Source organism: Papilio machaon, chromosome 26, assembly GCF_912999745.1.
Source record: "Papilio machaon chromosome 26, ilPapMach1.1, whole genome shotgun sequence".
Taxonomy (NCBI): Eukaryota; Metazoa; Arthropoda; class Insecta; order Lepidoptera; family Papilionidae; genus Papilio; species Papilio machaon.
Window position 1 is genome coordinate 4,495,701 of NC_060011.1, and position 103,202 is coordinate 4,598,902.

At 33.5% G+C, this 103,202-nt stretch overlaps 4 protein-coding genes across 4 annotated transcripts; 2 read left to right on the top strand and 2 right to left on the bottom strand.

Moving 5' to 3' along the window:
• The first annotated feature begins 302 nt into the window (after window positions 1-302).
• Window positions 303-15,936, top strand: LOC106713027 (facilitated trehalose transporter Tret1). Its single transcript, XM_045684520.1, has 8 exons — window positions 303-485; window positions 7,582-7,811; window positions 10,365-10,535; window positions 11,152-11,304; window positions 13,144-13,270; window positions 14,178-14,413; window positions 15,153-15,347; window positions 15,669-15,936. Exons 1-8 carry the CDS (start codon window positions 401-403, stop codon window positions 15,930-15,932), a joined length of 1,461 nt encoding a protein of 486 aa, XP_045540476.1. The 5' UTR covers window positions 303-400; the 3' UTR covers window positions 15,933-15,936.
• Window positions 15,937-19,584: 3,648 nt separating this feature from the next.
• Window positions 19,585-37,459, bottom strand: LOC106715346 (trithorax group protein osa-like). The gene is made up of 18 exons (XM_045684484.1): window positions 37,189-37,459; window positions 36,843-36,920; window positions 34,471-34,571; window positions 31,787-31,931; window positions 31,089-31,183; window positions 29,517-29,645; window positions 28,596-28,805; window positions 27,820-27,913; window positions 27,077-27,194; window positions 26,233-26,445; window positions 25,491-25,585; window positions 25,180-25,257; window positions 24,646-24,733; window positions 23,802-23,863; window positions 23,043-23,135; window positions 22,114-22,310; window positions 21,199-21,284; window positions 19,585-19,854 (listed from the first exon to the last, which is right to left on the bottom strand). Exons 1-18 carry the CDS (start codon window positions 37,276-37,278, stop codon window positions 19,661-19,663), a joined length of 2,166 nt encoding a protein of 721 aa, XP_045540440.1. The 5' UTR covers window positions 37,279-37,459; the 3' UTR covers window positions 19,585-19,660.
• A 405-nt stretch (window positions 37,460-37,864) lies between these two features.
• On the top strand, window positions 37,865-39,278 carry LOC106715345 (biogenesis of lysosome-related organelles complex 1 subunit 6). Its single transcript, XM_014508625.2, has 5 exons — window positions 37,865-38,038; window positions 38,108-38,218; window positions 38,565-38,652; window positions 38,751-38,837; window positions 39,199-39,278. Exons 1-5 carry the CDS (start codon window positions 38,022-38,024, stop codon window positions 39,253-39,255), a joined length of 360 nt encoding a protein of 119 aa, XP_014364111.2. The 5' UTR covers window positions 37,865-38,021; the 3' UTR covers window positions 39,256-39,278.
• Window positions 39,279-41,331: 2,053 nt separating this feature from the next.
• LOC106715341 (tubulointerstitial nephritis antigen-like) lies at window positions 41,332-88,511 on the bottom strand. The gene is made up of 9 exons (XM_045684474.1): window positions 88,217-88,511; window positions 77,508-77,647; window positions 76,763-76,937; window positions 52,293-52,468; window positions 49,615-49,795; window positions 45,271-45,405; window positions 44,707-44,903; window positions 42,184-42,323; window positions 41,332-41,689 (listed from the first exon to the last, which is right to left on the bottom strand). The coding sequence occupies exons 1-9, from the start codon at window positions 88,225-88,227 to the stop codon at window positions 41,555-41,557; spliced, it is 1,290 nt and encodes a 429-aa protein (XP_045540430.1). The 5' UTR covers window positions 88,228-88,511; the 3' UTR covers window positions 41,332-41,554.
• Between the last annotated feature and the right edge of the window lie 14,691 nt (window positions 88,512-103,202).

Sequence of the window (103,202 nt, forward strand, 5' to 3'; positions counted from 1 at the left end):
TCAAAATAAAAATCTTATGTCATTTAAGTTTGGATGAAACATTTAGAACCATTGTTTATTTATCTATAACAGTTTAAAAAAAACACCATAAAAAAGTATAAGAGAGCAACCCTTAGTTTGCCGCAGTTATAAGAGCGCGGGAAAACGTACATAAATGTCAGTATTCGAACGCCGTTAAGGGACATTGCCGCGCGATTTGCGCCGGTTGACGCGAAGTTTCGTAAAATAAATCGAAATTATTTTATTTTTAAATTAAATAAATAAGATAAAATACTGGTCGATTATAAAATAATTATCTTTTTAATTTAATTATTTTCATAATTTGAATAAAGAACGGCCATTGTTTCAACGGACGTTTATTGAATTTAGTTATTGTTTTATTTTGTTAAATTATTCCAAAATGGTGAATAAAGTGTACGAAGTAACACCAAGCAAAGAAGAGAAGAGAGGGAGCAAACATAATCAAATATTAATGTCAATAGTTGGTAAGTAATGTTTGCATATTAAATATTAATTTAATAATACTGAGTAAATTATAATAAAGGGTTATCTCAAATTGTTTTTCGTTTTTAGATGTTAAATAAAAAAAAACAATATTAACTAAAAATCTTTTTATTTATAGTTAAATTAAAGAGCAGTTCTTGAAGTTTATTTACGAAAAACAACCGTTTGCAAATGCGTACCATTCAATTGTTCATACTCATTTGACCTGGAGCTAAAATTTTCAATCACTCGCTGGCGTTACTACGAGTACATGGTGTCTTTATAGTCTAAGATCTGTCTTACTAATATTATAAATGCTAATGTTTAGATGGATGGATGGATGTTTGTTAGATCTCCGGAATGGCTCTACGGATCTTGATAAAATTTAGCACAGATGTAGAGCATAGTCTGGAAGAATACAAAGGCTACTGATAAAGTTTTTTCCCGCGCGGACGAAGTCGCGGACGACATCTACTATTCGTAATATATAAAATGGTATTATATATTAGTCGAATTTAATATTGAAAATTAAAAAAACATTATAGAAATAAATTGATAATAGAAATTGGCAAATAATAAATGATGTAATTCTATTACTTAACAATATATTATTTCAAATGTTATTTGACCTGAGAACACGTAAACTTATCGCATAATAAATTTTAATAAACGATTAAACATGTCTAATGTTTTGCCCTTTAAAAGAAACATAAAATAATATTTAATTCGAATAACACATAGGAACATAACGGGATTCGAACCCATGACATGCAGATTGCAAGTCGAGTGCTTAACCTGAGCCACTGACGCTCACGAACAACATCTACTGAAAGTTAAAACAAACCCTTGTGACATTAATGACTAAGGTATCATTATTCAATTACGAGCAATCATTAACCGATAAAAATTGTGTAATTTTTTTGCGATATATTTAATCGATTAATCATTCAGTGGCGCGTATAAAGACACATTCTTGGAATAGGAAAATGTGTTTTATGCAAAAGTTTTTGTTATATAAATAATGTAAAAACTCATCGTAATTTCTACTTTAATGCCGCTTTCAAAAACTTGAACATTCTATAGTTGGACCAATTTGAAATATCTCATTTGACACTTCATCAAAATCCAACAACGTAACCTTTTGACGGCGGGCAAAAATATATTCTTATTTTTTTTAAATTAGAACTGAAAAATTGCTTTTTTTTTTTTTTATTTCGATTACATATTTATTTTAATAATGAACAATGAACGTCAATACAATGTGGCGTCAGTCAACTCTTGTTTTCTAAATAGAATGTTACAAAAAACGATTTTTTTTTCATAATAACTGAATGACATATAACTTAATAAAAATATAATCGAACCTTAAGCCGTTAAATAAAGTAAGTGAAATTTTACTGTCTATACAATTGGGATATCCCAATTAAGTGTTCAAATATCATTGGAAATCTTATATATAAAAGTTCTCATGTCACAATATTTGTTACCATAGTCCTGGGAAACGGTTTTACCGATTTTTATTTTATATTCATACATATTACATTATATTCATTTTCTGTGTAGGTCAGAGAATCGGCTACTATCTATTTTTCATACCCCTATTAAATTTTTATTAGAGTCGCGGGCGACAGCTAGTCACAATATAAATAAAACATTAAATAAATTGAAAGTACGATTAATTCTATGAACTTTATTAACAAACACTAAACAAACGAGGTAACAAAGTACGTTTTCCGTATTCAATATTTAGATGCACCTGTTAAAATCTAAAAATAAAGATGCAATAAAAAATTACAAGGATATAAAAATGGATACGGCATTTTAGTGTAAATGCTTATTTGATTTGTAATTTATATTTTAAAATACTGTAATTCATTATTTGTAATACATGTGTTATTAATATTATAAAAACGAATATTTAGATGGATGTTTGTTTGAAGATATTTCCAAAGCGGATCAACTCGATGCAATTTGTCACTGATATAGAACATAGTCTGAAAGAACACATAGGCTACTTTTTTTTTTCAAATCCGTACGGATGTAGTCGCGGTCGACAGCTATGTATGTATATCTAGAACCTCTATTATTTAAATTTATTTTTGATATAGTAAATGTAATGAAATTATCTCTTGTGAAAATATTGTGAATAAAAGGTTTAGGATTTATTTCTATTCGTCATTTGTATATCTCGTCTTATCCAAAGTATTATTTTTAACATCCATGGCCAATTGTAGATCGAGCCGAATTATCTGAAGGAAACACGTTGTGTTTTGTTCATCACGAGACATCACTTATTTTTGTTGGCAATAATATTCAATCCTTACTAATATTATAAATGCGAAAGTAACTGTGTCTGTCTCGCTTTCACGCCAAAACTAGTAAACCGATTTAAATGAAAATTGGTACACAGATAGTGTAGAGCCTGAGGAAGAGAGAGAGTAAACATTCATAATGAAATGCATAGAAAGCTTCATTAGGCTGAGATTCAATTGGTACAATGAAATATTGGTATTTATATTCAAATTAGTTCCAACTACAAACAGTTTATTGTTCTTTGGTAGCATGATTTTATTTGATAGTAACATTATTTTCAAGTTAAGAGTTTGTTTGCTTACGTAAATATATTTAAAAAAATACCTAGAGCCGAAACTTACTTCTGTTCTGTTCTGTTCTTAGTTCACTTCTCTGTTCTGTTCTGTTATCTATTCTGTTCTGGTTCTGTTCTATTCTGTTCTTTGTTCTGTTCTCTGTTCTGTTCTCTTCTTTTTTCTGTTCTCTGTTCTGTTCTTTGTTCTGTTCTCTGTTCTGTTCTTTGTTCTGTTATCTGTTCTGTTCGGTTCTTTGTTCTCTTCTTTGTTCTGTTCTCTGTTCTGTTCTCTGTTCTGTTCTTTGTTCTCTTCTTTGTTCTGTTCTCTGTTCTGTTCTTTGTTCTGTTCTCTGTTCTGTTCTCTGTTCTGTTCTGTTCTTTGTTCTCTTCTTTTTTCTGTTCTCTGTTCTGTTCTTTGTTCTGTTCTCTGTTCTGTTCTTTGTTCTGTTATCTTTTCTGTTCTCTGTTCTGTTCTTTGTTTTGTTCTTTGTTCTCTTCTTTGTTCTGTTCTCTGTTCTGTTCTTTGTTCTGTTCTGTTCTCTTCTTTGTTCTGTTCTCTGTTCTGTTCTCCGTTCTGTTCTTTGTTCTCTTATTTGTTCTGTTCTCTGTTCTGTGCTTTGTTCTGTGCTTTGTTCTGTTCTCTGTTCTGTTCTTTGTTCTGTTCTCTGTTCTGTTCTGTTCTTTGTTCTGTTCTCTGTTCTGTTCTCTGTTCTGTTCTGTTCTTTGTTCTCTTCTTTGTTCTGTTCTCTTCTTTGTTCTGTTCTCTGTTCTGTTCTCCGTTCTGTTCTTTGTTCTCTTATTTGTTCTGTTCTCTGTTCTGCTCTTTGTTATGTTCTTTGTTATGTTCTTTGTTCTGTTCTTTGTTCTGTTCTCTGTTCTGTTCTCTGTTCTGTTCTCTTTGTTCTCTGTTCTGTTCTCTTCTTTGTTCTGTTCTCTGTTCTGTTCTTTGTTCTGTTCTCTTCTTTGTTCTGTTCTCTGTTCTGTTCTTTGTTCTGTTCTCTTCTTTGTTCTGTTCTCTGTTCTGTTCTCCGTTCTGTTCTTTGTTCTCTTATTTGTTCTGTTCTCTGTTATGTTCTCTGTTCTGTGCTCTTCTTTGTTCTGTTCTCTGTTCTGTTCTCTTCTTTGTTCTGTTCTCTGTTCTGTTCTCCGTTCTGTTCTTTGTTCTCTTATTTGTTCTGTTCTCTGTTCTGTTCTTTGTTCTGTTCTTTGTTCTGTTCTTTGTTCTCTTCTTTGTTCTGTTCTCTGTTCTGTTCTTTGTTCTGTGCTTTGTTCTGTTCTCTGTTCTGTGCTTTGTTCTGTTCTCTGTTCTGTTCTTTGTTCTGTTCTCTGTTCTGTTCTCTGTTCTGTTCTCTGTTCTGTGCTCTTCTTTGTTCTGTTCTCTGTTCTGTTCTCTGTTCTGTTCTCTGTTCTGTTCTCTGTTCTGTTCTGTTCTTTGTTCTCTTCTTTGTTCTGTTCTCTGTTCTGTTCTTTGTTCTGTTCTCTGTTCTGTTCTCTGTTCTGTTCTCCGTTCTGTTCTTTGTTCTCTTATTTGTTCTGTTCTTTGTTCTGTTCTTTGTTATGTTCTTTGTTCTCTTCTTTGTTCTCTTCTTTGTTCTGTTCTCTGTTCTGTTCTTTGTTCTGTGCTTTGTTCTGTTCTTTGTTCTGTTCTTTGTTATGTTCTTTGTTATGTTCTTTGTTCTCTTCTTTGTTCTGTTCTCTGTTCTGTTCTTTGTTCTGTTCTCTTCTTTGTTCTGTTCTCTGTTCTGTTCTCTGTTCTGTTCTCTGTTCTGTTCTCTGTTCTGTTCTCATATAAGGTACTAATAAGTTTTTTTTAGTCACGGACGACAGCTAGTAAATAATAAATAATACGACTAAACATGCGTAACAGGGGCGGTATACTAGTATAAGTGTAAGTACTTATTAATTGTTGTTATATAACAGCCATTAATAACAAATGCAGTAAATACAATTAACGATTGAAATGCAAAATAACTTCGTGTGTAACAACACCGCTTTGTCAACGGCAGTTGAATTTGTAATGCTGCGAGTGATGTCATTGTCACAGATCAATTGAGAATCTCATCGTTTTACAACCGATCTAAGTCTCATCGTCTCAATACAAGAATTGCAAGTTTAATCGGGTCTCATTTTATCATTATTAGCCAAAGTTTGTCCACTACTGAAAATAAGTTTCCCCCCATCTATTGCCACAATGCTCGATCCTGTGCCACCAGCAATCTTGACCGGGTCATCAGTCCATCTTGCCGGAGCCCTACCTTCGACCCCGTCGGCCGTACGATCTGCATGCAATGTGGCTGGCCCATCGCCACTTAAGGCTCTCATATATTTGATATTGATATTTTCTTAATATATATTCGACAAATTCGACAAAATAGAGAAGTAAACGTTGAGTTTTTAATCGACAGAGGAGATGACAGAAACAGGATATTTCCCTTTCCTGTGCATACCCTCTTGTGCCAAATCCATCTCCCCTTCCCATCCCTTATAAGAATAGGGAGGTCAGAGAAAAGGGCTTTAGGCTTCCGGCACGTACACTCGTCAGGCGGAACGCGGAATTACTTCCACTTCACGTCTGTTTTCTGTGTGGTCGTGGTATTTCACTGGTGCAGCAGACCCATTCATGCAACGGAACGAACGTTGGTGTTGGCGTCTACTAATAAAAAAAGAACGATGTAACTTCTTTTTGTCTCATAAGAAACTAAAACTTGATGACTAAGGTAGATGGCTAATATTAGGGTTCCGGCACACACACTCATCAGTCGAAGCGCGGAATGACTTCTACCTCACGCCTTTCTATTTTACCAAGATCACGTGTTATCCTGGTCGTATATGTTTATTCAACAAATGACGAACCTACTTGATGGCTAATGGAGTACGGTACAATGAACTTCACAAGGAGGTCTATAATCCCGACCGAACTATAAATAGAATGGGAATCGTATAGATAGAAACGTAAGACTGGACGAACACTTAGGGTTGCCACATGTAACTTTAGTTTTCATCTGCTAGGACACACGTATTGACACATATAGTTATCCTTTATTTTACCTTTGTAAATATAGAGACAAGTGTAACTGCATTCGAAATCCACACAGTAAAGGATCGTCCATTCACGCGCGTTTCGAATGAGGGGATGTTAAAAAAACATCACAAGGAGGGAATGGGGGCTAAATAATATATCGGGTCATATTTTATGACTCATGACTCAAGTTTAATTTCAATATTAATTTGTATTAAATACAGGTGATTTTAAGTAAAGGGGGGTGGGGTAATCTAAAAAAACGATCACGTGGTTAATGGACGTCCATTACGGACGGTTAGTCGTGGGTTATGTGAAACAAGTCATGTGATGGGAAGTAAAATAAAAATTCGCCCCCCTGTGTTCGCGTCCAAGTTTGTTGGCAACCCTAGTAGCACTGGACTCATGGAGCCTATTTTTTGCGTACGTTCGCATCGTTTACCTTTTTATTAACCTAACTGTTATACATACTTCTTCTCTGACTCATTGTTTTCATTGTAAATTGAATGTAAAGGAAAATAAATACAGAAAAATTACAAAGTACCTCTAAAAAATCTGTCAGGCCTTCAGCAACAAGTCACAATAGCTTAGACATACAAACCCTCATAGAAAGAAAAAGCTACATATCACCATACTATATAGTAGTTTTCAGATCTCTAAATGGCTCTTAACTTCGCGCGAATTGCTGCGCAAATCAATTTTAGGTGTAGCGGACCGTAGAGGGTTGCGGGGAGCACTGCGCAGCACGCTTAAGATCTTAGGCCGCAATGATATTTGAAATAAATACCACAAACACTTGAACACGAATTACTGAGAACATATCGAGGAAAATAAATTCTAATAAAGCAATGCAAATATGAACAATTATACGCAAAGACCACGTTCTGAGATTCGGAGCAAAACATTTTTACTGAGAATCTTTGTTTTATGTTTAATAATAACGAATTAAAGTTAAGTTAAAGTAAGATAGTTAAGCGGTCCAGAGTTAACACTTAGCTTAATATAAAAAGTGTTAACCTCACAAATATGAGTTAATCTACTTTAAAAAAAATTGTATACGTAATCTTTATGATATCATAAATGCAAATGTTCGACTGCATGGATCCAGCTGAAATTTGGCATGAATATAGGACATAATCTGGAAGAATGCATTGGCTCCTTAAGTTTTTTAACACCGCGAGTATGGAGACGCGGATGACAGCTTATCTATTATATATACACAATTTATAACTCAAGATCGGTCGAACTAATTTAGCTGAAAATTGATAGGGAGGTAGCTTAAAACTAGGAGACGGACATGGGAACTTTTTTATCTTGTGTGCATTTTTTTTTATTCCGCGCGTACGGAGTCGCGGGTAAAAGCTAGTTTCAAATAAAACTAAAACATTGTAAACAAAGGATTCACTGACCTTTTACTCTACATTCCAAAATAATTTTAATTAACCAATGTTTTTTAGTTTATCTTATACTTTAATATTTTTTTTTGTTTCAGTATGTATGCCGATCTTAGCTTACGGGACCGCTATGGGTTGGATATCACCTAACAAGGCTCTACTGATGGGTGAATCTTCACCATCAGACGCCCCACTTACCGAAGAAGACGTCTCCTGGATGGCTTCCATCATGTTTATCTTCGCACCAATAGCTGTCTTCATCTATGGAGTAGCGGCTGATAAATTTGGAAGGAAAAACGCATTGCTATGCGCATCTCTACCCATATCTGTGAGTATATTTCATTAACTGTACTAGGAACATTCCTTTATACCTTAGCTAGGCTATCTAGGGATAGACAGAGTAATAATTAATTTAAACTATGTACTTATTAAGTATAAAAAACAACGAAATCGGATACGCCGTTTAATCTAAACGTCATAAATAGTATATGCATTGATACATACGTTACGGCCGATCTCAACAATTTATCTCGAATGATTTCATTGTAATTAATTTAAATAGTTTTAGATCGATCTCAAGGATCCAATATTGACTTCGTCAGGTAGTCGATCCTAAAAGACAGCCAGGTTATTGGTGCTGGAGGCATAATTTTAGACCTCTTTACTTTCGCACCCTTATAATATGAGGAAAGGATGGGAAGGGGATGGGGATTTAATGGAGTAGGGGACGCATAGGAACGGGAAATAAGTTCTTTCTATGCGTCCCTTCCTCTGTGGATTAAAAAGTAAGCAACGCATTTGCAATTGCGGACTCTATAGGAAGCGGTAGTGAGCCGACATTAAATAAAAAAAAGTAAAAGAGGATTTGTTTAATGTAACAGAGCGAGGTCGGTTTCTAATTTTAGTGTCCAAGAGAAATAATTTCACCTATTCATAGAAGATTTCTTGATTACAAAATTATCTTGAATTGATCCCAAGTCTTACTCAATGTAATTTATCAAAGCACGTGGTAGAATTACTGATGAATATGGCTATAAAGGCGCCTACATATAAAGATACCTTCACACAGCGTTATGTACTACTCTATACATTATATATTTATCAACAGTAATATCTGAATTTACTTTGTTCTTCCGCATATTCTCTTTCATACAATATATCCAAACTTTCTTCGGTCTTCCTCTACCATCTACATTCAACCTTAAAGGCGCCTTTAAACATTAGGTTAAAACTGAAGGTGCATTTACACATTACGTGACTGCTGAAGGCGCCTTCACACATTACGCATTTACGCGCCAGACAACTATAATTGTAAAGTTCTAAAATTAGCTAACACGCAGTGCATTTAGTAGAGAATGGCTCGCTTTGCTTACAGTTCCGTTATACACTTAGACATTTTATTGAGACGTGAGTTTACGGAGAAAGCCCTTTCGATTCCAATCATACGCTTTAATAAGGCTTGTACACACGATGCGTGACTGACGAGAAAACGAGTTACGAAGATAAATGAATAGTGTACCAGAGTATAAACTTTATTAATAATTTGGATAATAAATATTTAAAATAGTACTTTTTAATCGGATTACAATGAATATAATTTTAAAACCTTCGTTTTTAACACATCTTCTTATATATAAAATTCTCGTGTCACAATGGTCGTTCCCGTACTCCTCCGAAACGGCTTGATCGATTCTCATGAAATTTTGTGAGCATATTGAGTAGGTCTGAGAATCAGCCAACATCTATTTTTCATACCCCTATTAAATTTTTTTAACTGCGCGCGGACGGAGTCGCAGGCGACAGCTAGTAAAATTATAACTTTTAAGGTTAGAAAAAAATACCTTTAACAAGCATCGCTTGAAAATTGTGATCAAGCAAAATTTATTTACTTTAACATTTAAAATTAGAACTGCAATAACTGTTATTATTAAAATTATACAAATCTCAAAACATAACCTGTAAATCCTTAAATGGTTATGTAACCTTAACAGTTAAACTACGTAATAACGCGTGTTCAATGGATAGAAACGTACGGCGCCTTGCAATATTTACCTGTCAGTCTTTGCCTATAACGGTTCATGCTGTTTAGTATCTTTTAAGTTAAGCCAATATCTAAACACGGTATTAATTGACAAAAAATTGTAAATGTTCCAACAGTATAAAATAACATTAAGTTAGTTTTGTCAAAGGCTTCAGATAAAAAAAATGTTAGAGCATACAGCGTATTTTTATTTTTATTTTATAATCGGTCCTCTATAAAACCAGATGTCATCTAAGAAAGGAAAATATTTTTTTGTTTCCCGTTGGGCTGATTCCGGCTTACCGATCAATCGGCCCAATAGGAAAAATCCGTTATGTCCGATATTCCCCATAGACAACGCATTCACTCTTCCATAACGAAGTTCAATAATGTATAGATTTAACAATAACTTTGGTTAAGCCACGTGATTGTCACGTCAGTTGATTTTTAACTTCGTTATGGAATCGCTTCCGAGCACTTTGTCTAGTCATGGGTTTCTAAGACCAAAATCTCCGTTTAAAACATATCTCTGTTTTGTCAATGATGACATGGATCATAATATGTTTAGGAAAGGATGGGAAGGGAAAATGGATTTGGCGGAAGAGGGGATGCATAGGAAGGAGAAATATCCTCTTTCTGTGCGTCCCCTTCTCCGTTGATTAAAGGTAGGCAACGCATCTACATTTGCGGATGTCTATGGGCAACTGTCGCCTCGCTATTGCGGCGAATCCAGGTGGCCGTTTGCTCGTTTACTACCTTATGATATAAAAAAAAATTTAAATACTTAGGGCTTGTCTATAATGTTATTTATATCTGTATGATGATCTTTCTTTTGATATTTATTTATATGTTCTTCTCCAGCTTGGATGGGCTATCAAGTTGATGTGTACTCATCCGATAGCACTAATCGGTGCACGTGCACTTATCGGCTTCGGGTCTGGCGGTGGTTTTGTCGTCTGCCCGCTGTACGTCAAAGAAATCAGTGAAGATAGCATCAGAGGAATGACTGGCACGTTTGTTATATTTTCACAGGTGAGATTTAGTCATACCCTCAGTCTTTAAGTTTAAATAAAGAATCCATTCGCAAGGGCGCTTTTTTAAAACGCTAAAAAAGCGTTCATATAGAACAAACGCATTTCCATGCATCTGTTAATTTAGCAGCGCTTTTAAAGTGCGTTGTTTTTTTATCGCGTCGTGTTTCATTTGGGCGAATGTAAGAAGAGTCATTTTAAACCGTTCATCGCTCGACAGCCATCAACGCAGTTTTTACGCGGCGTGAAAAATGCGCTAGTACAAATGTGCTAGGTTTAGGGGAAATCCAGCTCAGTTATCTGAAATCTTGTTTAATGATCACCTGTATTTAGCTATTGTTAATTTTATTACAGTAAAAATGGTTTTCCTTTATAATTCTATATGACTTAAGTACAATACAAATAAATATAGCTTGCATTAAGAATTGTACAGTTTTCTATATAACCAACTACCTAAATTAAATAAGTGTATTAAATATGAAATACTTTAGAGTAAATTGAGTTATACCAAATCTTTTATTGGCAGGACTTTAAATTCAGATGGCAAAATTTTTTGGGTTTATTCAACAAGAAAAAAAATACGTGTTTTGTAAAACATTAATTCAAAATCTTTACAGACTGTGGGTAATCTTGTCGTATTCGTGTTGGGCGACCTCCTACCATTTAACACGGTTCTTTGGATACTGCTAGCAATACCCTTGGTCCACTTCTGTATACTGCTGAAGCTGCCGGAGACGCCGTCCTACTTGGTCAAGTGTGGAAGGAACGAGGTGAGTTCTTACTCCAGAACTGACAGACAGAACAGACAGATATTTCGATGACTCCTACGTAAGCCATCGTATGTTTGAAACAAAAGTTTTCACAAAACAACATTTTAAACATTATTAAGATTATGATTATTATTAATTACAGCGCAACAAACATGAACATACAATAGACAACCAAATTCTACAGTTCTTTTTCTTTTTAAATTTGCTTATAAATTTACACAATAGTTAGTAATTGTCAAATTAATTAAAAGACATAGAACATAGATACCACATAGGAACCATTGGTTAGTTATTCCTTTCATTATTTACGAATAAATGAAGACAAAAAAATGTAATATGTACAAGTATTTTTAGCAGTCGTATCACCTACAATTAGGTACGATCACAAATGGGCATAGTTAATCGAACAGTTAACTTCGTTAATCGTTAAAGCGTTAATTAAAAAGTTAACTTCGTTTATCGTTAAATTTTCGAGAATTTAACGATAAACGAAGTTAACTTTTTAAGTAAGTTAAATCTTACTTTTTAAGTAAGTAAACTTTTTAATAAAGTTAAGTAAGTTAATCGTTAAAAGTTAACCATACCAAAATTATACAGCTTTTGAGGCTGAGAGAAATAGGTAAATCAAGTGGAAATAAGATCTTTTGATGACCTTTGATTATGTGCATGAATTGCACACACTTTTGTAAATTGAATTTACAATTTCACACTTATTCTGGCAACACTGATTTCACATATTAATTTCACTGTACATTATCTAACTCATTAAATCGATCTTTTCATACTTGACTAATTTGATTGCAATTGAACCTGGAGTCAAAACACTGAACAAAAGCGTTAACACTTTTTGAAGTTAACTTAAAAGTTAATCCGTTAAGCGAAATGTAAACTTCGTTAATTAACGATTAACAGATTAACGAGTTAATGCCCGCCTTTAGGTACGATTGTTATAATTAGATTTTTATAAAAAAAATTAAGCACCTATGGCTCATTTTTCGAAAACTGGCGATACAAATAAAAATGCTCCGTATCAAAATGTCCGCCGAGTTTCGAATTTGACGTTTCTCTGCTTACAAAATGGCGGTTATTTGGAATGAGATATTAAAATCTATGTAATAATCTTACATTTATTGATATAATGGATATCAAGTTTAAATACCTATACATCAGTTTAAATAACATTTTAAAAACATGATCAAAGTACGAGTATTTTACTATATTCTTCCAACCTTAAATAATCACACGGCAAAATGCAATAACACGATACAATAATATGCAATCTACATTTCAATAGGAAGGAACTAGACTTTACGTTACATTCATTTAGCTCATTTGAAAGCAATAAAGACCATCATACAAAAGTCATACAGCTCCATACATAATTGATTGATGTCAAGTTTCTCGCAACTCGTTCTCTATACAAATATCGTGTTGTTATTAAATGCAAACATATTATAATTGTTGTGAAACGTTTATTTGCTTATGTAAAGAAATTATCTTATGTGGAAATTTTTTATTTAAAAAAAATAAGGAAGCGGTTTTTTATATTGTCTATAGGTTACCACCGCTGACTCTATGGTTAGTTATATCCAATATAGCCACTAACGAGATGTTTAGATGAGGAAAATGAAAGATAGAAATTGGTAGAAACTCTACAGTCTTCTGTATGTATTTCGGGACTCTTGCCTTGGCTACCCTAACTCTAGTTTCACATTTTAAAGATCCTAAAAAAAGACAGCTAGGCGTAATTTTGTAACACAAATTGCCAACAAAATTCTAAACTTAATTGTACTGTGACGCGTCTCTTTAAATAAAAACTTTATAATTCTTGTTTGACAGGACACAGCGAAGGTGCTGGGCTGGTTACGATCACTTCCTCCTACTGACAAGACTATTAGTGAGGAAGTTGATCGGCTCATCATCGAGCAGACCACCAGTGAACTTAAGTTCTCACCGAGGCTTTTATGTAAGTTATTTTTTTATCACTAGAAAGAAGCCAACTTATATAATGGTCTAACCGTGAGATTCTAGGACCGCCGAAATCTATATTTAAAACATATTATTATCTCTATTGTGTCAAAGATAATGACAGGGATGACGATATGCTTTATACAGATATTTTGGTCTCAGAAAATCACGGTAAGTTATTTAACTCCTGCCACCTTTTCAGTACACCAGCCTCAAATTTTGTACGACTTAGAATCCAAGAAACAGAATATTAACCCTACAATGTTTCCCACAGTGGTAATGCGAATTCAAATTTGACACTTATGACGTCGTCGACCGCTTGACATCACCAATTGACCCCTAGAGTGGCATTTGACACGCAACGAACACAAGCAACCGAATTACTTACCGACGCGAATTGAGAGTAATGGCGGGGCTCAAATATCAAGGGCGTTCGCGTCCACTCCTCAATTGGCACAATAAATCTGTTTGCTGAATGATTTCGTCCCAGAAGTTCCTTATTATGTTTGTTTATTTTGATTGAAAACAAATTTAGAGTTCGTCTGACGAGCACAATCTTAGGAGTCGTCCACGTGATGTTTTTAAGCTTTTGACCTCACCCCCCTCTGGTGATATATTAGTTTAGACTTTTAGACTACCCTTCCCCCTCCTTTACTTAAAATTACGTGTATTTTTAGTACAAAGTAATATTTAAATAATTTGTTTATTCATTTGCACGCTTGATATCTTATATTACATCACTCTTACTCGTTATTTCGTGATTTAAAACCCGATAAACAACCATTAAGTTTAAGTGGTCCCCCTAAGTGTAGTTTCAGTAAATCTAATGTAAAGATCACCCTTAGTTACAGCAACAATACCCCTCAAATAATAACCCCTCAATTGACATCTATTCCTTGTTTCAGTTTCCGACAAGACAGCAGTTAAGGCCTTCTGGGTCGCACTCATTGTGAACTTAACGCGTGAATTTTGCGGTTGTATAGCCGTTTTGGTTTACGCAAGTCATATATTTGCTGAAGCCGGGAAAGACCCTGGTACAAGTATTGCGTTATCACCCAACAAGCAGTCAATTTTACTCGCTGCGGTGCAAATTATAGGCTCATTCTTGGCTTGTCAACTTGTCGATCGCGCTGGGAGAAAGGTAAGATTATTATCAAGTGTGAAATGTTTGTGCTCGCTAATCTCGACAACTATTGGATCGATTTGAGTGATTCTTTTTTCATTTGATAGACCAATTAGTAAGGAAGGTTATACGCGATTAAGTACACGGCAATGACAATATAATTAAAAGAACAGTGGTAGACGCCAGCAACCACAACATCTGTTGCACGAATTGGTCGGCTCGCCTGGTGCAATACCACGACCACACAGAAGACAGGCGTCAAGTGGAAGTAATTCCGCGTTTCTTCTGATGAGTGTAGTGCCGGAAGACTAATTTGTTTTCCCTTCCCACCCCTTTTCTTATAAGGAAAGGATGGGAAGGGGATGTGGATTTGATGAAGGAGGAGATGCATAGGAAGGTTAAATATTCTCTTTTTGTGCGTCTCTTCCTTCGCCGATTGGGAGTAGGCAACGCATCTGCAATTGCAAATGTCTATGGACAGCAGTCGCTTCGCCATTTCGGCGAATTCATGTGGCCGCTTGCTCGTTTGCCACTTTGTAATATAAAAAAAAGGAAAAAAAATTAACATTTGTAAGTTACAGAGAAAACTTTTAAGGACAGTGCCATCTATTGATTTTAAAATGAAAATTATAAAGTACGCGAAATGTCGTTCGATTTGTTGTCAGAGGGTAGGGGTAAAATTAGTTGACTTTAGTATCTCATTCATTTAACAATTGTAACACACAGGATGTTCTAAATTTCTCTTTTTACTTCTCAGCCACTTCTATCAGTAACCAGTGTGGTTGCTGGCTTCAGCATGTGTTTGCTGGGCGTGTGGTTCTACCTGCAGAGTGTCGGCGTGTTGATGCCGGGCTGGGTGCCAATTGTTGCACTCTGCACTTGTATATTCGCTGATGCGTCAGGGTTACAACCTTTACCGTTCGTCATTATGACTGAGATGTTTAACTTCCAGGTAAGAAAATATTTCTAGCAGTGAATCTCCCATATCGTTAAACCTGTATTAAATTATATCCATCCCTCTCATTCTAATTAACAGAAAGAGACAGCAATAGTCGAAACAGAGACCCCCTTTTCTTTTTTAGAAGCAAACATTCGGTAGGGATACGACTGAGATAAATGGTTTGCGTGAAAGTTGAAACTAATAACTGATGGTTTCTGAGACCAAATGTATGTGATGAATGTTCTCTGGATTTTAGAAGGCTTAAGCCAATAGTACCTCTCGAAGTACGTTAATACTTGACTAAGTAATAATGTTACATTTTAATTCTTCCAGCTCCGAGGCACAGTGGCGACTCTCATCATGGCGATATCTCTTGGTACAGATTTCGCGTTGTTAAAACTCTTCGCACCTCTAAACACGTGGATAGGATATCATTCAACATTCTGGATATTCAGTTTCATCTGTCTATCAAATGTCTTCTATCTTATCTTCTGCGTACCAGAAACTAAAATGAGAAGTCTAGAAGATATTTACTCGGATCTAGAAGGAAGGAAGAGAAAAAAAGCGGAGAAAGTCGTGGAAACTAATCATGTATGAATTTATTTTTAAATGATTGGTTATTTTATTTGCAATGTTTTCAATGTCATTTGCTCATTATTTCGTTTTAAGGTATTTTTAGTGAGTTTATTTTTAAGTTTTTTTTTTTTTCATTTTCGTAACAAAAATGTAATTAATTTTTCTCGTAAACAATATTTAATTGTTTTATAAATGAATTCTAGGTAAATTTTACCGAGAAATCTCTTTTAAATTCATGAATTAAATGAATAGACCAAAAAATATAGTCAAAAAGACAGATTTCTCTTTCAGCCAGTCATCAAGTTTTGATGCTGAAGACAATGTAGTCTAGGAGTTACGTCGAGTTTGTAATTTTTGAGTCTTTTTTTTATAGTGTAAAAAATAGATCTGCTCCATTCATGTAAATCTTTAAATGCTAGAAAAAAATTAATTGATACAAAATAGAATTAGTTGCCATAAAAAATTGTTTACAATGTTTAGTCTACTCTAATCTTACTAATTTTATAAATGGGGATGTTTAGATGGATGGATGTTTGTTTGAGGATATCTCCGGGACTGCTGTACGGATCTTGATGAAAATTACCACAGATGTAGAACATAGTTTTCAAGTTTTTTAAATTGCGCGCGGACGGAGTCGCGGACGACAGCTAGTAATATAAAAAGACCTAAGGTTTATTGATAATATTGAATAGGTTATCTATCGCTTTCTAACATTATAGGGTAAAATGAAAGATGAAATATTTCGGCATTATAATTGTTTTTTTTTTATATATGGCAACATTTGCATTATCACCTGTCAATGTTAAATTTTGTGTGTTAAAAGCGATATGGAAATAATTTTCAAACAATATTATTTTGCGAAGAATATGTTTAATTTAATATATTTAATGGTAAATAAAAATGTTTTTTGTTAAACTGCAATTGTATTATATTGTAAGTAAGGCAGTAAATAACAAACCACATTTATTTGTGATAATAAAAAAATATTTGTACTTATATATTTTTTTCATTTCAAATGACAACCAAATTAACGGGAATAAAAAATATAAAATTGAGGAAATACTTTTTTAAGTTGGGTTATTTTCTGACGGAATAATAGTTGGTTTTTGACAGCAAAAACTGTATAAACAAATCGTCATCTGTCAGGGCATATAGTATCTACGACCAACTGAAACTTGATGAAAATTTATCAGAGAATTGTTAAAATACTCTAGTAAATAATAAAAAAAAATCAGCTAGCTGTAATCAAGGGAAAAGTCGTCAGCTGATAAGTTTCAGTAGGTCATAGATGCTGTTGCGTTACAGCTTTCAAGGTACCAGCTGACAAACTTTCCACTGAGATACAGCAAGCTGACATTAATTTTCATTCATAGTAGCATATAAACGATCAACAGGTAAATTTTTAGTTGAGAGGAAATCATTGAAAATATTTTTTTTTTCATGTTAAGGAGCCAGCTGACGTATAATCCACCGTGTTATGGTCAGCTGACTATGTTTTTCTTTCAAAATCTATATATATATAAAAGAAAGTCGTGTTAGTTACACTATTTATAACTCAAGAACGGCTGAATCGATTTGACTGAAAATTGGTGGGCAGGTAGCTTAGAACCAGGAAACGGACATAGGATAATTTTTACCCCGTTTTCTATTTTTTATTCCGCGCGGACGGAGTCGCGGGTAAAAGCTAGTACTACATAAACTATACTCTGATAAATTTTCAAATGAGGAAATGACTGAAAAAAAAATTTTTTTTCTTCATGCGTGGGAGGCTGCCACTGCTCACCCCACCCACGGAGACTCAGCTGATGGTCGCGAGTATTCATAGTATAAGTCCGTTATGCATTTTACGAAGTTTCGCTCGAGAAGAAATAATTGACCGAAAATGTACCTGGCTCCTGGACTATATCTTTTGTACAGGGATTTTAGTCTTAGAAACCAATTTAAGTTAAGGGGAATAGTTAGTTTCAATATAAATGTGGAATGTTTGTTGAAATAAAACACAATTTTAGGGTTTTTCATTATTTACTTAATATAAATAAATAACCGGCATAGTTTATACAAAAGCTTTCAATATTTTTTTTTATGATTTTTTCATTTTTTTTACAAAATATCCTTTGAAATATTTCCGGTAAACATTATCTATATATCCAGTTAAGATTTTATGTATTTCCTAAGTTATTAAATATATTTATTACCAACATATTTTTTTAAATGTAGGACTAAATTAAGGACTAGTCGAAAACAATTTTGTTTTATTTGAGTAAAAAAAAAAAGCTTTGATAACATTTTTTGTTCATCTTTAAAAATAAAACAGATGGAATAGTTAAATGGAAATTATAGACACATTAAAAAAAACATGCGGGATTTTTTTCAATTCTCTTTATCATCTGTGACATCTGTCAAGTCTATTTTTTTTTTTTAATTAAATGCCACAAGTACATTAGTCAAACACTTTCCCGGAAAAAACTTAGTCGTAATTTTTGTCAGAAAAAATTATGTAGGATAAAAAGCAGAAGCAAATCGCTGAAATATAAACATAAAGCCTTTGAGATCGCCACAAAAAAGAAAAAAAATAATTACAAGGTGTTTCATATTAAAAAAATTAAAAATTTTTTCCCCTCATAAAAAGAAAAAAATTCAGTCATTATGTATTTCTTTTATATTAAGATATTTAATTTTTGCTTCAATTTTAATTTTGATTTTTTTTTTCATGTTTATAAATTCCACAACATTTAGGCACAGATTTATTGCTTTTTTTTTCAAAATTCATAGTCCACAAAAAAATCCACCCCAAGTATATAATATTTTTACTTACTAAATATTTTTTTAGGAATCATACAAACACTTTGAATGCCAATTTGATTTTCACTGTAAAATTAATAGAGTGGATAGCAGTGAATGTGTTAAAATCCAATATTAACAATCTTAGGAAGGCTTTATTATTTAAATCCATACATATATCTATACATATGTGCTTAATTTATATTGTTTATGAATTTCTAACTATTATTAATTATTGGCTGACTTTAATATTGTCCTAATTCATACAGGCTACAAAACAACAGTTTACCTAAAACCTAAAAATTGGTGTTACCATATATTTAAATTCCAAAATCTCATGTACTATTTATAACTTGCAACATTGACACAACATTGCAATATAGACCTAACAACCTAAGTAATAAAGACTAATTTTAAGAAAAAATATTTTTTCACACGTCTTAAAGAGTACCAAAAAACTATGATTCCTTTATTTAATATGAAAAATTTAATTTAAGTCATAATTATTTCGATATACAAGAAACGAACACAGCCAAATAGAAGTCTACATGACTGATGAAAGTGATCACATATAATTAAAGAAAAAACAAAAAAAATAAAAAAAATATAATTTATTTTTCACATAGGATATTTTAATTGACTATAGATTATAATTTGTGCGATTACAAATCCCCATAATTAATACAGATTAAAAATAACACTTCACAACTTTTTTTTTGTATCCCTAATTTTTTATATGATATTTTTTGTAATCGATTTTTTTATAAATTAAAAATAAAACTATACTTCTTTCATTACCATAGATAAAATTATAATTTATACATTTTTCCTTGATCGCATTCAAACAGACAGACAAAAAATAAATGGAAAAATCTGAAAAAATATGTGACCACTTTCACAATTTAAAAAAATTACCTTCGAGTATAATATTTAGTTTGATAAATCTCATACAGTTTTATTCTTACCAGTCAGGCGTCTGTTGTTATACTCTCCGTGACGTCACCTTCTGCGATCTTCTCCGTCTTATCTTCTGCCTCCTTCTGTACACTCTCCGACGGTTTATCAGAAGTAGAACTAGATGTGAGACTGTTCGGTTGTGAAGATTCTTTACTGGCCGGCTCTTGCGAACTTCTGTTCTCCTGTGATTTTTCTTTAGGTTGTTCTAGAAAAAATTAACATTGAAGTACTCAAAGACGGTTATTTAAGTGGTCCCTTAGTTAATATTTAGTAAGGAATTCTAACAAAGACATTGCTTAATAATTTAAAGTGTGGTAATAAAAGATGAAATTTTATTCTATTCTGATTTTTTTGCAATTGAAAAACTTCTAATTTCTTATTATGGATGGATGGATGTTTGTTTGAACGTATCTCCAGAACGGATCAATGGATCTTGATGAAATTTGTCACAGATGTAGAACATAGTCCGGAAAAACACATAGGCTACTTATGATGTTTTTTTTTTTAATTCCGCACGGGCGAAGTCGCGCACGACTACTAGTAATACATACAAAACCATGAATATTCAAAAATAGAGTTATTTTAGTACTACGTCAACCAGTTTACGTCTATTTTTTTTTTATAAAATCTGCATAAATATATGAATACTTTGGATATTGATTTATAATTTATATTCTAGATTATAAACTAGATAAAAACAATCTAGAAAATTAACAAAATTACTACAAACAAAACTAAAACTAATTTTCAAATAATTACGTCTTTAAAAATGAATACGGACATACAGAAAATAAAAATTCAAACTTAAAAACCGATCTCTCCTTGGTTAAAAAAAAAACTTGTTTCCGTTTGTTTTTTTTTTCACATCTTGTGATGAAATCTAGAGTTGAGCCAAAGTCGCATTTTGTATGCATGTTGAAGTTTCGCCCAAAATAAATCTTTGTGAAGAAAATAATATTTTAGTCATCGTATTGTAAAAATATTTGTAATTTGAAGTACATTTTTTTTTAAAATGAGCACAAAAAAATTAATTCAAAACAATACTTTTTTTTCTTTGAATGTTAAGAAAGTTAATGTAATTTTAATAATTATCTTTGAAACAATGAACAAGGAAAGTTAAAAAAGATTAAAAAATGTATCCGATGGGATTTGACAGAGAAAGGAACGCATAGGAAGGGTAAATATTCAATTTCATTGTTTCACATCCTCTTGCAATTGTATGTATATCAGTCGCTTCGCCATTTCAGCGAATTAAAGTGCATGCTAGTTAGTACCACCTTATCATACTAATATTATAAATGTGAATGTTTAGATGTATGTATGGATGGATGGATGTTTGTAGGTATCTCAATAACGGCTGCATGGATCTTGATGAAATTTGTCACAGATGTACATAGTCTGAAAGAACACATAGGCTAAGTTTTTTTTTTAATTGCCCGCAAACGGAGTCGTCTACTACAGCTAGTAATACATTAAAAAAATGTTTTTGTATTGTTTCGTCAATGTAAACATAGAGAAATGTGAACAAGAAACATGTTTCGTAACTCACCAGAGCCGTGCGCAGGCCAGGGCTTTCTTACGAACATATTCTCAACAATCCTGTCTATATTGTCCTTCTCTGTTGAATTAGCCGGTCTGAAAAATATACATTTTTTATCTATAATCAAGTCTATTTATTTATCTTAGTACTAAAAATGCAATTTTTCCTTCTCTTTATATCACTATCTCTCAATCTCTCTCTCTTTAGATCTCTATCTATTTATATTATTAACTTTATTTTACTTGAAGTATTTTTAAGACACAAGAAGTAAAATCATTATTTTCAAATCTCACTTATTATATTACTAGCTGTCGCCCGCGATTTCGTCTGCGTGGAATTAAAAAAAAAACGTAATAAGTAACCTATGTGTTCTTCCAGACTATGTTCTACATCTGTGATAAATGTATTGGAGATACCTTCAAACAAACATCCATCCATACATCTAAACATTCGTATTTATAATATTAGTGAGATGTAAGATATCTTTTACTAATCTTACTAATATTAACAAAACTTTAGATGTATGGATATATGGATGGATATTTATAAGAAGATATCTCCAAAACGACTGAACAGATCTTGATAAAATTTAGCACAGATGTAGAACATAATCTGAAAGAACACATAGGCTACTTACATAAGTTTTTTTTTAATTCCACGCAGACGAAATCGCAGGCGACAGCTAGTAACTAATAACTATACAATCTATATATATAAAAGAAAGTCGTGTTAGTTACACTATTTATAACTCAAGAACGGCTGAATCGATTTGACTGAAAATTGGTGGGCAGGTAGCTTAGAACCAGGAAACGGACATAGGATAATTTTTACCCCGTTTTCTATTTTTTTCTTTTATTCCGCGCGGACGGAGTCGCGGGTAAAAGCTAGTTATACATATATATGAAATAAATATATTCACTTTACCTGTCGTTTGGCGCAGTATTATTGGATGTATTTGCATTGTTTGTATGAGTTGTATGAGTTGTATGAGTTGTATGAGGTGTGTGAGGTGTGTGAGGCTTCACAATAGGTATGGCAGCTGTAGGTCTGCGCTGTGCACGTAAAGGCTGAGGCGGAGGCTGCTCTTGTTCCGCACAATTGTAATATGTCACTCCACCCGTCTGCATTTGAAAAAAAAATACTTAAAGTCCATACATAAATATACATACATACATACATTTTTTTTTTTCTTTTAATGTTTTAATTGTATTAATAAATGTTGTAATGTCTTTGAAAATTTATATCCAAATATCTCTGTCACTCAAATATTATTAAATAATTCGTAAGTACTTCGTCAAAGATTTTGCTTCAAACTTTTGATAGAGCCGTTGATGAATTCTTCTCAGTGATTGAATGACAAAACATTTAGACAAAAGGTAAGAAAGATTTTCTATATATAGCAGTAATTTTGTTAAAAAAAATCAATGTTTTATTTAAAAAACTACAAAAAAAATATATATATTTCCTTTAAAAATGTTATAGTCTAATTTTCTTTGGAAATCAATTTTTCTAATAGTAATCTTCTTACTAATATTATAAATGTTTGGATGGATGGATATTTGTATGAAGTTATCTCCGGAACGGCTCAACGGATTTTGATGAAATTTGGCACATATGTAGAACATAGTCTGGAAGAACATATAGGTTAATTTATCTGTTTTTTTTAATCCTGCGCGGACCAAGTCGCGGGCTACAACTAGTAAGATAAATTTGAACCCAAAATTGGCTTAAAAATACAAAAATACCATCCTACTACTCAACAATTTTAAATTTTAACCTGATTTTTTTTTAAATTTCACCAAAAATTACATAAGACACTTTGTTATGTGACATAAAGTAAATAATGAACATACATAATTATGATGCTGGTACATCTGATGCGGGTACGCGGCGGGAGGCTGCGCGTAGATCGGAGCACCACCAAACACCGCGCCGCTACCACTTTGCTGAGGGTAAGCAGAGTTTATTACTTTTTTATTACATATTAGTCATCTCCTTGACCTTGTCCCACTTAAGTAGGCTCAATACACCAGGTTTCCGTCCTCCAAATCAATCTGTCTGCCGTCATCTCTGTCACCCTCTTCTTGATCATGTCATCTTTCACACAATCCATCCATCTCTTCCTAGGTCTACCTCTACCTGTGTACCTCCACATGCGATTCTTCCCTCTTCATAACATGTCCATACCACGTTAACCTTTTACTTCGAAATTTTTCTACTACCGGTGCTACTTTCAGACTTCCTCTAATAATACTCATTTCGTATTACAATATTATAAATGCGAATGTTTGGATGGATGGATTGATGTTTGTTTGAAGGTATCTCCATAACGGATCTACGGATCTTGATGAACACATAGGCTACAAATTAAGTTTTTTTTTATTCCTACAGAGAAAGTCGTGGTCCATATTTTAATCTTGGGGTTTTTCTCTTATGGATGGATGGATGTTTGTTTGAACGTATCTCTAGTACGGCTACATGAATCTCGCTTAAAATTGGCACAGATGTAGAACAGAGTCTGGAAGAACACATAAGCTACTTAAGCTTTTTTATATATACCGCGCGGAGAGACGTTGGCGACAGCTAGTTTTATATATAACTTCTAAACACACCTGCATATATTGTGCGGGCATCATGGCGGGAGGCGCGTAACCTTGCGCTGGTGGTATTTGTCCTGAAATCATACAAAAATCAAAATCTACTAGTCTTCTAGTTATTTAAAAAAAAAATGAGACCCATTTGCAAGCAGTTCCTTTCGATTAAAATATTTTTATCAAAATCGGACCACCATTGGCGGAGATTCACAGTAACACACATAAAAAAAAATACAGTCGAATTGATAACCTCCTTCTTTTTGAAGTCGGCTAAAAAACATAACATTATCTCTCTAAATAGAAAAAAAAAATCTTAACACTAACTGACAAAAGCACAACAAGTCCACTTTCTTACCAAAAAAAAAAAAAAAAAATTGAGAGATGTCAAGAGACACCCGGATGGAACGAAGTTCCTTTCGATTAATTAGTGAAGGAACCAATGTTTATTCTATGAATAAAAAACTTAAGTCTTCACAAGAAGTACATTTTATTTCTATGAATTTTCGTTATATATTGTCACGTGGTTGCCATGGTGAAGTAGCGCTCATTCGTCGTTAACATACTTACTATAGCAAAAAGTGTCGTGACAACTTTTCGTAAGAATTTTTTCCGTCTAGCATCCTTTCACAACGCGCGATAAGGAACTTCGTTACAAAAAAAGAATGGCATTAGCCATTTTTTTTTATTAAAAAGTGACAAACGATCAAACAGCCATTTAAATTCTCCGAAACAGCGAAACCTTTAATCAATGGTGGCACAGATAGAAGATATTTCACTTTCCCTTCCCGTCATTCCCTCATAAGAAAAGGGCAAGGGAAAGACTAAAAAGTTAGGAGTGATCATGTAGAAGTTTGTAACTCACCTATATGTTGCTGCGGAGGTATATTGTGTATGGTGTGGTGAGGATGGGAGACCATTTGCGGAGGCTGATCCAGTATACCAAGTCTCACCTGTCAATTAAAATATATAGAATTGTATAAAGTTGCAAGTACTGAAAAGAAGTAATATTTAGTGGAAAGAAGAAAGTGACTTGTTGTTAGTGGATGAAGTGACAAGTTGTTGTTTGAAGAACATGTTGTTGGTGGATGAAGTGTAAGGTTGTTGGTGGATTAAGTGTCAGGTTGTTGGTGGATTAAGTGTCAGGTTGTTGGTGGATTAAGTGACATGTTGTTGGTGGCTTAAGTGACATGTTGTTAGTGGGTTATGTGACACGTCGGTGGTGGATTAAGTGACATGTTGTTGGTGGATTAAGTGACAGGTTGTTGGATGAAGTGACAGGTTGTTGGATGAAGTGACAGTTTATTAGTGGATGAAGTGACAGTTTGTTAGTGGATGAACTGACAGTTTGTTAGTGGATGAAGTGATATGTTGTTGGTGGATGAAGTGGCTGGTGTACCTGTTGGGAGTGCTGCTGTTGTATGGCCTGGTGTGGGGGCGAAGGTCCATGCGGTTGGCTTACGTTATTACGATGTACCTGACAATAACAGTATTTTTCATTTAAAGTAAGCAATCTTTTTCTATAATTAAAAAGATAATAATCAATATTTTCTAATCGACTATACATAGATAATGCAGTTATACTTTCGTGTTATAAATTTTATAAACTTCTGGTGATAATGTAACAAAAAAACATTGTCGTCTCTGTCAAAGACTTTATAAGAAACGAGATAACAATGTTTTTTTGTACAGTTATGTTGGCAAACTCACATTCAAAGGTTGTTGATGCAGTAACTGCTGTGGATGAATCTGGGGTACGGGGCTGCCCTGATGCTGTGATGGGTTCGGACCGTTACCTGGGTAATCTGTAACAAATTGATTATGAAAACTTTCTTTTTGTTTTTACCCGGCTCCTTGTGGGTAAAGCTTGATATTAAATATTCTAAAACCATAATTAACAATTTATTTATAAGATGTAATTTTTTTTTTATCTTGATTAGTCCTTTTTGAGATTAGAGTGTACATACATTATATTTAGAAATAAACCCCTTTTCCACTAACGCGACTACCAATTATTACTAATAATACTTATCGAACTAACCATCGTCATTTAGTCTATCATACAAATATTATAAACTAGCTTTTACCCGCGACTCCGTCCGCGCCGAATAAAAAAAATGCACTCAAGATAAAAAAGTTCGTATATCCGTCTCCTAGTTCTAAGCTACCTCCCCATCAATTTTCAGCTAAATCAGTTGGACCGATCTTGAGTTATAAATAGTGTAACTAACACGACTTTCTTTTATATATATAGATGCGAATGTTTAGATGTATGGATGGATGTTTGAAGATATCTCCAGAACGGCTCAACGGATCTTGATGAAATTTGGTATACATGTAGAACATAGTCTGGAAGAACACATAGGCTATTATTTTAATATTATTTTTATTACTTTTTTAGTTTAATCTTTCACACTAGTTAAATTAAAAAGATTACACAAACTAAAATTACCTGCATGATATCTATGTTGTTGATTTTGTTGTGTTGCTTGTTGTGTCGGTTGCTGTTGTTGTGTTGGTTGCGGTGTAGGTTGTGGTTGTTGTTGGACGTTTTGTTGTGTTTGTTGCGTTGTTGTTTGTGTTTGTTGCGGGGAGTATGTCTCTGCCAGGGGTCGTTGTCGCATACTGCTGTACCGCTTGCTACCGCCCGCTTTTGATTCTGCATCTAGATAGAAAATAATCAGGACATCTATATATTCAAATACGATCAAGTTTAGATTAGAAGAGGCTAAATACAATGTAAAATTCTTCAATGTATTAGACAAATAAGAGCGTCGGTGGTTCAGGGGTTTAGTACTTGACTTGCAATCTGCACGTCCTGGGTTCTAATCCCGCCATGTACCAATGTGTTTTTCGATTTACATATGTACATTTATCCGACGTTCTTACGATGAAATAAAACATCGTGATGCTGCACATATCTGAGAAGAAATTCAATGATATTTGTGAAGTCAACCTGCACTTGGTCAGCGTGGTTGACTATGACCTAGTCACCTCTAACTTAGGGTAGGCTCTGAGCCCAGTGGGGATGTATAGTGAGCTGATGATGATGATGATTAGGCAAATACGTTTGAAAAATACATTTTTTTTTGTATTGTTTCAAATTAAATTTTTACAATAATACGGTGAATTTTAAACAATTACACAAACACGTTGTCATCCTTTTAATTTTCCTTGATTAAAAAAAAACTAAATTATTTTTGAATTTCGAACATGGAATTTTACAGTTAAAAAGCAGTTTTTTTTTTAATAATGTTAAATGGTGTGAAAATTATATTAATTTAACCAAAACCTACTTGTAGTTGGTTGCGGTTGATTTTGTTGCGGTTTAGGTTGCTGCGGTTTCTGTTGTTGCGGTTTCTGCTGCGCTTGTTGCGGTTGCGGTTTCGCCGCCGCATTATTCTGCTGCTGCGGCTGATAAGAGATACATCTATACTTAAAATACAATCTGTTGTTTGGGACAATATAAAATTATGTCACCGAAAGATTCTTAATTTAATTACTTTCTAACCAAACTAGACATATTATGAACTGTCGACGTTTATTCTTTAGAAGATGTATCTAGTAAACAAAATTATTGACAATTACTTTTTTTTTGAGACAATATACAACAATAAAAAAACTGTATGACTTTTTAATCCAATAATAATAATTAAGTAAATCTTATTACTAATATTATAAAGTCAAATATTTAGATGGATGGATGGATGTTTGTTTGAAGGTATCTCCGGAACGGCTAAAGAGATCTTGATAAAATTTTGCACAGATATAGAACAAAGTCTAGAACACATAGGCTACTTATTACTTTTTTTAATTCAGCTAGTTATGAAATAAATAAGAAATAAAGCCATTTAAGCTTATTCGACGAAATAGATATATACATCATCAATTTCAGTTGCGTTGCCTACATTTAATCGACGGAGAAGGGAACGCACACAAAGAAAATTCCCCTTCCCATCCTTTTCTTATAAAGGAAGAAAAGGGAATTAAAATTAGGCTTCCAGCATACCTTCTAAAAGGTCAGAGTATAACAACAAACCTGTGCAGGAGTTGGTTTCTTCTTAGCCTGTTCAGTTGGCACCGGACGTTGTTGAGCGACAGCAGAGCTCACACGACGCGCCGTTGGACCCTCGCTAAATATAAAAAACACATAAAAAGATCATTTTTTCAAAACCTAATTACTTTAAGAGATAGAAATCAATAATTTTTATACAAAAAAAAAAAATAATATTAATGTAATATGTGCAAAGATTTTAAATTTCATACTAATGTAATAATTTGAGGATTATTTGTTCAAACAAGGCTTAAATTTATATAATTCTATAGTATTACTAGCTGTCGCCCGCGACTCCGTCCGCGCGCAGTTAAAAAAAACTTAATAGCGGTATGAAAAATAGATGTTGTCCGATTCTCAGACCTACTGAATATGCTCACAAAATTTCATGAGAATCGGTCAAGCCGTTTCGGAGGAGTACGGTGACGAAAACTGTGACACGAGAATTTTATATATTAGATTTTCATATTAGATATATATCTACATATTATGTAGCTGTTAGTTATTCCAAATTAAAAAAGTGCAATAACAACGTGACGTCATCGTTTCAAATAACCTTGACCAGCTATAAAGGTAGAGGAAGACCAAAGAAAGTATGGATGGATTGTGTGAAAGAGTATATGCGTAAGAAGGGGGTAAATTCAGATATGACGTCTGATAGAGATGTATGGAATACATACTGTGCCCCTCCATAGGGATAAGGGCAAGTTGATAATGAAGTTTGACCTGTAAATAGTAAAATTTCCTTAATTTTTACTCACGTATTATTAGTAACCGTAGTAATAGTAAGATTTTCCAACGCAGGCAGCTTGTCTTTGCCCACTGGTTTGACATTTTTCACTTTGACAGGTTTGACAGTGGGCTTGGTTTTGGTCTTTATTGACGCGTTACGTCTCAACTGACTCCTGTCCAATGATTCATTCGATGCCGGTTGAGATTTTGATCTTGGACGAGGTGCTCTTGTCTTTTTACTGGAATTAAAAATAAAACTAGTTATAAATATAGCCTATGTCAATCATTGATAATGTAGTTTTTTAATGGCAAAAGAATTTTTAATATCGGTCCAGTAGTTTTTGAGTTTATTTGTTACATACAAACAAATCACAAATACAAATCTTTCTTTTTTAAAATAGACTAGCTTTAGCCTGCGACTACATCCTAACAAAATTAATAAATATAGCTAATATAACCCAGAGATAGTATAGCTTCCCAACAGTAAATAATTTCAGTAGTTACGGAGCCTATTGAATGCAAACTAACAATTAGACATGTGTAAGTCAGTTCTGTACCGATTCAAAAGTTGAAGTCACATATTGAACCATTGAGCTGTAGCTCAACAACTAATTTACTATAACTATGTGAGCTAACTATGTCTTACAATGAAGGAAAACATCGTAAAGAAATTCAAAGATATGTCAACCAACCCGAACTGGGCCAGCATGGTTGACTATGGACTAGTCACTCCTAACTTAGGGTAGGTTATGAGCCCCTTAGTGGGCATGTATAGTGAGCTGAAGATGATGTGAACAGACGAGCCGTAAGCTGGTGACTGATAATTCGTCGCTAGATACGTAAATCATAACATATTAGGATCTGTGAGTCGGCTGATCTGCTTCATATACATGAGCTGATCTGTAAGTCATCAACTTTATATGAGTTACCCATGACTACCATCAACTTACTTGAACTTGGCCGTTGCATCTAATTCTGGGAAGTCCTCAGGGTTGGGAGGCTTTCGGGGTTGTTGTGCGGCCTGACGACGATACGCCTCCTCGTCTTCCCAAGTACGAGTGTACTTGTTAGGTCCACGACTGTGTAAACAAAATTAAACTTTATACATATGTCTATATGAGCCAAAATTAAATAACATAGAAAATTTGTAAAAAGCGAATTATTACTAGAGAAATAAAAATCCAATTATACTTTTCAAAGTAGGTCAAATAAAGCATGTATACTGTCGATTTGCATTAAAAAATTTATTAATCTTACTAATATTATAAATACGAATGTTTGGATGGATGGATGTTTGTTTGAAGGTATCTCCGGAACAGCTCAACGGGGCTTGATGGAATTTAGTAAAGATGTAGAACATAGTCTGGAAGAACACATAGACTACTTCTCACTTTTTTATTATTCCGCGCGAATAAAGTCGCGGGCGATAGCTAGTTAGTTATATATTTAATCTATACATGCATTATCTACAAGATATTTATAAATATTGAAAATAAATAAGTGATTTATAATTAAATAAACAAAATCCAATTACATTAATAATGCTAGGCTAATTAATATGCTTAAATTCTACAAAGATTATTCCGGAAATAAAATAAAGCTTTGAGAATAATTAAAAAAAAAAATTGATAACATATTTCATGCAAAGCCATGCAAACAATAGTAGACCAATCATAAACTGACCGCCAATTCCGGAATCTCCATGTAAGGCAACATTAAACAATTTTTTTTTAATTTATGACTTTTCTATATGTCAACACATATCTCTATATGTGTTAACATAACTGTTATGCAGAAATGTAATTTTTAATATCTTACTTAGATGATTAAGTCTTTTAATTATAAGTTATTGGTCCCTTATTTATAACGTCGGTGTCTCAGGGGTTAAGCACTTGACTAATAATCAACAGGTATAGGGTTCGAATCCCGACATGTACCAATGTGTTTTTGGATTTACATATGTACATTTATCCGACGTTCTTACGATGAAAGAAAACATCGTGATGCTGCACATATCTGAGATGAAATTCAATGATATGTGTGAAGTCAACCCGCACTGAGTCAGTGTTGACTATGTCCTAGTCACACCTAAATTAGGGTAGGCTCCGAACTCCTCAATGGAGTATAGTGAGCTGATGATGTTTCCTTATCTTAGATCTAATTTTAGCATCAAATGTATTTTATTTCCTTACTGGACCACTATCGGACTATATTATACTTAGTGATGAAAAATCAATGGAGATATTTTTATTGATGATGATGACAGCGATGATAATTATTAGTCCTCTTTCCCACCCCTTTTCTTATAAGGAAAGGATGGGAAGGTGAGGTGGATTTGATGGAGGAGGAGATGCATAGGGTGGTTAAATATTCTCTTATTGTGCGTCTCCTCCTTCGTCTATTGAGGGTAGGCAACGCATCTGCAATTGCGAATGTCTATGGGCAGCGGTCTCTTCGCCATTTCAGCGAATTCATGTAACCGATTGCTCATTTACCACCTTGTAATATAAAAAAAAACATACCCATATCTCCTGTTCCTACGCGCATGAGGCGGTGCGTCTTCGTTCCTTATATCATATCCGTATATCGCAACCAACTCGTCACGGGATTTTGGCATCTAAGATATTAGACAAGGTATATTGAAATATTTGAATATCGCTTGCAACTTGTCTCCTTCTAATATACTAACAATGGGTTTCTGAGTTCGAAATCTCCAATTTAAAACAATATTGTTATCTCTGTTATATCAAAAACTAGCTTTTATCCGCGACTCCGTCCGCGCATAATAAAAAAAAAAAAAAACAAAACGGGGTAAAAATTATCCTATGTCCGTTTCCTGGTTCTAAGCTACCTGCCCACCAATTTTCAGTCAAATCGATTCAGCCGTTCTTGAGTTATAAATAGTGTAACTAACACGACTTTCTTTTATATATATAGATAATGTTAGATGATGATATGTTTTATACAGTGAATTTGATCTCAGAAACCAACTGTAATTATGTTTGGAAAAGACTTCATAAAAGGTATTTTTTTTTAAATAAATAAAGTAAATCTTAATCAACTAAACCAAACCGCTTGCAGATTTTTTTTTTGGTCGCAAAATTAAAAGAGAATAACAAAAATAGATTCTCTCTATTTAATAGGAAATAAATGCCAAATATTGAAATATTTAAAAAAAAAGGTTTTTTGTTTTCCTAATAAATAAATAATGTCATAATACCTGTTCATTTTCATTATATTTATCATGTGACCATTTATTGACGGACTCGGACTTGCGGGGAGGTCTCCTACGCTCTGTAGGTGCCTCGGAGCCTTCCTTCTTCTCTGAAGTCACTTCAGACGTCGTATTGGTCGATTCCTCACCACTGAGAAGAAAAAAATATCAAATAAAACATTTCTTTGTGTGACGGCACAACTCGATGCTTGTACAATGCACAAAATTACTAATGTTATAAATGTAAATGTTTAATTAATGGATGGATGGATATTTGTTTGAAGGTATCTCCGGAACGGCTCGGATTTTGCATGAAATTTGGCAATGATATGGAATTTAGTCTGTAAGAACACATAGGCTACTTATTAAGTGTATTTTAACTCCGGACGAAGTCGCAGGCAACAGCTATTTAAAAATAAATACATAAATGTCTTTACAAAACTAAAGAAGGAAACAGAAGTTTAGTCACTCACTTAATAAACAAAGTTAAACTCATTTTGGTATAATATTTCTTATTGTGTGTGTCAATTTTATTGCATACGAGTGTAAAAACAAGACACATTAATGTAAACAAAGCTTCGATGCAAAATAAATACCGACATGATATAATTAAAATAAACCAAACATGATCGTAATTTTTCCCACCCTTTATCATTTACTATTAACCTCGGACTATTGGAATTTATACTTGTATGGATTCAGATTCATAGTGATAACCCTTTATATTTAACTGTTATGCTGTTTCAGCCCTCATTTAAAACATCGGCTTTTTAAAACAAATTAAAACCACTCTTATTTCTTTTACTTAGTGTTCAAAATGCAACTGTGTGCTATAAAATCGTTCCCTTAGAACAGATATTAGAATTTTCAAACATCTTGGCAGCTCAAGGTCATTCGTATCATCTCCCCCCGCAACCCGCTACACCAAACTGTGTTCTGCGCAGTAACTCACGCGAAGTTAAGAGCCGCTAAGATATTTGAAAATACTTATACATGGGTAAAGCATTTGTTCTATTTTAAGTATTTTTTAGCGCGAGTTAAAATCGTTCGTGTGAATAGGGTCATATCATCACAGGACAAGTTTACAAAATCTTAGTAACATTATAAATGCGCATGTTTTGATGTATGGATGTTTGTTAGAAGGTGTCTCCAGCATGGCGTAACAGATTAGACAGACAATCCCATAGGCTACTTATTATGATTTTTTTTTTAATTCCGCGCGGACGGAGTCGCAGGCGACAGCTAGTACCTAATATACGCTGGATAAGTAAATACAATTTTAGTAGTTTTCTAGATACACGGACATATAGTTTGGAAAAGTAGTAGATACTTTGCCGAACCTCTATATGGAAAATGATGTGAAACCAATTTATGAAGGATGAGAAAGGATTCGGCTCTCTTCCTCCTATAACCCTCCTTCTAGCATTAAGAACATAAAGTCTGTAGGTGCCTTATATTATATATTAGCTTTTACCCGCGACTCCGTCCGCGCGGAATAAAAAAAAATGCACACAAGATAAAGTTCCTATGTCCGTCTCCTAGTTCTAAGCTACCTCCCCGTCAATTTTCAGCTAACAGCTAAATCAGTTCGACCGATCTTGAGTTATAAATAGTGTAACTAACACGACTTTCTTTTACATATATAGATTTATTATTAGCCTTATATCAATACTGTTTATTTTCATAATAAACAGGATAGAAAACAAATAATTCTCAATGAAAACATGCTAGTATCAAACTTTCTATCAACATAACGCATATGTTACGTAAATATTGACTTAATGGCTCAGCAAACAAATAGGTCAATGCACCTTCACAGCTGATCAATCAACTGTTAATATGAATCAACTGTTGAAAAATATTACAAATCAATATTAGGAACTATTGATGTTTAGTGATATAGTTGAAAACCAAAATATATAAAATACTAGCTGTCGCCCGCGACTCCGTCTGCACGCAGTTAAAAAAAAACTAAATGGGGGGGTATGAAAAATAGATGTCGGCGGATTCTCAGACCTACTCAATATGCTCACAAAATTTCATGAGAATCGGTTTTCATTTCGGAGGAGTATGGGATGGTATTTTTGTGACACGAGAATTTTATATATAAGACTAGCTGTCGCCCGCGACTCCGTCCGCGCGCAGTTAAAAAAAAAAACTAAATGGAGGGGGGGGGGGGGGTTATGAAAAATAGATGTTGGCCGATTCTCAGACCTACTGAATATGCTCACAAAATTTCATGAGAATCGGTCAAGCCGTTTCGGAGGAGTTTAACCACAAACACCGCGACACGAGAATTTTATATATTAGATGACATGTTTATTCCTATCATCGGGAGCATTAGTGGCTCAGGGGTTAAACACTTGACTTGTAATCTACAAGTCCTTGAATCGAATCCCGCTATTTTTACGAAGTTTTTACAGTGAAGGAAAACATTGTGATTAAACCTGCACATATCTGGGAAGAAATTCAAAGATATGTGTCAAGTCAACCCGCATTGAGTTGAGGGTTGAGTGTGGCCTAGTCCACACTGACTTAGGGTTGGTTCCGAGACCCTCAGTGGGGATGTACAGTGAATTGATAATAATTATTATTCCTATCTATTTTGACACATTTTTGAAAAAATGTTTTATTTAACCTTATCAAATATAACCTAATAATTGTGTAATAATTAGTAAAATAATCTTTACCTGGCAGCAGTACGATCATCATGTTCATAAAATGTCCCTCTCTTAGGAATGTACTGAGGATTGCTCCTGTCTTCATCATCATCAACTCTTCTCTCAGTTTCCTGGAATTAAACAATGAATAATTAAAAAAAACACATTTAAAACAAATTACGCAAAGAATTAACTAGGTTTCTAGGTCAAATAATTTATCTAAATTTCTATGGAGTGGGTTATAATCTTTTGTATGTATCAATTTGTCCGGCAGATTATTTAAAAAGTAGCCTAAACATTGTTCAAGGACATAATCTATATCTATTAGAAATGTTATCTAGATACAGTCAACCGTTCTGGTTTTACACACTAACAAACACACATACATCTATACATCCAAGCTTTTAAAAGCATAATTTTAGTAAGATTATGTTTTCAAATATTAAAAAGTATTTCCGAATTAAAATATTCACTTCAAAAGAATGTTACATTTTTCTAACCCAGTTTTGAGACACAGAGTAATAAAAACAAAATATTGACGGCCAAAAACTTTCACTTGTAGTTATATTAAGGTGGGTATAAACTAGACTATATACTTGTAACAGAACAACTATACTATACTATAACTCTATATGTTTATTTATTTATTTGAACATTTTTGCCTTTTCCAGGCATTGTTACATATAATTTTTTAACATCCAATACAAAAACAATTTACTTATTACTAAGAATTACTATACTATTCAATTAATATATGTTGCCTATTTATTGCCTTACTAGCTTTTTCCCGCGACTCCGTCCGCGCGGAATAAAAAAAAAAAAGAAAACGGTGTAAAAATTATCCTATGTCCTATTCCTGGTTCTAAGCTACCTGCTCACCAATTTTCAGTCAAATCGATTCAGCCGTTCTTGAGTTATAAATGGTGTAACTAACACGACTTTCTTTTATATATATAGATTTGTGTATTCTCATTAGGGTTTAGTTAGAGGTTAAATTGTATTTTTTGAATTTTTAAAGTATTCTTCTATAGTTTAGAAACATTTCTTTATTAGAAAAGATTTTAATTTTCTTTCAAATTTAATGAATTCTAAGTGTTCTTGTGTATCATCCATTAACAAACCAGATGTGCTTTGGAAACTATGCTTTTACCTGTATTCTATTTAATGTAACATTCATAAGAATGTTACATTACATAGAAATACTTGAGAAAACTAGTGTATATTCACCTTTAAATTTATTTCAAAAGGATGTTTAAACAGGTGTTACATTCCCAAGTAAGCTATAACCTAAAATACTATAACAAATACTAAATAAATATGTCTAACTATTGCACATCTTACTAATATTATAAATGCGAAAATTAAGATGGATGTTTGTTTAAAGGTATCACCGGAACAAATCAACAGATCTTGATGAAATTTAGCACAGATGTAGAACATAGTTTGGAAGAACACATAGTTTACTGATTACATTTTTTTAATCCGCGGGACAGACGCGGGCGACAGCTAGTAAAAGCTTAGTAACTGAATTACAAAGTAAACAAATTGTTCCTTGCAATAAAAACTTATATTCATACTTTGTGAGAATTAAAATCAACAATATTACAATGTCATATGATGTTACACAGATAGCAAAACATAATTATTACTCATTACAAAGTTTAATAAACCTAATGTTTCTCACTGTTAAATTGTTTGTATTTCTTTTTTAAATATTCTGTATTGTCGTAAACAGTTCAACCATAGATTTGTAACACTCCGGAGGCCTTATTTGTGGCAAATTTCTCCAGTGTTCATTTATATAAAAAGTAAATTGAATAAAGCCTAATTTCTTAGTTTATCACAGTATTTAATAATATAATTAGTCATGTAATTTTTAATACTACTAATTAATTAATAACTATAGTACATGATATTGCGTTTGTTACATTTTTTTTGTGTTTTGATTGATTTAGATAAATAGACATAAAAAATAATAATAATTAACATTTAAGTAAATAGTTTAGTTTATTTTACTTTTAATTTACACTACATTTTCCTGAATGTTTTTTTTTACTGATAAAGAACACTAATAAAATTTTAAATCTCTTATTATTAAATGTAAAAATTGTATCAAACACTCCATCTGGAGGTAACATATCAATGGTTCTAACTTATTGAGTTATACTACATTAAACATTGATTTTGTTGACCTAGTTTAGTGTAAATACATAAATATCTATAAAAAATGTTTTCAATATTTTTCATATATTGTATATTACATGAAAAATATATAAACAATCTTATTAGAATATCCTGTTTTAACATCCTGACAGATGTCACTGAAAGTGATATTGTTAAACAAATTATTACCTTGACCTCTAAATCGACGGTTGGAAAGTTGCTAACGAAGTAACAATTACCTGAGTCTCGGGATCTCGTTCAGAATTTTCCGATTCACTCGCGGCTGAATCATAATCGGATTCAATCGCCACCCCGTCCTGCAAAGGTTCAGCGACTTTAAGAAGTTGCATATTTATACAGTAAACACCACTGACGAAATAATTAAACACGATCGAATAACAAATTAAACTCTAAACACATCTACGACAGCTTGGTGAGTGGAGCCCAAACCGTGACCTCAATAAAACGAAAAGAAATGAACATTCCGGCACGCGACCGCGCAGGAGAAAGTGTTGTCGCAATTCTTTTACCGCCAACATGAAAGTCCATTCTCCTTGCTGGTCGCTGTCTAACCATTGAACTCACGTTTGCCGAGTTGCTGCGATCATTATCCTGAGATGCGTCCGAAAATTCGCCGGAATCGTCCTGTTCCCGTCTTCTAACTACGGACGTCATACTGGCGTCCTCACGGGTTACTTGTAACACTTCCAGATTGATAATTTTAATTCACAGTTTAATGCAGCAAATGTTTGCCGACGATTAACGCAATTATTTTCAGTAGATATCCCCTCCTGTTCAACAGAATACGCAAGAACGTCAAATAAACAAGAAAAGAAATCAAGCGGCCATAAATGTTACGTTCCTTTCCACGTTATTTTAAATTTAGTTTTCTGTGCAACTCTTATTTGCTGTGGACCAAATTCAAATCAAGGGCATAATAGTATGTAGCATATTTTACCGCATGTACCTAAACACGATAAAGCATTTATAGTTGTTAGATTATTGGTATTTTAATTTTAATATTGAAAAAAAATTGAGACCTATTAGGAAAAGATTATTTCAAAACTCTCAAGGTACTAGGCAAATAAATCTTTTTGATATTTACATTAATCTTATGGCTGAACACCAAACAATTTTAAATTTGTATGATATATTTTTTTTTTCATTACTGTGTAATTAATTAACATTATACATGTTTAGGATCTTGTGGAGAAATAGGAACACGTCATCAATTAGTTGTCAGTTATTGTCATTGTCATTATCAAGTGTCAAAACTCAGTAAAGTGGAATGATTATTGTATTTGTTGTGTTCAGTGATTTTATTTTTATAGCTTTCGGCTTATGTTAAATTGTTAAACAATATCACAACTTGATAATACTCTGCTAGCCTAAACCTACTTGCCTTACAAACTGAAATAATGGCTGATTTAGAAAGGTACATAATAAGTTGATCTGCATTGTAAACTTCAATACTTGGAAATTAAACTTTTAATAATAATTTCAGCGAAAATAAAACATTGGACGACGCAAAAAATGTACAAATTCTAGCACAGGGTTTGACGGAGCTGTATGAACCTCCGTTAGCATCTATACATAGCCATTTAAAAGAATTAACGTAAGTTTTTAAATTATATAGTTTGTAAGGAATGTCAAAGCATGATGTGTACTAGCGTAGTACGCCAGAGAGGAATGCTTTATACATACTCCTAGTAGTGATATGGCATTCTTTCCCTAATACCTATTAAAACCCTTGGTTCCTCCTACACATGGTGGCGAGGCCATGGGCCCGCTTGCGCTTTTGACCGCGAACCCGCCTGCGTCAGCTGCCGTGGAAGCTCCCACTATAGGGGAGGTCGTACCTTAGCCTCCAGTGCCGGTTCCCTCCATTTTCCATAATAGTAAGCCTACTCACTCTATTATTGAAGACACCTATATTACAAATGCTATCTTTATATTGACAGAGAAAAACAAGAGGCTGTAAGTGAAATACTGTCAGCTGAGAGACGTAAACTAAATGACCTGCAAAGTGATGCCATGCTAGATGCTTTAGTAAGTTTCTAAATTATGTTTTCTTGTTTCTTCTGCCTTCTTTATCTTATACCTTTAAGTAAAAAAGAATGTAAAAGTAAAGTTGATGCTTATTTTAGTTGGCAGACATAGCTACAATCAAAGAGAGATTAACAACCATCTCCAATTCTATGATGGGTCTACATAAAAGGGTGCAATCTTTACAGGTAGATATTTTATACATATGTCAAGAAGTTGTTGATAAATATGTCTACATGTGTTTAATAAACTTTAAATTCTGTTATATACAGTTCTGTATACTAATAAAACGAGTTTTGAACATCTGCCTGAAATCTCAATAGCAAAATGAATTTTACGTAATTTTGCTATTTATTTATATTAGGGACAAACGTGGTTTTACTTTGAATTTAATGACAACCTCTTGCATTGATATCAAATAAATTTCTTGATTTTATATTTACTTTCTATTATATATCCTACATTAAAAAAAAGATTAATTAGATAAATAGATGGAGATTTTATTTAATCATTAATCCAAAATCTAAACAAACAAAATTTTTCTTCCAGACCCGAGCAGCCAACATAGAAAAGGTGGCATTGAATAAAGCAAGCAATAAAAATTAAACTTTCCATAATACATTCCTCATTATAGATTTGTATTTATAAAAAAAATGATGTTTTTAAGTTATAAGTGTAAATTTTCTATTTCGTTGTTAAATATTAATGTAAATTAAAAATATATAGATATTTAATAACTTTGTTTCCTCTTTCCTTGTGATAACTGTAGTTTAGGTGGATTAATATAGATAAATACCAAGTAACATAATATGGGTTTAACCTTTTTCATCCGATCAGTCATAATCCATGTGCCATCCATAGCAAATGCCACAGTAGAATTGCCAACCTTGTCACAATTATACCAAAATTATATTTCTCTTACATTTCACGTCAAACTTACTTCTTACTAAAATTATAAATGCGAAAATTTAGATGGATGTTTATATAAAGGTATATCCGGAACGGCTGAACGGATCTTGATGAAATTTGGCACAAATGTAGAACATAGTCTGGAAGAACACATAGGCCACTTATAAAGTTTTTTTTTTTTAATCTGTGACAGCTAATCTTATAACAAATTCCCGTGTCACAATGTAAGTTACCAAACTACTCTGAAACGGCTTGACCGATTTTTATGAAATTTTATATGCATATTCAAAAGGTTTCAAATCGGCTACTATCCATTTTTCACACCCCTAAGTGGTTGTAAATTTGGCACAGATGTAGAACATAATTGGGAAGAACACATTGGTTACTTATATCTTTTAGCTGCGCGGATGGTGTCGCGGGCAGCTTAGTTTATTTTGCAAATAAACTGTGGTCCAATAATAAAATCCCTTGATTTTTTTTTAAACTTTATTTAATTATTACAGTGTTGTAAGTACTTTATTAATAAATATGTTACATTATCATTTCTTAATAATAGCAAATGTTAATAATTATTATAAATGTAAATCTAATGCTTTAATTATAGATGTATAACCTATAGATAGGTTGTTTTCATAAAAGTTTGACGTCTAATTGAGAGTCCACTTTTAAAAAGTCATTTTTTATTGATAATGACACTGGATAAAAACATCAGCAAGGCGCCTTTTTAGTTTTTTTTTCGCCATACTTTGATACTCCAGATTAGGTATCTATAGGTTATATATCTATTATAATATTCTTATAATCTATTTTTTTTTATAAATATCACTAAAATGTTAATGTAAAAATATATTTTACTGTCTATATCATTTTTTATATTGTAATGAGATATTTTGTAATTAATATATCTTAAAAATATATTGATAAAACAAAACTAAGACTAGTTTTGAGTGAAATTTCAATCTAAATATAACATTCAACTGCCGAAACTATTGTTTTTTTTTTTCAAACATAAATTATATATAGACTGAACTCTAGAAATGGACAGGCTGTAAGACGTGGTATTTTTGTGCCTAAATGATTTACGCCATTTTGGTGCTGACGGATAGAATTAATTGTCAAAATAAAACATATCGTCATCCTTGTCATTATCTTTGACAAAACAGAGATATGTATTAACGACCAATCGATGTATAGAGATCACTGTGTTAATATGTTTCGACAATTTAAATATTAATTGGATTGAATCACTATAATAAGCATTAAAATGGCAGTTAGACTCACAAATTGACAGCAGAAATACTGTACAATTATAAATACTACGTACTGAATAGAAGCGATTTCTTACATATAAGTTCCTTAACAAATCATAATTTTATGGATACCTACGCAACATACATAAACATTTCCTTCTTTTTATCACACTGGTTTCAAAAGATGTCGAATAAGTACCTTTTTCACTAGACAGTTAGTCGCACTCGACCGCACTTAAACCACATGTTGCTCAGTGAAAAATGGTCTAAGTTATCTTTAACTCTTGCGACACATGTCCAAATTAAACGTCAAATGAACTACTAATCTTATTTGCTCATTATAAATGAATGGTGTTTCTTATTAGACACACTATATATTTAGTATAGCCCTTCTATAGTCAATTAAAGACAATTTAATTTTCATTATGTACTGCGGAATTCATCTATGGTACACCCAAACTAAAAATTAGCTGCTAATTTACTCTTTTCCACATTTTCAAGTACTATATACCTACTAAGGTAGAAGTAAAAAAAATATCTTATGTCACTCGTTGGTAAACCAGCTATCTATAGATGAGAGAAAATTTCGAATCGGTTCAGTAGTTTTTGAGTTTATCGCGTACAAAAAAAATCAAATCTCACTATCCAAAGTTCCTCGTACTATTTAATACCACGACACCATGTTTTGTCCACACCGTTTTGCCCACGACACAGAGCGGCGTGATGAGCCCACTGTCGGGCCTCTGTTATTTCTGGTTCGCTTCAGTGACGTCACTGAGGCCAGTCACCACGAAAGACTCGATATCTGCCTCGTTAGAGCCGCGTGCGATTCTAAAGTACCCATTCTCGCCCCACTGACGACCCCAACTGTTGGCGACCAACTGGAAAATAATAAATTGGATATTATAAAAAAAATAAACAGGAAATTCACTTTGCTGTCACCACAGCCCTTTAAAGTATGTTTCACAGGATGTATGGATGTCTTTTTTTAAAGGTAATTATTATTAGAGCGTCGGTGGCTCAGGGGTTAAGCACTTGACTTGCAATCTGCAGGTCCAGGGTTCGAATCCCGCCATGTACCAATGTGTTTTTCGATTAATATATGTACATTTATCCGACGTTCTAACGGTGAAGGAAAACATTGTGATGCTGCACATATCTGAGAAGAAATTAAATGATATATGTGAAGTCAACCCGCACTTAACCAGCGTGGTTGACTATGGCCTAGTCACCCCTAACTTAGGGTAGGCTCCGAGCCCCTCGGTGGGGACGTATAGTGAGCTGATGATGAATTATTATTAGTTAGGGAATGGAAAAATTAAAAGCTCCCTGTATCACAACATGGCGACAGTTAGTACATTATAAATTGACTTACCCAATACCGGTCACCACGGTCTTCTCCCCAGCCGATGATACGCACGCTATGGAAGCCCTTCAGTTCGTTGTTGCCATGGTAACTGCGGCGATACACGCCGTCGCGGTAGTGGAAGAAGTCCTGGTACACCGTCATCACGGCTGCAGAAGAAGAATAGCGTAAGTCGAATAAATGTACAATTAGGGAAGTTACGAAAGCAGAGCTTGCAAAGTTGGCGGAAAATATACAATGGCGGGTTCACAAATTGGCGAAACTAATTAAAGAAGAACTAAAAGGGAAAAAAGTTACAATTACACTAACTTGAGTACAACTATTGCGCACATTTTTCGCTGTCACAAATAATGTAAAACTTTGGCTCTGTTCGCCATCTTTGTTTTTTTATTATGCTAAGATTTGCCCACTGATAGTAAGCTATAACGATGTTATACAAAATACGGTACAAGGCAATCATGCCTTGGGCTTTGATAGGAACCAAACAATCGACAATTTTCTTGTCACTTGAATTACGCTTGTACTAAAATTCCTTCGGGCATTTTACTATCGATTCGTATTTTATTATAACTATTTAACTGTAACCTATAATGGCTTTGGAATTACGGTAAATCGTGTCTCACTAATATAGGGCATAATCTATCGAAAATAGTTTCTACGAACTAGACCAGAGTTACGAAACCTTTTTTGTATACAACCTTCTCAAAATACTTGTTTCGCTGATCACCCTGAGGATGCATTTCTTTTTTAATTATGAAACCTTTAACTTCATTTAGACTATTATTACACCGCCGCAAGTATTCCTTGGACCCTAGATAGTCAAACTGGACCGCTTTGGAAATCACTGAACTACATTGTATTTTATTATGTAAAATTCTCGCGTCACAATGTTAGTTACCATACTCCTCTGACGGTTTGACCGATTTTTATTAAATTTTTTATGTATATTCAGTTGGTCTAAGAAACGGTTACTATCTATTTTTCATACCCGTAAATAAACAGGGTACTTATTAAGTTTTCTTTAACACCGCGCGGACGTAGTCGCGGGCAACAGCTAGTTAAGGATATAAATCTATTAAAACACATATAAATTTTTAATTTATTTTTCATGAATATACTAGCTCCGACCTGCGACTCCGTCCGCGCGGAATTAAAAAAAATAGTAGACTATGTTCTACATCTCTGCCAAATTTCATAAAGATCCGTTGAGCTGTTCTAGAAATACCTTCTAACAAACATCCATACATATAAACATTCGCATTTATAATATTACATAATACGATATGAATAGATGAATAACAATTTGGCCATTTATGATCAATACAAAGTTATTTGCCGATAATTTATGAGCATTTATTTAATTCAATTCACATCGTATGAGTAACTTATGTCGTAACAATGTTATTTTACATACTCATACAAATTCAAACGGTTATCGAGTAATTATAATTTAAATTTCTTCATGTTCACCATTCGTTTGTCATTTAATAAACACTTAAAATGTGTTTGATACTTTATTAATCTATATATATAAAAGAAAGTTGTGTTAGTTACACCATTTATAACTCAAGAACGGCTGAATCGATTTGACTGAAAATTGGTGAGCAGGTAGCTTAGAACCAGGAATAGGACATAGGATAATTTTTACCCCGTTTACTTTTTTTTTTTTATTCCGCGCGGACGGAGTCGCGGGTAAAAGCTAGTTTTATATGTTTAGCTTATGTAAAAATTTCTTAATATAAAATCCGTTACGTTTTGCTGGATTTCGTTACATGAAAGAGATGAAAGATATATATAACATAGAGGGACGACAAGGATAACTAAACATTAAACACAGAAAATGAAATATACGTAAATGGACTGGGTATAAGACGTAGTATTTTGTGCCTATTTGAAATCGGAACGAAGCAAAAGCTGTCGTTTCATGTCATCAGTGGATTAGACTTATATTATGTAGGTATGCTTGTGAAGATTTTCTTAATTGATATCGTTTGGTTACCCTAACCGCAGCCTACTACTTTGATGATTTATATGTCAATGTCATGTCAGCCCTCTACAATGATTCCGTCATATTTGTGTCATTCCTAGCATTTATGTCGCTGTCGCAATAAATATAATAGCTTTTAAGTTCGTCATAATGAGGTCGTTTTACGTCATTGAAGTCCTTGATAAATGTCATGAGGAATATTATTGCATTTTATTTAAAATAGAGCCCATTACTAAATATATGTTTTTTTAAGTTTTTTAGTAACGTAGACGTATAATTAAATTATATTAACATTTATGAGGGCTTTGTAGGTTAACCAAACTTCCACCCCCACTTCCCCTTACAACTCTTTTTTCGCGTTAAAAAGTTGTCTATGACCTTTCTCAGGCTCTAAACTAACTGTGTACTAAATTTAATTTAAATTGGTTCAGTAGTTTTGGCATGAAAACAAGACAGACAGACGTTACTTTCGCATTTATAACATTAAAGTATGGATAAAGTATGGATTAATAACAAAACAGTGACGTATCACTTGTAATTCTTACCCTGTACTGGTCCTGATTCCATGATGTCGTACATGATGTCTTTCTCGTGGCTGAGCTTGGCTGGCGGGCCGACCTTGTACCTGGAGGTGCGTCTCTTCACAAGCGGCACACAACCGTCTTGTATCAGGTTACCACGTGGTCTGAACGGACACCGGGTGACAGACGCCTTGTATGGGAAGCAGTTCTCATCCACTAATCTGTAGGGACACATAATGTGTTAAATTTTTGAACTCCATAGCTGTGAAAAGGTTACTTACTTAAAGGTTTTTTATATATTTTTTACGTCAAATTAAATTCGCTTCCCACATAGGATAGAACATAGTACATCAAAATATTACTATAAGTGGTTGTACACATCTAAATCGTGGGCACGATCGACCGGTTCAAACTGGTTAAACTCACTTGAAATAGCGAGTAAATCGCGATCTCCGACGCTGGTTAGATGCGATGTGAACAAGTCCTAAGAGGAATATTGACTGAGAATGATTTCACCGAAGTGGCAAGGAAATAAATTTCCTCGACTGTACAAAAATTAATTTCAATAACTTTAGTCTAATTACTTACCCATGACCTCTAGCGAAGTTCCAGGCGACATCAATATGTCCTCCATGACACCCTTGTTGGGCTCTTATGTTACAAGAGAGTAAAGTCTGTGGACTTAGCACCATGTTCTCAGCACCGTTTGATTGGATGGCGAACCTAAAAAAACATGTAAAACATTAGCATCTGTTAAGAGAAGCTTTTACCTTTAAACAATCCATCTAGTCCAGTGATAACTAAAGTTTCTAGACCCGATGATGAAAAAAAAAATTGAGTGTTCATAGAAATTCATAAAAAAAAGTTTGCCAATCTCTGTTCAAGTCGTTAATATACCTACTCATATTACTAGAAAATAAAGTACCAGGAACGTAGAAGTTTACCTAATTCCATTTGACAGTAGTTTTGAACGATGTGAGATATAATCTAAGTAGCTTTTGCCCGCAATTTCGTCTGCGCAGAATTAAAAAAAAATCAAAATATATTTCATGTGTTACACGAGACTATGTTTTATATCTGAGACAAATTACTATAACATGTGTTAAACCATTGCGGAGTTGTCCATTAATATGTAAATCAAACTTCTGAATTTCTTCTCAGATATGTGCAGCATCACGATGTTTTCCTTCATCGTAAGAACGTCAGATAAATGTACAACAATTGGTACATGGCGGGATTCGAACCCAGGACATGACAGATTGTAAGTCAAGACAGTCGCAGTCAAGCAGTAACTCTGGCCGCTTGCTCGTTTGCCATCTTAAAACAAAAAAAAAAAACATACCAAATGCATCCGAAATTCGCAGAAGCGATTTGATAAAAACAAACGTACAAAAGGTCAACTGGATTTGACCGTTTTCATTCACACTCGACTGGGCTATGTCTTACTGAATTTAATTCAAGATATAAAACAGCCCACTTAACAATGTTCAATTCTTAAGGCCTGGCTTTGTGTAAGAGCTTTTAAAGCGCTACAGCGCTTCAGAGTTTAATTTTAGCTCGAGTATTCTCGAGCTTTTTGCACCGGTGAAGGTTCTCCGAGATCGTGTTACTAGAGCTTTGTAAGTTTCATTTCTAAAAGCTTTTGTTACGATCTCTTGTTAAAATACTTCAAGTACCTTTACCTTACATTTAGATATATTTGATTATTTTACAAATAGTTTAATAAATCTTTTTACTGTCGTGACACTTACATCGGGTACATATTGTTGCCTCTATTTTGTCAAAGAATGGAAAGGAATGACAATCTATATTTATTAATAAAATTGTAGTATCTTTATCGAGAAAAAAATCATACTTCATACCCCTAATGTATTTGCGTTTTAAATAACGAAAAATCAATTTGTAATATTAGGTCCTTACATATGAAATTGGCGTTTTGTATGGGAGGAACAAAAAGTCGAATATTTTTTAATATAATATATTTAATTAATCAAAGTATGAACCATTATTTTCTATGCACTTTTGCCATCTCATAGGTAGTTCATTGATCCCTTTACTAAAAAAACCAGTCGGACGGGAATCAATAAAATCTTTGAAGGCGATTTGGACTGCCCCATCGGAGTTGAATTTTTTCCCTTGCAAGAAGTTATCCAAATTTCGAAAAAAATGGTAATGTATTGGAGCAAGGTCCGGGGAGTACGGAGGATGTCTTAGACTTTCCAATTGAAGCTCTTCTAATTTAGTAGCCGTCTGTTGCGCAGTGTGTGGTCTAGCGTTGTCGTGAAGCAGCAGTGGCGTGGAGCGATTGACCAGCCTAGGTTGTTTAGCCGCTAGCTTTTCCATCATGGTTTGCAATTGCTGACAATAGACATCAGCCGTAATAGTCTGGCCAGATTTGAGAAAACTGTAATGAACAATACCGGCACTAGTCCACCAAATGCTTACAAGTAACTTTTTTGGGGTTAATTTTCGCTTGGGGCAGGATTTGGCTGGCTGGCCAGGATCCAACCATTGCGCTGAGCGCTTCCGATTATCGTAAAGAACCCATTTTTCATCACAGGTAATGATTCGGTTTAAAATACCTTCATTATTGTGCCGGTTTAGTAATGTAACGCAACAGTCGACGCGCGTTTGCCGGTTTGCTTCAGTCAATTCGTGAGGTACCCCCCTTTCAAGCTTTTTAATCTTCCCAATTTGCTTCAAGTGAATTAAAACAGTTTTATCACTAACATCGCAGCCTGCAGCTAACTCGGACGTGGTTTGCGATGGATCCGCTTCCACAATAGCCTTCAACTCTTCATTATCAACTTGAGTCTCAGGCCGTCCACGGGGCTTGTTCTGCAGATCGAAATTTCCAGAACGAAAACGTTGGAACCAAAAACGAACTGTGTTTTCTTTTGCAACACGACCGCCATACACATCATTCACCCTTCGAGTCGTTTCCGCAGCACTAGTGCCACAGCGGAACTCGTACTCGTAAATAATGCGATATTTTAAGTTTTCCATTTTGTAAAATGAGTGACGCAAACAGAAAAAAACAGAAGAAAAAAAACAAATGAATGACGGTCATCGAACCACAAATACATGAGTCTATAGCTGTACAAATTTTAATTTGGAATTCCTTACCAAAGAGGAGAAATTCGTGATTAAAGTCGCCAGTACGAAAAACGCCAATTTCATATGTAAGGACCTAATAATTTTATATGTCTGTTCCGCAAGGCCGCGTTTGTTCCGAGTGATCACTGGAACAGATGGACCGATTTTGACGGGACTTTAAAAGGAAGGTAGTTGATGCACGCGGGCATATTATAGGATACTTTTTTTATTCTGCGATGACGAAGTCGAAGGCAATCGCTAGTATGTAAATAAAAGAATTCTTTTATATTTGATCGTTTTTGAATCAGTTCGTAGTTGATAAGTGCGCTATAGCCTTAATTGTTCAGTAGTACGAAGGAATCGTATCAAAATTATTATCTCTGATCCTTAACTTAAATTGAAAGTGAAGTTTTAATTAAATAAATAAAAAAATTAAATGAAAATGAGTCACCGTATGATTATTATCTTGTCCGATCTCAGTCTCGTCCGTATGTTTCATTTCACATTGTTTATGTCCAACATTTTACAGTCCGAGATTACTATCAACGATATAGAACGAGCGAATTCTTTTTATCACCGCCAAATACATAATTTTAAGACTTAAGGTGAGTTTTCACTAAATGCTCACGGAATTTTAAATAAAAAACCTATACGATTCTAAGCCGAAGTACACTCAATATACACCATAAGTGAGAATTAGTAAAAACATTACATTATACTAGCTGTCGCCCGCGACTCCGTCCGCGCGCAGTTGAGAAATGGGGGGGGGAGTTATGAAAAATAGATGTTGGCCGATTCTCAGACCTACTGAATATGCTCACAAAATTTCATGAGAATCGGTCAAGCTGTTGAAACCTCGTCAAAATCTTATTAGTGTTTTAGACTAAGTTCAAAATTGAAATTACAATAAATAAAATCTCGCATACAAAAAAAAAACATACATATTACCATCCTGATAAAAACAGAGATTACTCGTAGTTTATTAATCTGTGGAACTAGCACGAATATTAATGACTATCTTCATCGTATCGTATTCGACAAAATTTATATTAAAAATTTGTGTAGCGCCCCCTATTGAGCGTAAAGTACACCAAAAATCTCATACTAATTTTGACATCTTATATTATTTTGCTTTATTTATTTGCTCATCTTTCATTTTGCTTATTAAGATTAATTTATTAACAAACGGTACAGTGTAAACGCACCCTAAATGACTTATAAGGCACTTTCACACGTCGTTTTTGTATGTTAAGACGATTGGATTGGCGCCAGACGTAAAGGACTACTTTTACTTCTCTGTTGATTTTTAATTTATTTTATTTTATATCCTTCGAAACTCTGGCTGGAAAGTTGCGTTATCTCTGCTTAAATTTTAAATGTAAAGTTTTGCAAAAGCCCCTTATAAATATTGTAATAATAAGATTCATACAAATCGATATTTTTGTTAATAACTTCTTCGTAAGAAAACGAGATACACTCTTGCTAAACACTTGATCCCAAGTTAGTTATAGATCGTATAATATCAAAAAATAAAAAAGGTTATTGCCCTTTCCGACCACAAAAGCGACGACCACTAAGAACTTTTCTACGGATAGTAAAACAGGAATTAAGTTTAGGATTAAAAACTTACCCTTGTACCCCGGACTAGCACATTTTAGATCAGAGATTTTCCCAGATTTTCCCGGTTTCACTCAAAATTTTCCCAGTTCCGCTAAACCACTTGATACATTCCTATCATACGAGTAATATTCCCAAAACTTAATGCCCCACCAACGTGTACCCGAATGTCTTCCACTGTTCCAGATGAATCTAGAAGAATTTTTATTTGTAACATACCTGTCAGAAGCAACGCCAGCAAGAGACACCGCCCAATCGGAACCGCACCAGCCCTGATCGATAATAGGTGAGATGAATCCTGGCCATCTTGTCCTCGCGTCAAATTGTGTTGGGTAAGGTACGTCTTTGTCGTACCGCAGAGGACCCATCCGTCTCGTCTCCGCGTTTAATGGGAATGTACCTAGAAACAATTGAATGTTTAAGCTCGAAAATGACAGATTTGGCTTCGTTCTGATTTCAACGCGCCTGTTGTTACAATTAACTGTCGAGACAGTTCATTCTACGGCAACAATAATATAAATCAACGATGGTCAAAGGGTTAAAACACGTGTTTAACTAAACAGTGTCTATCAGTATTTTTTGGAGTAATACAGTAAATGTATTTGTCTGTGAGTTCATTCGTGTAATCTTGTATAAAAAATTCGTAAATGTTATTCCTTCTTAGTCTTCCATATTTCATTTAGTTAAATAAAATAGTTCATCATCATCATCATCATCATCAGCTCACTATACGTCCCCACCGAGGGGCTCGGAGCCTACCCCAACTTAGGGGTGTTTAGGCCATAGTCAACCATGCTGGCCAAGTGCGGGTTGGTTGACTTCACACATATCATTGAATTTCTTCTCAGATATGTGCAGCATCACGATGTTTTCCTTCACCGTAAGAACGTCGGATAAATGTACATATGTAAATCGAAAATCGAAAAACACATTGGTACATGGCGGGATTCGAACCCAGGACCTGCAGATTTCAAGTCAGAAATAAAGCGGTTATTGATAAAAATTTCTTGCCAAATTTTACACCGTATTAATAAAAACTAATTAAGAAAGATATCAATAAAAAGTTTTTAAATAACAACAAAAAAAGAAGCAAAACTTTCACGTCATTAGGATCAAAATGGCCGACAATAAAAACGTCAATCGCTCGTAATAAGACAAATTACCGAAACGAAAGTGTATCTCGAACATTCAATTAAATTCGAATTTTATTTCTTCAATCGAATGCCCTTAATTCTGAAACTATAATTATCATTATTTACAACGAGTATTAAAATCTAAATGAAAATAAATGGAATCTCCTGAATTTTATTTTTAAATTTTGGTTTGAATATTATATATGAATATTAATAGTTCAAAAATAAAATTTCGATACGATATTATGTACAATAGTTCAGTCAAGAAAACCTCGACACATTTTTCTATAATGGTGTCACATAATCATACTAACACTGGGTCAATTCCATCGCAAACATTAAGGTAATAAAACTTGATACCGTGAAACTCGAACGACTCGCTTCTTAATTCGAAGGCAAACAATGAATTTAATTATACCGCGAAATGATATAGAAAACACCGTTAATGTTGCTTAGTTAAATTTTTTAAACAACAACGATACGTCAGCAACAACAGCACTCATGAATGGCTGGCTCGCCCGGTGTAATACCTACCACACAGAAGACATACGTGAAGTGGAAACAATTCCGTGTCCCCTTTTAGTCCCCTTTCCCTTCTCACCCTTTTCTTATAAGGTCTAAGGAAAGAATGCAAAGGGGAAGTGGATTTGACAGAGGAGGGGACGCATAGGAAGCGAAAACATCCTTTTTTTATGCGTCCTCTTCTGCGTCTATTAAAGGTAGCCAACGCATATGCAATGACAGATGTCTATGGGCAGCGATCACTTCGCTATTTTGACGAATTCAGTTGGCCGCTCGCACGTTTGCCACCTTATGATATAAAAAAATTGTTAGTATATTTAAAGAGTAGAAATCTTGATACATTATCCGGGTGCATACAATGGCCGAGCGACGGGCGAAAGTGGAGCAGATGCAAGCGAAAGCGATTAACAAAGGAAGGTGTTACTTTCGTTGATTTTAAATGGCTATTGAAGGCACTACTACAAACAAACATATAATATACATACATGATTGATTTGACTATATTTAACAAAGATACGAGCAAAGTACACTGTAGTATTTTTTAAATTAGTCATAATTAATAATAAGCGACAAAAGAATAAACGTCTAGTTTGTAATAAACAAACATATAATAATTCAGCTTCTATTGAATTCAATAATATTTTTTTCGTCAAGGTCCTTTTATATTTACGAGTATTTTAGGAAGAACTAAAAGACTACCTTTTGGTAAAATGGGTCGTTGTAACTTTGTAATGTTGAAATGTCATGTAAAGAGGTTAATTGCTATGTATTAGCATGTATTACTTAATACTTAATGCCCACTACAAAGATTTTCATTGTAACGATAATATTATAAAGAGATATTAATAGGTTTAAATGGTTTATAATAATTAAGATCTAATCTGTGATAGCGTATCTTAAATGGCGGCTTAACTTTGTGGCGGGAAACCGACTCGAGAATTTCATAGAGCAAAAGCGTTTATGATTTACCGTTGCGAATCATTCAGCCAGTAGCAAAAAGTATTTATACTTTTTCTATAATTGTTTTTTTACGTTGGAATTTAAGGCTATAATTTATTGACTGCCAATATTTTCAAGTTTGTTTTTTTTTATATGAGAATGAAATTTTAAGATATTTAGCAAAGAGGTTTAATTTTCCTTCAGAGTGTTACGGGCAGTCTGGTTTTTTTTTTCTTAAATTAACTCTTGCTTTCCTTTTATTTGTTATTCTCATTTGTGTAACAATTTTTTTTAAATACATACCAAGTTTGTATATGAGTCCTTCTTTAAGTTTCTTGTTACGGAACTCAGGGTAATTGTATGCCCTCCAGCTGGATCCGCCTCTGTTGACACCCTCGACCACGGAATTGCTCATCAAACAGGGGTCATCCTCGCAGTGCCAATCCGTGTTCATAGTGATCGGATCCTTCACGCATTCACTGTAACAAATATACAAAGTTGAAGGAAAATGAACTTTAAAGTATTGGTAGTTTGGATACTTGAATGAAGTGAAATAGACGTTATTGGAATTGAAATAAGGTTTATTTTTGTAGTTGAAATTGTTAGATTAAGTAATGATAGTGTTAGGATTCGTAACATTTGGATTTACTATTGTGAAATTTAGAATTGAGATTTAAGGTGTGTTTAAATTTACGCATTTACCTTTAAAGTAAATAAATCCATCTACAAATTGAAATTTATAGTAAGATTGTAATTATCTTAGTAAAATTAATAAAATAAATAGATATTTATATAAACACTTATATATTTGTTAACGCTAATCTCAGGACCTACTTGTCTAATTTGTAAAATAGTTTTAAAATAAGAAAGTCCATATATTAAATAAGGTAATAGTTTATTTAACATCCCTCCAGGTAGGGTTGTCAGGTCGCCAAACCTACTAACCGGACAGACCAGCCAGTTTGGCTGGACATTTGGGACAGTCGGACACCCTATATTATTTAGGATTTTGTCTCAGTATTAATAGGTACACTCTCGTTTGGGAAATGTAAAAAGCCTAACAAAAGCCGGAAAACCGTTTATTTTGGCCGGACACGCAATCGAAAAGCCTACCTGTGCGGCTTTATCCGGACGCCTGGCAACGCTACCTCCAGGTCTGTTAGAAGACTAGCAAAACGAGAAAACGTCGATCGAAATGGAGCGACACCGTTTAAAATATGATTAAATTTGAAACTAAAGAAAATCTGCAATAGTTACACATTTATTGTGCGTAGCTTTAGCATCTATGCTTCGTATGTTAAACAAACAAACAGTAGCTTAACAGAGATATCTGATGTCATCCGAGGTCCGAGACCGAATGATTGACGTTTCAAAGGACAGTCATTAGTGATGCGAGACCTCAAAGACTAACAAGTTATTGCCTTGTGTATACGTTATACAAATAGCCTAAGTCAAGGTCTTGGGTTAAATGATAGATTAAGGACGCGAATCTTTTTGATTAATGGTTAAAAAAGCGAATAAATGTCCGAGTAGAATAGACTTTTTATTATTTTTCAAAAAAGTTATATACCTTAGGATGGAGAGCGAGATTAACTACTTACTAGAACTTAGGAAAAAAGATAAAACTTTAATTTCATCCTTCTTAATTAAATAAAAAAACGTTTTTCAATTTTTACTATCTCTGATGCGAGTATTCACGTAATTTTTTTATTCAATTATCAACAAAATAAAAACATAAGTAAGTTGTTGCAAGAAGTACAAAATGCACATTTTTGTTCGACAATTAAAAAAAAACACGTCTTAAAACAAAAGTAAACGATGGTGGAATCTTGACAAAAAGACGAAGGACTTGATGTGCCTTTGCCTTGTCATTAATTAAAAAACACGTCAGCTAAAAAGTAAAAATGGCGGGAAGCAAAAATCAAGGTTAACCTATTAGTTTAAGAACTTCGTTATGATGTTATAAACAATGTTAATTGTTCTCCGCATTCTTTTGTAATCATCTTTATCAACCTTTATTCAACATTGTACGGTATTAATTAATTGATAAATAAATACCATGTGTTACGTAGCTATATTACGGTTGTTACGACTATTAATGTTTTTATTAAAGGGTTTATTAAAGGGACTATCATATACATTTTTTTAAATATTAAAACCAAGTGATGGGATTTAAGGTGGACGTTACGACCTTAACAAAGGTAAAAGAAGACCGGAGAAAGTACGGTTGAATTGTGTAAAAGAAATATACATAAAAAGTGAGTGAATTCATGGTAAGAGGTGTAAAGAAGACCCAATTACTCTGTCAACTCTCCGCATGGAAAGGGGCAGTATGATGATGTGTTTAATAAACAACAATTTAAGAAACCTGCAAATTAGATTGACACTCCAGAAATTTTCTGTCAAGTCATTTAGAGTGTAAAACTGATAATAATTGCCGAAATGTTGCAAAAATAACGTCGAAATGATGTAACCTCTGCTTTTTACAGACTTGATAAACGATGATATTAATACAAAGAGAACATCGAATATAAACACTACCGAAAGCATATTAATATATTTATCAAGTTAACACAAATTCAAGGAGTTATTTTTTGCTTGCGCAAAAACCGAGGTGAATGCACCTCTCAGAGCTAGGTTAGAGGTTCACCTGCATTAGGGTTACACATTACATTCACGTTTTATTAATTTCTTTTTAAGTAAATTAAAAACATTGCAGAAATATCTTTATTGGGTACGACATTTTTAGTTGTTTGACTCATCGTTTTTTATGTTAGATATAAAAATTATCCTGAAATTATTTTTATATTTTGATATCTACTGCTACAGACCTGAAATAACGCATCACACTTTAACGTCCTTTAAGATATAGATTAAATAAAATACAGCTTTATTGAACTTTTTCTCAACAAGTATTAAAAAAGATTTAAATATTTATTTATTACTGGCAACCATATCAAATCCGAATTATTATAGCCGAGATAAAGCGCATGCGCAAAAAATAGGCGCCATAATTGTAATGCTATGTTTTACACACCGTTATTCTGTTAATGTTAATTCTATAATTTACATCGAAATATGCTATTAATAGTTTTTTTTTTACTTCAAGAATTAAGTTACTTTTTTTAATAGGGATATGTTCCGAAACAGCATCTCGCTGTACGAATGGCCAGCTCGCACAGTTCAATGCAATGTCCACACAGAAGACAGGAGTGGAATAGTTCCGCGTTTCGTCTAATTACTAACGTGTTTGTGTGCTTAACGCTAAAAGGTAGAAATCGCATCTGCTACTTTTCAATTTGTTTCAGATGTCTCTAAGCAGCGGTTAATTCTTTTAGCGAAATCAAGATGTTCGGTGCATGGCGTTAAAGGTAGGAAACTCGTCTTCAATTACAGATGCCTACGTGCAGCAGTCGCTTCGCTTCGGCGAATTCACATAGCCAGCTTAAAGATTACTGTAAGATTGTCACTCATAAGCGACAAAGTAAAAGCTATGGCAATAGTGAACCATAACATAATATTGGCCACACCTAAATCCTTGCATTCAAAAGCAATGAAATCATCTTTGCAGCTTGTTTTAATAAATTATCTTCATTTTATATTTAAATAAACTAATGTATTCATTTAATTTGTACAATAATTTGTATACGTTATCGTTATCATATGTAAATTGCATTTAAAACGTAAAAAAAATGTTACGTCATTTGTTAATATAAAAAAAACACAGGTGGCAGAGGTCTTTTGGTTCAGTCCTGGCAAAACAAAATAACGTCGAAATTTAATCATTTAACTACGTTTCAATTTTATACCTTACATTAGTAAATAAAAAAAACGTAGATTAGTTATGCCAGCTGTTACTACTACTAGCTGCCAGATTCCGTCCACGCGGAATAAAATAAAAACTTAATTAGTAGTCTATGTGTTCTTCCTATATCTATGCCAAATTTCAGCAAGATCCATGCAGCCGTTATGAAGATACCTTCTAAAAACATCCATACTAACTTTCACATTTATGATATTAGTAAGAAGTGAGACAGTTTTTTTTTTATATTGAATTAAGCTAATGTTTTAATTAATTAATAAATTAAGTTTAAGCTAGTGCTTGACCACAAACCCACTTGATGGTAAGTGGCGAACCAATGCACCCACGTTATAACTGGCCGGAAACACTGACGCCGGCAACTTATTAAGTAGTAAGTAAAATAGTTTATAGGAAATAGTTGTTATGGAATGACATAAATTTAAGATAATTATATTCAAATAGTTGTTATTTTAACATTGGCCTAAAGCGTGTTTCCAATACAAAGAATATCTCCACAATTTGTCCTTGAGAATAGTTTGAATCTAATTGTACCAGCCATCAACTGGATAAAGACTTGAATAAATCATTGTGCATACAGCACAGACTGCAGTAAACCTTCGGCAACTGATATTGAACCTCATTGAATAGCTGGTCAATTACGTCACTAAAGTTATTGTCATGACAGCGTAGGAGTTGGTATAACATATGTTATATTATGTCAGGTCTTTGGTAACACTAAAGGTGACCTTAGTGACAAGCGCAAAACAAACTAGTAGATGCCAGCGACCACGTCCGCGCGGAATTAAAAAAAAAAAATAAGTAATAAATATAACCTATGTCACCCGGGGATAGTGTAGCTTCCAAACAGTGAAAGATATTTCAGATTTATTAGTTTCGGAGCCTATTCAACGGAAACAAATATTCAAATCTTTCCTATTTATAATATTAATATAGATAGTATAGGTAATATTTGCTTTTTCATCAGTCAATCTATCTCTCAATAAATCTTTTTTTTTATAAGATTAGGGGGCAAACGAGCAGCGGGAACACCAAGGTGTTCATCGACGCCCATGGACATCTGCAATACCAGAGGAATCGCAGATGTGTTGCCGGCCTTTGAGGTGGTGATACGCTCGCTTCTCGAAGGACCCTAAGTCGTAGCGGTTTGGAAATACCGCCGAGGACAATTCCACAACACGGCAGTACGCGGTAGAAAGCTACGCGAAAACAGCACGGTTGTGGATTGCCAGCCATCGAGATGGTGTGGATGGAACCTGGCGGTCTGTCGTGTCGTCCGATGACGGAACTCGGCGGCAGGAATTGTCCCAATCAATTCTTCTGAGCACTCCCTGTGGTAGATGCGGTAAAAAATGCAGAGAGAACTAACGTCCCTCCGCAACGCCAGAGTGTCGAGCCGATCAGTAAGAACTTGGTGTATGATACTGTGTTATGATAAGCTTTTACCAATACTTTAATACTATGATGAGTATCCAAACACAAAAAATAAAGAGTTCAAGTACTAAAGTTTTCTCATGAAGCACAATGAATCATATTGGTTTCAATAAATTTACCATTTAAAAAGATACCACAAGCCACAAGAATGTAGGAAGTTGTGCAACAACCGCAATATTCCAACAAGATGGCGTTGATGGTATTTGACAGAGAATGACCATAAGTATTTTATTGTAGTTTCCGTCGGCTACAATTAAACATATTGCAGAAGTCCATGGACAAAGATTACTCGGTATTTCCCACCAAACTGCTCCTTTGCCTCCTTGTTTTATAAAAAAAATATTTCTTTTATGTGTTTAATAGCTATTACCCGCGAATCTGTCCGCGTGGAATGAAAAAAAAAACTTAATTAGTAGCCTATGTTTTCTTCCGGACTATGCACTACATCGATGCCGTTATAGATAACGAGATCCGATGAGCCGTATTAGAGATACCTTCAAACAAATATCCATCCATCCATCTAAACATTCGCATTTATAATATTAGTAAGACTGAGATTAAAGACCGAAGAAGAATTGATTATTAAAACGAGGATATGCGTAATAAGTGAGTGAATTTGGATATGACGGCTAAATATTTATTTACAACTGTAGCCCGGACTTTGCGCGTCATAAAAAAAATAATAGCCTATATGTTCTTCCAGGCAATGTTCTACATCTATGCTAAATTTCAGCAGATGGATGAATCAAAGTTCGAAGGTATCTCCGAAACGGCACAACGGATCTTGATGAAATTTGATACAGATGTAGAACATAGTCTGGAAGAACACATAGGCTACTTCTTAATTTTTTACCTCCGCGCGGAAGGAGTTGCGGGCGACAGCTAGTACTGTAATATAATAACAGTGTGACAAATCACAAAGCCCTTTAATGTTACCGCAATGAATGTTTCAATAGATCGTTAATTATTGATTGCTTTAGCGACGCATTTGACCTTGAGCTGAGAAGGTCAAAAATCTAGATTCTAGGCGCATGATAGTATTTAACAGCCGAATATAATACAGGTGATGTCATAGAATGTTTATGACATTAAATATATAAGTATTGGGGCGATTAAAATTATATTAAATTATTTTTTAATAATCGCAAACACGTAAGATTTTTTCCATATTACATAAAGACAATCCATATTTATTACAGTCGAACCTGGAAAAGCGAGAGTCCAAACGACTCGAAATTTTTCTTGCTTATATGTATATCTCTAACCCGAGTTTCTCCCGCTTACCTTGGGTTCCCGAGACCAAAATACCCGTTTAAAACATATTGTTGTCTCTGTTTTGTCAAAGATAATGACAAGGATATGTTTCATACAGAGATAATGGTCTCAGAAACCAACAGTTATAGGGGGTTTTTCACTTATGCAGGTTCGAATTTTAATGTATTTTAATGTTTGTACCAAAAATACATTCTTATTTTTTTATTGTCATTGAAAAAATTGAGCTGTTAATATGCTTTTGTACACAGACATCGGTAAAGCAAACCTCTGTTAAGATACACTTAAGGAGTATGTACACAGGCATGGAAATTACAAGGACAGTGTTAAAATACTTTATAAGTATCGAAGTGATGTCATCCACCTTATGATTTGTTTAATTCGAATTCGATAAACACATATAATATGATGTCATCGTATTTTTTTCATACAAAGACCATTTGTATTCGTATGCCAGTAATGTCGCATTTCCTTTTCATTATCAAACTTTTTTAATCTTTTTCGACGAAATTACGTTAATAATTTACATTGTTTTTAATTACTTATTTTTCATTATGGTTCACTTCATTCACTGTAAGTTTTGTGCACATGTAAAAAAAATATTTTAGCAATAACGTTTACTGTTCTTTTTTTAGTTTTATAGTTACAATTGATGATTTAATAAATTTGATTAACATAGACCAAAAAATCGATTGATTTCAAGTGAAAAAAAATGTTGTTTTGATTTAGTTCTATTTTTTTTTTATTTAAAATATATGTAGACACTATTTTATGTAACGGACATCTGACGGATGTCGTATTTTTGCAATATAAATCTTTACTAATATAAATGCGAATATATGGATGGATGGTGGTTTGTTAAAAGGTATCTCCAGAACATCTCAACGACCATAGATCAAAATCTGGAAGAACATATAGGTTACTTCTTACGTTTTTTGTTTTTAATTTCTTCGAATACAGAGTCGCAGGCGACAGCTAGTCTGTTAATTTGCTTCACCGCTATCTGGGAGCTAGATTTCACCGAATACCTCGCAAATGCATAACATTTGCATAATTGAAAGGACATTGACGTTAGTTACACGACCCTGACGTGAGGACACTCGCATGTTACGCGCCGTATTTATATTCGGCTATTTCGAAGTAGTCATAGATGTTGTCGCAACAGAGATTTCACGATAAATTTTTATTAGAACTAGATCATTTTTTTTTTTGATGACAATAAAGGTCTCGATGGACTTTGTTTACTCCAGTATTATGAACACTTCTAACATTATTATCGACCTTAAAGAAATTAACTTTTTAATTACGATAAAAAGAGAGAATAATAAATTTTAAAATCGCTCTAATTAAATTTAAGTAAGAAATAATAACACAATAATACAAAATATATACAAAAAATAAAAATACATATGAAAAACATTATCCTAATTATTGTATGTAGTTATTTAAGTTAGTTGTTAGGTTTTACATCTGGTATTGATTTTAAATTAAATTAATTTTTAAACATTAATATGCTCTGTTTGTTTTTTACTCTATGATATTCCAGAAATATTTCTTGTGTGTTTATCTTATTTCTATACTCGTACTAATCTGAATAGCCACTTCAATGTTTATATTTAAAGTTAAATGAACGGTAAGTCTTCCGGCATTCATAAAAAAACCGATATTTGTAAAGATATTTTTTTATTTGCGTACATTTGACTAATTACGTTTACGTAATTTTCTAAAATAAAATGTAAGTCATCACTCTCTTTGCAACTATCACGAGACGAAAATAACGCTGACATTCTTAAAGTGTCGCTTGCAACAAAAATTACGATGAAATCATCAAAAATATAATTGGCTCTTACATTTACTGTCACATTTACAACATGCCACGTACACAGGTGATATTAAAAAAAATAAAAATAAATGTGTTACGCCATCTACATCCGCCTGCTGAGCCTACACGTAGCAGAGCGGAGCTACAACGCCATCTACATCCGCCTACTCGCCAGCAAAACGGAAGTCGTCGCTGATGAATCTTTAACGCCAACGATGTCGTCACATCCCGTGAATCTACCCTATATAAGCCGTTGCACTGACACCGCAAGATCAGTTTTTCATTCTGTCGTCGGAAGGTTAACATAACTTAAACTTCGGTCTACTTAAAGTATAAACTCAGAACCAACCACGCTGCCGGTTGCCTGCTTGTTAGATAAGTACTGATCACTGAGTCATTTCTACCTTTTTCTCATTTTGTATTCTTGGTGTTAGAATCACAAATCAGTTTAAACTCTAGCCGTTGATAACTATGATTGTAATTTGATTTTGTGTAGAATTATTGATTTTGTAATAAATTGTAAAATCGCTTTGTGATGTCTTATTTCATCTAGGACTTCTAATAATTCACCTTAATAATTTCAGAACTGGGATTACGATGAAGAGGTTCCGCGCCGACAACTGCGACAGTGATGATGAAGCTGTGGGGAGAGCAACCAAGCGGTCACGTGATCAGACACGCTCGTCGCCACAAAATAGACACGATGCAAGCCCATCGACGCCACCACGTGATCCTGAAGCCGACGCATTTGAGCGTATGGTAAACCAGAAATTGGAGGGTATGGTGAACCGTTTCCTTCATGATAAAAAGGAGTGCAGTCGTTCAGACAGTGTGAAAGGCGATGTAATAATTCCTCTTTTTGATCCGGATGATCGAGAGAATAATGTGTATATGTGGCTGAAGAAAATCAACCAGTTAGGTGACATTTATAATTGGGATGATTCCAAACGTGCTTATTATATGCAAGCACGGTTAGACGGGTCCGCTCGTAGATGGTATAATCGTTTGGACAATTACGATTACACTTGGAATGAATGGCAGGAACTACTTAAAAGAACTTTTCCTAGAATGTTCGAATTTGCCCAACTGCTCGAAGAATTGATTTTACGCAAAAAAGATAACAAAGAGCCTATGAGTAAATATTTTTACGATAAGTTGGCTTTGTGTCGCAGATGTAAGCTTGACGATGAAGCATCAGTTTCATGCATTATTCATGGCCTACCATCAGAATTACAAGCCAGTGCAAAAGCTTTGAAAAGTAGTCGGCCAGAAGATCTGTACTGTGAGTTTCTAGTTTCGCTCGAAAATTATCAAACGTTTAACCACGCTTCTAGAGCTAGAGACCGAGATTTGGATCTACGTAATATCAAGGCCTCTACTCCTACCCTCAACACCCATGTGACAAAAACTTATCACAGTGACCGTCCCATTTCCACCCCGCCTCAACACACCGTAAAGTGTTATCGTTGCAGTGCTGTAGGACATACTGTTAGGACTTGTACTGCCCCTGATCCTCGTATTTGTAATACATGTGGTAAAGCTGGGCATATTGCAAAGTTTTGCAGAACTAGCTTTGATGAAGTTAACAAAATTAAGGACATAAAAATAATTCAAGATTTAAATGATTCTTATTTTAAAAATGTAATATCTGGTCAAACTAATCTGATTGGTTACATTGATACTGGCGCTCAAAGCAACATAATTACTCTAGCGGCTGTTAAGAGCTTGCACTGCGAGATAAAGCCAACCAATAAAATGCTTAAGGGCTTTACTGGGACACAAGTTCCAGCATTAGGTGAAGTACATATCCAGATAATAGTGGATGGAATCTCGTTTGAAACAAATGCTCTCGTTACGCATTTACACTTCGGGCGAATGGATCTCCTCATTGGACAGCCAGTCGTGAATAGTGAGGACGTAACATTAGTAGTTCAGGGTGATGACGTACAGCTGAAGCGAAGGCAAGAAGTGCAAACTACATCCAGAGAGATTAATGGAGAAGACAATGACTGCAGGATTGATATCGTTTGTAGAGATGATATAAAACTATTACCGAATCAGGTGGTCCTAGTGTCAGTAGAAAACAGAGGCTCGTCTGGAGGAACTATTAGTACTCGACCAAGGTATTTTAATCTTGCAGGTTGTGAATACATCGTACCCGCCACGATACTGGAGGGGCCTGGTGGCGTGGTAAAGGTTTACAACTTGGGCGTGAAGGACGTGGAATTCAAGGCAGGGCAGGTGCTTGTTCGCGGACAGAGCTGTGTGGAGGTATTGGGCAGAAAAGAAAACGAAATTGTAAGTCAAATTCTTTTATGTTTTTGGTGTAATTTTGATGTACGTAAAGATGTAGCTGGCTCCGTACCGTGCTGTTCGAATATTTGTGTTGGCTCCGTACCGTGCTGTTCGAATATTTGTGTTGGCTCCGTACCGAGATATGAAAGTAGTTCTTCTGTCGATGTTAACGCTGTAGATTTGAGTAGAGATGTAGACAGTTCACTTTCGGATGAGGTGGTAGGAGGGATGAGATTGAAGGATATCGATGTAGGCGAATTAAATATTTCCGATTTGCTTCAGTTATATAACCTTTTAATAAAACATCGCTCATCTTTTGCATCCGATACAAATGAATTAGGATTAACCAATTTAGCAGAAATGGATATAAAACTAAAAACTGATAAACCAGTTTACCATCGACCATACAGACTGTCTTTACCGGAACTTAATATCGTACGTGCGAAGGTTCAGGAGCTATTGGATGCCGGAATCATTCGCGAGTCTTGTTCAGAATTTGCTTCCCCGATAGTATTAGTCAAAAAGAAAAATGGAGATCTTAGACTTTGCGTAGATTACCGAGCTCTTAATGCCATAACTGTAAAAGATCGATACCCTCTACCTATTATTGACGATGAGCTGTCGAAACTGGCTGGCAAAGCGTTCTTCACGAGTCTAGATCTGTCTCAATCATATCATCAAATACCTTTGTCTGAACAGTCAATTCCCAAGACTGCCTTTATTACTCCAGATGGACAATATGAGTACTTACGTGTCCCTTTTGGACTGGCCAATTCACCAGCAGTCTTTCAAAGACTCATCAACAAAGTTCTAAGTAAAGTTAATAGCTTAAATGAACCAAATCATATTTTGGCATTCATGGATGATATTTTGCTGCCCACGGACAGTATAACTTCCGGCTTGCAACGTCTTGATCTACTTCTTGAAACATTAAGGGAGGCAAACTTAAAATTGAATATGAGTAAGTGCTCCTTTTTGAAAACAGAATTAAGTTATCTTGGTCATCATGTGTCTAAAGATGGTATTAGGCCGGGTGAGATAAAGATCAATGCAGTTCGGGATTTTTCAGTTCCCCGCAATGCCCATCAGGTTCGACAGTTCATTGGCTTGTGCTCGTTCTTTCGTAAATTTATACATAACTTTGCTCTTATTGCTAAGCCTTTGACTGAACTGACCAAAAAGAATGTCCCCTTTATTTGGTTAGATGATCAAAGCAACTCCTTTGAAATGTTAAAATCTAAGTTAATTTCTAAACCAGTTCTGGCAATCTATGACCGTGGGCTGCCCACTGAAATACACACAGATGCGAGTCGTTATGGAATTGCAGGTATATTGCTTCAACGTCAACAGGATCAAAGTCTAAAACCTGTGATGTATTTCAGCAGGGTAACCACACGTGAAGAACAAAATTATCACAGTTATGAGTTAGAGACACTTGCTTTGGTAGAATCTCTAAAAAGATTTAGAATTTATGTACTAGGACTAAGAATAAAAGCCGTTACTGACTGTTCCGCTTTGCGCCACACTTTTGTTAAGAAAGATTTAGTCCCACGGGTGGCCAGATGGTGGCTACAGGTGCAAGAGTTTGATATGGAAATAGAATATAGGGCTGGTGATCGAATGAGACATGTTGACGCTTTAAGTAGGAACCCGGTTGAGACTGACGTTCTTACCTTATCTACTGATGACTGGTTTTTGACTGTACAGTTACAAGACGAACGATTAAAGAATATTTTTGCACAGCTACGTAATAATGACCCTAATCCCGATGTAATTAATAATTATAAAATTATGAACGAAAGACTGTACCGTATGACGTTAAAAGGTGACCGACTGGTAGTGCCAGATAGCGCTCGGTGGAATCTGTTACAAAAATATCATGATGGAATGGGCCACATTGGTCTAAAACGGTGTGATAATCTCATTAAAGATAAATATTGGTTTCCCAAAATGACAAGGTTTATTAAAAAGTATGTCAATGCTTGTTTAGACTGCGCCTTTCGTAAAGGCCACTATGGTAAGTTTGAGGGCGAACTTCATCCTATTCCCAAGCCAGACGTCCCAATGCATACGGTCCACATGGATCATTTGGGACCTTTCTCTAAGTCGAACAAAAATAACCAGTACATATTAGTCATTACTGACGCTTTCACTAAATTTGTTATTGCTCGCTGTGTTCGAACCTTAAGTTCTGCTGAAACTGTTCTGAATCTAAGAGAAGTTTTTAGTTTATTTGGCTACCCTTCCATCATAATATCTGACAGAGGTCTTGCTTTCTGTAGTAGACACTTTAAAGATTTTCTCGTAGAACGACAAATTAAGCAGGTACTGAACTCTGTAGCAACGCCTAGAGCAAATGGACAAGTGGAGAGGTTGAATCGCACAATTTTGAACGGATTGAAAGTAGCGAGTGAGGAGAACACTTGGGACTTGAAGCTGCCAGACGTTGTTTTTGGTATTAACAATTCTTTGCATGATACCACACGCCACGCCCCCTTTAATCTTATGTTTAAACATAAAAGTAGGGTGTTGTCAGATTTAGAAATTAGTGAAAATAATTTAAATTTAGATGAGTCCAGACTATCAGCTTCCAGAAATATTGTAAATAAGCAAAATAAGATGAAATCACGGTTTGATAAATCGAGGAAACGCGGTCATTCGTATAAAAAAGGGGATTTGGTGTTGTGGAGGAATCCAAAGAGTTGTGCTCAAGCAGGTATCAATAAAAAGTTAGATCCTTCTTATGCTGGACCCTATAAGGTGTTTAAGGTTCTCGGACATGATCGGTATATGATAAAAAGTGTGAAAGGTTTCAGAGGTTATAAACACTTTAATACCGTAGTTGCTGTAGACTCGCTGAGACCTTATGTTGGTGCTATAGGGTCAGATACTGAGGCTGATAATGATAGTGTGCTTGATACAGAAGACCTTATAGATCTTCTAGAAAGTTAACTGTGTACTAATATGTTTCGTGTGGTCACTCAATTACAGGATGGCCGAGCTGTTACGCCATCTACATCCGCCTGCTGAGCCTACACGTAGCAGAGCGGAGCTACAACGCCATCTACATCCGCCTACTCGCCAGCAAAACGGAAGTCGTCGCTGATGAATCTTTAACGCCAACGATGTCGTCACATCCCGTGAATCTACCCTATATAAGCCGTTGCACTGACACCGCAAGATCAGTTTTTCATTCTGTCGTCGGAAGGTTAACATAACTTAAACTTCGGTCTACTTAAAGTATAAACTCAGAACCAACCACGCTGCCGGTTGCCTGCTTGTTAGATAAGTACTGATCACTGAGTCATTTCTACCTTTTTCTCATTTTGTATTCTTGGTGTTAGAATCACAAATCAGTTTAAACTCTAGCCGTTGATAACTATGATTGTAATTTGATTTTGTGTAGAATTATTGATTTTGTAATAAATTGTAAAATCGCTTTGTGATGTCTTATTTCATCTAGGACTTCTAATAATTCACCTTAATAAATGTTTTAAAAAATAGTGACGTGCATAACTATCGATAACTAGATAGTAGATAGTTTTAGTGAAGTCACTATCTTAATTTATTTATGTATTGATTAATACGATAAACATGAAAACCAAAAATTTTAAATAAACAAATGATAGACCAGGTGACGAAATGCGGCCTTTTAATTGGAGAAAATTAACTCAATACGTCATATTTCTTATGTCACTGCTGTAACCACAACAAAAAATAAAAACGGTCTTATTAGTGTGTCAATTTGACGGTCACATTGATGACGATGAATTGAGTCACGATTTGTTTACTTTATACATAAATTATCGTAAATTGAACTCTGTATTATGTCAGCATTATTACGTCACTAGTTTGACTCGTGAGTGTCCTTAAACTACTGTGGCAGTCTGCTACACTATTTTTTGACTTAACCGAGGAAGTTTTACAACTACAAATTAATACTTGAGGCAAGAAAAAAAAACTGATAGGAATTATTGTCCCATCTCTATCCTATCCATTAGGCTATCAACGTTTTTTTTTATGTAAGAAAAGGGGTCAAATGAACGGCGGGAACACCGAGGTAGTCATCGACGCCCATGGACATCCGACATATATCCGGGCATTGCTGGCCTTTTAGATTCAGATACGATCGCTTCTTGAAGGACAGTACATAACATTCTTATTATTACTAAATTTAGTAAAGTTGTAACGATTGTCATATAACATAATACAACAAAAAATGAGCTTGTTTTATATACACTTAATACAAAAATTATGTTTCTTGTACCCCAGTAACTTTATTCCAGCCTTGTTCTAAAAAAATTATCGACAGATCTTACAAGGGGTTTTTTAGCTCTTAGGTATTGTGTAACATTTTCAAAGCTATTTTATATTCATGTCACATGCAACAACAGAATTTAACCTTAAATGTGACGCACAAAAGAAAACTATACGCAAACTGAATATTTATCGATACAGAATATCGATACCATAAGTTACAACACTAATTTCTTAGAATTTAAGAATGTTTCTTATGTCCAAAATTTATTTGCCATTTAATTGTATTTATAAATACAATAATTTTGTTAAAAAAATTATAATATTTAAACATTTTGTAAGTGTTATTTATAACGCCGAAGTTAAATTGACGTCAAATAAATCTGATTTTATTGCGACGTGAGCAACTTGCAGAAACTTTATTACCGTCATAAGGGTATATTAAAACTATTCTGAACTGCTAATAAATCCGTGTTATACCTTTTTATCATTTAACATCCGACAAGATCATTGATCACTATCTACAATATAAATAAAAAAACAAATTACAAAATACAATGTCTTATTGAACTATTACAGCACCGAGATCAATTGTCATCACCTATTCGAGCTTTTTCAAAAGAAAAACACACGTAGAATTGGATTTAATAAATAAACGAATACAAAGAAATTGAAGATAAAGAAAGAAATACGAGCAATGTTAACCCTCTGGTTAGTAACAGATCAACACCAATGTAACCACAAATAAGGATCCATGCACACATAAGTCACGTTAAGATTGTGTCATGTAGTCATCCGACGTCTCTGAAACATGTCTCATTTAATGTTTATACTATGTTTACGGATAAAGAAAAGAAAATAAAACAATTACCTATATAAAAAAAGTTTTTTAAGCTTCAATAACAAGCAAATAAAAATTAAATCAATATTAATTAATGATGCTTAAAAAATAAAGATAAAAATACATTTGATAAAGCAAATTTTCAAAAGTACTTCGTTAACTTAACCATTTTTACGCGTCTGTGTGTAAACACCCTAAGCGGGATACATTTATCTTAAAACAGCCGATAGTAATCTCTGTTTGAAGGTACAAAAAGAAACAAACTAAATTCGCGGAATTAAAATAAATAAATTCATACCGTGAACTTGTAAAAAAATAAACACAAACAGTATTCTTACTAGTTATATTTTAGTACCTAATCTAATTATAGAACTATTTAGGGCATAGTGATTAGGAGTACAAAACATTTTGGTTACGAACTACAAAAAATTAACTGCCACACTCAGAGTTTTTAATTGATGACGTAGACATACTCTTAGTGTATATTTCGTTGTTCGTTTCGTTGCTCGCAGGCTACCCAAGTTAGAGGCGATTAGACCATAGTCAACCACGATGACCCAGTGCGGGTTGACTTTACACGTATGTTTGAATTTCTTCACAGATATGTGCAGGTTGCATCACGATGTTTTCCTACATAGAACGTTGGATGAATTTTCATATGAAATGTGCGTATCCAAAAACATTGGTACATAACTGGGATATCGAACCTACTACTACGCCATCGACGCTGTTCAATGTATACTTAGAATGGACTCTGAGTTTGGCAGTTAAATAAACGGTGTTAATGTATGTTAAAAAGAAAAAAACATTTTTATTAGAACAAGTTTACCCAGGTGTTTAGTATTATATCAAATATCAAGAGTTTATTGCTTCCTAAAATAGTTATAATTGATTTGGTGCTGGGTTAGAATATTATAAGCTATTTAATCGCTTTATTTACATATTTGATTATATTAATTTTTATATTTTAGACTATATATAGAGATAAATACAATTGGAAATTTTTGCGTAAAAAAGGTTTAGAACCTCTTAAAAACGAAAATTTATTTTAACAACATTGGCAAAATCAATTAGTTGTAAAGTCTTTTATTTTAATTTTTGTGACTAAACGTATTTAATATAGCTTTTTTTAAATAATGAACCACTTATGGTTGCAGTTTTGCATAAATAAAGGAAAATGTACCGCAATATTTTGCCAATCGCGTCACATAAAAAAGCACCTTAAATACGTCATAAGTAATATCCTTACGTATTAAAAGGTCATAAGGATCTGGACAAAAATGTTAAACACGTTTGTGAGAAATTTGCAAGCGCCGAAATGTGTATTGACAAGAACTTTACGAGTTGAATGACTAAGTTGGTTCGATGACATTTTTTTAATATTTTGTCATGCCTGTGTTACCATTTCTAAAAATTTCAAAATAACACCAGTGTTTTAAATTTTGCTTTAAATTTTCTGGCTATTGTCTGTTACAATTTATAGATTTTAATTTTATTTATATTTTTAATAACGTTATCAACTTAATTATGTCAAGCACATCACTAATTCATGATAACTCTTTGGTGTTCATTACATATTTATCGATATCGATATATTTTCCCCAATATGCGGTACATCACTATGACATTAACGCATGGCTGGCGGCCAGAAACAGATTGATGGCAATTCAAACGTAATCCCACATCACCTGGGTCACAACTAAATATAAACATCGTATCATTCAACTTGCCTTGAAATTTAATTCACTTTCTAATTACAATGGTACTCGATTAGATTTCTTTAACCGATAACAATAAAAAATAGTAATCATAGTATGTTTTTAAAAATATTATGACATTCAAAATATATCTCGAAGTCTTTTTAATGTAAGTTTGTGTGTGTGAGTGAATTTATAAATGTTACAATTTTTAATCCATTGAAATTTAATCCATCTAAAACTTACAATTACAATCATTTTGTAAAGAATCTGTTCAGTCGTTAAGATGACGATCGATCTTAAGGATCGATTATTGGGAACCGTAGGAACAAAGTCTTACAATCTCTGGAATAACACCATTTGAGATTTTTGATGTGAAACATCTATAGGATCACTTGTAAACCGAATCGTTGGGTTGGCGACGCTTGCCGTGGCGACGGGTCGCCAAGCTATACTAAGGTATATATACCGAACCAGGCCTGAATCCACCATAAATACGATGCTTTCCGTCCTGTCTCCGGAGACTTTCCACAGGATGAAGGAACCATAAAGGTTCAGCATGTAATCCCGATAATTGAACTGATCGGAACCTCGAACCTTTTAAATCGTTGCTTTGCATATATATTAAGCTACTAGAAAAACTTCAATATCGTGTTTTAGAACTTAAATCAAATTGATGTGAAACATCTATAGGCTCACTTGTAAACCGAATTGTTGGCGTGGCGGCGCTTGCCGTGGCCACGCTATACTGAGGTATACATACATATATATATATATATATATATATATATATATATATATATATATATATATATATATATTAGGTCCTTACATATGAAATTGGCGTTTTTCGTACTGGCCACTTTAATCACGAATTTCTCCTCTTTGGTAAGGAATTCCAAATTCAAATTTGTACAGCTATAGACTCATGTATTTGTGGTTCGATGACCGTCATTCATTTGTTTTTTTTCTTCTGTTTTTCTGTGTTTGCGTCACTCATTTTACAAAATGGAAAACTTAAAATATCGCATTATTTACGAGTACGAGTTCCGCCGTGGCACTAGTGCTGCGGAAACGACTCGAAGGGTGAATGATGTGTATGGCGGTCGTGTTGCAAAAGAAAACACAGTTCGTTTTTGGTTCCAACGTTTTCGTTCTGGAAATTTCGATCTGCAGAACAAGCCCCGTGGACGGCCTGAGACTCAAGTTGATAATGAAGAGTTGAAGGCTATTGTGGAAGCGGATCCATCGCAAACCACGTCCGAGTGAGCTGCAGGCTGCGATGTTAGTGATAAAACTGTTTTAATTCACTTGAAGCAAATTGGGAAGATTAAAAAGCTTGAAAGGTGGGTACCTCACGAATTGACTGAAGCAAACCGGCAAACACGCGTCGACTGTTGCGTTACATTACTAAACCGGCACAATAATGAAGGTATTTTAAACCAAATCATTACCTGTGATGAAAAATGGGTTCTTTACGATAATCGGAAGCGCTCAGCGCAATGGTTGGATCCTGGCCAGCCAGCCAAATCCTGCCCCGAGCGAAAATTAACCCCAAAAAAGTTACTTGTAAGCGTTTGGTGGACTAGTGCTGGTATTGTTCATTACAGATTTCTCAAATCTGGCCAGACTATTACGGCTGATGTCTATTGTCAGCAATTGCAAACCATGATGGAAAAGCTAGCGGCTAAACAACCTAGGCTGGTCAATCGATCCACGCCACTGCTGCTTCACGACAACGCTAGACCACACACTGCGCAACAGACGGCTACTAAATTAGAAGAGCTTCAATTGGAAAGTCTAAGACATCCTCCGTACTCCCCGGACCTTGCTCCAACAGATTATCATTTTTTTCGAAATTTGGATAACTTCTTGCAAGGGAAAAAATTCAACTCCGATGGGGCAGTCCAAATCGCCTTCAAAGATTTTATTGATTCCCGTCCGACTGGTTTTTTTAGTAAAGGGATCAATGAACTTCCTATGACATGGCAAAAGTGCATAGAAAATAATGGTTCATACTTTGATTAATTAAATATATTATATTAAAAAATATTCGACTTTTTGTTCCTCCCATACAAAACGCCAATTTCATATGTAAGGACCTAATATATATATAATTTTAATAATATTACCTTTTATGCATATTACTTGTACACACACGATGTTTCATATCTGCCAGGCGTCACATGACGGCCCACGTTTTTTTAATGACAAATCTCGTATTCGACCAAGTTAACTGTCATGTTACATCTCCTAAAACATCTGTTAAAAGATGTAACTCTTTTCTTCGGATAGGTCGGTTTGTTTTTTTAATATTTCTTAGTAAACTTTGATATTAAATTCATTCGTATCGAGTTCATTTTAGAGACGCATTCCACATTAGACACGGTGGGGGACACTTTTTATTTACGCAGCTGAATTGAAACTGTTTATATACAAATTGGTACAAGGAAAAAGCAGTTATATAGGTATATTTCATAATTGTTTAAATAACTTTCATTACATTGTATTTGACACAGAATTTATTCTAAGGGTGGGTTTCCACTGTTGATAGACTGGATAAAAACAGACTGTCATCCCAAATGTAGAGACAGTTATCCTTCGTTTTTGAAGGTCTAAATGAAACAGAGGCACTTTAAATTACATACATTGCGGTCATATTGATATTTGATTTTTTTGCTATTTTGTAAAAAATTGTGAAATAAAGTGAAATATTTTGTAAAATAAGGTTTTGAATTATAGATATATAGATTTTTTTTCAGATAATTTTAGTTTTTCTGTAGTTATGGCTTTCGATTGGAATTCTTTATAGAATTGTTCGTAAGCAACGGCATTCTAAAGCCGGATATCCACTATGTTCGCGAACTTCTTGCGCTCCGCGCTCTTGCAACAGCTCCACATAGTGGATAAGTTTGCGAACTTGGAGCGCGTACGGTGCGCGCTCAGCTCAGCGCTCCAACGGGTAGCGGTAAATTGGGCGAACACAAAGGGACAATGTTCACAAGAGGACTGTGGAGCATGCATGTTCCTATCGAGATACGCGTACCCGTCTCCATCAGAGCGGTTACGGGAGCGCGGAGCGCAAGAGGTTCGCGAACATAATGGATACCAGCCTTAACCTAATCGTGGTAAGAATCTCGATCGACGAACAGTATATTAGTAAAAACCACGAAAGTTTGAACTTATATTTCGATATAGAACTGTCACGGCACTTTAATTTCACGATGATAGGGACAAAATAAGATGAAAGTGTTTTTTTTAATTGATTCCTTTATCTAGTTTGTTTATCTGGCCACTTATATGACCATTACTAGTCTACTAAAACTTCAACAGCAAAAAGAAGAAATTCCTTATATGTTTTAGGTGTAACAAATTTCTCTTACATAATTTCTACTATTAATCTGGTATGCTAGGATCGAAATGTATCTTAAATTAGATGTTTGTACAGTCAGGTGCATAAATGTGTATACATTTACAAACCTTTCGAAACTTGCATACACCTTCAGATTCAAAAATATGAGCACATATCTATCCGTATGAATATATGCTAATGACAAATATGTGCATACGTATTTTTAAAACCGAAGTCGTGTACAAACTTTCAAAGTTTAAAAAATGTATATTTATGCAGCTGATTGTACTTCATTCAAAGATCAAAACTGATAAGAGAATACTGTATTAATCTGGAACAAGTCAAACTTCAGTTCCGATTAAGTATTACCAATTTGTGTGTCCAAACAGACAGACAGACGTTACATTCGCGCAGATAAACGATGTTCAATTCAATAGCAATTGAGTCGACAGTCATAATTGTTACGCCCATGAACCTATTTTTCTGCGTTTACTTTCGTTTCGAACAATTATGGTCAATTTAGTTTTTTTTCTGTGAAATTATTTTATCTGGCAACATTAACTGAAATCCTTGATTATCTGTGGTATCTAATAAATTTATATGGCAAATTGTAATATCCTTGTACAATATAAAAAAAAACTTGAGAGGTGTCAAGGGACACCCGGATGGAACGAAGTTCCTTTCGATTAATTTTAGTGAAGGAACCAATGTTTATTCTATGAATAAAAAACTTAAATCTTCACAAGAAGTAAATTTTATTTCTATGAACTTTCGTTATATATTGTCACGTCGTTGCCATGGTGAAGTAGCGCTCATTCGTCGTTAACATACTTACTATAGCAAAATGTGTCGTGACAACTTTTCGTAAGAATTTTTTCCGTCTAGCCCCCTTTCACAACGCGCGATAAGGAACTTCGTTCCAACGTTCCAATAATATTTTTTAATTATTTTTTTCCCTCGAGAATTTGTGTAATTGTAACGGATTTTACCGGTTTTATTTTATTTATTTATTTTATCTGAAATTTTTACTTTACGAAAATGGTTAAATTGCTAGAGTGGTTAAAAATTATTTCCAATTTTATATCTCGCATTTTCCTCAAATAAAATACCTACGCCTCCTTTATTTAAACGATTTCAAGAATAGGTGAATATGTCACTGCCAGATAAAAAAATAAAACAATCGAATTATATTCTCGTAGTATCATTAGTAAACACAACATTTCTGTGTTACATTATTCATATAACAATACGTTCGGGAATGTTTTTGGTAATAAATACGTCTTTGTGTTGTCAGGGTAAATATCCAAGGTAAAGCATTTGTAAGTTATACCACAGTTTAAATTATTGTGTACAAAGGCGTGTTGACAGGTTGATTTATAATCTGTGAACCTTGACGTTTAACTACGATTAGTTTAAACAATATCCAAATATTACCTTTGGTAAATATGTGTTAAATAATTGATAGCTTTTGTAAAAGTTAACAAATAAAAGCTTCAGTTTAATGTTCAATAAATTGATAATTTGATATGCAAAATACTGGTTTAAATCTCACCTAACCTATAAATAAATTTCGCATGTCATTGTCATCCTTTCCTTAATAGCAAAGTATAGTATAAGGAAGAAGATTAGATTCGGCTTTGAAAATAATTCAACTAATCAAAAAATTTTCACGCTGGAATATGAATCGAAATTTCTGGAACACGGAAATTTCTGAGAACATGAAGTATTTGTAAACAGTTAATCATCGATTTAACTGAACTCTAAGTATCCTTGAGACGCAATAACAGATAACTAAACGATCTGTCTGTTAGGTTTTTAATTTGAAGTGTTAATACAAGATGGGGCAGGAGTGTTGCCAGAACAAAGGTGGAACGGCCTTGACATTTCGCGCTTGTTAGCGTTTGAAAATGTTTGGATATGGGTCAGCGTTATGGTAACCAACTGTTTTAAAGAAACAATGGAATAAACTAAGTAATAAAACGAATACACTTTTCAATGTTATGTTTTTTTCATTACTTTCTAAGCTTCGACAGTGATTTTTTCTTCTTATTAAAAAAAGGTAATTAAAAAAATTGCGATGAAGACGATCTGTGAATTTCATAATTAACAAATTCTTATTTTTTGATGAAATATCATAAAATAATAATAATAATAATATCAGTTTTATTTTTATATTTGGCAACCCTATTTTGAGATTTAATTAATCATTTCGCGGTATTTTAATATGACTAGCATTTCGTAACGGTGAGTTATAATTACAAATATCTAATACGCATAACTAATTGTATGTTATGCTGTAATTAATGATATTATTTTCTTAATGAACTAACAGATACTTAGTAAATACTAGCTGTCGCCCGCGACTCCGTCCATTCTTCTTCTTCTTGAAGTGCCTCTTCGACTAGCGAAGGTTGGCGATCAGTTCTCCATATTTATTTGGACTCCGTCCATTAGAAGACAAATATATGTAATAAGTAGCTTATGTATTCTTTCAGACTATGTTCTACATTTGTGCCTAATTTCATCAAGATCCGTTCAGCCGTCCTGGATACCTTTAAACAAACATCCATCCATCCATCCAAACATTTGCATTTATAATATCAGTAAGATAAGATAGTAGACAAGCTATGGAGCATAAATTATAACCTGTATAGATGGAATGTTTCATAGAAATTTAACATCTAAAGGAGGATCGATTTCTGAAATGTCATTTACAGTTGACCTCTGTGGTAACCTTTAACGCCGAATGAATGAATAATAAAAAAAACACAGCACTTTATTAGATGTATTTCATCCATACATATAATACAGTCTAATTCAAGGAAAATGAGAAATTATTACAAACCATATCTGAGCATTTTTAACTTATTGAGGCTGTTATCACACAAACTTTTCAAAAACAGACATGTTTGTAGCATCAATATAAATACTAAAAAATATCTATAACAAATGCATAGACAATAAATAATATTATACCCATAATAACATCATCATCATCAGCTCACTATACGTCGCTACCGAGGGGCTCGGAGCCTACCCCAAGTTTTTGGGGTGACTAGGCCATAGTCAACCACGCTGGCCCAGTGCGTGTTGGTTGACTTCACATATCTTTGAATTTCTTCTCAGATATGTGCAGGTTGCATCAAGATGTTTTCCTTCACCGTAAGAACGTCGGATAAATGTACATATGTAAATCGAAAATCGAAAAACACATTGGTACATGGCGGGATTCGAACCCAGGACCAAAGGATGTCAATTGCTTAACCACTGAGCCACCGACGCTCATAATAACATATTACCCAGTAAAAGTAGATATAATTTGTTAATTCCATTGAATTCGACTAAACAATCTTACGGCCTCTTTTAAGTCCTAATAAAATAGTGTAACACTTTTATATAAGTAGGTGAAACAAAGAAATACAAAAGAAATATAAATAGAAGTATTTTCTTATCAAGAATGTTTAATGAAAGAAACAAATAAAAGAGACATTTGTTTTTTTAACTATCAAGGAAATTAGAACAAGCTCACTGTATCATCTGTTTACTTAGCTGATATCGTAGTGCGCTCTTGACTTAAAATAACTATAATCGCCATAAATAGTCTGAAACTACTCCAGAAATTTATTTAACCCATAAGCTAGTTCTATATATTACTAGCTTTTACCCGCGACTCCGTCCGCGCGGAATAAAAAATAGAATACGGGGTAAAAATTATCCTATGTCCTTTTCCTGGTTCTAAGCTACTTGCCCACCAATTTTCAGTCAAATCGATTCAGCCGTTCTTGAGTTATAAATAGTGTAACTAACACGACTTTCTTTTATATATATAGATATTAGGTATACAAGGCATAAATATAAAACATAAATCCCATCATCTGTTTAGTCCAGAATTACCAATTTGTTTTTTTAAAAGAAAATTTGCGTTCCATTGCAATACTGCTTTATCCTACTGATCTACTTCACTACTTTCGTGTGAAACTCACCATAAGTTGCAGTCTTCAGTCCTCGTCTGTTCCGGGAAGTAGCTTTTGCCATTGTGCTGGCATGGAAGCATTAGGTTCCCGGGGGATAAGCCGAGGCATACGGGCTCGTAGTCCGGGCAGCAATCGTCGTGTGCTCGAGTTCGATTGCAGAACTCGTCGCAGTAACATAGTGTATCTGTTGGATGGAATAAATCGAATATAATCTAACGTACAGTGACGTCAGTGTCGACAGTGACGTCACGGCAAGAATGATAGTCATTGGGCTAATGACGTAAACAGCGACCTTTTTTTTTCATCCGCAATGCACAGGCTACTAAAGGTCTAACCCAATATAGATATAAGACCGATCCAAAGTTTACTTTTGGGAGATGCCCATAGACAACAGCATTTGCAGACGCGTTGCCTACTTTTTAATTGACAGAAGAGGGGACGCACAGAAAGACGATTTCCCGTACCTATGGGGTCCCCGCTAAATCCAATTATCTTTCTTATCGTAACATTATAAGAAGGTGGGAAGGGGAATAAAATTAGACCTCCGAGACATACACACATTAGACGAAACCCGGAATTACTTAGCATGTGTTAGTGGAATCGAGGTTATTATATTATGTATAAAATTAATCAATTACACTAGAAATAATGAGAGGTAAAATTAATAAATTCCACTTTAAATGATAAGTCGTGTTTTTTATTGCAAATGGCAACCTTACATTGATTAAATTTGTAAAAAAAATGTTAAACTTACTCAGTATCCTATGGGAGCATGAATCTTGCCTGTCGTTGCAGCAACCGTTTGTCTTGCCGCAATACGGTCCTGGAGGTAAATCTGGACCCCAGTACGCCGCGCACGCGCATATCAACGCGAAGAACACCAACAAATGTTTACTGTAAAAAAGAAATTATATATAATACACTAGTAAATAAGAATGAGTGTATGGTAAAGGTAGAAATTCACTGCAGTATTGGTACCCCTTCCATTTCACAAGTGTAAACAGTGAAGTTCTACTGTTAAGAAAATATTTATTTTGTACGTTATATAAGGTACAAAATACATACCAAACAATGCTCAATATTAAATAAACATTTGGTCTAGCTGAATAAAAATAGGTCGTTATACCGCCGCAAATATACAAATGATGGCCAAAAATATAATATGATTGCCAGTAGTTTATAAAAATAAAACATGAAAGCCATAAACCAGATTATAAAAGAACATTAGCCCATTTAAAATATCTTATTGTATGACAGTTGTGTAGTGTTGTTCCTATCGACTAATGAAAACAAAGGAATAGCTACAAGCTGCATTTAATTTGCGATTAGAGCGCCCACGGCAATTTCGATTTAAATCGAGTGCATAGATTATAATAATCGAAAACAGAGGCGACATTAGAGAATATATCAAAATAATATTGACGAAAGTTTATTTGTCAATCAAAATGTATGCAGATAGTTAAAAAGAAAAATAAGTTTTTGCTTTATTTATAAATACAACTTTTTTGTTTTTAAGTCTCGATTCAGTAATGCGCAGTACGTTTACTAATTTCGTACTTTAAAAAAATAGTAAACATTTAAAAAAGTCAAAGAAATATATTTAAATTTATGTTATAGATGTTGGTTTTAAAATAGCGTCATTTTACATTTCGCTAGGTAAAAAACAAATAAATTTTAGTTTTTATTTGTGTAACGAATATATTCTGTCTAAATCCATTTGGTTTTGCATGTCTGTTTTTGATACATTAGTGAGTACATTGACCTATTTCTTTGAAAAGAAATGATATCGATAAAACAAAATTAGCACATCACTATTTTGATATTTTTTAATAGTCTGTAGATAGAATGTTCACTATTATTGTTTTTATTTTAATTGAATAGCAAAGAATTATCGCTTTTTTATCACATGTTGTTAGTTGCCAGTATGTTTTGTTTTCATTTATTTCTTTGAAACTATAAAAAAGTGACGATTATGTATTTTTAATATTTTATTAATGGCCAGTGATGTTTTATTTTGTTTTAAAAGTGAAGTGTAAAGGTTATCTAACTGTTTAAATGTCAATTTTGTTTGACTACGAAATTTGTTAAATAAAATTAACATAAAAATCAATTGGTGACTTAAATACCTTCACTTAAGGCCCCAAATATTTGTGGTAAGTAACATTTTTGATCTTCCCTTTTCTGTTAGTCCCATTTTCAGCCAAATTCCTTCTCATCCCTTCCTTATAAGAGTAAGATATGTTGGGATCGTTTGAAATATGTTCATTGTAGTCAAAGTCATATCAATTATCACACATTGTATGCATTCTTGGCAGGCGTTAGTTGCTCTTAACTATGAGCAGATGCAACACATCGACCTAACTAGCATGCCCTAGATCTAGATTATTCTAGATTTGCTATACTAGTGGTCATAATTATGTTTTAGATTGGATGAATTATCTGTCAATCAAAAGACTACGAGTTTTAAAAATACTTAGTAGTAAACTCTATATTAAAAAGGTACCCGGGTGCTTGACAAAAAGGGACACTACAAGTACAAACTGAGAATTACACAGACTCAAGTAATAATGTTAACCCCACTCCCCCAAAGGCATGGTATAAAAAGGGGGCTCCGTAAAAATCTCGCCCAGGGCGCTGGTTGCGATAAATCCCGCACTGAAGAATGCATTCCGTAAAGTTTGTATAAGTTTTCTATGTAACCGCTTTGTTACTCCCATTTCGTGTTAGGGTTATTTCTTATTTTATTTTGGCGGTCACGTTAGTAAATTTTAATTTTATATTTTACAATCTAGTGATTGAATTATTTAAAAGCGTGCGATTAGAATAATATAATGATGATGTATGCTTCATAAATTAAATTATTTAGGCTATCATTTATCGAATTCAATCATAGACAATTCATCATTTACTTTCCAGATTTTACGATAAAAGTCAAAAGTTATCTATGGTATTTAAAACATACTTGTAACTTATTGCATTATTCTAAATTGCTCAATTATTTAAGTAGGAAATATATATACTCGGTTTTTTACGTAAACAAAAAAATTGTGTAATTTGGATGATTTTTCAAACATTTTTTTTTGAATTAGAAAAAAACAAAAATTTGTTTTATCTGGCTAAATAAATATTGGTTTAATTTTTTTAATCTTTTACACGTATTCATAACAGGATACTTATTAGGATCTTCACTAGTGAAAACTTCTCAAGGTTTCTGAGAAGCTTATTTTATCTTCTTATTGATATTAATTGTGTTGAATTCAGAACAATTGTAAAACTAGTCGCTTACTTTAATATCTCTCTAACAGCTGAATGACCTTAAGACCCTATCGAGTGGGTTCCGTGAAATACGATCTAGTTCTAGATGACCTAAATTGTCTAGACAATTTCTAGCTCCAAATACGTTTGCTTAGAAGTTTAATTTGTCATTATTACGGTTGATATTATCCAATGTTTTGATTTTTTTTTTCGAGACGCTCTCTTTCTGAAATATTATTTTTATTCCCTTTTTTTAAATATATATTCGGAACCTTGCCTAAAGGGACTCCTTTTAATGGTATATTGTAGTTTTTATTATATTTTTTAAGGTTTTTAGTTTAAGTTTCTAGCGTAAGATTTCCAAAATATCTTTCGTAACATAGAAATGTCTATCGTGTGATTCACCAATCGTTTCTTTAAGGAAAGTCCAGAGATAAATCAATTTAAAATTAGAACAAGGAAAATTCTGGTATGAATCAGGTTTTCAAATCTTACTAATATTATAAATGCGAATGTTTAGATGGATGTTTGTTTCAAGGTATCTCTGGAACGGCTGAACTGATCTTGATGAAATTTGGGATAGATGTAGACCATAGTTTGGAAGAACACATAGTTATTACGTTTTTTTTATTTCTGCAGGTACGGATTCGCGTGCGACAACTGGTAAGAAAAATAAACACGTAAATCAATTTGTACTTTTTATTCTTTCTTAACTGAAAATATGCGACTTTGACGATCGGTGTCAAAATAACAATTGACGATAATAAGAAAATGCGTGTAACGGAATGGTGATAACATATGCAAATATTATTAGTCATCGCTTGTCACAGATTAGCGAAGAATGTGAACACCGCGACCTTGTAGTTATCAAGATCTTAATAATCTAATGCTTAAGATGTTCTGTTATCGAATGACATAGACAACAACATATACTTTCATATGTCTGTGGTTGATTTTAATGTTGAGTCCTTCAAAAAGAAGAATTTTTCAAAGTTTGGCAACTTAACGCTCCTACCTCCATGACCAGAGGTTTTTGTAAATAAAAAAATAAATTCTAAATAAGGAAAAAAAATAGAAAATAGTAAAAATCACTGTTGTCATTTAGCTTAAGGAATATGTGCAAAAAAGAGTACGGAACAAGAGTCTGTAGATGTCGTTTCATAAAAAAGTTTGGGAACTCATCCATAACTTGTCTAGTGGTATGAATGAACATCCGAGAAATGGACCCTAAAGGATTTCTTAGTACTAAACCTGCTGTCCATTTTAATACTATCCTTCAAGAATAGAGCTTTTCTATAAAATTGACAACGTACCTACAGCCACTTTTTATCTTCACTTGAATCTAATCATAGTTTAAACTCCTTTGTTAACTTAAATAATACAAAAGCAAAACTTATTTTAATATTTTATTTTTTACAGATTAAACATAATTTCAACTTTATCGACTTCCCGTTTCGAATTAGGGTAATGATTTCCGTTACTATATCCCATAATGATAGCTTTAGACCTAATTTTTATATCAATAAAAAACTAAACCATCACATCCTATTAAACGAAGTCCTTTCTCTAAATCCGCAACGTTTTTAGACAATTCTACACTTTGTACTTATTTTATGCCCATGAGATTTATCCATGAACAGATTATTGTTGCCATTTTCAATACAAGAATAAAACCATTAACACTCGACACTGGCCAAATCCACTCAGGGAGAACCATAATCAAGAAACACTAAATCGGTCTGTCTGTTTGAATACGACTCATGTAAAAAGTGTTAGTTAAACCTCACCTATACAGTACTGTAAAATTAAATGAAAATATTTCCTTATACCAAAAGACACATGCATGCAAGATGGTATAAGGTAACTAAATTATAAGGGCTTGGATATGGTTGTGTTCCTAAATGAACTTTTAATCTATTATATTGCATAAATAATTAAATCGCATTTCTTCACCATCAATAGATATCTGAAGGTGCCCTGATAAGTCTTATCTATGCAGATTAATTTGGAATCTAATACGTAATAAGTGATTTATGATTTACTAGCGATCGCCCGCGACTTCTTTGGCGTACGAAAAAAGCATCCTGTAATACGCCTCAGCATCAGCACCTCCTCGTCAGTCTCACCGTTTCAGAGATTACTCGGAACAAACGTAGATTTGCGGACAGACAGACAGATAGATTTTTTACGATACGTACAGACACTCTAATTATATAAATTAACTAGCTGTCGCCCGCGACTCCATCCGCGTGGAGTAAAAAAAAACTTTATAAGTCTATGTGGTCTTCCAGACTATGTTCTACATCTATGCCAAATTTCATTGAGATCCGTTAAACCGTTCCGGAGATACCTTCAAACAAACATCCATCTATCCATCGAAACTTTCTCATTTATAATTTTAGTAAAATTTATGTTTTTTAGGTTATTGGTTCAGAAGTTAGGATATTAATAAAATCTTTCGAATTTAATGGTAACAACAGCATCAAAAGTTTGTAAAACTATTACGTTATTTCAAGGTGTCGTTGTAATGTTTAGTGATCGCTTAAAATGTTCATCAACAAATATTTGCTACGAAATTCTTATCCTTTAAGTTTGTTTGCCCGCTAATTAGCGCCGGCGCAGTTTGACCTTGACATTCCTATGACAGCGTCATAGATCAACTGAAGATTTAAAAATATATAGAGCAAACAGTCTTGTATGCATTTTTTTTTACTTAACCTCAAATGTCAGCCAAATTAACAGGACCGTGTTTCATAAAATGGCGAATTTAAAGATTAAATTAAAATAATTCCTACCAAAACCTTCTTAAAAACGCACAGGATAGACATAATATAAAAAACATAATAATTTTTAGGGAATAATATTATTAAATATTTGCACCTCTTCCGTACATTTCATTACGTTTTGTCTGTAATACGCGTTGGCGCCAAACCGATTGTTTCTGTGAACTATTTAACACGATCGAACAAAAAAGCAAATTGACTCTATGGCGGCATTGTAATTATAGCTTAAAGTGTTTTTTCTTATAAGTTCGAGTGCTTAAAATTATTAATATTAACAGACTCTATATTATAAAAAGTTTTTTAAGCTCTAATTTTAAATTAATTATTGCAACAGTTACAAAAATGTAAATCCATCTTCAATCAGAAAAAAAACAACAGCAATATTAGGTATACACATTTTTATTGTTTTTTTTTTTTCAAGAAAGAACAATAGCATGACATCATTGGACTCGAAGCTTTTATTTAATTTTTAAAAATGGAACCGTCAAAACGAACGCATTCGATATTCAAATCGTGAAATATTATCGCAGTGCATTTGGCCTTTAGAAACAAGTCGTTAAAATGAATTATGGCCGTCTCAATTACCCTTACAGGGACGGTTTATCGTTAAAATTGAGATTAGAGAATAAAATTCTTTTATATGTTACGGTTTTAAGTAATTTTAGAAAGCCTTTAAGAAAATACGAAGCTCTAAAACTGCATAATAAATTTTATTTCTGTCTGTTAATGTCAATACAAGAGATTGATTTAACGTAAGAGATCAGATGTTACATTTCGGATGCTGTTTCATGATTGAATCACTACAGAGAAGAAACTATTTCCTTTCTAAAACAGATTAACTATCGTACAAGTCACTCGATCAAAGTATTTCTCTGTTTTTTTTAAAAAAAAAAATGAAATGGATGGTAATATTATCGTAATACAATTGTTAACAGCATGGCAACACTTTCTTAAAGACAATCAGTCATAATCAGTCACGAATATTTGACGGATAGACCGAGGTCGAGTCACGTCAAATATATTGCAAATTTAAAGCGGCAAAAATCTAAAAATAGCGATATTAAAACTTTATTATTAGCACTAGGCTATCGTGTACTTTTATTTAACACGCTTTTATTGAAGTCATTTGCAACTTAGTTGTTCTTTGTATTTTTACATCTTGTAGTAGTTTATAACTTAAAAAATTTGCACTGAACGGACTGGTAACACTTCATGTTTTATTTCTTTAATATGAAACAGCATAATTTTCAGAATGAATAATAATAAATAATGAATGTTTAGATGGATGGATGGATATTTGTTATATCTCCATAACGACTCAACGGATCTCCAATAAATTTGGCATAGAGCATAGTCTGGAAGAACACATAGGTTAACACATTAAGATTTTTTAATTCCGCACTTACGGAGTCAGGGGCGACAGCTAATTTCCTCTTAAAATTAAAAATAACGCCATCTATGTAATTAAAAATTTTAAAAAGGAATATTTTATATGACTCGAAAAGAGTTTTAAAACATAATAGGTGTCACCCGCGACTCTGTTCGCGTAAAATAAAAATAAAAACTTAATAAGAAGCCTACGTGTTCTTCGAGACTAGCAAGCTTTGTGTATTGACTACACACAAAAGCAAAACATTAATCGAGAATGTTCTGTGTAATTGTAAATCGCATATTCCATTGGCTTTAGCGTGTAATTCATAATAGCAAAGTATTGTAATGTATTTTGCCTCGGTTGCATTGCTGAAACATGTTGTGATGATATTTTACAATACAATTATTTATTTAGAAAGAAATTGTTGTAGAAATTTTGTGGAACTAATTTATTTCATGTTACTGACAATTCACCATTTACTTCGTTTCTTTGTTTACAGTAAATACAGAACAAATTCAAGTTAAGATATTCAAAATATTCGGCCATTATAAATTATTATTATTGATATTTAAATTGTGTTCTATATCGCTTATAAATTACCTATTTACAAAAAGATCATGTATTTTCAAAGCAGTTGCATGTTACAAATTTAAATACGAAGGAAACGCGTGATGAAATTTATGGCTTTAGATTATTAAACCCATATTATTGAATATTTTATAGTCCATAGTAACTTATTTAGTAATCTCAGTTAAAATACAACAAACTTATTTTGTTATTTGATACATTAATAACTGTCGCACGCGATGTTGTTCACGTGAAAAAAAAAACTGAGTACTAATCTTTGCACTATTCCAAACTGTAACCTATAAGTGTTCCAAATTTCAATCCAAATCTGATCATCGGCTTAAATAGAAGTGCCTTAAACTATTATTTATTAAAAATTAAAAAGAAACTCTTTGACTACATTTGAAGTGTCTGTCGCCCGCAACTCCGTCCGCGCGGAATTAAAAAAAAAACTTAATAAGTAGCCTATGTGTTCTTGTAGGCTAAATTCTACATCTGTATCAAATTCCATCAAGATCCGAAGATACCTTCTAACATACATCCATCCATCCACCTAAACTTTCGCATATAATATTAGGCAAGATTATGATCGAATTTCAACCAATGGGCGAACTCTAGTTAAACTAAATGTGTGATTTCAATCATTTAAATTAACTAGACAATAAAAAGGTATATTTACTTTAATTTATATATCAATAAATGTCTATAAAGTAATTAACAGAAGCTAAAATAAACAATGTTGTTGAATAACTGTTTATTGCTCGTAGTTTGTTGTAAAACACTTCATTCCCTTTAAACAAGTGAACAAACGATAAGGGTTTACGCAATTAATTAATAAAGTTTCCTTATAATAAAAGTAATTAAGAAATGTATAGTTTTTTACAAATATCTGAGCGGCTCGAAACATAGCACGATTCGCTGCACAGAACACAATTATAGCTGTAGCGGAGCATAAAGGGATGCGGATGCTCAGCTGACATTGAGCCTACTAGAGTTGAAGATTAACTTATATAGGAACGGCTAAAACACTCACGTACTTATATCCGGTGTCGGCACCGACTTGTTTCGAGCCCATCATATCAAACATAGATATCATCTTCATCAACCTGCCCTTATACCTATGGAGGGTCGGCACAGTATGTACTACTCCTCCATACATTTCTATCAGTCGTCATATCTGAATTTACCCCCTTCTTAAGCATGTCCTCTTTCACACAAACTATCCATACTTTATTTGGTCTTCCTCTACCTTTAGAGACATCCACATTCAATCTTAACATAGATATGATTTGTAAAAATGTCGAAAAAAAAGTGGACAGCGACCGATTTAAATGTATCAAACGTATACTGTGAAATCTTTTCATACCGGGAAGTAAAAAGCCTATACAATTGTAAACAAAGGCTCATTTACGATCTTATCTCTGGTATGTTATGACGTTTTTATAACTCGTAATTAATTATGTTCATAAAACGATTCTCCTGTATACTTGACACTTTATATTTATCAAAAAATTATTTTATTAATACGTCAATAAATTTCAAAGATAACATTTATGAGGATAATAGTTTACAGCAGAAGCCTTGACATTTGAAAAAAAAAATTACCCTCAACTGTTGATTATAACAGACTAGCTTTTACTCGCGACTCCGTCCGCGCGGAATAAAAAATAGAAAACGGGGTGAAAATTATCCTATGTCCGTTTCCTGGTTCTAAGCTACCTGCCCATCAATTTTCAGTCAAATCGATTCAGCCGTTGTTGAGTTATAAATAGTGTAACTAACACAACTTTCTTTTATATATATAGATAAATAACAATTAATAAACTAGTGACGCTATTTTAAACGCGCTGTTATGAAAAAGAACGCATTTCATTTCGTTTTGAGTATATAATTTAATTTCAGTGACATAGAAAATTAATTCGAAAATCTTTATAAAAAAAATCTAATCCCTCGCGCAATAATTTAAGAAAATACGCTTTTAAGTTGCAATCGGACAAAATCGTAATCAACAACTTACATTCTTAAAATTAAATTCGAGGCAAAGATATTTTTTGTAGCAATGCTTCAAAATGGAAACGAATATTTTTTTTTACTGGTATCGATAAGGATATGTCCCGATATTAATATCTTAATCGATTCAGTATCGAATATCATAACGGAACTTACTGGTTGAATGAATAAGACCACAGATATCTTACGGTCATAGATAAGGTTTCACTTTTTATATTCAAAAGTTTGACCACAAACTACCAGTAACTCCCTTTGATATTAGCGCTATTGAAAAGTTTATGTTTTTTATGGCCTGGTTACGAGACCTTTTAGCCAAGTTTTTCCAAGTGCAAGCCAAGTGAGCTGATATTTTGACAAGGTAGCTGTAATGTGAGAAAAAGTGTTTTATCAGAAATTCGAGTTTTGTCGATAAACATGTAGTTAATCTATTCTGAAAATATATGACTCTTGTACTAGAACGAAATATACTAATAATAGATTTTTATTTATAAGTTTCATTTAATTTGTACCACTAGCTTTTGCCCTTGACTCCGTCCGTGCGGAATATGTAAAAAACTTAATAAATAGCTTATATGTTTTTCCAGACCATGTTCATCATCTATGCCAAATTTCATCAAGATTCTTTGAGCCGCTCTGGGGATACCTTCTAACAAATATCCATCCATTCTTCCATCTAAACTTTCGCATTTATATTATTATAATACACTTTATTTATTTGCAGTAGAATGTACGTAACTTAACTATTCCTAAATTTCTGTCTGTAAGTTGCATGCGAACAAAACGTTGGCGCCTCAATTCTCAGCAAAAGGCACCCCGTCGAGTGCGTCTTATAAAACCTGTCTAACACACTGCACTAAAAACTAACCAACAAAAACACTCAGCAACCGAAGGAGAGATTTCTTGCGGTTTTATTTTTAGACGCGTCTATACTTTCTTATGTTTTAGGAATTTATGAGTAAAAGTAAATCATACGGCAAATAAAAATTCAAATCCATATGTTGCAGTCTGTACACTAAATAATCGAACATGTCGATAAAAAAAAGAAAAAATTTTAATAATAGCCAATTTACATCATTCGCATTTTGAACAAACAATTCTGGCAACTTACACATTAGCTACTAAAATTCATAAACAACGTAAAACAAAATTAAGACGATATTTCATAGTGTATTTACATTAATTTTTCGACTTTTAAATTTATTTAATAACTAAAAATTAATTTCCATTTCTAAACAAAAGTATTTTTGTTAACAATGTTAATTATTATTTTGTTCACAAATATCGATTATGTATTCAATATTTCAAATGAAAACAATAGAATAGTAATTTAGACATTAACATGAAAATGACCGGGTATGTAATTCTTTTAACGTCTTTAAATATTTTGTTTAGGCTTCCTTACCTTGAAATGTGACGAGAAAAACAATATGTAGGACGGTGTTATTGTTAAATTATGCAAAATAGCGTTTTACTTACGTGTTAGTCATGGCAGCTTTTGACGACACTAAACACAGTCAAAAGGGTCTTAAGAAAATGCTAATACAAAACTAGTTATTCAGTTCAATATATTTCTTTCTCACAATGTCAAAGAAAATAAATCTTTTCTTATCTGTTCATTGTTCACGTAAAATAAAAAAAGAAACACAGACAGTTCGAACGGAATTTACATTTAAAAAAACGAACTGTCACTTTTCGAATTTCGAAGCGCGCGCGGGACTGACGTTTGCGAACGCAGGAGCGTCTGTTCTCTATGGCCGTTGTGAACAAACTGCGTTTCCCGCCAACAAACACCTGATTTAATATGCCGCGAAAATATATACATATATATCATGTTAATACGAGAACGGTTTCGATACGGATAAACATGTTTCAAGTGTACTTCTGTCAATTTTGGGATGCACAAATGTTTTATATCATGAAGTATGCGTTCAGGATTTTGTAGAACAAACTTTTTACTCTTTCAATAAGTATTTGAATTTAACAGTTATACGTTACGTTTTATTCAAGAATATGTTTAGTCTGTAATTTGCAATAAGTGAAATGACAATATATTTTACACTATAAAACTTTCACAGATAATAATTATTAATATCTTAATACAAAAACCGATTTATTTGTCTTTTAGTAATACATACATTATAAAGTATTCCAAGAAAAAATATGTGAGGTGTCTTTTATCATTTATCATACAGATTTTCTGTTAATTTGTCGTAAAAATTGAGCCTTGGATCTATTTTGTAACGTCTAATTGACACAGACTAACTTCTCAGGGCATGATTAATTTAGTCGTTGTATTTTCAACAAATGAGTCATGAGAATCTGTAAAGAATTCACTCATAAATACCAATTTATAAGATAATTCATGCTTTATATCGTTCGAATCTAAGCTAACATAATTAAATACTAGCTGTCGCTACACCTATGCGGAATTTAAAAAAACTTGATTAGTCTATGTATTCTTCCAAACTATACTCTACATCCATATCAAATTTCATCGGTCATGATCTCTATAGAAATTTCTCGCTTATCCAGGTTCGACTGTACCTTTATAAAGTAATATATCATTTTCGTTTTTTATTTAAATTTTCGATAAGGAACAAATATTATTCGCTAATTATAGCTTGACCAAGAATATAAAAACCCTCGCCCTATTGCTGGAAAATATGGTCCTAATTCCTTTGCGAACATTATAAAGTTCGCATCATATTAACTAATTAAAAATAATTTAATACTTAAATTTTGTTTTCTTTAATTCCAAAAAAAATTAAATTGTATAAATACTCATTTAAGACATTAAAAAGCAAAGATTTTCTTGAACTGAGTCAGAGACAGATAGAGTAAGGAATTTTAATCGAGAAAACAGGACTTTATCCTGTTTAGCATGGACATTACTATTTGACAGATAGAGACAGGGCTGAATTAGGATTGATATTTTAAATATATTCCATAACACTCACGTCATAGTATAATACGCAGTATAACGTCAATGGCTAGGATAGTTGTTTTATGGTGAATACAAATTCTTGTAAACATATTAATATCAAATTTCACATATGGCAGCACTGTTTCATATTTAACACTTCACATTAAATTTGTGGAAACGATAACTGTTTTGTATTAAATGTTAAAAATAATTTGCATACTCGATCCGGCCCTGTGTGAAATGTCAAATGCATTTAACGCTGCAGAGGAATTTGCATTTTAATTAAGATCTTAGCCTCAGTATAAATATCACTGTCTTTCATATTTATTAGAAGAATGCAGGCACTTAAGTAGTTATATTCGTATTAATTTGCTTCCTTAACGGATGCTATTTAATAACTCTAAAGTTAATAATGAAAATTACATAGTAAGATTAATGATTTTTGCTTCGAGTGTGTAAAATTTCTTTTAATGAGGTTGTTACCTTTATGAACTCACTAGCTTTTGACAGCGATTGCCTCCGCGCTTAATTAAAAAAAAATATTTAAGTAGCCTATGTGTTCTTCCAGATTATGTTCTACATCTGTGCCAAATTTCATCAAGATCCGTTGAGCCGTTCTGGAGATACCTTCAAACAAACATCCATCCATCCAAACATTCGCTTTTGTAATATTAGTAAGACTAAGAAGTAAGATGATCAGAGCATATTAATTTTACACATTTAGATATAATATTTTTAAATTCAATGGATGCATTAACCTACATATTAAAATTACAGATTAAAAATGATCAATTGTGTTTGAAAGCTTCTGAACATAAATTCACGATTGATTTGTTACGGAATCGGTAGTTGTTATACTTTTATCGTTGTACTAAAAATATATAAAACTCTAGTTATTAATGTGTTTAGTTACAATTATTTGAAGTGAAAACATTCAGCGCCATCTTTTGGCAAATAGCAAAAATACAGATTACGATTAAAAACGCTTTATACAGACACCTCGTATAATAATGAAAATTACATATTTGTCAATATTAATACCATTCACACTATTAAAAAAATAATAATAATAATAATAATAATAATCAATTTATTTGCCAGAATATGGTACAAATGTAATGGTACAATTATAAAAGATAGTTAACTCTCTACTTCTGGGTATTCTTGTTATTCTGGGATCATAAAAATATATATAACTTCGCTTTGCTCTAGTTTGTAGTCACCTCTACGTTAAGGTAATAACACAATACTTTGAGATGAATTCCACTCAGAATTGTTGGAATTGTTTATCAACTACATTGAATAAACCGCTTGAATGAGTGTTGTTTCCACGTAAATCTATTTTTGAATTATTAATGACTTGTTTGTGCACTAGTTATTACGTAAAACACCGTAACCATGACATTGTCTAAAAATGTTGATTTTCTACAAAAAGTATGTATTTATTCTTCGTTTAATTTTTTAATTATTATTACCCAACATCAATGTTAGAAGCATCTGAATCTGAAACTGAAATAACTCAATGATAATTTAGTTTTTTTTTTTTGTAAAAGGCACAATTATTTGACATTAAAAATGTTCGTACTCTGTTAGTTGTGGCTGCCGAAACATTTTCCTAAGATAATCATATTAATATTATAAATGCGAATGTTCAGATGGATAGATGAATGGATGTTTGTTTGAATGTATCTCCGGAAAGGCTCAACGGATCTTGATGACATTTGGCATAGATACAGAACATAGTCTGGAAGAACAAATAGGCTAATTATTAAGTTTTTTTTATTTCCGCACAGAGTTGCGGGTAACAGCTATATAAAATAAATTTAGTTGTATGTACGAATGAATAAGGTTATTACGTCATGGATTACCTCATTCAATTATTAAGTCAATGAATGAAACGTGAAATGACAACTAAAAGCATTATAACATTCAAACTTTATGGAAGCTCGTCGTTTGCGCACTTCTAACTGACTTCTGGTACTAGATGGGACTGTAAATTGAGGAAAACTTGTTGGAAGAATTTAAACAACGCCCATCTTTACTACTAGCAACACCGTCGTGACGTCATCTCCTTTTACCTCTTTTATAGCGCGTGTGTCTGTTATGTATCAAACTTCTGTTAACAATAAACCGTTTTAATATTTTACTCAAATCGTATTATTTCTACAAAACTCACCGGTTAAAATTGTTTTCTGTACAAAATGTGTTTATAAACGTGCGGCCACTTAAATTCACCACAATAGCGAAGCGACCGCTACCCATAGCCAACCGCAGTTGCAGTTTCGTTGCCTACATTTAATCGACAAAGGAGCGTAAGCACCGAAAGAGGATATTTCTCCTTCATATGAGTCCCTGCCTGTCCCCAAACCTACTCCTTCTTATCCCTTCCTTACAAGAAAAGGGTGGAAAGGAGAACAGTGCCAAAATTAAGCCTCTTCCACACACACTCATCAGACGAAACACGGAATTACTTCCACTTGACGCCTGTCTTCTGTGTAATCGTGGTACTGAGCGAGCAGGCCCATTTGTGCAACACACTTAGTTCTTACAGGCTCTACCACAGGTAAAAAGACAACAAACACATAAGAAATCGAATCACAATAAATAACAGCTAGTTTATTTATTATAAAAAAAATAAAGCGAGCTGACATACAGTTTGTATAGTACTATACGTTCCAATATGTCGTTTCAAATTGTTACGCGTCTGTCCATTGTTTTATTTTGTTACGAATGTTATTTATCTTTTTATTTACATGTGTGTGTTTTACTTTTCGTATGTGTATAAAATACTAGCGGTTACCAGCGACTTCGTCCGCGCGGAATTAAAAAACAACTTAATAAGTAGTCTGTGTTCTTCCATACTATCTTCTACATCTGTGCCAAATTGTTCCGGAGATACGCGCGGACGGAGTCGCGGGCGACAGGTAGTAAGGATATAAATAGAAAAAAGCAATCGCAAATAAGTTGCTTAGTGGAAAAGGGGTCTTAGAAATTGGGTACCAATCTATCGCTTGACATAAATGACCTCTTAAATGTTTCAATATTTGCCGACGTTAGTGACATTTCAATTTTGGTCGGGTAACATTACAGGTTCAACTCGACGACAATAGTTTTCAATTGTTGCCAATTTATCATCTGAGTCACGCGGTTTTTTTGGACGATTTACTAGAAATTTCCAGTGTCGAAAACTTGTAGAAAAACTTAATGTCTTCCCTCTCACTCCGATTGAAAACAAAAGAGATAACAATATGTTTTACAGCAGTCAAAACTGACGGTAACAGCAGCATATTTTTAGCGCCTTAGCTAATGTAGAGTGAGGTATTATTTGCAGGCAGTTTACTTTTTTAATTTAACCGGGGTATTTAACAACACACACAGGGTGAGCAATGGAAAAGAGCTGTGTTAATCCTGAAGTGTAGCGCCAGACGTGAAGTTCCCTAGTTCATCCAATGGACAGACTGCTTTTAGAGACACCAGCTTGAATTCGGATTCGGACACCTATAGATATAAAAATGAATCTCTCTTTCTCAATTTACAAATAATTTCAAAACGTAAACGAATGAATTCTGAGACCAATTTTACCAATTTTTACAATTAAACTAATTGTCCTTAATACAAGTAAAAATGCAATTTAATTCACCCAATGAAAACTGTATGATGCAATTGAACGCGCACAAATTAAAAATGAAACATAATGTTTTTTTTATATTTACATAATGTACGAAATGAAAATATGACTTCGGCCTCGTTTGCAAATACACGATGTGTCTGACTCTGTATTTATTTTTATAAAGGACCTCGGTAGTGGCCAGGTATTTAGGACGGATCATAAATAAAAATAAAACGCTTACGTCCATAAGACCGAAGAATATATCCAATAGCCTAATTTACTACGCAACTTTTTACGCAGAACTACTTAGACCATCTCTACCATGACGCTTCAAGTTATTTTTTTTTTAATTTTCAAATTATAATTTTATAAATAGCCAACATGTAATTTCCAAAATTTTATTTATTAAAAAAAAAACAATTTCAAACAAAATGCACTCAAAAGTAACATAAAAAAAAATTTCAAACAAAATGCACTAAAAAGAAACAAAATAATGTCATGAAAACTCTCTAAACTCTAGTAGTTAGTAGTAGGGGCTCAGTTTTCCGCAACTCCACGACAAGCGTGTATTTTGCGTGTCTCTAAACTCTAAAGAAAGTTCTCTTCTTTCTTGTAACATGTCTATATTGTATAATTATTGTTATTTCGCAGTCGGTGTCGGCCGAAGTAAATAGGTGACATTTTATATTTGAGATGTATTAGACATACTTACGTTTATGTCTCTACTAGCTACTACTAGCCGCACTAGCATTTTTCGAATGCGCGAAGTTTTTAATTATTTAATATCTCCCAAACTATTGATCAGATTTACATAGTTTAAAGGCTAATGTAATCTGTATTTAATATTCTAGCCATCAAACATATTAATTTGGATAAGGATTCATATCGAATATAATATAATAGCGCCGTAAGCTTACGACGCTGTTTTTCGTGTGCATTTTAATCGAAGTTTGTTCACAATAACATGGTTTTTGTGAGACATCCATAGATGATAGATATATGCCACCGAAGACTTTAATTTAGCAAATTTAAGGATCTATAGTTACTCCATACATCATTTTTATGTAAGTCATATAGTTTGACCTACGTAAGCCCAGAAAGCAAAATTGTGCTTTTCGTGTAGCATTTTTCGTTTCCGCGTAATTTTATTCTTACGATATCTCCTAAACTATTAGACAGAATGATATAGTTTCGATTGCAAATATAATCTACATTAAATTCTCTTGATAATGAACATGTTTATTTACATAAGGGTTAATACTGAACTCGAATAATAGCGTCGGAAATAGGGCATGAATTTAATTAATGTTTCTGAAGAAAAAAATGGTTATTGTGAGAAAACTATAAAAGATAGATATATGCTATCGCGGACTTTAATTTAGCACATTTAAAGAGCTACAATTCGCCATACATCATTTTTATGTAGGTCTTATAGTTTAGCCTACGTAAGCGCTGAAAGCAAAAATGTCCCTAATTTTCGCAACAAATTTTGAAGCTATATTCAAAATCTACTAGTCTTCTAGTTATTTAAAAAAAAACAAAAAAATGGGACCCACCTGCAAGCACTTCCTTTCGATTAAAATATTTTTCATCAAAATCGGACCACCAGGGGCGGAGTTTCGCGGTAACACACATAAAAAAAAAATACAGTCGAATTGATAACCTCCTTCTTTTTGAAGTCGGCTAAAAAAGAAGTCTGGTTGAATGAAAGATGTTTGTGTCCTATTAGATTTTTTAAATTGTCTCTGCTTGAACATTTTGAATTTAGAATGAGAGGAAGCGCGGTTGAGTTTAGCGGCGTCTATAAATAGATATAGCATTGGCAACTGAGAGGCAGTCGTAAACCGACTTCAGGTGAAACATCTTTAACTGCCATTGTTTAGGCAATAAATCATATTCAGAGCAAGGTGTCTCGGTTTAAAATCCATCCTGATATTTAAACTAGCGTGTACAAATTTTCGACTACAACCACATCTGATGAGATCGTGGTCAACCGCCAGTTTGATTTCGTGTGTCCTATATACTATCAAAAAATATATAACATTTCGTATTTGCGTTACTTCATTCAAAATATACTTAAAGGCATTCTAAAAATATAAAGTTCAATGAATCCATTTTCATTCCATTGATGATGTACCATTTAACAAACGTACTTTATAGTCTTCGTTATTAACAAATGGCCAGTGTTTATAAAAAAGTCACTAACCTCTTTACACATTAGATTACTGGCCACCATCGTTTTTAATGAGAATTAAAAAGGAAAAAAGCTGTACAAAATTCGTCGACGAATTCATCGAACTGTCACTATAAACAATACTGAAAATAAATCATATAAACACATCAACGTATCGTAAACAATACGATTGAGACGATAATGAACAATGTTTACTTTTAACGACATTTTAATTGATTTATATTTTTGAATTTGGAACGGGGAATATCAAATGATGGGCGCATTCCTTTGTTTAGAATTTAAATTGTTCTTTATTTGAAAGTGATCGATGTTCTTATTATTGATGTTTAAATATCGAATAGTCTTGCACAATAGCACATACAAGCAATATTTATTTCCACAAGGAAAAAACAATATGCACAAAAATATATTAATTTCTCTGTTACAGAATGATGGAAATTTTAATGTGTTTTGTACACGTCAGCTGTAAAATTACAAATATACATTTAACAGTGGGTACAAGTTTTAGAACCGGTAGGTAGGTACGTCCCAAAACAATGAACAGCGTTTATTTAAACTAATTACCTTCAAAACCAATTTAGTACATGTGTGTAAAATTTAATAAAAATTACCTTCTTATTGAAAATAATGTCGTAAGCTTTTAAAAACACTTTGCGATTCAGAATTTATATTGATAAATAAATTGCTCGGGTCACGTAGAATGAAATCATTGGTAGCTTGTTTGGTTGGATTTATTAACGTTTATGCTTATAAAGATTCGAGTCATACAAAAAGTTCATTGTACGTACAAGCTTCCTATTTACTAAATTAATGTTTAATTATATAAAGTGGTATATAAACGTAGTGCAATATGTTTTTACATAAGTGTTTAGCAGTGGAAATACATACATAAGAAAAATACATAAAGAAGCTAGAAAATAACTAGATTATTTTTTTACTAACATTACTTGTAAATACTAAACCATATCAACTAACTTGAGCGTCGGTGGCTTAGGGGTTAGTAAGGTCAGTACATGACTTGCAATCCTCAGGTCCTGGGTTCGAATCCCGTCATGTACTAATGTGTTTTCGATTTATATAAGTACATTTATCTGACGTTCGTACGGTGAAGGAAAACATCGTGAAGCAAACCGCACATATGTGCTCGCCACCCGTCACGTTCTATCTCCCGAAAAAAATTAATTGCGGAGGTTCATTTGGCCATACCAAGCGAAGGTCCTTAAACTCTGCCTACCCCACTGGGTTACAGGCGTGAGTTGTGTCATTTCAACTAAGCTCTTAATTTGTGCCATACGTTTCACAATAGTCGAATGGTGAGATTCTAACCTATGACCTATGTTGTTTGAATTATTTATTATTATGTACTTTACAGACATATAAATTAAAGAAATAATAGAGGTGACATTGTCTTAAATGAAATACTCGACAAGGACATGTCAGTGCCAATATCATCACTTAGTGCATGATAAATGCATTACTAATCGATTGGCGTTCTCAACAATATTGATCATTGCACAATGAAAGAAAGAATAAAATGTCCTCTCTGTAGACTAGATACTCTATGCGGACTAATAGGCAAGCAATTCAATTGTATTTATAAAAAATTAATAGCGATGATGAAAAATCGGGATTATAGCTAGCCTATGTATTCTTCCCGACTGTGTTCTACGTTTATACCAAATAGCTGTCACCCGCGACTTATATATTGTTTTATTGACGAAAGAGGAGACGCACATAAATAAAATATTTAAACCTTCTTATGCATCTCCTCCTACATCAAATCCACCTTCCCTTCCCATCCTTTCCTTATAAGAAAAGGGTAGGAAAGGAAAGAGGACTATAATTAGGCCTCCGGGACCACACTCATCAGATGAAACGCGGAACTACTTCCACTTCACGCCTTTCTTCTGTGTGGTCGTGGTATTTCAGCAGGCAAGGCGGCCAATTCGTGCAACTGATGTTGTTGTTGCTGGCGTCTACCACTATTGTCTTGTACATTGTCTTTTCGTCTCACTTTTGTGCTAAATTAGAAAGGATATATACGACTTAGTGCTACTATTACAACACTCAAATGGAATTTATGAAGTGTTGTAATATACTATAATTATTCACACAGGTTAGAAATATTCCTACGTCAAATAATCGAATACTCGCCACTCGAAATAGTTTGAAGTTTTCAAGGCATGATTGAATCGATCATAACGTCTGTGGAAATCAGAAATAATACGTGAATACTTCGGTATGAAGGTATATCGTACACAATAACAACTTGCAATCGTGCGTTCGAAAGCTATCGATGAAATTCCAAGGCATCTGACGGGTTCAGCATAAAGTCTGAGAATACGCAATGTTGTTACAATAAGCCAATATATGGATTATATAGAAATGGACTAGGAATACTGTATAAATTCTGCGAAGACTTTTTACAGGGGATGAAGTAAAGAATACAATCAAAAATGTGCATACCTTATTTATGCATACCTTAGCATTTATGTTATTACTAGCTGTCGCCCGCGACTCCGTCCGCGCAGAATGAAAAATATACATAATAAATAACCTATGTGTTCCTCCAGACTATGTTCTACATCTGTGCCAAATTTCGTCAAGAACTGTTTAGCCGTTTCGGAGATACCTTAAAACAAACATCCATCCATCCATCTTAACATTCACATTTATATTAGTAAGATGAACGCACATTCACACAAATATATCACACAAACAAGTTTAGGACTCATACATGTTGATTTGACAAAGCAAATGCTTGCACTGTTACGCAATGCAGTCAGGTCCTGTCTCTTAAATGTCTAAGTTATAAAGATATAAATTGTTCTACTTAGTAATAAATTCATAAGCTCGCTTACATTTGGTGGTTAAAATACATTTACGGTTAAACAAATGGTTTTCTCTTAACCTTTTCAGATGTAGGCTGTGTCGGGAGCAAGTGCGTGCACAATCCTACGTCACGCGCTGACCCCGCGGGTCACCAGACTTATCGTAAGCTTGCTAATCCACTTTCACTGTAATACATACGGGGTTAAATTCGAACTACAAAAATGTACAACAAATTCAATAGTTTATATTAATACTAGCTTTCACATGCGAAAAATTGTAAGGAGCTTATAGGTTCTTCCAGACTATGTTCTACATGTGTGCCAAATTTCATCAAGATGTGTTGAACCGTTCTGGAGATAACTTCCAACGAACATCCATCAATCCATCTTTCCAATCATAGATCCAAACTTTTGCATTATTAATATTAGTCAAATTAATTAAAGAAAACTTTTTTTTCGTAATATAAAAAATTTAAAAATACGTTAATAATTATATCTATTTAGATAAAAATTATTAATGTAAAGGATATATACCGTTTGTTAATTAAAAAAAAAATTCATAGTGTTAAGTAAATGTGCGTCTAATTAAAATTATTATTATTATGTACCAGCTTTTACCCGCGACTCCGTCCGCGCGGAATAAAAGAAAATGCACACAAGATAAAAAAGTTCCTATGTCCGTCTCCTAGTTCTAAGCTACCTCCCCGTCAATTTTCAGCTAAATCAGTTCGACTGATCTTGAGTTATAAGTAGTGTAACTAACACGACTTTCTTTTATATATATAGATTAAACATGACTTTAAGAATAAAAACAATACGACTAGCAGTTGACTTAAAAGTTTTATTTGACCTTGTTCCTTTCTGGCATACTTTTAACGTACAACGCGATAAAATAATAAACATCGGTCCCGGTTTCCGTTTCTGTTAGTTGATCTATATTACTGGTATATTTAAACTAACTTCACTAATTAATACTTGAAAAAGATAACCTATCCTGACCTTGAGTGAGTAATTAAAAATGTTTATTCCTGGAAAAAGTTTGTTTACCCGAACATTTTTAAAAACAAACTAATCTGAACGTCATTTGTTTTCGAGACTTTTTGACAAACAAAATTAAGTTTTCAATATCCATTCTACCGAAGACATTATGTCTGCAAAATGAATCATAGTTGAAAGAAGAAAGCTGTATTTAGTTACTATGAGAATCTAATATTAAAACAATTATTTTATTTTTGTTATTTATTTAATTTTATATTAGAAATTGCAATTTTATTTATAAATATTAAAATATTATAACTGCGAAAATTTATTATTGGTTATAAAGTAACTCCAGATCGGATATGGCTACTTGGAAGATATATAAAGATATAGAAAGGCAGGAAGATCAATTTTTTTTTTGTTTTTTTTTTAACCCACTCGAAAAATGTCAAGGACGATAGCTAGTTTTATACCCATTTAATACGAAAATCCCTTTTCCCCGCGTAATATCTGCACTATTATACCAAGAAATTTGATATACTTAATAAAACGGTTTATTTCACGATACAACCTAAAAGTATTTAAATCTCTAGTGGTTATCCACAATTAATTCAAAGCATCGTATCCCTTTTTAACTCCGTATGATGTGGCATTGAAATTGAAGTATTTAGTACCGTTTGACGTCATCACCGCTTTTATACGCATAAGGTATTTTCACACTAAGATTTTTTATATATCATTAAGTGGCAAACTAGCAAACTGCCATCTTGATTCGCCGAAATAGCGAAGTGACCAATGTCCTTTAATCAACGGAGGGGACGCACAAAAAGAGGATTGTTCTTCGTAAAGGTCCTCTCCTCCGTCAAATCCACTTCCCCTTCCCATCTCCTTATAATAAAAGGATGGGAAGGGAAAGGGGACTAAAATTAAGCCTCCGGAACGCACACTCATCAGATGAAACGCGGAATTGCTTCCACTCTACGCCTGTCTTCTGTGTAGTCGTCGTATTTCACCGTGCGTGTTGTACGTATTGATTTTTCAGACTTATGCTACACTAAGTATAGCTCTTACTAACCTATTAAAAGACTCTGAGACTGTCAGTTTTTAAATTTATTATTTCGTTACCTTCCTAACATATGCTTACAGAAGAATCAAGGTTGCATTTTAGTAGTGCTATAAAAGCCTTAAACATGTTAATCAACCACCGACTTGTGCTAAAAGGAACAAACCGTTTTATTGTTATGCAAATTTTTTTTATTTGTGAATTCCTTCTGAAGTTAAGTTCTCATCTGATGTTAATTTACTATCAAGTTCAGAAAACTTTAGTTAGGTTTTCTTTGAAGAGAAAATAGGAATGGATGTTCGCAAAGGATGGTTTTTAAATGTTGAATAACCTTTTAACCAATTTCAAAACTGAGGAGGTCCTCAATTAGTGTGTACTTATAATTTTTTTCCTTTTCTAGGTAAACTAGCTGTTGCTCGCGACTCCGTCTGCGCGGAATTAAAAAAAAACTAATAATAGTCTATGTGTTCTTCCAGACTATGATCTACATCTATGCCAAATTTCATCGAGATCCGTTGAGCCGTTCTGGAGATACCTTCAAACAAACATCCATCCATCCATCCAAACATTTGCATTTATAATGTAAGTAAGATGAAAGAAGTTGTGTAGAATCCTATACTCCATTAGAACAGGTAATATAAGAATGTTTAATTTTTTATCATCCTTATTTTCGCGCTAATGTGTGACACATGTAAACATGCGCCTGCGCAGAACAATGCAATAATTTGCACTTGTGAATCGAGTCAAGGTGAAATGAAATGCCGATGTTTTTGCACATCTTTTTATCATCGAAATTTGTAAAATTAGTGTAATAAATTAGGTCAATGAGGTAATACATCTTGCATGTTACTGCTGTCAGTTATCAATCATGCGTTGATATCATTCATCGTTCATCATAAACCTGTTCCGTTCAGTAATTTGTTAAATCGCCAAATCTAAACTATATTCCTTTTGTCAATAAATTTCTTTTCATTTCGTTTCATTTCATTTTCTTTTCATTTCATTTCAATTCAGGTCCGACAAAATACTACCTTTTCTGATTCTCTTTTACATCACATCAGATTACACTTATTTCTTAAGCCATTATTTACATAATCCATCTTTTACAGTTATAGTAAAATCTTCTTAGTAAAAGTTATAGTCAGATCTTTCATCTGTGAATATAATTTTTGTCTCTTTCTTGAAAAAAGATGATGATAGTGATGCCAATATTATCGTTATACAGGAATTACAACAATTAAGACTTGCCGTTAGTTATAGTCACTCATAGTTACGGTCTTCTTCTTTTTAGCCGACTTCAAAAAGAAGGAGGTTATCAATTCGACTGTATTTTTTTTTACGAAATTCACGGTGTTACCGAGAATCTCCGCCCCTGATGGTCCGATTTTGATAAAAATTATTTTAATCGAAAGGAAGTGCTTGCAGATGGGTCCCATTTTGTTTTTTTAAAATAACTAGTAGACTAGTAGATTTTGAACAATTATATTTGTTAGACAAACAACAAAAACACTATCAGATTTCAAATAATTAACACAAAATTACATTTACTATTTGTTCTAAGAATTAATTTCGTCTGTTCCGCAACAACTAATTGCCTGTTTAGGAATTAGAAACGTTGATGTCATCGGAGATTGAATGATCTTAAAAATTAAAAGTGCGTTAATCAACATTTACTCGAAGATAAAAACTAGCGCGTTCAGACTTTGCACAGAAACGTATTGAAGTGTATAATGGAGGTTATAAGTTAGTGTAATCTCTGAAAACACTAATAACCTTAGAGAAATCTATTGTTTTTGTACCGTAATAGAGAACATTTTATAAATCTGAGTCACATATTTCTTACAAAATAAATTAGTTGATAATAATTTTTATACTTTCTTAGTAGTTTTTTTTACTCTTCTTAATACGTAATTACATTAATCTTACTAATATGTATTATAAATGCGAATGTTTGAATGGATGGATGTTTGTTTGAAGATATCTCTAGAACGGTTCGACGGATCTCGATGAAATTTGGAATAGATGTAGATCATAGTCTGGCAGAACACATAGGCTACTTACTATGTTTTTTATTTAATTCCATGTGGACGGTGTCGCGGGCAACAACTATTAATTTATAACTGAAACACTTATCGTAGGTTTCTGAAACTATAAATATTATTATCTCTGTTTTGTCAAATATAATGAAAGGGATGAAGATACGACGGTACGACGTGGTTTGTATGTGGTGAAAAAATCCATTATGATGCTGTAAAAAACATATTTCAAATGTGTAATAATCAAGTGCGATATAGAAGGAAGTCATTCAGTCATTCAGTCTTAATATAGACCTGCTTTATATGTTGACGAGTCCATTCGCCATCGCAAACTTGTTTCAACCCACCTGCATTTGTTTTGTATGACTCAGAGATGCATTTCAAGGAATGATAACAATAAACAAAAGACATTCAATTTTAAACCCTAAAATGTAAAAAGTAAGGATCAAAACAGTTTAATTTTCTTTTATACGTCGAATCAAATTATGACGTCATAATGAAAATGGGTCATTTAAATTAAAACAATTACGTCAAGCCTGAATATACGACTGCTTATAAATTTTCCTTTTGGCTTAGCAAACGGTTTATCCTCCGATTGTTGTAACCAGTATTAAATTTAGAATTCATTCTTTGAATGAAGTAATCTGAAGTCATTCCCTTATTGTGGCTTTTTACACTTCCTTGTATAATCTATTTTCAGTTCATTTATGTTAAAAAACGGCCACGACTTCGTTAGCCCAGAAAAAAACTAAAACATGCCCATATGCATCAGCTGTCTTCCAGTCAAAGTCCTGTCAAAATCGGTCCAGCTGTTCTGGAGATTACCC

Coding starts and splice junctions, on each gene's coding strand:
- LOC106713027 (XM_045684520.1), top strand. CDS start 401: ATGGTGAATAAAGTGTACGAAGTAACACCAAGCAAAGAAGAGAAGAGA. Junction 486..7,581: donor AATATTAATGTCAATAGTTG/GTAAGTAATGTT, acceptor TTTTTGTTTCAG/TATGTATGCCGATCTTAGCT. Junction 7,812..10,364: donor GCGCATCTCTACCCATATCT/GTGAGTATATTT, acceptor GTTCTTCTCCAG/CTTGGATGGGCTATCAAGTT.
- LOC106715341 (XM_045684474.1), bottom strand. Junction 44,904..45,270: donor AACTTCGCTAGAGGTCATGG/GTAAGTAATTAG, acceptor GTGTCCCTACAG/ATTAGTGGATGAGAACTGCT. Junction 42,324..44,706: donor GGAATCAGGACCAGTACAGG/GTAAGAATTACA, acceptor CTTCTTCTGCAG/CCGTGATGACGGTGTACCAG.
- LOC106715345 (XM_014508625.2), top strand. Junction 38,219..38,564: donor AGCCATTTAAAAGAATTAAC/GTAAGTTTTTAA, acceptor TTATATTGACAG/AGAAAAACAAGAGGCTGTAA. Junction 38,653..38,750: donor ATGCCATGCTAGATGCTTTA/GTAAGTTTCTAA, acceptor TGCTTATTTTAG/TTGGCAGACATAGCTACAAT.
- LOC106715346 (XM_045684484.1), bottom strand. CDS start 37,278: ATGACGTCCGTAGTTAGAAGACGGGAACAGGACGATTCCGGCGAATTT. Junction 23,136..23,801: donor TGCCCGCACAATATATGCAG/GTGTGTTTAGAA, acceptor GCTTACCCTCAG/CAAAGTGGTAGCGGCGCGGT. Junction 19,855..21,198: donor CTGGCCTGCGCACGGCTCTG/GTGAGTTACGAA, acceptor AATTTTTTCTAG/AACAACCTAAAGAAAAATCA.